The sequence below is a fragment of the Calypte anna genome, chromosome 1, assembly GCF_003957555.1.
Source record: "Calypte anna isolate BGI_N300 chromosome 1, bCalAnn1_v1.p, whole genome shotgun sequence".
In the NCBI taxonomy this organism is placed as follows: domain Eukaryota; kingdom Metazoa; phylum Chordata; class Aves; order Apodiformes; family Trochilidae; genus Calypte; species Calypte anna.
The window spans coordinates 92,949,803-93,051,529 of NC_044244.1; the positions used below are offsets into that span (position 1 = coordinate 92,949,803).

The 101,727-nt window shown below is 36.8% G+C and overlaps 3 protein-coding genes and 2 non-coding genes across 8 annotated transcripts; 2 read left to right on the top strand and 3 right to left on the bottom strand.

Moving 5' to 3' along the window:
* Positions 1-4,254: 4,254 nt before the first annotated feature.
* Positions 4,255-36,851, bottom strand: TMTC3 (transmembrane O-mannosyltransferase targeting cadherins 3). 4 transcript variants are annotated; one of them, XM_030460866.1, is made up of 17 exons: positions 36,749-36,851; positions 29,209-29,302; positions 28,348-28,458; positions 28,149-28,254; positions 27,538-27,754; positions 25,760-25,978; positions 21,620-21,719; positions 20,839-20,954; positions 18,984-19,156; positions 17,893-18,145; positions 13,095-13,243; positions 11,370-11,490; positions 10,639-10,750; positions 9,824-9,927; positions 8,544-8,713; positions 7,497-7,723; positions 4,255-5,999 (listed from the first exon to the last, which is right to left on the bottom strand). In XM_030460866.1, exons 5-17 carry the CDS (start codon positions 27,724-27,726, stop codon positions 5,185-5,187), a joined length of 2,748 nt encoding a protein of 915 aa, XP_030316726.1. In that variant the 5' UTR covers positions 27,727-27,754; positions 28,149-28,254; positions 28,348-28,458; positions 29,209-29,302; positions 36,749-36,851; the 3' UTR covers positions 4,255-5,184. The 4 variants fall into 4 exon arrangements, with proteins under 4 accessions (XP_030316726.1, XP_030316734.1, XP_008501365.1 ...); XM_030460874.1 differs by lacking the exon at positions 28,149-28,254; XM_008503143.2 differs by lacking the exons at positions 28,149-28,254; positions 29,209-29,302; positions 36,749-36,851 and having other exon boundaries at positions 28,441-28,455.
* A 55-nt stretch (positions 36,852-36,906) lies between these two features.
* On the top strand, positions 36,907-82,817 carry CEP290 (centrosomal protein 290). Its single transcript, XM_030456344.1, has 52 exons — positions 36,907-37,252; positions 39,486-39,525; positions 40,133-40,253; positions 40,386-40,463; positions 41,212-41,281; positions 41,543-41,589; positions 41,962-42,105; positions 42,321-42,374; positions 43,358-43,510; positions 43,858-44,040; positions 44,280-44,369; positions 44,444-44,566; positions 46,398-46,521; positions 47,057-47,223; positions 47,736-47,898; positions 48,564-48,664; positions 48,755-48,839; positions 49,313-49,416; positions 52,452-52,536; positions 53,133-53,275; positions 53,896-54,060; positions 54,870-55,019; positions 55,961-56,076; positions 56,806-56,908; positions 58,582-58,812; positions 59,338-59,511; positions 60,157-60,268; positions 61,063-61,268; positions 62,830-62,981; positions 63,387-63,498; positions 64,250-64,705; positions 65,716-65,880; positions 66,119-66,226; positions 66,314-66,448; positions 67,174-67,440; positions 68,561-68,668; positions 69,252-69,451; positions 70,134-70,347; positions 70,547-70,684; positions 70,774-70,995; positions 71,825-71,941; positions 73,343-73,488; positions 74,325-74,480; positions 75,090-75,213; positions 77,407-77,541; positions 77,795-77,881; positions 79,413-79,571; positions 79,869-79,991; positions 80,314-80,477; positions 81,243-81,346; positions 82,278-82,384; positions 82,613-82,817. The coding sequence occupies exons 3-52, from the start codon at positions 40,152-40,154 to the stop codon at positions 82,811-82,813; spliced, it is 7,173 nt and encodes a 2,390-aa protein (XP_030312204.1). The 5' UTR covers positions 36,907-37,252; positions 39,486-39,525; positions 40,133-40,151; the 3' UTR covers positions 82,814-82,817.
* A 42-nt stretch (positions 82,818-82,859) lies between these two features.
* C1H12orf29 (chromosome 1 C12orf29 homolog) lies at positions 82,860-89,775 on the bottom strand. The gene is made up of 7 exons (XM_030456334.1): positions 89,625-89,775; positions 88,221-88,338; positions 87,508-87,603; positions 86,740-86,856; positions 86,166-86,360; positions 84,958-85,127; positions 82,860-84,401 (listed from the first exon to the last, which is right to left on the bottom strand). The coding sequence occupies exons 1-7, from the start codon at positions 89,712-89,714 to the stop codon at positions 84,213-84,215; spliced, it is 975 nt and encodes a 324-aa protein (XP_030312194.1). The 5' UTR covers positions 89,715-89,775; the 3' UTR covers positions 82,860-84,212.
* Positions 89,776-98,108: 8,333 nt separating this feature from the next.
* On the top strand, positions 98,109-98,180 carry TRNAP-AGG. Its single transcript has one exon. It is a non-coding gene; the product is annotated as a tRNA-Pro (tRNA).
* A 606-nt stretch (positions 98,181-98,786) lies between these two features.
* TRNAP-CGG lies at positions 98,787-98,858 on the bottom strand. The gene has a single exon. It is a non-coding gene; the product is annotated as a tRNA-Pro (tRNA).
* Between the last annotated feature and the right edge of the window lie 2,869 nt (positions 98,859-101,727).

Sequence of the window (101,727 nt, forward strand, 5' to 3'; positions counted from 1 at the left end):
GTATTTTTCTTATGCTACAGCTGTTTGAATTATGCTTATTAACATATTATTATTTTGTTCAAACAGAATTCCTTAGCTCATAGTACATTGTGTCTATAAAGTCCACGTCTCTTTCCAGCAGTCTTTCGAAGTATGACAGTGTACAGGGGAAGGTCAAACATGTTTTTCTGGAATTGTTTCCTTGTCCAAGAAAGTTATACAGCTTATTATGCTGTTCCCATCACTGGGTAATTATGCAAAAGGTTCTGTGGTGGTTTTGCTTTGTTTTGGTTTTGATGTGTTTTGTTTTGGGCTTTTCTTTCACATAATTATTGTTTTTTGTTTGAGATTAATATGTGCACATAAAATTTATTCTGTTTGCAAAAGCGATACATTCCGCATGCAGAACCACTGGCTTGTAGATAAGTATTGGATATTAAATGCAGAAAGCCCTTTTTAAGTTTTCAAAGAATACAATGTACTACCACTCGGTGAATACCATCAAAATAAAAAGATAGCTATCTAGGATTATCTCTAAATAAAAATGTAGCACAGTGACATATATAGCATAGTTAGCTATGTTATCTTGATCCCGGACAGGAATGTCTTACCTTTTTGTAAGCTATGTTGGAGGTTTAGGGGACAGATTCTTCTTGGATCAGTTGAAACACTTTACGAAGAGGGTTATTTTGTATGGAGAGAAAGTGAGGTAAAGGGCAGGTGGAATGAGACGTGTCCTTCAGCCTTTCCATTCTCAACCTTTCTGTCTAAGCCAAGCAATATTCCTAGGGTGGAAGTCAGAGAAGTATAGTTTTGGTTGGCAGGGCTTTACAGGAGTAGCAGGTTCTGCTGAAGTTCCAGACATTTTGCCAGGCTGAGGTGGATTACAGAGTCTCTGCAAGGAAAAGCCCAGCCATGTACACTCACCCAAACTGGGGCTCTTCCTGGTGCTTTTGTGGGATGCAAAATCTGCAAGAGCCTGGGGCGGGTTGCTAACTTCCCAGAATTGTTTTGAACCATACTGGGTCCTTCCAAAGGAAACTTCAGAAAGGAACAAATGCCTCTCAGTTCAGCCCAAAGCTCCATACCCAGCAAGCAGGCATGTAAGCAGTTTTGCTGCTACAAGGCACAGCCTCACCATGCAATAAGCACACCTGACAAGGAAATGGGAGATGCACCTGAAGAGCTGCTCTCCCTGCCACTTGGTGCTGGAATGCCTGACAGCCGTGAGGAAGGGAATGCTGCTGAAATGCGGTGTTGGACAACAACAGGCACAGTGTCACAATTTTGGACAAAAGGAGAGCGATAGAGAGACTCCTCTACCAGAAATCTGACATTTCCTTCTGGTCAGTGCTTTGCTCTGGAGTCCCAGTATGCAGGAGTTTGCCTAGCCCACCAGCCTATGGTTCAGCCAGATGTGGTGAACAAAGAATGAGTGATTCAGCACACTGTTGTCAGCCATTTGAAACCATTGAGGGGGAAGTCAGTAACAATACTGTCATAACCCCTGGTAAACAAAGGGCGTATCCATCTTTTGCATCGTGTGGTCACAGAAGAAACTTGAGTCCTTTTTGGAGCATCTCCTGGGCCCATGTGCTCCACATCAAAGCCATGATAAATGAGGAGCCGAATGAGAAGTCACTGCAGGCTTTACAGCTACACAGGTGTATCTTCACAGCTTGAAGCCATGACCCACCTACTTAAGATTTCAGCATCTAGTTTTCCTTTTAAATACACTGAAATTCCTGTTATACTTCAAAATAATGTGCAGTCCTACAGTTTCCCATTTCCTTCAGTTAAAGGCTCTAACAGGACACATGTTGTTCCAAGTCTTATTGCTTTCTTTTTTATGAAACACTCATTCCCCGTATTTTTCTTGTATGTATCTCTGAGCTTGACTTTCTCTTTTCCAGTATCACCTAGCCAAAGTGCAAACTGCACTGCACAATGAGAAGAATTTGTATGACTTAACCCTTTGCTAGTCCTATTCCCAACACTCTCTATATACCTGTTTGTAGGAAAATGTTTTCTGTTCACAATACCTATTTCCCAGACAGAGCTGATAACAATCAATAGACTTAAAAAGGCTGAACAGTCAATGGTTTTAACTGTAATGCAAAGAATAATACTTAGAAAATTAAGAACACTTGCAATATTTAGAAAGAGAAGTCCTAGGACAATTAATGTGCAACAAAGGCAAAAAACCATTCTATACTCGAAACTTACAATTACACATTGTCCTTCTGCAAGTGTACTACCCATACGCATCCAGCTGCCTCAACTACATGTGTACACCTGAAATTAAACTTTACATGTGTCCACCTCTTTTATGCATATACTCATCTGCAAAAATAAAATTAATCTAATGAATGCATCAGTATGCACTGAAATTATAAGCAAAAATGTGTATAACACATAACACTTATTGCAGCTGTATGTATAAGTTTGAACAATTTGTCTACGTATGTATGTAAAGATGAGGTTAAGACATTTCTCCAGGTTTCTTCATTAACCACAGCAATTGCACTGAGTGAGAAGAGGGCTACAAATTATTATAGTTAGTGCCTGTCCCATTCTTGGAAATTCCCAGTTCTTGAGTATTAGTGAAATTGGGAGGATGCCATTTATGTTGCTCTTGCACATGAGGGTGGCAGGGAGAGAAGACAGGCTGAACTGAAAGGGGAAAAACAACTGTTGATTATTCTGTTCTATCTTCCAGCAATGCCAAAGGTATTCTCTGCTTGATAGTTTTCCTAAGAGCATATATATTTTTGATTATTTTTCAGAAGTTATTCCACTTCAATTTAATGAATAATTTTTCTCATGAGTTTAATTTAAAATTGTTGACACATCCTAACAAGTTAAATACAATTCAGCACACTGATAATTAGTCAAAATACTTGTTTTTAATAAAAAGTGTTTAAAAAAGACATAGGGGCACAGCAGATGCTAACAGACTGATAGAACTACAGCCAGCATCCTTCAGTTTATATTAGTCTGATGACTTTGGTTAGTTAAACCTGATGACACCTGTAAGTGTCAATAAATCTAACATTTCTTGCTGGTCATTAAAGATGAGCTACTTAGATGGTCAAGTTGACAGCAGCATGACAGAGGCTCCAATGCAGAAACTGAGAATGAGCCTTTCCCCCCCCCTCTTCAATTTACAGACCAAATGAAAGGGGTATGACAATGGTATTCTGGGAGCTCTTAAAATAAAACAGAATCTTGGCCTGCTTCATCAGAGAGAAAGTACCTTTCATGTTACTTAGTTCCTTCCATTTTCAAATGATTGTTCCTTTGTATCACCCAGAACAATGACTAATTCTTTAGTAAAACAAAAGGTTTGGAGGGAAGACCATATGTTTCTATAAAGGTCAACACACTGACTATTTTAGCTACAAGTAACAGAGTTATTCACAGACAAGATAAAACAGCAATTTTCAAGGTGTGGCAAATAGATTCTCCAAAGCACTTTGTTACATTGCACTACCAGCTACATTTCAAGCTTTAGCTGTTGCACACCATGTACCTGCTACTGTCTGCAGATTTTAAATCAGGCTTTTTAAAACACCCTCCCCACTTTTCCCCCACCCCCCCCAGGTTGTTACCATGCAAGCAATTTTTGTGGCAACATCACAAATGATACACAATGAAGAAAAGGTCCATGCAGGTCCTTGAACCATTCAAGATCCCTTCCACAGTGATAAATACTGCAACTTACAGTAGGTTTACTGCCCCAGGTAGGAAGTCGAGCAATTAGAGAAAGGGTTACGTTTAAATAGATTTGCTAAGGAATACTTCTACATCATGAAATAAGACAAACTGTGAAGAGTAAGAGTTAGATTTAATGATAAATTATTCCTGAACCCAGTTCTTACGCTTCTCTCTCGTAATTCAGCAAAACATTTGGTTTATGTAATTAATAGTATATTTAACCAAAAATATATACATTGCACAAGGATAAAACTGAAAACTGCAAAATTTTCATTTCATATAAGAAATTAAAATGATGCATTAGTGGCAAAAAGTGTAAATGGGAATATTTTAGTAGTCAAAATAAATATTTAATAAAAACCACACACCCATGACAAAGTATCAAAAGAACAGAACTTAATATTTGGAAGTATGCTACCTACAGTTCCTTGTGTTAAACACTGGTAAATTCAGTGGCTTAATTATTATCATGCTGCATTCAGCAATCATTGCTTGTATTAGTGTTGTAAAAATTCAGGAGACTAGACATACTGTCCCAGTACAGAAATAGTAAAGCAGTTTGCTATAAGCATGGAGGAATTTACTACACCAAGGAGTCAATCCACAGCCATTGATACAAAGTCAACAAGGACTTCTGCACAGCATAGTGGTTACTGTACCAAAAGTGCATTTATCATAGAATTCAGTTAATTGGGGAAAAAAGTGAGAAAACCACCCTTTTTTGTATAATAAGAAAAAAAAAATCAGATGACTGACAGTTGAAGAAAAAAAACACACATTTCCTTTAAAAGTAGAAGTATAGTCTAAAGATGTTAAGAGCACCGTAAGATTCCTACCAGGTAAAACAGTACAAACCATTAGCTTTGTAAGTAAAGAACAATTAAAAGCTTATTATATCATTCCACATTTACAACACAACAAAAAATTTTAGTGTTATTGCATCCTCCTATAACTACAAACAGAGCCATGTTGATGACTCTTTATTAAGTTCTGGAAACAAATAATGCAAAGAAAACAATCTCTTTTTAATGCATAACATGTCTAGAAGAACTTCAGAAATACTGATGATGTGTAAACTGAAATTTAGATAACATTAATTATCATCAGATTTATATGGGGGAAAAAAAAACAATGTCTGGGTTATACCATTAATTCTCCATTCACTTCTTCCACTGATTCTTTGAAAGAAGCATTATTGAATATCACTGACTACCTATGATTTTTTGAGTGTGATTTTATCGATATTAGGATTATGCATTTAAGATTTTTCCCTACCTTTCCTCCTTCAACACACACCCATCCCTGACATCACATTTTAAAGTTGCAGTTTTCTCACACAAAATACTGTAATGCCTTCTGCTGCTCGCTGAGTGATATTCAGTCAACGTCCTATTTTCAAAGCATTAAGACCTCTTTCCAGTTGGATCACATATTAGACAATAATTAAAAATAGTATTCTCCCCTCATTTCTTTGTGACATCATAAAGACTATTCACCATTTAAGATACGTTCAATCTCTTCTAGTCTTTTCAATGCAGCAACTCTCTTTTCCTCAATGTCTTTGATTTCTTTAGTTGATTTTTTGGGAGTAACCTTGTCCATACTGTTTTTCTCTGCTTGTTTCTTACTTTTTGAGTGTCCTTTACCATTATCAACTGTTGTTTGGGTGGTTTTCTCCTTAGTTTTGACTTCTTTCAAATTTTGAAAGGAATTTTTTTTTTCTCCTGCAGATGCAGTCCCATCTGCTGGAAGTGATGACTGTTCTGTAGTACTGAGTGATGCAATTTTACTTCTAACTATGTTTAAATGGCGCTGAATATATTCTTCATGAGGTGCCAGTGCTAGCGTTTCAACCAAGCATTTTTCTGCTTTTATTAAATCTCGTTCTTCAAAGTAAACCACACAAAGGTTATGCTTTCCTTGTACATTGTTGGGATCCAGTTCCAAAATTTTTTCGAAACATGCTTTTGCTCCAACAATATCCTTCTTTTGGTTCATAAGGATATCTCCTTTTAAAATCAGACCTTTGGTATGATCAGGGTAGTACTTCAGGAGGTCTTCCAGGACGGGTAAAGCCAGTAATTCTTTTGCTGTCTGAGAATAAAGCAGTGCCAAATTGAACAAAGCACTTCGGAAGTTGGGCTGTAACCTTATGGCTTTCTTCATCCATGCCTCTGCTTCTGTATCTTTTTTGTCATCCATTGCCAGCATACCCAAGTTGAAGTATCCATTTGCATCCTGCGGTTCTTCTTTCACATAATGTAGCAGTCTTTGTTTAGCTTCAGGTCTAAGCAGAGCATCACCTAAATGACAGAATACACATTTAATTCTAGCTTTATTCTGAAGGATTTTTTTAACCAGGTCTGTAAAATACTAATTTATATACAAATTAAAAAGTAACATCTTTAACACAACTGTAAAAGGGAAAGGGCTTAACATGCTACTTTTTATCACTGCTGTGTAACATCAAAAGTAAATGACATCTACGTTCTTTACAAAATAAATCTAAAGTTGACCTGCAGCCAAAGTCAGCATTGTTATTCTATTATCTGTTGAATTATATTTAGGTTTGGTACAAGAGACACAAAAGGTGTCTCTACAAGTTTATAAGAAGTTATTTTCACGTACAGTTGAGCAAACGGAATGCAGAGAAGGCATCAGTTCTAACAAACCACCTTTTAATGTGGCAAACTTGCAGTGGAAGATCTTATTTTGTTTAAGATAGACTGAATGAGTTTTAAGACAGTGATCATATAGGGTGATTTCAAATGCAGCCATGCTAAAATATACGCTGACAACCAAACAATAAAATCTGCAAATCCTGTATTTTAATTTGCATCAAAGTATGAAAACTAAATAGTAAAATCATCTCATCTGAGAATACCAAGATTAGCTAACCCACTTGTGCTATTTTTCTAATTATCCCAGTGAACACATTTTCATAAAGAATTCCAGGCACAAATTACTGAAGAGTGAGTGAGCAGGGAACAGACGCTAACTTCATTTTTTAACCTCCCGAAACAGTGCTGCACCTTCCAGTATGAATAACTCAATGTGAGATAGCTAATGCTACTGCTTGTTTGAAGTCTGTTGTGCTTCTACAGCCAAGAACCAAGGTATTTCTCCTTGCATAACATGCAGTGTGAGAAGAGATGAAAAATAATCTATTTGCATCTGTTCAAATCAATTCTCTATTATCTCTTAAGGGTAGTATAGCATTCCAACAAAAGGAATATGAACCTTACTAGTCACTTGCAAATACTCTTTGCAACAGTTTGAATTCACAACAGGTTCAAAGTTACCCATAAAGCTACAAGCTGTACACATGAAAAAATAAACACATGAAAACGTGACTCTATTCATCCTAATTAGCAGTATTACAGAAGAACCTACAGAAATATTCACATTTCTGAGGCTGACATTTGAAGCCCAGCCATATTTTTAAGTCAATGGAGAATGAAATCCATCAATATACATGCAAAACATAAACTATTTTTTTTCCATTATTATATAGGCACAATTTCGATGATTGTGTAACGATTCTTTTTATGTGTAGATGCTATATTGTAAACCAGCATTTCTATTAAAGGTGATGCTCAGCTAAGATATATGTACACTTTATACAAATTCCATATACTACCAATAGATTACAACGCTTCTTATCTCAATGAACAGTTTTTTCTTTGATGATGCTATAAACTTCAGCATACCAAAAATAGAACAGTTCATTAAAAAAATTAAATAATATGGATCCTATAAATGGAAATAGACAATATTTACCTAAGGGACAATTAACATACCAGATTCCTGCATTAGTAGTGCTGAGTTGAATAATGCCAGTTTATGTGTCGGATTGAGTTCAAGGGCTCGGTTGAAATTCTTCAGAGCTTCTGTTGGATCTTTCAGTTCAATGTAAACAATTGCCAGGTTGTACCACAGGTCTGCATTGGTTCTGTCTAGTTCTAAAGCTCTAAGATAAGCTTCCTTGGCTTTTAGAGGTTTGTTCATTTTTAAAAGTAATTCTCCCCTGTTGAAAAATCAGATTTAACCTTCAACTTTTATTCATATTAGTATGAAAACAACTGACAGGTTTGGGTTTTTTTAAGTTTTCCTTCCTATGGACAGTAGTTATGAGATAATAGCATTTTTTCTGTTTCTTTTTTTTTGGCTGTTTACTTGTTTTAAATACAAAACAATTCAGGACCTCCTTTACACACCATTTCCAAAGCTTTCAGCTCTCAAAAGTCTGTATACAGCAAATGCATATGCTGGATTAAATAAAAAAAAGTGATCAAGGGTTTCTGATATTGGCTCTGTAACTACACTGCAACAACTGCAACTACACTGGGCATCTTTGCACCTCCCTGAATGGGAGGGAATCAATGAATAAAAATACTGATCAGAAGCCTCAATATCCACAGCTATATTACTGTAACCTATTTAGCTGACATTTATGTGTATTTTAGTTTAATAGGACCATTAATGGTCCATTTTCTGGACCATTCTTAATGACAAAGGCTAAAGAAAACTCCATGATTGAGACTAACCAAACTACACTAACAGATCAGAAATATGAGTTTAAGATTCATAAAGAATCAAATGAAAGTGCCTTGCTATGCAGTGTTTGAATACACAGCCTGTGTGCAAACACACCATTTTGAAGCAGGAATTAAAAAGAAAAGGCTTATATTGAATATTTGATTATTGCCCCAAATCTTCATCATTTTATTTGGAAATGAATCAATTCCAGCAGCCAATTCAACTGTATAAACTGAATACTGTTCATAGCACTGTAAATACATAGATGTTTATTCAAGTCTATGTATCACCAATATTAGAAAAGATACCTGCTGATGTAAGCCTGCTTGAAATCTGGCCTCATGCTAATTGCTTGTCGATATAATTGATCAGCTTCTTCCAAGCGAGATTCATTTGCTCGAATTAAGTTTGCCAGATTGATATAAACATTCAGATGGTTAGGAGCAACTCTTGCTGCATACTTTTTACCTGGAATAATCTGTAAAAAAAAATTTAAATAACAAACAGAGCCCAGTAAAAACATGGAAGACCACCAGTATAGATCTCTTCTTCACCCTGCCACATTCGTTTTAGGGTATCACTGGACACTAGTGTCAAAGCCCTTATTGATGAGAAATACCAATTCTTCTTTCTCCCAAAATCAACCCAAAAATGTAACCAGATTATTTTTTCTGCTTTAATTCTATGAAGACATAGAAGACTTTTATATTTAAGATACCAGCTAATTAAGCTCTGCTGCTAAATAATTGGGCTTATACAGTCAACCAGACCTTGCAAAATTTCCCCCAAAGAATATTTATTCACACCTAAATTGAACTTCTGAAATTTTTATTCCTTTTTTTTTCAACCTCCAGCTTCAGATAAATGTAAATAAGATTTTACCAGTCACTGATACAGAGGATGAAAAGTAGTTGTAAAAGATGAAAATGCTATTACAATGCAATTGTTTTACTGTTTATCTGTCTAGTATCCTCATACTGTTTTGCTACACAAATTTCTAATGTCTAGCTTCCATTCAAGGGACTGATTTTTGTTGTGAGTCTCATTTTACCCATACCTTTTGTTAACTTCAGGTGTTCTCCAAAATATTCCTCTCTAGAATATTTCCTATAATCTAGGAATACAACTTAAATGGTAAAGGTAACAAAGCACATGTTTTTATAAGTATGTTGAGGCAAAGATTTTTCTTTCTTCTGTTGCTACTGAAGCTACCTTTACTCACCTCCAATGCTGTATTTAAGCCCTTTCTTGAGGGCTCAGAAGCATAACCATCATCAACAATGTAACTGAAAATTAATCCACTGCGACTAGAAAATATAACTACATTTTTAATTGCTGCTTTTATATCCTCAATTTAAAAAAAACGCACACATTTCACAGCAGTATAAAAAGAAGTTTCAATTTAGCATTTTTTAACAGCCATGAGTGTATACAAGCTACTCCTCTCATAGGTAGGTTTTTAAGAAGCCTAAGAACCACAAAGTCTACAGCAAGACAGAGCTTCATGATAAACATAAAAATTGTATTATGAATATAGGTCTGAGAGAATCCCCCCTGTGGTGGTAGATAAAAGAAAGTCACTAATTACCTGTGGCATCAATGATTTAGCAATTAGATATGATTCTTCAGCTTCTTTAGTTTTGTTTAAGTTTTTGTAAGTTCTGCCTACATTCATGTGGGCACCAATATCATCTTAATAAAGAAAAGAACAAAATTTAAAATATTTCAATGCACCAATTATTATTAAAAATAAATGCCTATGCCTTCAAAATAGCTTTAAGTACAGGCACTGCATAAAGACCAACAATACAAAAAGCCATTCTGTATTATTCTTAAATATGAAGCTAATAGTTGAGCCATGAACAAAAGATGGATTAGGAAGTTACTTGGAAAATGGCAAAAAACTTTAAGGTCATACTTCCACAAGTCTATAATCTCTTCCTACAGTAGAAGCACATAAATTGAAGGTAAGAGTTATTCACCAATCTTCTAAAAGATAAAAAAAATAAATGAAAAGGTTGTCCAGCACTACCTAGAACTTCTTCTGAAACACTGTGAAATCAAGTACATGAACATTTTGATAATATCAAGATTGTTTAATTTTTTAATACACCTCCTTGCTTTTAAATAAGAAAATTAAATGATGTTTCATATGACATTACAGTTCATGGTAATTCCGAAAAAACGTCATCCAAATAATAGCATCAAATGGAAAGTCTTTGCATCTTTTTATAGTTAGAAACTTTTCTGGGAGACTTTTACCAAAAAATACGGATTAATCAACATACTGTATAATGCTGTTTGATGTTCAGTTGGAGAAAAATTGGTCATTGAAAAGATTTTTTGTAAGCTAAGCATACCAAAATAGTAGGAGTATAGAGACACCATAGTCAAAGCTTTTACCTGGTTGAACTTGAGTAGCTTGTATGAAGAACTGCAGAGCTCTTTCAAAATTCTTTTCATTTTCTAATGCATGCCCCACATTGTTCCACAGTTTTGCATTGTTTTTATTTACCTAAAACCAGAAAAAAAAAATCAGAAAAAAGATATCAGTGCATAAGGTATTAAGCTGAAATTACATAACTGATTTTCTTTTAACAATCATCTGAAAAGACTTTAAAATGCACAATAAATAACAGATTTTATCTGTCATATATTTGTAAAGAATAACAAAAGACTGCATACAGAATGATTACATTTAACCCATTGATCAACATCCATCTTTTTTACTTATTTGTCCCTAGAAATACCAAGCATTTTAAAATTAATTACAATTGTTATGGGATGCAGTACAAACTAACTTATCGTACCATATGCACATTGATCAAATTATATGCTTCAAACTTTTTGTAGATCTTTGTACTGAAACATATTGTTCTTTCATTCAGATAAGAGAATACATTTAACAGCTTTAACATGAGAAGAAATGATCATCTATTTCTTGCACATGAATTCCTCTGTTTGCATTGTACTGCTTCTAAAACATTCCCAAGAGCAACTAATTAGATGTTAATACTGTGAATTTAGAAACAGAAGTGGCAAAACAAGTGTAATTTCTCTCCATTTTTATCATGCTTTGCTGCAGAACAGCAACAAAAAACTTCACATTATCCCTTTCAAACAGAATACAGTACCTTTAAAGCTGACATAAACAATGTGTACTCTGACTCCCAATCCCAGTTTCTGTGAAGTGTTTTTAAGGCATGAGTGAGCAGCACCGCAGCCAAACAAACCCAAGAAACTTTTCTTAGCATGCTATTGAATAAAAAAAAAGATTTGTTATAAGTACACAAACAACCTCAATTTATACTAGAGTAAGTACCTCATATGCTAGGAGGCAAATAAACTGAGGAGCATATTTGTGAATAGTATGCTCTTTTGCCTCATCATGAAATGGCACAGTCCAAAATTTGAAAGGAAATAATCCCCAATTTCAAGTTAAGTAGAGAGTCATCTTAATTGACTTTATCATCTGGACTCATAACACTGTAGCTGTGAAATCTTGGATTCAGCTTGGGTTTCAGTACTGCAGCAGCTTCTGGAACCCTCAGCATAGAAAAGACACAGATCTTTCAGAGCAGGTCCAGAAAAAGACCAAAACAATCATCAGAGGACTGGAGCAGCTCTCGTATGAAGAAAGGCTGAGGGTTGGGGGTTATTCTGCCTGAAGAAGATAAGGGTCTGAAGAAGCCTTATTGCAGCCTTTCAGTACTTGAAAAGGGGTTTACAAGAAAGATGGGCATAAACTTTTTAGCAGGGCGTGTTGCCAGGTCAAGGGGTAATGGATGTAAAATGAAAAAGGGTAGATTTAGACAAGATATAGGGCAGAAATGTTTTGCAGTGTGGGTGGTGAAGTACTGGTTATAGGTTGCCTGGAAGAGGTGGTAGATACCCAGTCCCTGGAAACATTCAAAGTCAGGTTGGATGGGGCTTTGAGCAGCCTGGTCTAGTTGAAGATGTTCCTGCTCATCGCAGGAGTGGGGGAAGAGACAGCCTTTAAAGGTCCCTTCCAACCCAAACCATTTCATGAGAAAGCTTTTTCTTTCCACGTTTCTAAAGCAAGGAACATTCTTGTTCTTTTAACATTTTTTAGAATGTTGATTCCCAAATATTTTTGTAGTAAAAATGACACTGTTGCCTAACTTTCCTCCCCAGACTTCCTTATCCCAATTCCATGCTTTCTTTCACATTGCTCCTATTTTTCCTGCCTAATAATTGTATTTGAGATAGTATTTTCTACTCACTCCCAGAGGTATCACAAATTTCTCATTAGCCAGTGCTGTCAGCTTTGGTTAAACCAGTTAGCATAAGTTATACTGCTATGCACCACCTCTAACAATACACAATATAGCTCCCTTTCCATTTGTTTGAACTATCATTACGATGCCACTGCAGTTCAAAGTGTAAAGCATCCAGGCCAAAGGGAGTTTGGTGTAGATCAGTGAAGAAGACAGACAAGTAAGACAAAAAGTACTTCTTGGAGAAACTGTTATCCAAAAAATCCTTTAGTTTAGTAAATACTGAATGGATCTGATTTCTGTTCCCAGCTTGCAATATATATATATATGCATACATGTATTTGTGTATACACATTTTTATATTTGAAATAATTGTTATAATACCCTCAGAATAATCCACTGGTCTCCTAAGAGCTTCCTAGCTGCCATTTGTTTACATTACTTCCAAACTTCCAGTTTCTTGGTCTTTTCTCTGTGGTCATTAAGAACTCAGAACAGAGTAAGCATAACATAATAAATTCATACTGGTAAAAACTCTACTAGGAAAGCCTGCAGTCATAAATATGGTTTTCTTATATGAAGTTAGGGGAGTTAAGTAAAACCAGTCGTAGGTAACACTACCTTTTGTTTGATAATTTCTTCCATCCATGTGCTACTAATATGCAGAATCCCATGCTAGGAACATACAATACTCTTTCAGCTACTACAAATCCAACAGGAAAAAAGAGATTTGATGCAGGAATGAATGGCAGCACTATTAAGCAGAGTGCCTAGAAAAGAAATGTAAAATAATTACTGATCAAGATTAGGTAGTAACAGACTGTACCTAAAGAAAAAAATACGAAGCGATTATTAAAAAATCCCAGAAAGATAATTGTAGATCTTTAGGAATTTTTTTTTAAAAAACATCAAAATCTGTATTACACTGAGACCACTCTGGACACGTTAAGTTTTAATCTACAAAAGATACTATTCCTTACTTAAGCGTCTCCAAGTCTATTTGCATTACTATACAACAGGGAAGAGCAACTGTATGACAAAACACTAGGATCAAAATCGACAGACTGTTTTAATACGAGTTCCACATACAAAAATATTACCTGAGAATGTAAGTCTGAGAACCTTGGATGCTACCTTTTATAAAAATTAAAAATTTATACCAGCTAACATGATTCATAAAGCAGTTACTTTTACAATACAATGAAGTCCAGTCAGTTTCTGTAAAAATGCGAAGAACCAATATAAAAACACTGAATAAAGATGTGTTTAGCTAAGTGCATTAAGGGCATCCTTAAATATCTAAAACGACAAAGGACTTAAGATTTTTTGCAGATCTTAGGTTGGCAACAGATGTATCAACAAGAGCTGTGTTTATTAAAAGACAGAAAAATACATCTGCAAAAGAAGTGGACATGACTTTAAGCCTTGAGTGACTGATTGGTAAATAATGGATTTATAATTTCTGGTGCCAGAAAATACTTAAGTAAGTATTTCAAAATATCTGGCCTCCAAGACAAAGCCCTATGAAACCAAAACCCCTACAGAAAAGAAATGTTTCTTTGAACAGAGGAAGACAGGAATTTTCTAGAAATTTTCAATACAACTAGGTGTAACCTTCTGATTAGTTTAAGCATAACTTTAACAGTCTTTTCCATGCTAAAATAATTAACAAATCCAGTTTGAAAGTGAGTCTAGGATTTCATATATAAAAATGCAACACTGGTTTAAAACTCGAATTAAGATTTTAGCTCGTATTTCATGGGTGCAAGAATATGTACATGAATCATTAACATCACTTAGCTGATCCACAGCAATTAGTTACATAAAAATAAATAAATAGGTGAGCCTTGAAGAACTCACAGCATATACAAAGAATATGTTACTTTTGAGATAAAATTTAATCTAATGCCATTTCACATTCCTCTCCCTTTCTCCTTTACATTTATATAGTAAGTACTCCTTAAAGATTACCTATTAATCTATAAAAGTCTCAACACACAGTGCAAATATAGCCACTTTGAAATGCAGGTTTCATCACACTATCCCCATGCCACTCATCTGTATAAGTTCAACTTAGTTACAGCAAATGCTTTCACTTCCCACTTTTGGAGGTGGATTATGGGAAGTTCTGTATTTTGTTATGTTTTGAGCAGCCAAACACAATCTGAGTACAAAAGCAGTTGAACAAAAAGATGCTTGCTGTGTGCTTTGGCAAATAATGTGCTGTTCTATAAATATTTTTACTGCAATGAGAATAAACTGCTTTAGCTTTTGAACTATATGTAAGGCTTGTACATAGGCTTAAACTTATTTTATGGAATCTTCTGATAAACGAGCCTGAAGAACTCTCTAGATCTAAAAAAATTATTTGTTTAAATTACTGCTCAAAAATGCAGTTTGTTTTGTTTCAGTTTTCATATAGTAAGGATACGGGTCCACAGCCACATGATGTCAATATTTGTATAAATGAAAGACAATTCTTTCTGATATGACTGGGAAGGATTCGGCAGCTGGTATAGCAAGTGCTTTGTTTTCACTGAGTGCTTATGATCTAGGGCTCTAGTAAAAAAGGTTTTGCATGTTCTGCGGCTGCAATTCCTCTGATGACAAACTGCAATGTTTGCTGAATTAATGTTTGCTCTTAATCCTCTTGCCTCTCCATCAAATACAACTTCTTGGGCAATAGACTTTATGCCCTAGTGCAGATGAAACCACATCCTCCTCTGTTAATTTTTTCTTTCTTTTTATTGTAGTCTTCCAGCATTCGCAGAGGCCTTGTTTCCTGGTCAAGACAACTGAAACAAAAGGAAAAACAAACCATTAAAGTATACAGGAGGACAAAAATATAGACAAAACTCTGAACTTTGACCATAGCTATGAAAAGTGAGCTGCTAAGTAAATACTCAAAAGTTCACAAGGAAACATTCCAGAGCCTGGGAGTAGGGAAATAAATATTAAATTTAGAAGTGTCTTGGCACTTATTCCAAGAAGCTTAAAGATACCTGTCAGTTCCTAACATATGCATGGTAACAAGCCGCAAAAATCTGTGGCCGAGTAGTGCTGTTTTATCAGAAGGGAAGTAAAGCAGTCTAATCTGGAACAAATAACAAGTATCCAAAGATACCCAAAAGTTTTTATTAAATTTTGCCAGCCAACAAAGTTATGTCTGTACCCAAGAAAATCCATGAACAAACAAGGGCCACGATCACAGCTTGATTTTGAAAATTACTGAAAACCCACCAATGTAATTCTAGATCAGCACTATTCTTAGTCCTCAACATTTTCAATATTTATAGTGTAACCTATTTATAAAGGTCACCCGGCCTGACAATCAAGATTGGTCACAGGGCTGAAGTAAACAGAAAATGTATGAGAATTCAACTGCTCACACAATGTCTCAAGGGCATGTCTTTTTTTAATGTAGGAATGCCGGATTACTTCAAGCAGCATTATAACATCAACCTGCCAAAGCGTGTGTTCCGATTTATATATAATCTCATTTTTTTGTTAGTTTAGTATTGTCAGTTCCTTAAAAATCTAGCTATTTATCAGTATTGTCCTCTTCTAGTTTGGAAAGACAATTTTAGAACCTATTGCATCAATTAAAATAAGACACAATGAAACAAAATGTACACTCACCAGAGCAATTTTTTCCAGAGATGACTGGTATTAAACAGATGAAAACTGGCTGCAAATGAGTCCTTAAACTTTTGCATCTCCCAGTAATGAGTTCATTCTGTAAGATGCTACTTGAGAAGAACTATGGAATGTCCACTGGCACTTGAGGAGGTAAGAGATGGAATCGCTTCCTTCTTCTGCCTTGTTCCTCAGACAGTACAGCACCAAATCCGGATCCACGTCAGTAAACACAGACAGACACGATGGGACATAACTGCAACTTCCCCTTCTCTTTTGCATTTTGGATCCCCTTCTTCTGTATTTTCTTCACAAGATCCAAATAAACACCTTTATTTCTGCAGCAGGTCTGAAGTACTTTTTCTGATCTCATAAATAAAAGTAACTTGAGACTTTTTCCCTTCAGCGTAATAACTCAGAGTCCCCCTAAGGTAGTGGAAGAGTCAAAAAGTGCTAGAGAATTGTAGTGGCAGAAGCTCTTTACAAAACCCTTTATTACTACCTTAGACTAACACTAGTGAAACACTAAACACTGCAGGCAAACATCATGATACCACTACTATACTAACACTACGTGGCATCCATATGGAGACAGCACACAAAACTACTACCCTGGCAGATATGAATTCTATGTTGACCAGCACAAATGCAGGCTTTTATTGGTAGACCTAAGTGAGGACTAGTAATTCAAAATTGCTATCTGGAAACTTGACCTATCTGTATAAGCTGGCATCACTAAACAAAGATTCACTTTCCTGACTTTAAAGATGTTAGTATATTATTTCTGTTGCAAGTCAAATTGAGTAGTCGTAAGAAAGACATCGGTCTCTTCCCTCCACTGGCAGGTTATTCAGCCTACATCAAGAGATTATTGCCTTATTGGAAGGCAGAAACAGGTTTTGGCCTATAGTACTGTTGCATGTTACAGTACATAACAACTCTTACTATAACATATTGCACCCTCAATCCAAGAGATTATCTTCCAGGTATTTAGATATTATGTGTGAAAACAACCCAACATGGTACTTATATATACAAACATAGGCACAGATTAAAGGAAAACTGTAATTTTGGAGGACATGGAGGTTCACAGACTGGACTGAATGATCTTGGAAGACCCTTCCTACAAAACACAACTGAAATAAAAAAACTAGATATAAAAAAATCCACCTCGATGCTGACAACTCCATTAACCCTTTCCTGTTAATCCTTTTCAGTTTTAAGGCTAAAAAGGAGGAAATGGATCTTATAGGCTGACAAAATTAGTTCTTCCTCAGAATATGGTAAAGACTACAGAAGCATGCCTTTGTTTAAAGACCAAAAACAAAGGAGGAACATTTAAGTTTCTTAAAGCCAAAATATACTGTCTTCCTTTATACCTATGAGAAAAAAAGAAATCTAGCCACTTCCTAAATATGCAGCATGACCACCCACCAACATTTAAATAAGGTAGACAATTTGCAGGGTGGAAATGCATTCCGATCCTTAAAACATGCTTAAGTTCTACTGAAAACCCCCTTCTGCTGAGTTCTGAGTACCTGAGAAAGGACACAAATACATAACAAGGGGCATACCTATTCTCATCTCTTGTGTATTCTTCTCCATCTCATTCCTGACAGCCACATACTTAATTGCAATTTAACTGTTTTGTTGATGAAGTTTTCCTATTATGTGTTCATTCTAGACCAGAAGTAGATGTTTGTATTTCTGGGTCAGACCAAGTTATACATGTGACCAAACCACCTACACTCCTATAAAAAAGACAAAAGCAATGCAGTCATACCATCAGTACAGTCTTGGAGGAATCCCCAGGATATCGGAGGCTGAAGACGATCAAAGATCCCAAAAAGCAAAAGAAGGTAAGGGTTGCAATGTTTCTAACATCTAACAAAGACTCCACAAGAGGAATAGTTCCCATTGTCCAGTCACAGCATAATTCTGAGGGGTTCAGAAGCAGCCAAGCATTTACAGGGAGGAGGTAGTTGAAAGTCAGCTGTCTTGCTGGAGATGGACTAACGGCAGCTGGGTTATCAAACCTAAAGCAAAAGAAAGGAGAAAAAGAGGTTTTTAAAATGAAAGAACATATGGTCTTGCTTCACTTTGTGCTCAGAATAAACAAACTTTAGATTCATAGCCAGAACTATCAATTACAGACATGTACAGTATCATAATTTTCCTCTATTTCTCAGGTTTGTACCTTGGGAAATAGGCATTGTGATTCATCTCAATGCAGGACAGAGCCTCCTCCAAATTTAAGAAACCAGTTTGGGATATAACCAAACTAAGTTTGAAAAAATAGAATGACTGACATATAAAGCTGGCTTCAACAGTCCTTTTTTATGTTTTTAATAGTTTGTCATTTTCCAGGGAAATTTTCAGGGAAAATATTAGAGTCTTGTATTTCTACACACTTTTTAGATAAACTACAGTTTTTTTTGGTTTTTAGCATTATTCATATACACTTATCTTCAAGCACTGTGTCTGAAGTCAACTATGCTTTCTTTATAGTACATAACTAAAACCCAAAAAAATATTTTGAGTCTGTAAGAAGAAAAATTTAAAGAGGGTTTGGAGTACTCAGCCAAGGTTCAAACATATAACCAATAAAAATACTTCAGCAATAAAACATTTCTGAATCACCAGAGACAAACTAATAACAATAATTTTTTTAAAATACCAGCACAGATACCTCAATATTTTGGACATTCTTACCAACAGGTATTGACATATACCAGTTATCAATTTATTTTAAAAAATAAATTTTGTACAGTGATTGCTTACCAGAACTAAAATAAATTAATGAACACTTAAGCTGGTGTATTTTTTGTGATTTCTTTCAGACCCCATTAAACCACACCGTATTTATCGCTTTACCTTGTAAACACTGGAAGCTGAGACTGGATAACCTGGACTCTGATAACTACAAGCAGCAGTGTACTGAACATTAGGACTATGAGCTTCAACAGTGTTTGGAGCATAGAGAAAGGAATACTGCCCTTCCCTCGAAGAATCTGTAAAGCTGTGTCCAACAACACTGGCAAGGTGTACTGCAAAGGAGAAGTGTTTATAATCAGACACTGTGCTCATCGACACATTGGATAAATATGAGCTACATAATCTTTTTTTTTTTTTTCTTGTTTTTTTCCAAATGACTGCTCCCACAATTAACTCAGCCTCTTAGAGGTTTCATGACAACCCCCAAAAAGAAGTCCATCATTCTAATAAAAATAACTCTATTTAAGTATTCTTGCTAATAGCTGAACTTGTATGCCTACAGTTCTGTATTTTCTACTGACAGAATAAAAAAATTGTACCACCTTCATGTGCACAATAAATCAAGTACAACTACAAAATAAATTCTGTAGAGAAATAATTTTTAGAATTATCAGCGCCTCTGAAAACTTGTCCCATAAATACAATTCTTTAGGAACAGTATTCTATTCACTTTTATTCTATTCACTTCTATTTCATTTCTATTCAATTTCTATTTCACGCCTCTACTGTAGTAATAGATCTTGCCCTGTCTCATGAACTTTATCATCTTGAATGGTACCCCAATTACATACCCTATTTTTTTCCTCTATGTAGATCTTACCCTATGTCCTCATGTCTGGGGCAGGGGATGTCTTGGGCTGGCTTCAAATCTAATGGCTGTCTAACTACAGATATTGATACGTTTTTGACAACATATCAGATCTTAGTTAATGCTACACATGTGCCCACAGAAGAAGCCTTGGTTTGGATTTTCTCATTTTATATTTTCTAGTCAGTTGATTAACACAAAATTGCTAAACTCACAAAACTGAGGCTCACATCAAAAGGTGAGGTCACTTCCTCAAGATTTCCTTAGAAATCCAATTTCAAAATTATATGCTTATTCACTAGACATGCAAAAGCAACAGCTGCAAACACTCACATTTCTGTAAGCACAAAAAATTATGATTTTGATAGTTTGGCCATGAATGTGTATCCCAAAGAAAGACAATCTTTTAGCTCTTATTAGTAGAGCTTTTGCAAAATATTCCCTCAAGCAATAAAGGAACAGCAAACTAGAGAATTTTCTTAAAATTTACAACTATACATAGTTAAATTGCATATTGTTTGGTTATTAAAAAGCAAATAATTATTTCAGTGCAGGAACATCTTGCTTACCTAAACAAAAAAAGTTACTATTAACTGAAAGACTTATCAATGCTTAAGGTGAAACCTGTCAGGTTAGAAATGAAATTTAAAGGTATTCTTAAAACAATAAATACTGTAAGAATATTACTGATTCAAATAAGACTAGTCCAAAATGTCTGGTTACTCATTAGAATGTGGATGAAATGCATTTGTTAACTATGTTAAACTATGTTAAAAATGTTAACTATTTTTACTACAGGAATTAAAAATAAGTATTCCTCATCTTTATACACCTCAGACTTTAAGCAAGATAGTTACATATTAGTCTTTGCAAACCACAGTCAATTCAGTTTAGGTTTCCACTAAGACATATAAATATATTTTCACTTTACATCCCTATGGCATGTAAAGCAGAGCTAAGTAACTGGGCTCCCTCACCATGAACGTTAAACATTAGTTGAGTCAAAAAGAATCTGAAAAATGTAACAGAACCATAAAGTTAGCCTGATCTGACAAAAATCAGTGGTGAAATAATGACACTTCAAAGTACCTAATGACTCATTACAGAATTCCTGAGAAGAAATCCAATTTATTTTCAACAGCTTACCCCTTGAGCAATAAATACTTCATACACACAACATATCCCCACCACTGTTATTCCTTGTTCTTTACACAGTGTTGCAACAGCTACTAGAAACACAGTCACTGCAATTGGAGTCCACACTGCAAATAAAGAATACATTATTGGAAATGTTCCATTTTACAACAAAACCAAATATTAATAGAGTAAATTAACTTTAAAAGTGAAGTCTCTTCATGTTTGAACACACTATGCTCTATAAATTTACTCAGTATGCCATCTGTTACTAAGGTGAAGGCTACCAGTTTTACCCTACAGAAAGTAATACATATGTAGCAGTTTTAAAACTGCCTACCTTAAGTTGAAAGATCTAAACAAAAGGCAAAGCTTAACCCATAATAGGAAAACAGAAAAATCCAAATCGTTCCCAGTTCATCAGAACACTTTTTCAAGTGGGCTGTTTTATAGGGACTTTGGAAAAGAGGAAAGCTTCCCTGCCTCTTTGAAATCTAGGAGGTTATTTGTGACCATCTGAGCCATCTCAGCATATTTCCAAGTACTTTCATTAAGAGAAGTCAGTGCTAGAGTCCCCTGCTCTGTGTGCTACAAAACAACTGAAAAAGTACTTAAGTCTTGAAGTAAAAAAGAAGGCTATTTGTAATGGAGAGTACTATTACTGGAGTTAACTTGTAGCTTGCAGGTTTTTGTGCACAATTGCTGAATAAACAATACACCCATATTACCATTTTAAGAGCTCTACTATCAGTGATACAGAAATGAGGGATGTATATATCTGTCAATAACTTACCTATGGTATTATCTGGCCCTTTAGATTTTGTGTATGATAAAAAAGCAGCTAAAAAAAAGATAGATGATAAAAGCTCTGCTCTGCCCACAACTCCAGTTACCTGAAAACAGAAAAAATAAGATTATTCTTCTAGCGACTATTCCAGTAGCAGAGCAGTGCATGATCGATATACTATGAGGATGTGCATAAACAAGATCTGTAAACCAGAAAAAAAAAAAAAAAAAAAAAAGGCTAAGAAGTGTAAGTCTGCTTTCAGTTCAGTCAGTACTAAATCTGTATTCAGTAGGTGGCTGGTGGCCACCTGTGGCTGATGTCTCTCTCACCCCTCACTATCACCACTGACAAGACAACTGAGAAACACCATATAGCACTTAGAATGATCTAGGTATAGTTAGAAGAATCTGGGTATAAAAACAACTGTTTTCTTTCTTGTGCTTGGAAGGAACTAACTTTCATCAATAAGAACTTTAAATAAAGCCTGGTAAAAATGGTTCTACACATACATTCTGAAGTCAGTGGTATATAGCAACTATAATAGGTTTTTTTCTTTTTTTTCATACCTTTTATGACTGACAGAACAGACCTGAATCTGAAAGCAGTTATCTCCTTGACTGGTGTCAAGAGTTACAAATCAATTGATGGCAACTTCTGTACAATGGAGTTAAAGAATGACCCAGGCTTTACAACAGGTCTGGTAATTTTCCGAATTATAATTTGGTAACAAATATTACAATTACAGGTAGTGCCCCCCTTGGTAATGGGACAGAGGGGAATAGATTTTATGAAAACTTCAGGTGCAGGAGAATTTTATTTCAGAATCCAGACTAACTTGCTTTTCAAGAGCCGTTTTCAAGAAATGCTAAAGTGCAAACAACAACAAGAAACAGAGGACAGATCACTTATTTTAACAGCTACTTCAGTAGCCACTGTGCTGATCACAAGTGCCATTTAGGATTGCCTTTCTTCCTCATTTCTCTTCTTTACAGCCTCTGACTACATCCAAATTTTTCCAAGTAAACTGGATGAAAAGTGGCATGCTCCCTCAAGACAGATGGTCTTATTTAGCTAGGAAAACCTCAAAGGTCTCCACTGAAGTATGATGATGCTGAAAACTGACTTTCAGACATCCAGACCCAGACAGAAGTTTTTGTGGCTAAGTACATTCTTGGTCAAGCATGATTGATCCAGAACAGCATAAAAATAGAAAGTAACTCAATATCCAAGGTCACAGTATAAAGAAAAGTATTCAAATCTGAATTCGGAATCACTCTAATATATTCTACTCCATTTGAATAGCATACCTTTACCAAAGAACTCACTGAATCATGAACAGACAAAGTGTGTTTCACAACTGACAGGACATCAGATTTTGTGTTAACATTCAGGATAGCACACAGATGTTTGCTTTCAAAATGTCTTATGCTGTTTCAAGGATCCTGGTCTGGATCTCAATACTGCCCAGCAGTAAGATAGAAGTTAAAGAGAACTATGTCTGTAGATTGCATGAAAGAGATCATTAGTAAAGCAAGCATGCCAGTATGCCTCCACAATCCCCTGCCAACAAAAAAGAGCTTCTATTTTTAGATACAAAGCTGATGTATGAGAGAAAATTCCAGCATTCACAAGGTTAGTAGCTGTAAAGGTGGCAAATATGTCTCTGGCCAGAACAGTAGCAAAACAGCTAAAAAGACTGTACTGGAATTCTACAGACAAGGACAAACAAAACTACGATGCTGTTATTCAATCTACTTCCTCAAAGTTTCTTCCTCAGAATTTGATAATATTATCACCTCAAGAACCCAGCTTCCCTCTGAAGTCAAGCAGAAAATTATTTTCTCTTTATCCCGCTTTGTTAACTTTTCAGGAAAAATCAATTTATTGTAAGATAGACAAAGGTTTGCAATCCTTGTGTTTTGCATCTGCTGATTGAAACTCTTGTGCAGGAATAGTAAGTAGGAGACTAATCTGAAGGAATTCGAATCAGATACATTTCAAAAATACAAAATAAAAGACACAGAAGGTACCATCAAATATTAATATAACAACTGGGAATGAGACTTGCTTGGAGTTTTCACTAATGTCTAATTTACTGAATAATAATTCACTGAATAAATCAGCCAGCACCAAAGTGCTCAGTTCTACAATACAGCTCTTTATTACCTCCTTTTATTCATTTATGGGAACTTCCATTTATTTTACTTTTTATAAACAAGTACAAACCTCATCTGCCGACTCTAGGAATCCTTTTTTGGTTGCATGAGAGGCAGAATTCTCAATACAAACACTTGAATGGATACTATCCCCTATTTTTTAAAAGCATAAAGCTTAAATTGAAAACGATGGGACCAGAAGGAAGAAAACCTCTTAAATAATTCTTCACTGAGTGCCTAAGAACAGCAGGGAAATAAATTACAATTGCACTTAGCCTTAGTATGCAAGTGCTTTAGCACAGCACCAAGTTCTACCATATAGTCTTAAAGTGCCCTCATGTGGCCAATATACGGGATTACACTTATTACCAAACAGCTTCATAACTGCACTTCATGGTTTTGTAATATGCTGACACAATAAGCTCTCACTGCACAATGGCTTGTAGGTTTGATTTTTGATACTTTTTGCTAGCTTTTTTGCATAGTACTAAAAATAACTGTGTTACTGTGACCTCATATGGAATCTGTCAGTTCAAGCATGACAAAGAATTCTAGTATCTTGAATGAGAGAGAATTAGAGAGGATGATCTAAGACATCAACTTACATTAATGCAAGTCACTAGCAACTCGCTAACGCTCCTGTAATGATCCCATCACATTTACTACAAAGAGACTATGCAAAACTTTGAAATTTAAAGCATATTTTTTTTCAAAGAAACAGAAAACCCAATTAAATTGGTTTTTAAACCCGTATTTTACCCAGTATTTCATAAGCACAAAAGCAAGCTAAAGTTGTGTTTTAGTGGCATGTTTAAAAATTTGCAAGTTAACTTCTTCTAGCAAGGACATATTAGTAGCTTACATAGTGGCCAATTATAAACCACATGAACTTCAGTCCTACACAGATTTGTTCAAAATACACAGATGAAGATTACTGAATTGCTACTGATAGGGATGTGTGTCTTTAGAGAACAAGAGTGAGTGATTCAAACTCTTTACTCAAACAAATCTGGACCCCAAAAAACCCAACATCAGGTAAGAGCAAACTCCTCCTATATTCTTTGATATTAAAGGACATTCCCCTCCTCCTCAGAAAAAAAAAAAAACCCCAACAAAAAATAAAATAAGAAACCACCTCCAAAGAATAAAAAGGGGTAAACACTTTGCTTTCTGAAAATAAGCTAATACTGCAAGAAGGAGACTGAGAATGGACTTTGTAACACCTGTGAACTGTAATCTAGGAAAGCCAACCCAAGTGGTGCAGAAAATAACAGCAGAGAATTTCACATATCTGCTTTTGCCAGTGTTGATGGGAACTAATCTACTGAATGGCAATCACAAGACTCCCTTTACTCCATCACTGCAAGACAGTCTGTGTACATAATGCTTTTCATAGCAGTGAAAAACTCCTTCAGAATTAAAGGGCAAGATAAATATAAGAGACCAGAACTGTATTTCCTCTTTCTTGTATTGGAAATATTAAAAAATTGAAGGTTCAAAGAGAACAGCCCTGCCTAAGCTGGATGTAGCACAGGAGAACAATCCTGCTGGGACAGATATACTGACATAAAACACACTGGACAGAGCAGACTTGCTAGAGGGGAGTGCTGAGCCTTTCTGGAAATTAATTAAGAGGTGTTACTAGTTTTTGCAAAATACAATACTGGATGAATTGTCACAGAACTCAAATACCTATGTAAGCTAAAGTAAGCATCATCATAGAAGTGATGACAACTGATTCCCAACTGAGAAACAAGTTATTAAATACCTAAAGTAATGTTTCTTTAATAATTTTTCAATAGCTGCATGAAACACCAAATAATTCCAGCGTTACTATTTGTCATCTCCACTACTCACTGCAAAGGGCAGAATAAGTACAAGTAAAATCTTTTTTTTTTTTTTTTGAGTTACAATACATAAACATACAAAACCACAGGAAATTTAAGATTAATACAGCTTCAAAATATAAGTACAACATAGCTATACCTACCGCTTCAGTATGTATTGGGTGCACTGCAAAGAGCAAAGATGCAATCACACTGCTCCTGTTGTCCAGAAAAAGCTTACAGACCTTGAGGAAAACTACACAAACCACGGCATGAAAGACCAGATTTAGGAAGTGGTAAGAAACTGCATTTAGCTCACTGAACAAGTAGTTTAAGCGAAACGTAAGAACTGTAAGGGGACGGTAAGATTTGTGACTCCTCTCCAAAAAAAAAAAAAAAAAAAATAATCCATGAGTCATCACCAATTTATAAATGTACTTTTACTCCAAAATATCTTTCCAATCATCTATGCAAACATGCTTCCCCTGTCTATTCTCGGCATCTACATTTAAGATGAAGAACTGAAAATCAGTAATACTAAATAAAAGTTAAAAAAATAAACAAAAAAACCTAGTGAAGCGAAATAAAACTTAAAGAAGTTAATTCTGACTGTTTTTCATCCTTCCACATAGTTTTAATGTACTATTCAAATATTTTGATTACTCTGCCATTTCATGTTTTAAACAGTATTTTACAAAATAAAAAATCTGGTGTTGTCAATTGTATATTATATACATTATTTTCAATACATCTACCATTCAGTATGCGTATGCTGCCAGTTACTCCACCCACAAACGCTTTTAAAAAATAAACTGAAGACCACTTCCAGTTCCAAAATGCGTGTCAACCATAGCCTGTTGATTTTTTGCTGAATATGTCCACAAAAAAAAGTAATATGAAAAAAACTCGGAGCAAGAGACAGGGAACCAAACTGCATATACATACAGACAAAAATACAAGATAAGAAAAAATATTTTAAAAGCCACACACAATCAAATTCAAATCTGACTTCAGTCAGTTATAATTAACCTGAGTTTTGAAGTTGGTTTTAAATGCAAAAACAATACTGAATGAGATGGCTTTCTCAGGCTGCACATTGTTAGAGGGTTTTTTTGAGTAAAAACATGTTGAAACATGCAATTTGAAATTTAACTTGGAGTTTAGGAACCCACTTACTCTAAATGACTACAAGACTGCACCTGGAAAAGTCTGGAAGATTTCATTACAGGGTTATTTGAAAATTGTCTAACACTATTTGTACAGCCAGCAATTAGTATCTCACAGGGAACTAACTCTGTGTTATGGGCAAAATAAAGCATTTCAGTGCAAAAAGCTTTGGTAGGTCAAATGCTAATGATTGGGAAAGAACTTTTATTTCATTTTATATTCATTTGATCAGCAATACCATCGTGTTAGCTTTCTAAACTATATGGAAATCCCTTGGCCACTACCATTCAACAATATCAGTAACTTTAATGCCAATGCAGCTTTTCAGATAAAAATTTAACTACTGTACATGAGCTACAAGCCCAAAAGCGAATTCACATATTTACTTGAATTCATTTAGTGGATTCAATATCCATTCTCTAACTCCTAGCTTTGTTGCTTCCCATCCAGACTGCAATTAGAAAAATATTCCCTTGCATGACAAAGTCCAGATTTTGCAGGAAAAGAGAAAATGGTCAAAGTTATTTACTTTCAATATTGGAATTAGCACACAGCATCTCGAGGAGTGATACATGACTTCCTTTTCTTACAAGTTCTCTTACTGAACAAAAGGCAAGAATACACCAAGTCTGTTCTTGACCATATAGTGCAAAACACTAACACTGAATTCTATCAGAAACAAACTACTCTGTTAAAACCACTTTAGGGAAGAGTGAAAACTCTCTTCAAGATTATTTTCCATTTCCTAAACGCCTCAGAGTGTATTGCAGTTTACCTCAGACATTGGAGTGCCCCAGAAGTCATTCTGAAACAGATTTTTTAAGGGAGTAGAAGGATGCAAATCTTTATTGTCCAAAATTGCTGAAACATCGTCAAAAACAAAGCCACAAAACAGACTATTCCAGTAGCAGGCAGCCACCACACCAACAATTAGCGCTGCTTCCTTCAGGCTTAACTCAGCCATTTTCTCTAAGAGTTTTCATGGACAAAAGCTGAAATATATGAAGAGAAGCTTGAGCAGTTTTATTGATTAAAAATAAAACATTATTTATCAAGTCAAGCTAAGACATACAGTATTTTAGAAGTTAATGACACTACATATCTAAAAATCAGTAAGATAGAAAGCTTTCCTCAAGTTTCATCTATCTTACATAATTTAGTGCTTAAAAAATACTTTTTATTTTAAAAGTTTTGCCCCTAAAAAGCCCTCACACATGCTCAATACATTGCTACATTTTATGTTTTACCAAAAGAAGTAAGATGGAAGGTAACTTGTGATGTAGTTTTTAAGAGACACCTATGCAGTTCAAGTGAATGGTGCAAACTGGAAAACTATGAAAATTAAGTTATCTAGAACACTGAGTAAATTAAAACACTGACACTCACGGAATGTTTATCAGAAGGGCTGACAGTGTGCTAATTTTTCACATTTTTCAGATTTAAAGGCGTTGCTCAAAATCTTTCAATCTCAATGAAAAATCCTGCAGATGTTCTGAGGAAAAAACAGGAAACTTGAACAGCTTCATATGTATGTTCAAAAACACTGAAAAAAAAGACATTAGAAATAGTAAAAAATTAAACCTACCATTGAAGCTCACAGTTTATTCATCTGCACCCTTACCAGAAGTTCATGAAAAGGCCATTTCTTTCTCAACTCTACCAATTGCTCTGATGTCACTGAATGTTTATCAGAGTCCTGTTTGAATAAAGCAAGTATGCAAAAAAGACACTACAAATGAACTATATCTTACTTCCTCTCACCTTGCATAAACAAGAAATTATTAAATTTAATAATTATGCCCTTGAAATTATTAAACAGCAATACTATGACTATTTAAAAAATGAGTACCCTGATCAAAGGTGAAATTACTATGTATTGGGCAGTTAGAAAACACTGTTTTGCCTTGAAAGAATAAGAAGGTAACTGCAGGTAAAAGGCATTCTTTTTGACCACTGGTTGACATAAGCATGGATTACTGCCAATTGCTGGGATCTTAAGATACTCTTAGCTTTGAGAAAAAGCAGATGATTAAACAAAAATATGTAGCACTCCCCCCCAAAATTAGAGAGGTGTAACATCTGTAAGGACATAGAACAACTAGCCTTTTGTCTATCAGGATTCTCAATATTAAAGCTTATTAGTTGGAAGATACAGTCTGCTTTATTGTCCTAAGCCCTATGATGCTGGTGATCTTTTGTTTGGTTTCTTGCTTTCATTTCAGTTACCTTCAGGTTTAAGTATACTATTATCCTGTTCAGATAGGTAATCTCAGTTTGGTCTTCAGCATGGGCCTCAGAGCACAAGAACAATCTATTACAACTACTGGTAAAGAAGCAGTGGTACAGGAAGGAATACATGTACAACAAGATACAGGTGCACTTAAAGCTAAAAACAGGACAAAGACGATTTTAAAGGAATCAAGCTAACCAATTGAGTTGTACTCACATAATGGCAGTGGGTTTTTTCTTTCGTAGTATTTGGAGCACTGGCTATCGGTGTTCAATCATGAAAGAGCCTTTTTTCAAAGCTGCCACTATCTCTGTAATATAAAAGGGGGGAAAAGCATTAACATTAAAAGGTGCTGCTACATATTTTTGCCAGGCTTGATCAGAATACTTTAAAACACTAAGCCAAGATATTTATGGTCTTCTTGGCAGCCAGAGAAACCACATTAAAACAAAAAACAAAGAATATTGCAGGAATACACACGACAGCCAACTTTTGAAATTCAATTCTAAAGTTTTTCAGACTCCCTCCTCAAAGAATGTGGAGAAGAAACTGCTGCTTCTCACCCTACTAGAAACTGACTTTTGAACTCCTTGTTTGGAAAAGCATCTGAACAGTGCACTTCCTACATCTTGAAGTTCACTAGTTCTACTGAAAAGCAGACACCTGAAAAGTACTTACAATGAGCAAGTAATGATTTTCCAATGTACGAGCCTACATTTCTCAAATACTGTGTTCCAAAAATTCATGGGACAAGATAAAACTGCCATAAAGAACCAATGATAAGGTTTAAATAAACTAATCCTTTAAGAAAAAAACCTGCAGGTGAGTACGTTCTTGGTGACTTGAGACTTCTTTATTAACTTAAATTTACTGTATTGGTTGAAGGAGAAAGCCCATGCAGACACCAAGTACCAAGGAGTAACTCCAAGACAATTATTTTACAATTCTATTTCAGAAACACCTACTGATACAAAAAGAGGGGAAAAAAAAAAAAAAAAAAAAAGATAAATTCCCAAATATAGGCTCATATGGAAAGGAAAGGGCCTAACCCTCTTTAATTTCTAGCTTTTCAACATATTCCGAAGGTTTTTACTTTTCCCTACACAGAATACACATCGAGATACTTATCCCTTAATCCTAAGAAAAAGGCTTTTCCAGGATTTCTTTTAGCTCTGAATTTTTAATAATTCTTCCAACCAGAACTCTCAATTTTACACCACTACTGACCATGCTGTTCCCTGACAGAGCTACGTTTATCTACAGGCAACTATAGAGAAAACACCATTTTCATTTGCATGAAAGGGATCTCTTAAAGATAAGGAAATTAAGATCTTAGCTGCATCCAAAGTCAGGCTTAAGTGACTAGCCTAACATCAGACAAGCCTGTTTTGAGAATTCCAGAAAAAAAATCTTTATCATAATTTTTAATTTGCAATTCAACCTCTCCTCTACATGCACATTTCAATCACAGATACGATTGCAAATACACGCAAATACTTGGCTATAGCTTGATCTTTCAAGACAAGTATTTAGACGCTCCAGGCAATTCTGAACATTTTATTAAATTTACTATAAGGAATTAACATATGCAACAAAATGCTTAGTTCTGGTTTTAGCAGTAAGTCACACAAGACACTGTTTGAACTGTGCGAAGCTTGGTAACCTCAAATGCATCACAGCATATAGTACTACTAGGTCTTGGCAACAGATGGGCATAATGGAAATCTCAAAGAACACTCATTTTCTAGCATTACACTTCCAGGGAGAGCACAGGAGAGGAAAATGGGAACTAAAAGGCCATGTATAATCTGTAGATAGCACAGAATTGTAGCACTGAAACTTTACTACTTCTGACTTGCGTTCTTACATTCTATGGTCTTATTTTCCTGAAGTACACTTTAAAGACACATAAGTTAGAGTAATTACATTTTCCATCTGGTCTGATAAAGCAGATTTTAAGGAAGGTTCGCCATCAGAACTACTTCCTATCTTCTGTTACAGATGGGTCTAACATCATACTCCAAGCTTCAATGATCATAAATTTATTAAGAATGTATGATTAAAAGAGAGGGAGGCTTATAAAAGCTAATCCCTACTTTGTATGCCAGCCAAAAAAACGTATGTCTGCCATTAAACTCAGAGGAAAATAGCAATTGCTATTTGGCAGCCAACACACTTTTCCCACTGACTAATCTGTTACCAGTTTGGAAATTAAGAATCCATAGGAGTATGCAGGACTGAGAACCTCACAGATTAAGAGGTTGCTGAAGCCTTGGTATGACTGGGCTCCACAAGTAAATCATAAGTATTCCCTTTCTTGCCCAACAGACATGCTGAACTTTTCTGTCAACCAAAGTACAGACTTGTGAGTGCTAGAACACCACTCCCAGAGGTGGGTGTAATACCTGTAAAACATGCCAGCAACTTGTTAATACAGGCCTCCTGTGACCAAGAACCGCATCACTGTTCCACTACATGTAAACAGATTTACTGTCCCTGAGGTTAATATCTTCATCTCAGCTACCCACTGCTACTTTCACAGCTTGTAAGACTGACCATCAGATACCTTAATCACTCCTTGGCCTGATTTTATTGTCAGTTCATGGCCTACGGAACAGCCACAGAGCTCCCATTTGACTGGATTTTAATCAGGCCAGACACACATTTTATTACCTGTTGGTATCTGAACATATCATGAGGAATGTACAGCTGAAAACACTAGGCAGTAAGGTAAGCCTTTTGAGACTGAAACCACCCAGCTGCAAAGATCTGATTGTGGAAAAGAGAATGCCCTAGGTGAGCAAAACACCTGACTGTTAATCTACTTTTCTCAAGCAGTTTGGTACAGAAATCTGCATTTTGCACCGTACTGTTTTCATGCATGTACAGACATTGAGAGGGAAGGACAGACAAGAACCAGAGGTCCCATGCAGGTCTGGCCTGTAAAGCATGTATTCTTCTTTCAAGTTGCTGAGAGCTCTACCAGTTCATCCAGGCTTCTCCTTCAAGAATTACAGACAGGAACTAGACAGAATAAAAAAAAGCCAAACAAACAACACAAACACCCCCCAAACTCTTTCAGAAAGGTATGAAAACAAAGTATTTCTCTACAATTACTACAAGTGACAACACAGATAGTTTAGCACTGCATACTACAAAACAGTAGTCTGCACAAAAAAATTCAGTACAAATAAAAAATGCGTAATTATGCTCTAAGAGTATCCTCAGCTGGGAGACTTGGGAGCAAGGAACTGCCATTTTCTGCCCAGATTAATTTAGAAAAAATTAGGAAGTATGTATTTAGGAAGGAATACACCTGCAATTAACGAATATGCAACAGCTTCTTAGCTCTCCATAATTATCTATAACCTAATAAATGTGCTATCTAGAAATAGCATCATTACAGCAACACACTTGCAGGAAGAAATGTATTTGTCTTGATTAGATACATCTTGCTATGAATAGTTAGAAACTTGAATATCCATTTAAAATATTTCTTCTTTGAGCTAATGGCCCTTGACTATTTTATACCCTGAAGGAAATTAATCACATTTTCTCTTCTGATGAAGTCTACTTCAAAGAAAATGTTCTAAGTCTTTTTGTTTTATAGAAAAAAATAAAACAAAGCAAAAGAAAAAGGTGGCAGTAACAGAGAAGTTGAAAACTGTGGCTCTTCTATTTGGGAAAAAGCTTGTACAGCCCACCTAATCCTGCTCAGGATTTCCACAGAAACTGACAGGAAGAAAAGGCACCATTAAAATCCATCTCAAAAAGATGCCACAACGGCAAAGTTCTAACCTGTTCCACTAACTGTATGTAAGCTCTTGCTACTCCTGAAAATACTCAGCAATTATGCCATGTTACTGATAATTGCTGCTTTTGGTACAGTTAGTATTTTGAAAGTCAGCTCCAGTTGTCAGAAAACTTAGCACTTTCAACTACAATCGAAGTGCAGCTGTTCTTTGGAGATGACAGTCTAAGAACCAGTGATGCAACAGTCTGTAACTCCAAAGAGTCACATCAATAAAGAGCACTTTGCGTGTGCAATGCGAGGCATAATTATGTATTTTATATTTAATTAGGCTGCTGGAAAGAAAAAACAGGCAATCTGTGTATGGTTTAGGCATTTTCTTTAAGAGCCTTGGAAACAAAACTAATGAGTGTTTATGAACACAGCTAATCATAAAATGTGGGCTTTCATCTCTCCTGTTTGGAGTTCTAAAGCCACTGAAGACATAGACACACACAAAAGAGCTACCGAAAAATAGTCATGCATCTCATTTACTCCAGAGAGATGTACCTTGATAACCACTGAGGTTCTGAACTGTTTAAACATAAATTTAAGTTCACATTAAATTATCAAAGTTCACATCCATTAAATTATCAAAGGTAGAAGAAAACAAATAGCTGTTAAAACTATTCCTATATTTATTTTTAAACAAGTCAGAAACAAGTTAATCTAAGAGCTGGTGGCTGAATTAATAATGTCAATGAGGGATTTGACACGGGCATTTAGTGATAGGATGAGGGAGAACGGCTTCAAACTGCAAGAATGCAGATTTAGGTTAGACATCAGGAACAAAGTCTTCACTGTGAGGCTGGTGAGACACTGGAACAGGTTGCCCAGAGAAGCTGTAGATACCCCACCCCTGAAGTGTTCAAGGCCAGGCTGAATGGGGCTTTGAACAACCTGGTCTACTGGGAGGTGTCCCTGCCCATGTCCTGGGGGTCAGAAATAAATTATCTTTAAGATCTCTTTCAACCAAACCCATTCCATGATTTCAGCACAGATAAATACTATAGGTTACCAAACCCAGTAGTATAGTCACTTAAAAACAGCATTTGAGTTTACCTTCTGAGGGTCTGCTAATGTCCTTATTCATCTTGCCTACTTCCCACCCTGTCTGTATTTTTGGCTAACTTGAATATTCTTTCTGTGGATTTGGTGTGAGTATTTAATGACAAAGAAATCATAATTTTGTTTGTTGTCCTTTTAAAATACAACCTTTCAATTAATCTACTCTTAAAAATGTCACTCCAAGGTACAACTTGAGCATGAAAAAAAACTTAGGTGCACAGCTGATATTTAAATGATAGGGCTCAATTCTCCTGTAGGAGAAGGCAAACAGCATTTGGGAAGAGGTGGAAGAATACAAAACATGCTTGCATTCCCCTTTCATCTTGCTTTAATCGTTGAGAAGAAGAAATACAACAAGAAAATTTTTATTGTGGCCACCTTCCCCTGCAAATACTACAATATCAAGGAGAGTAAGATTAATCTGAAGTACTCTTCACTACCAGCAAGACAACAGTCTCCAGCCTTCTCCTCATACAGTTCTAAAATATCAACTAGATGAGGAATGGTACCTCTGATACAGAGTCCAAACTCCGTATGTTGTAGGCCAGATTTCCCATGAGGGATAGATACCATGAAGAGCTTTCTGGAAACAACGCAGCTGAGCTGAAACTCAGGATATTTTAGGGTATGCTGGTATAAAGAAGCGTACATAAAACAATATAAAAATGGCTTAGATGAAGACATTAGTTTAGGTGATGGTTTTACTTCAATTCCTTTAATGCAACCGGTGCAAATCAGTTGAAAAGTTTTTTATCCCTTAGAGTGCTTTAACAGAATATCACACTTCAAAGTCAAACCTTTAGTGAGTATTTTTGGTTTTGGTGTTTTGTTGTGGGTTTTTTGTTTGTTTGTTTTTTGTTTTGTTATGGTTGGTTATTTTCCCCTATATTCAAAAAGTTACAAAACAATACCTTTTATATTAAGAATAACTACATAAACCATGATTTGTTTCCTCATGGTATGCTGACACAAAAATAGTGTCTCTAAAATAATACTGATCTACACTCTCAGTATTCCAGAAATACAACAGTGGAAAATGCACATTTGTAAATGCCAAAGAGCAAACTAACATGGGTGGCATAGGCTGAAAAGACAGCCTTTAGACTATGTTATGCATGTCCTTGGTTTATGCTTGGTCTGTGTAAGAGTTCTTACAGCATTTTATTACCATTTCATTAGGTCTTTGATATTGCAGTTTTTGTACTAGGTCTTTGAAACTACACACTATTCCAAAACTGTGGTTTAACATGGCTGTCTAACTCTTTTATCAGGGTAGGTCAAGCTGTTTAGTATGAAGTGAAATAGTTCTTCGGCTCCAGAACCACAAGCATGTACTCCCCATATACTAAGTTGGTCACACAATTAGATGAGACACAGAACAAAAGAAAAAAAAAATTCACTTTCTGTAAGCCAGTCTACATTCTAAGCCTTCTCTCTTTTTACGTGGCGTTAATACTTCAATTCTTTTCACTCTTTTTTCACTTTTGGAACTTTTTGTGCCCACCTAAAAAACCCTTATATTTCTGCATCAATCTTCTTTACTAGCTGCACTACTTAGATGTGGTTCCACTACCATTATATGTAACAGTGTATTTTCTGTAACAGTATTGATTCTGTAACAAAACAATACTTTAAAAATAATGAAGCACATTAAATAAAAACCATTGAATAACTATACTGGCCTTAACAGATTGTTAACCTGGCGAAGAAAAATGTTCTCATTCAGAAACATCCTATCAATGGATAATTTGATTTTCTGTATCTCAGGAGGATCCATCTCCTGAAAACTCATCTTGTAGCAAAGCAGCATGATTCTCTGGATCACCTGCTCCACCTGTGAAACTCTCTCCTGATAAGAAGTCCCTGTTGTACACTTAATAATTAATAACTCTATTTTTAGTAACATTAAAGATAATCCTGTCTCTTTCCCTTCCTGTATTATACAGTTGGCTTTTCTTACCCAATATAGAACTGTAATTAAACAATCCCTGGCTGAGGGATAAAAATCTTTACTTCCAATCATGATTTAAGAGTTATGCCATGACTGGAACAAGTTGCGTAACTATAAGGAGTGCCAAGAATCTTGAGTCTTGTCAGCCTTCATTAAATATCAACACTAATCAAGAAACAGCAAAGAAAAAAATGAGTAACTCAGAAAAAGGCAAGAGTCCAGAGATGACAGGATCACTTTTCACTTCCCATTAAGAAAAAACAAATCATCATCACCTCTCCACAGTTGCTGAATAAACGCAAAGATATATACACAGGCCTCAAAATTTTGCTGGGTTTCCTTTTTTTATTTCAAAAGATGCGTTCACACCTATTTCTTTAAAACACTGGATCCCAAACTTTCCGAGCCACCAGATCATTACCAAAGCTCTGACTTCCTCGCTAGCCAGCATTACTCGATGGATCCGAGCAGAGATTACAGACATGAGGTGATCTTTTCCGCTGATGCTGTGCAAGATGTTTCCTGGGCCCCGGCTATGCCACAGTTACACATGAAGCACACGAATATGTGAGGAAACTCTGCAGCCTCCTAAGCCAGCCGGTCATGCGGGAAAGACCCTGTGCCCCGCAGCTCTGAGGCAAGAATCGTGAGGCCGGGGTGAGGGGCGGTGAGGCCGGGGCAGCGCTATCGCCAGGAAGCCTGAGGAAGGGAGTGAGGCCAAGCCGGGGCGCACGGTCAGGGACCGATCCCGCACCGCAGCACAGCGCTCAGCAGGCGCGCAGCGCTCACGGGTGAGGCCCGGACAGGCACGGCCAAGACAGAGAGGGCCGCCCCGGGAAACAACCGCGGGCAGCAGTTTAGCCGGACCCAACCCTCCCACCCGCCATCTCTTGTCTTTAACAGAAACATCCCTCCCCCCACCCTCAACCTGCCGCAGCCCGCCCTACCTGAGGCCACGGAGGATGCGGCCTCACCGCTACCGCCGGCACCACAGCCACCACCACCACCGCTGCCACCCACGGCTCTCTCCACCGCCACCCGGCACCGCGCATGCGCACCGCCCCCTTCCCTTCCCCTCCAGCACTGCTGCCGGGAGACGAGCCCTCCCTCCCCGGGATGGCGGGCGCGGAAGCGTGCCGGGAGTTGTAGTCCCAAGGAGCCAAGCCCCACGCTGGGACACGCAGCGCCCCGCAGCGCCCCGCAACCCCTGAAACCGTTCTCCCGAGCGGCATCGCGCCCTGCCCCGTCTGGTCCCCCTCCCCGCGCCCCGTGCAGAGCGGGAGTGCTTGGCTGGAACAGTGCCGTGCCGCGGCAGCGTTTACTTTCCCGGCGCTTACGAGTATCCGGCTGGCCAGAAGCGGGGCCGGCAGCAAAGCTTGATGGCGTCGCTTAGCAGCGGCCTCCGCCGACCTCGGGGAGCGGTGAGGTCAAGGGGCGGACGGTGCTCTGAGGTAGGAGGCCACGATCGCTGCGCTCTGCGTTGCCGCAGGCCGGGGGCGGCCCGCGCTCCCCTCCGCAGGGCCGCGGGCAAGCGCGCCGGGGGAGGCGGCGAGGCGGGCCGGGGGTCCCAGGCAGTAGGGTCCGGGCGTAGTCGTCGTCGCGGTGCGGTGCCTGGAGAAAGTTCCCGCCCGCCGGGTCTGCTCTCCAGTGGTGCCCCAGCTCTGAGGTGCCTCGCGGTGAAGGTGGACGCAAAACGAGGCAGTTTGCTAATTCGGATGAAACGGAGGCAAAATCGTCGCTGTGGAGGGATCCCGGCCGTCATTGTATCATTCCCGGGGCTGGGATATACAAATTGGAAGACAACAGGAGCCGTGCTTAAGATCCTATTTTTGGCTGATCTTCTGTAGTCAAGATCAGGTGCCTTGTGGAGCTGGTTGATGAGAGCTAGTCTGGGTAATGAAATTCGGAATTCAGAAGTAGCTGAAATTGAGTTAGGCCTGGTAAACTAATACGGGGTTAGCAGGTGACATCTCCCCCAGGACTCTGCTCCTACTTGGTGTACTGTCTTGCTCAAATACACGTAACTCCTTGCTACGTATTGTATACATGTTTATAGAAAAAGAACACCTATTCCCACTATTGCTAAATTTTAGTGTGATGATAAAGTGATCTGCCTGGTAGTTTGGATGTGTCTTCATGCAGCTTCCTCAATGCAGCACAGGCCATTTTTGTTCTAGCAGAACATAACTTTTTAATCTGCTCTTGCTGAACTTTGTAACATCTGGACATTTTATGCATGTTAATTGCTTGAGAAAGTCATGAAAATCTTGTGATCACGTGTCCACCTATTTCACACTTTTTTATAGAGCCATGATCTGTCTAAATGTCAAAAATTGTCTGTCAACTGAAGAAACCAAAATTCCACTGATGGCAGTAGTCAGGTGGTGGGACAGGATGCTTAGGGAGGTGGTGGAGTCACCATCCCTGGAGGTACTCTGAAACTGTGTAGATGAGGCACTTCAGGACATGTTCTAGTGGGATGGTAATTTTTATTTTTGTGGGGTTGGTGGCTGGCCACAATGATCTTAGACGTCTTTACCAGCTGTGGAAGTTCTGTGATTCTGTAAAAGCACAAATTCTAGTTGATCGTAGTTGATCACCTAAGTTTCATAATGAAAAACTCTTACATTAAATAAGTTCCTTACTATTTTAAGTATATGTATACTGTGGAGCATATTGTATGTTCTGGAGATGCCCCCCCACACCTGAACGTGTAGCTGGTCTTCCAACAACCTGGATTGTTTATGTACAGATACCTCTTCTTTTGGATACAATTTCAAGACTGACACTTTCTTAAGACATTATTTCATAAGAGAAAAAAGATATTTTAAAGAGGGAAGGTAGGAAAAGATTGATAGTAGTAAGGTTGTGTATTTGCTTTCAGTATAGTTTTGTCAGGGGTATCTTATGTAAGATTCTTACATCTCATTGTTTAAATAAAATCTGTTCTTAAAAAAACAAATCTTAAGCAAATATGTGCATGAAATCAAATAGTATTCAATTAACTTAAGAAGTAAGAGTGTCAAGATCAGTATGGACTGTTAATTTCAGCAAGTGCAGCTACTTACAAGAGATTTAGCTGAAAGCAAAAGTACAAGACAGAAAATTACCTTCATCCTGGCCCAAACCAGGACAAAATGTTAAACACAGGGGAGTTCTGGAGTAATTTACATATTGAAAAAATAAGAGGAAATGTTGATTTTTATCCTCAAGCATCCAGCGGAGTCTCAGGGTCTTTCAGCTCCTCTTTCTGACTGCTTAGGCATACTTGTTGGGAAAATTCATCCTTTCATGAAGGAAGTTTCTGTTGTCAATCTTTAAACTGATGAATGATGAGCAGGGTGCATGATGGAGCAGATTTCAAAATATTGACCTCAGCATAGAGCATGTTTGCAGTTATTGACTGAATATTTTTTTTTTATAAAATATATATCCCTGCTGTGTCATTAGGTTTTTTTATAATAATGCTGAATTTAATATTCTAATTAGGTTTATTTCTTTATAATTTTTCTTTACCATTTATGTATTATTCATAATCAGTATTATTAAAAATAAGCAATAATTCGATTAAACAATGTTATTTTTTAAACTTGGCAGAATCTAATTTTTGTAATATTGATATTAAGCCTAGATATACCTGCAGAGAATAGTCTAATAATTCCTATCTCTTCTGGTTTTTTTCAGATACTGCATTGACTTCTAGGTGGCCCACAGCAAGCAGTAGGTAAGCAGTAGAAAGTAACTTTGCACCACTTTCTGATCAGATTTTTGTCAGTTTCCAGATTGTTTACTGTCCTTTATCAAGTCAAGTATTCTAATCAAAAGGAAAGTGTTTTTAATACAGGAGTTTAGTATCTTAAACATGAACACCAGGAAATTGGTGCTGATCTTATCAAACTAAAGTGGGTGTTTGTTGTGTTTTAAATATTAGAAACAATGGGTTTGTGACTATAAGGAGATTTCTGTCCTGCAAGGGCTGGTTCAAAGAGCATCCATTTGTGTTTACTCATTAACTTAAAAATACAGTATTGAGAGATAGGGTGGGAAAGAAAGGTATTAAAGTTAAAATAGAGGTTTCACCTGAGTCCTGATCTTCACTGTTAGTGTCACAAATTCCTTAAGTATGCATGATCTAATCTAGCTTAAGGAATATAATTATTTTACTATAGTCTCCTTGTTTGCAGTAGACCAAAATATGAACACAATATTAATTAGTGTTACAGTTATTAGAGTAATTTTGTATGGTTCAATGGACAGACTTAAGTCAGTTGAAAAAAAAATCAAGTGGTACTGATAATGCCTGATAATTTTTCTTTTGATTTTTGTTCCAGGAAAAATTATAAATTCAGTATGGCACCCATTTTAGATTGGAAGAACCTTATTAAAGTTGATCCAGAAGCTTTGCCTCGTCAAGAAGAACTAGCGGATAGATTGCTGGAAACTATATCCAGGGTACTCAAGGGAAAAAGAGAACATAAGAGTTTTGTTACCCATTCTTCCCTAAACTGTCCTCAATCCTTAACATACCTGAATTATTTATTTTGTGGATTTCATTAATATTTGTATTAAAATCTTATTCCTTAGATTGATGGAAAACGCTTAAAAAATGAAACTCGGGAACAAGTGATACACCTTTTTAAAATCACTCAGTCACTGATGAAGGTTTGTATCAATCCTTACTTTCTATAATTCTATAGATTCATTTGTTTATTTTCCTTTTGTTTAGATAAAAGAATCATTATTGTAATTTTTTTCTCTTCCTGCACTGAACACTCTTGTTACTCCCAAGAGCATTTTTATGATACGTGTGTGCTTGTATCTGAGTATCTTCTTGTAGCTGTTAGGATTACAGCATGTAGCATTGGGAAGTAAAGTGAGTAAGTCTAACATAGTTACTTAGTTAAGGAACCTTACTTGTGGAAAATGCAAACAGATCTCAAAAAATTTTTTAGATTTTTTGTCATGATTTTAACTTACATAAAAGTTTTTGTAGTACGTTGATGGTTTAGAGTAAATGAAAATATCATCATGAATGGAGAAACACTGGCATCCTAAAACTGATCTTAGAAATCTATCATAACCTCTTGTCTTTACACAGAAATGTACTGAAAGCAAGAAATTACAGCAGTGTAGGTTAGCATATTGATTTTAGAGATTTTTTTAAACATTTTTTAGTTATCATCGGTGTGCTTGTGAGTGTTTAGATGGCCCTGTGAAACACTGAGGAAGATATTTCAGTAATCTGAATTTGCCAGCATGGGGAAAAATGTGAGTGGTTTTCTTTAGTTAGAGAGAAAAATCAATGGTTTTTTGTAAATGTTTTCATCATTTTAAACAGAAGGTCTACAGAACAATCTTAACACAAGTTAATAGTAAATAGTTCTTTGTTGCTATATGGTTTTTTTCCCAGATGAAAGCTCAAGAGGTAGAGCTGGCACTAGAAGAAGTTGAAAAAGCTGGGGAAGAGCAAGCCAAATGTGGTAAGCAAGACTTTTCATGCTGTACAGACATTATTTGATAAATGTTTTGTGTTTGGGGTGGGTTTTAGTTCTTTGTTAGTTTGAGTTTTTTCTTTGAAGTTGAAGGAAGACAAGTAAAATACCAACTGCTCTGAAATAATTGCTCCAGTAAAGCCAAATGTTTGAAGATTATGGTTAACTGTTGTTGTTTTATATAGTTCTTGCTTTACTGAGTAATTAATTATAATTAATTAATTAATTATATCTGTTCTACTTTAACAGAAAATCAGTTTAAAACAGAGGTTATGAAGCTTCAAAATGAATTAGAGGTATGTTTTAAAATTTTGTTAGTTTATCAAGTGCTGTTTGATGGGGTTTTTAGATGAGCTTGTTTTGGTTTTTTTCTCTAGTAAAGATATGTAATGAGCCATATTTTATTTAATAGTTTTAATTGTCTTTTCAATATTCACCAGCCTTGGGTTTTGCCAAGGGCTGTAGCTACAGTGATTTTTTTAAAAATACTTAACAAATCCCATTTATGTATAGAGGTTATGAAGATTTTTTTTTTAAAAAAAAGCTAGAGAGTCCTTCCTGTTGCTTTTCCTTAACACTGAGAATGTTAGCCTTAGCATCACTTTGTTTTTATTAACTCTTTGTATTAAGAACTTTACAAGGTTTACAGTTATTTTTATGCTCTTAAGAAGGCACAAAGATCTGCTGGTGGTCAAGATACTGTTTTTTTGCATGATGAGATCTGCCAACTGGAAAAACAATTAGAACAAAAAGAGAGACAGTTAACAGATAAAGAGAAAGAACTGGAAAAAGAGAGGAAAGTGAATGAACAGGTAAGAATGACTTCAGCTTCACTTCTCTAAATGCTCTTCTGGCCTATCTTTTGAAAAGTCATTTTGAAAAGAGCCTCTGAAATTATATTAAACAAAACAACAAATCACTCATAAAACAGAGTGTTTCATTTGTTTTCTCTTTTGTTTCTAGTGTTTTTTGTTTTCATAGTTTGTGGTATTAATGTTGCCTATAAATGTTTTCCATCTTGTTCTAGCTTGCTCTTCGGAATGAAGATGCTGAAAATGAAAACATCAGGTTAAGGAGAGAGGTTAGTAAACATACATTGAGGATTTAGTGTATCTTTAAAAGTCTGTTATTAGCTTTTTGTATTTGTAATCTCTGGTGTGGCATGACTTTCAGCTCCGTTTTAGAACATTTCCTGGTTATTTGTGCAAAGAAAATATAAAATTTTAATCACTTTTAGCAAATATATAGTACATCTACTTCAGTAAAACTTAGTTAATTCAGCTCAAGAAGTTCCTACATTTGAGTTTACGTAGTCATACTGTGCATTAGTTTTGATTGCACTTTGTGTTTTGAATTTTTAGTATTTTTCTTAAGTACTGTTGACAGATGTATTTGTTGGATATTAGAGAGGATTCAATTTATCAAAGTGTATTCAGTTTATTCAGTTTATTAAAAATTCAAAAGTTAATGTAACAATAAAGGCAAAGATAGAGTTAACATTCTTTATTACTAGAATCTTTTTAAAATCATTCTCTTGAAACATTTTTTTTAGCTGTTTCTTGGGGAGGAAAAAAGGTGTCTTCTATAGCATTTAATACCTATAATCTGAGAGAAAAAACAGTGAAAGTTTAATTAATGTCCCGGGGAGAAATCTTGAGAATTATTCCTCAAAATGCTGTATTAACTATTTATGTTTTTATACGTACACACACGCACAGTTATATAGGAAAACTCTTTTAGACTCTTTTTTTGTTTTGTTTTAGTTGGTTGTTTTTTTTTAGTTTTTTGTTTTTTGGTTTGGTTTATATTGATTCCTAGTTAGTCTTCCTAAAGCAAAGATAATTTCTAATATTTTCATGCTTTGTTTTTCTGGTCTTGTTCTCTCCTTTTTAATTTGAAGAAAAAACACATGAAGAAAAAGGTGAGGCTTCTAAATACTCTAAAAGCAGACTGTAGGAATTTGAATAGTCTTGACTGTGGTTCTTTGTGTTAGCTTGCTAGAAAAATAACTTTCTGTCTTCAGCTCTTCAAAGTAGCTTTATGTTTTGATTGCTTTCTGTGCAGAATGAACAATTACGTCAGGATTTAGCTGACTATCAGAAGCAAACATATTCTCAAAAAGAAACAATTCTAGTACGAAGAGGAGAGGAGTCTGATTACAGATCACAGTTGCTCAAAAAGAACTTTGAGCTTGCCCAGTATTTTGATGATATTCAGGTAAAAATATCTGTATGCTATTGAGTATTCTATGGATTGTTACTGATAGTAGGGTTTTTTTGCTAAGTTATGTCCATTTGAAAGTTGTGTGGTAAGGAAGTGATAATGCAGTTGGGTGCTTTGGTGCATATAATCTGCATCTGTGAATCTGGCAGAATGACATTACTGGCAATGGATAATAGGTCTTTTATTTGCTCTTAGGATTTTTTGATGATCTAGAGGTGAAATACTCTCTGCCATCCTAATTAATACTATCAAGTCATATATGTAAAGTAGCTATCAGTTACTGATTGCTCAGGTATTAAGATCTGCACAATTTAAAAGAAGCTTTTTCATTAATTTTGCAGAATTTGACTGAAGCTAACGAGAAGTTAGACATTCAAAACCAAGAAATGAGGAAGAATCTTGAGGAATCGGTGCAAGAAATGGAGAAGATGACTGATGAATACAACAAAATGAAAAGAATTGTCCAACAATCTGATTTTGTTATGGATCAGTTAAGAAAAGAGAAAGAACATTACAAACTTCAAGTAAGAACTGATTTTTCTAATAATGAATATAATCAGGTGTAAATTCTAAAACATAGCTGTAGATTAGAATTTCTTTTGTGCAAAATGCTAGTCATAGTCTGGTCTTAAGAATCATGTCTTCCTCTGACTGCAGCAATATAAATTTGTTAAATAGTATGTGTTTGTAATGTGTTTATATATTTACACTGGTTAAGCAAAACATTTTTGTGATATGATGTTCATCCAAATGGTATTTCTAGGTTCAGGAGCTTTCAGACCAGCTGAAGGCGAAGAATGAGGAAGACGATCCACTCATGGCAGCTGTAAATGAAAAAGTAGAAGAATGGAAGGTACTTTTTAATACTTTTTTATTATTTCTAGGAATTATTTCAAGTGTTCTGATGGTATTTTATCTTATTTTCAGAAAATCTTAGCTGCAAAAGATGATGAACTCCTAGAGTATCAGAAAACATTGTTTAATTTGGAGGAGAAGTTGAAGATGGCACAGCTTGATGTAGACAGAAACAGTATAGTGGCCCTTCAGCAGGTACAGTCTGTGTGAGAAATTATACAAATAGAAATTACCATTCGCTAAGTATGCTAGTTACTAAATAATTATTTAGTCTTTCATAGTTTTCAAGTACCAGAATATGTGTTACTTATGTTTCAGAATTATGAGACAGATTGATTTATTTCACCACGAGGTTAGCTTAATAGACAGTAGACAAAGGAAGCCTCTCTGCAGTATGTGGGAACTGAGCTTCTGGTAGTTGGTTCCATTACTTCCATATTAACTTCCATATTGATCTTTTCTAACTATTAGTAGGGTGATTGTTTTAACACATAGGCATCCATAACTTGGTGGTTTTATATTATAGCTTAATTTCTGTTCTTTAAATTTGTTAGTCATGGGAGAGACTTATCTAGTGTTTAACCTTGTTCCTTAGCCTCACGTGATGCCATACTATTAAGTCTGTGGTTCAGCCCATGGGAGAGCTAGTTGAATTTAAGTATTTTTCACGTTCATGTAATATTACATGGTTCTTTATGGTTTTGAATTTCCCATCTTTCTTGTAAAAACATTAAAAGGATAACTATATAACACGGCCCATTAGGAACTCTGAAGCACACATTATGGAAAACATACTGTATGATACCAGGGTGGCTTCCTGCCTTGTTTTGAGGTTTTTGAATAAATGTGATGTGACATTTATATTACATGTTGGGCCCTTGTAAACTGAGCAGTATGGTGAGATACTGCTTTACATTTATGCAGTCTTCCAGAAGTAGGAGCATAAAGCTTCTCATGCAACAAAAAAACCTTCAGTACAGGTCAGCTTCTGGTAATCAGTAGAGGAAAGTAGCTTAAAGGAAATGTGATAAGCAGTTGTAGTCTGTTTTTAGCCAAACAGATGTCTGTAGAGGCTGGGGTTTTTTCATTACTGTCATTATCATGCCTATTTTGAACAGTGTTGTGGAAATAAGCTTAGTTTTAAAGCAGACACATAACAAATCAAATTAATGCATTTGTGTTTTAACTCAAAATGGACACAACTTGTCATGGTTAATTCTATGTTTACATGTTTAGCTCCTTACACTTTGCTAAGCTCTTTGCCTTTGGTTTTGAAATGTGGTTATATTTGTCCTATAAGAAAGTATGAGCTTTTGTTTTTCATAACATTGGGATAGGATTAGAAACTCTTGAGATTTTTACATTATCATTACTTCCTGTAATGTTTTTCCATTTCTCTTTTTTCCTCTTTTTTGTTCATCACAGAAAAAAAATATCATTAAACTGTCTGTGGTATTTTTAAAGTTTATGTATAAGCACAGAAATAGTATAATATTAACAGAAATAATTTTCACAGTGTATATGTACTTATAGATGTATATGCATGCAAAACAAAGTGTGATACAAATTTTTTAAAGCTGGATGATTTGCTGAAAGGCAGTCTGCAACATCACATATGATGGATTGTTAGTCCTCCCAGTCCTGTATCTCCTGGTTCCCACTGACAATTGTTTATGAGGAAGCTGTAAGAAACCTATGTGGTCTGATACTTTTCATTTTATATTGCTGTAACTCTTAAGAAAACTGTTTCATTTAAAAAATATATGCTGAAATACTGATTTTATATTTTTTGTTTGAATGTTTTATTTTTACTTTTTCCTTTATTTTTCCTGCTTTGCCTTTATCAACTTCTAGATAATATCTGAGCTCTATGTTGTAAGTACAGTATATTTGCTTGTTCTATTTTTTTTTTATTAGCTACTTTTAATTTCTTCATTACTGTTATGTGTGGTGTTCTGTATTGGTAGTTTTTGTGTCAGTAAAAAACATTCTTTAATGGAGTTGTGGTTTTTTTTCGTGTGTCTAGGGAGTGCAAGAGCGAGATGCTCAGATAAGATTGCTTACTGAGCAGGTTGAACAGTATACCAAAGAGATGGAGCAGAATGCATTTATTATTGAGGAATTAAAAAATGATCTCAAAAAAGATAAAGGTAACATGGCCATTTTATTTTAAGGTCTATGAAAAGGAAAATAAGAAATGACAGATTTACAGTTCATCCTTTATTCTCTAGAAATACAGAAAAATATTTGCAGTATTTGAGTAATATCAATCTCTGTTTTTCTTATTCAGATCCATTTATTAAACATTTGAGAACAGCTGAAATTTATTCACAGTATTTCAGTGTTTGTTATGAGTGATACAATGCCTAATAAAACTACACCTGGTCTGTGAAAGTTAGGGCATAACTTAAAGTCTCAGCTTTATTAAGAGCTGAAAATGAGTAGTACTGTGTAATTCAAAATTAATTCTGATATCCCTTATGTGTGCTTTCTCGTTATACATGTTATTTGAATAAATGATTGAGGAAAAAATAAAAAAAGATGTTGCATGTAGTCTTTTGTAATTACTTTGATTAGCAAGAGCAGAAAATTTATTTCTCTTTTATTACATTATCAGAGGTGTTTGATGGCTGCTAGCAAGAATTTCTGGTTGAACTGTAAACAGATGAAAGTTTTGCTTTCCAGGTCACTCATCTCATCAAAATCAGATTGTCGATATACAAGAAAAGTTAAAAATTCTAGAAGAGAGAACTAAAGAGGCTGAGAAATCAGCAGAATTAGCAGAAGCAGATGCCAGAGAAAAGGACAAAGAGCTCGCTGAGACACTGAAACGAATGAGACGCTATGAACTGGTAAAATATTCGTTAGAGCAGGCAGTGTATTCCATCCGTTTTTTGGCAATGAGTCTAACTTTCTTTTTTTTTTTATTTTGTTATAATTAGAAATTAAATTAATGGCTTCTGATGATGGGGTTTTTTTTCTTTCATAGTAACATGTAGTGATCATTGTCTGTATGTAATTTGTTTGCTACTTCTTAGCTTTTTGCAAGCTGTCGGTGGTAACATTCATACGGGCTTCTGAAGTCTATTGAACAGGAACTGATCAATCAAGAAATTATTCTTCAAACAGTCATTTAGTAAGAGGACTCAGTTTTGAAATATGCAGGCTCCTGTAGTCAAAGGACAGATTTGTAGGATTTGATTTTTATTCAGTAACTTTTTTCTCTAAGCATAGTGCAGAAGAGTGATACAGGTTGAAAAACATTTTTTCTTATCCGTGTGTTGTTGAAAGACAGATTCGTAATTTATTTTCCTACATCCTATGTTGGTTGCTTTGTTTTTACCTCCTGTTTGGTCTTTTACAGGGCGTATATGGCTTGGAAGAGGCTGTTGTTGAAATAAAAGACTTAAAAAAGCAAATAAAAATACGAGATCATGAGATTGAAACATTAGTTAAGGAGATCAATAAACTTGAACTTAAAATAAATGATTTTCTTGATGAAAATGAAGAACTTCGGGAGCGCTTAGGTTTGCTATATCCATTACATTTTCAATTATTTGTTGTGTAAGAATTGAAATAGCATTATGTCATGGATGGTTGTTTGGGGGTTTTTTTGGTTTTTTTAAATTTTACTCAGCAAATACCTGGAAGTAACTTTGGATGTTCTGCTAATATTTGCAAGTAATTTTAGCTAGTTATGATAAACTTAATGAACGTGTATGACAACTTTAATATACATGACTAAACTGTGCTTACAGGTTGCTCTGAAGAAAATTGGAGATCAGGTTTTGTAGGGTCTTTCTGGTTTTGATTTTTTTTGTGCACTACTTAATTTCTTAACGGTTCTTGGAAATCATAAAACACTGAAGTTGTAATGCTAGACTGAGAAGTGGAAAAGTGGACAGGCTTAATTTTACATGGAAAAATGTAAACACAAATATAGAGAATTTAGGTGGCATTTTATTGCATTTTATTTTTTGAGTAACTGAAGTAAAATGCTTTCTTGTTACTACATGGACCTTAAGATGTGTGCACCTATAAAGAGTATACTTATATATATTCAACTACCAAAATACTATGTTTTAATTTTACTTGACTAGTTATATTTTTACTTAAATTAACTGCATCCTAATAATTACTAACATTAGTGTTTCTCCTTAATGAATAATTTACAGCATATACTGTTTTTTAGGGCTTGAGCCAAAGACAATGATTGATTTAAATGAATTCAGAAGCAGCAAAGCACTGAAGCAACAGCAATTTAGAGCTGAAAAACAGATTCTTTTGCAAGAGGCAAGTAAAAAATTCTGGTTTTGTGTAAGAGCTATATAATAAGAATATTTGAATGAAATTAAATACTGCTCTGTGAATAATAATATGCAGATTGAAAGACTAGAAGAGGAAAGAATTGAACTGAAAAAACAGGTTCGTAAGTTCGCTCAGGAAAAAGGAAGATTTGCAACAATAGGTAGGATTTTTTTATTATAAATTGTCCTTTCAAAAACATGCTTTCTATACTTGTTAATATAGCTATGTGACCACATTTGTTTAAATTACAAGGCTAAATGCATTTCATTGAATCTGTAGGAAGAGGTGAGTGCTTTTTTTTTCTGTAGTGTTATAGCCTAGTAGCTTTTTGGCTTCTGATGGCAAGTAGTGCATCAATGAGAGTTGTTTCCTTTACTTGCAGTTCTTAGGTGCAGAGTGATCTTGCCATAACTTCTGCTAAATCTGTAAAACATATGTGTTTCAAAAATCTTAAACATATCAATTCTGTGCCACCCTGGGAAGCCTAGCATGCACAAATGGAAAGGTTTATAGCTCCTTATTTTGCAGGTAGAAAACTAGAAGTCAGATATACTAAATTGAGTATATTACCTGGGTTGGAGACCAATTAAAAATTCATAATAATTTATTACTTTTACATTTATTTGCAATTAGGATTGGATGCTAATGAAGCTGATAGCTTTACTGATGAGAAAGAGACAAATATGAGGAAGTTGGATTTCTTGAAAAGACATGATATTGCTGAAGTAAAAGCAAAGGTAGGTTCATAAAGCAAGTTTGTAAATATTTATTATATTTCTCATTAGAAATAAAAATGTTACTTTGTAAATACCTGTTCAAATATTTCTCTAGGTGGTTTTATTAACTGCTTTTAAAGAACCCCCCAATTAATAATTTAATTTTTTTTAAAAGACTAATTAATATTCTGTATTTTTTGTGAATATAGGCTAGCAGCTCATGTAATGTGGAAGGGAGAAACACAATTGCAGATAGAGAAGCACCGATTAGACTTCTGAAGTCAGAGAAGGATATAGCTGAAAAGAGTAAGGCTGTGGGAAATCTACCTAGAAGTACTTCTGGTATATTTGAGAATTTGAATGTCTTGGAAACAAATAGAAATGCTTCTTCGGTTCATTTAGGTTCAAAACATGTGACAGAGTGGCAACTGTCTAGTGACAACTGTAATTCTGAAGCTCTGAGTATTAAAGAGCTTTATGTATCACCAGAGCTACAATTTACACAGACATCAGGGATAAAAGACTATACAGACAAGAGAGAGATGTCAAAAGACTTAAAATCAGACTACAGAGATTTGTTTCCTCCTTATCAGCTAGTTTGTCAGACCTCAGAGGTAAATAACCTCAATGACAGAAAGAAGCCATCTTTCCAGAATCAACTGTGCATAACTTCTCATTCAGACCTAAGAGATCAGGAAAATTTTTGCCCAGGACTGTGTCTCAGAGAAAACACGATGATTTCTTCTGCATATGCTCTTGAAAAGTTAGTAACCCACAACAGACGAATGACACCACTGAACATAAAGCATGATTATTCACAGATAAAGCTTTCTGATTTAACTGCCTTTCAAGAAGACAGAGAAGGAAAGAAACGCCAAACAGAATTGTTGCAAGGAAAAAGTTTGGGAAGTGGACTTGAAAACAGACAAACAGAGCACTCAGGTCAGGTAGACCCAGTTGAAAGTCTCATAGAGCAATTGAGAAGGGAATTAGCCTTTCTTAGATCACAGGTGAGAAACATATATAGTATGTGTACGCTTATATCTATTACAGTTATTTAGAAGATAAACTCAAGTAATAACGATGTATTAGTTTACTTTCATCTGTGTTAATTACTATTGGATAGTTCTAATAGAATTGGGCTTTTTTTTCTCTTCTAATAAAAGAAATACCAAATCATTCATTTGCAGTTTATTGTTGACATAGGATTGGAAAAATGTGGGCATATATTTTCATTCTGATGGCAGAAAGTTTGTACAATACCCGTGCACATGTACATAGGATGGATACAAAGAAGGAACAATTTTTATTCTAAGACCTTACACACCTTTCTAAACAGAGAACTCATTCATTTTCTTATGAGTGCATATAGGCTTGCATTCTTTACAAATGAGTTGTTGCAATTGCATTTTTAAACAACAGAGTTTGAGGATTATTTTAAAAACTCGTTTAAAATAAATTGAGAAGTGCAAATGGTAATTTACAAATATTAGTTGAATGATGTAGGTATTGCATCAGTCCTTTGGTATGAAAGATAGAGATAAGATTTCTGTTTAAAGACATGTGTTGTTTGACTAGAGGGATGTTTCCTACCTCCACAGAGTACAGATGTTATTAAGTCAGGCTTTAGACTTAGGTCATAAGAAAGACCTTTCCTTCTAGGAAACATCTAAGAAGTCCCTGGGGTGGTTCTTCTATCCTTTCATCCATTTCCTTGTGAAATAACAAAGACAATATGTATCTGTTTTCAGAAAAAAAAGATTTCCATTGAGAAATTCTGTTCTATATTCAACTGATCTCTAATGATAAAATCTTTGAGGCTTTTAAAAGGGTTTTTGAAAAGTTCTTTATTATCAGTGAGAAACTGATTGATTTGAGGATGCTTCCTGTGGTTTCTTTTATATCTTGTAAATCATATAAAAAAAGTCATTGGTAGCTTCCTAAATAGGTACCTTGAAATCCCATGTTCATTTTCTGGATAGTGGAGAGCATTCCTTTGGTTGCTAGAGGGGCCAGTCCCTCATTCCTCAAAGTCATATAGACTATTGGTCTGTACCAGACTGTGGTTCCAACTGCAGTATGACCCAAGAATATGTTTTTCTACACAATGGAAAATGTCTATTTATTCCAGTGAATCTCTGTTGCCATTGCATATCTGGCAGGAGATTTATGTCTAGACTGGGAAATTTTAATGAAGGCATACTTCAAATTAAAAAAAAGGCTGGGACTAGAACGTGAGATTGCTAAAATTGGAATCTGTGTAGTTTTTGCCTGGAAAAACCATCTAAGAGTGTGATAAGGAAACATCCTAGTTATAGTGTGTATGATAAACAAACAAGTCTTCTCTACATTTACCTGAAATGTTTTGGAACTGATGGCATTTCTGTTGAGGCTGCTGAGCTATGTAATTGATCAAATGAAAGTGTAAGTCTGTATACATTAGGGTTTTTCAAATATAAAACAGTTTTTCCATGCACTACACAGCAGTATGCTTCACAGTTGTGATTTCTCTTAAAATACTGTGTTAGCCAACCTATGGATTGAATAATGCCCACGAATTGCATTTTGTATATAAAAGAGGAGGTTAGTTTTTTTGTTCTGGAAGATAAGTCTTGGAAATTTATTTTTTATATATATAAATGGAGATAGAATCATGTACTAATAAGTTACTATTTTTACTTCTTTTTAGAATGAACAAATATCCAGAGATTTGTTCATCAAGAGTATGCTAAATAGTTGTACAGAATTAAATCTTGAAAGATACAGAAGCCAGGCAGTGCAGGTAGTCCAAGTTTTTTTTAAAAAAACAAAACAGAATAAATATTCATTAAAGATTTATTCATGGATTAAATAATTTCTGATAATTTTGTTGCTGTGAAGATGGCATCTTCTATATAACACCTCATTTTTGTTTACATACTATATAGTTTCACTGTTGAATATATATTGATTAGCAGTGTTTTCAAGCATTTATTCTCATTTACCAGAGTCTTAATGAAAATTCTAATACTAAAATTCCTAAATTTCTGATTTCATGTCTTTTTTCTTTTCTTTAGAATGAGTACCTTACCAATGAATTAAGCATGAAAGAGAAAGATTTGGAGAGGAATGAGGCTGTAATAGTCAAATTTCAATCTAAATGTAAGTTGCAACCTGTTCTAAAACTCTGTAATATTATCAGGTGCTTGTAGATAATTTGCTTAGTTAGTTGTTCTGCTTTTTAATTATGACCACAAATACCTGTCTCTACAGTTTTTGTTTTAAGAGCAGTTTACTTTTGTATCTTCCACAGTGATTGAATTTGCTGTCTGTGTACATAGAAGATTACAGTTATTCTGATACATTTCTCACATTAGAAATGTAGAGTTGTGAATTGGTCCAGGTGTGAACACAACGATTCCAAAACAATGAATGTAAATGTCATTTATCAAATTTGAATTTCTTTGAATTCTCAGTAGTGACTTCTTAAACATTTTATGTTTATATTAGTGTATATCCTCATATGCATTGTATAAATACATAAAAATAGATTGTTGTGCTAATTTCAAGCTTAAAATTAAATAGATTCTCCAGCAGAGATTTTAGCAGGTCTACTGTTAGCTTCCTAATTGTGGCTGTCTATAATATGAACATTATTTTTATATGTCAAATTAAAGAGCATTATGTTGATATGTCATAGGAAACCTTGACTCATTTTTTCAAAGCTGTTAAACCTGTCTTTACAATTTTAATTACAGTAAGAGAATTATCAGAAGAGAATAAACAACTTGAACAAGGAATGAGAGACATACTGCAAGCTGTCAAGGAAATGCAGAAGGATCCATGTGCAAAGGAAGGAGAAACAGCCTTAATAATCCCTAGTCTGGATCGTTTAGTTAATGTGAGACTGCTTTATAAAGTATAATTTAGCCTTATAGGCTGGTAGACCTTTTTTTGTTTTGCCTCAATTTTTGCATTGTTTTATAATTAAATTTTAGCTTCTTTATACACATAGTTCCATAGTTAGAAGTAGTGTATAGTTACAAGTAGTCCATAGTTAAAAGTAGTTACATAGTGCAATACCTCTTTAAAAATGCTATTTAAAAATAAACAGCAACAAGAAATTGCCAATAAAGATAAAAATATTTTTTTAAAATCTTCAGCTGGTTAGAATAAAATTGTCTTTTGCAAGTTTACTGCCCAAATCATAAAGCTTAAGTAAGAGGTTTTTTGCATGTCTTTTATCTCATGGGACCCACAGGAAATGTTTGAGAAAAGTCCTTTGTTTTAACAACTTACCAAAAAATATGTTTTAACAGGAAAATTTAACTATTTAAATTACAGCCTATTGCGAATATACCATCAGGAAATAGATAAATAGATTTTAAAATGTTAACATTTCATGCCTTTTGCTGTTTTTGTGTGGTTTAAATTTGAGGGCTCCAGTTTGTTATGAAAATAACTAAGCTTTATCTGTTTGGGGTTTTTTCTGTCCTGTTAATTAAATGTTTACTGCATTAGGCAATGGAATCAAAGAATTCAGATGGAATCTTTGATGCTAATGTGCACTTGAAAGCTCAGGTTGACCAGCTTACAGGACGAAATGAAGAATTGAGACAAGAACTGAAACAGACTCAGAAGGAGGCAACAAATTTATCTAATCAGCTGGCAAGTGCAAATGAAAAGGTATACAATTTAATTGATACCATTTATTTTGTACTTGAAAAGTAGCTGCTCTGATAATAGAGAACAAAACCACACAGTGCATAAGATAGTGAATTTAGCTTATGTGAATAGTGATTTATATGAATTTTACTTAAAGGTGTATATTGGAACTACCAGTTTGTCCATTTAAGTTCAAATCTTACTCCTCTTAGTATTACTTCATGCTACTGAGAGATTAAGTGTTTTAAAATAATAAATTTTTCTCTAAAATCCTGTATCTTGCTTGAAGTTGTACAGTTGAATCTGAGCAATGCTTCTTCCATGGCAGGAAAGAGGAGTGGACTGTTATCTTACCAAAAGTTGAGTGTAAATTTGCCTTTGGTGGTGTGAAAAGATTTACCAGTAACTAATATTCTAGAATAGTGTTTTATGTACCATTAGAGTAGAGAACCAGAGAGCTTTTAAGAATTTAAATGAAAAGGCAAAGATTTGTTTTGAATAAGCCATTAAATAGCCAACACAATCTGTTCAAGACTTCATCTTTTTAAAAATAACAGAAGATGAATCCTTAGATATGAGAAACTGCCCTGATTGCTGCAGTAATTTTAAAAAGTGGCTGAAATATTATGAATTTAATGATTTATGAAGTCAGCATTTTTTAAAGATACTTTAAAGACTGTTTGAATGCTTTAAGAAATAAGTGGAAGTGGAAAGGTTGTTATTAACAACTGATGTAGCACAGGAAAACAATATACTTTTTATCAGTGGGTTATTATTTTTTAGTTGAATGGCAAGAGCTGCTCCTTTATGGTTTTCTTTCCTTTGTTTAGATTGCACAACTGAAAAATGAGATTTGTGTATTACGTCAGTCAGAAGGTGCCAGTATTGTCTTCCAAACAGTGAATCTTCCAGAAGGAATAGCTCCTTCAGGTGTTAATATGATTAATTCTCTGAATGAATATTTAATACATCTTATCCAGGTAAGTCATTTACTCCTTAATAGCAAGAATATTTGTAACCTACAGTTAATTCCTCCGAAGTCTAGTACCATGCCACATATGGACAGGAGAGGATGCTCTAAAATTATTTTTAAGTTCTGACATCTAGTAAATTCTTTAGGTGGTGTTTTAAGTATTTTGATGCATTTTAATTCTGGAAGCTAATACTTCATAAAATTTTTAGCAACAATTCAGATTTTTTCATTTCAAATCTGAATTTTGATCTAAATATTTGCCCACTCTTCCTTGTAGTTCTTCAGTTGCACTCTTTCTATGAGAAATTCCGTCTTACTGCTTCTTTGCCTGTATGTGCACTTTTTCTGTATGTAGCAAAGGTGTCTACTTATTTACCATATGAATTTTCAGTCCATTATTTGTCAGAAATACGTCAGTATAAATATGTCTGTAAAGAGGCATAAATACATTGAAACTGAAGCTTGTGATTCCCATGATAAGCATAGCAGTCAAGCATATAGAAAAGAATTGATTATTTGAAAATTGGATTTAAAAGAACTTACCTTTTTGTTACGGTTATTTTGTTCTCTCGATCACTTTATTTTTGTTGATTACAGAATGCTTTTCAACTGTATGCTATTATAAAGATTATTTGGGAGCACGAAAAGAAAACATTGCTTTTCAGTTAGAGATTAAATTAATATTCTCTGTGGGCTAGCAACGTGTCATGGTGTTTTTCACCATGAGAGCTATAATCCACAGTGCAATTATAAACTATTGCCAAAGGTTATTGGGCTTCTTTTCATCTGTTGCTTCTAAAGAAAAAATACATATCAGCAGTACACAGTTTATGACAGAAGCAACTATCATGAAAAAACACAAGGGAGAACTGGTGTTTTGATTAATCCTTTAATGTTTAAAACATATATTAATCACTTCAATATTTTTATTTGGAAAATAATCATTAGGAACTGGAAAATAAAGAAAAGTTACTTAAACAGTTAGAAGATGCAGTAGAGGACTACAAGCGAAAATTTGCAGTAATTCGTCATCAGCAAGGCTTGCTGTATAAAGAATATCAAAGGTATTGCTCACTTTTCTGAATTATGGAAGCTTAACTAAATATTTAATAACTTTGATTACAAGATTTGGTGCTGTGTTGAAGTAATTCTTTAGTTAATGTAATAAATACTGCTGCTCTTGGATATGGATTCCGTATTTTCTTTTAAAGATTCATAAATCTCTTGTAAAAACATTATCTGCTGGATTATTTCATATTGCATACTTTATAATGAGGACTGCATTATGCTTTCTGCATCATGTGCCTTGTATTTTACTAGAACCTGGCATTATGGACTCCTCAGTCACATTTCTTTTGCTTTCAATTATTGGCCCTAACAATCTTCCTGAGGGGAAAAAAATGAAAACTTATTCAAATTCAGTCAGAGATTACTCTTTTAAAATTTCAGATCATCATGACTTCATAGCTGGTTTTCTTTCAGACTCTTGGTTCCTTTATATGCCTCGTTGAATCAAATTTTTATAAAATTTCTTTTTATGGTAAAAAAGAGAAGGATTTATATCTGTTAGGAGCATAGGACTGAATATGGCAATTTGGGTTCTTCATTGAAAACACATTTAGTTGTGTCCTCTCTGTCTTTGGATTGGGATGAACAGTCACGTTCCAATTAAGTCTACTGCTAGAAATAGGTAACCTGGTTTGCAGCATTTCAGGGTTACTGTTTTAGTTACAGTTTTTAAAATCATTAAGTCTTCCATAATTTTAAATGAAAATATCTAATTACTGTTTTAGTCAAAAGGAAAGCTGGCAGAAGGAATCAGAAAGTATAAAAGAGGAAAAGAAAAAGCTGGAAGAGCAAAAAGAACAAGATGCTACAAAAATAAAGGCATATTCTGTAAGTAATTTTATTACATCTTATTTATATATACCTGTTAATATGTAAGTATTTCACAAACACAGGAAATGGCATTCATCTTTCTGTTTCACTTTAGTTCTACCTAGACTGAATTCTGTTAAGACAGGTGAAAAACAACTTTTACAGAAGGTACTGTTTCAGAGTTCCTGGAATTAACTGATTCAGGTGCCTATTGTCAGACGTAATGCAATTTTAGATGGCTTTGGAATCTGCTTTGTTGAGCAGATTCCAAAAGATGCCAAACGTGACAGAAGACAGATAAGACACACCTGTCCATTTAGATAAGCAGAGAAAGGTGTTGCAAATGACTATTGCTGCTTATGTTTTAATAGGCAGCTGAGTTCTAACCCTTTTCTTCTGCTTTGGAGTGACTGTAGTGGTATGTAGTCCTTTATAATAATGTTCATAACTGTAGTTCATTTGTAAATTAATTTTATCCTGAGACAATTAAGCCTAAATATATTTCCAGAAAAGTGAAATTGAAATGTATTTGTAGATGTTTTTACTGTATGTTTAAAAAAAAGAGGGCTTAAAAGAAGCACACGCAATCTTAATTTGTTCAGTGTCTTATTCTGCGTTTCCATTGTTACAGGAGCAGATTGTTTTTTAAATCTTTAAAATATAATGGAGTTTTATGAGACATTTTTAAATGTCTTTAAAATATAATGGAGTACCACTGAAGTATTGCTGAGCTCTTTTCAGAAATTACTTTTTCCCAATAGCTTTATTTTCCATTAATACATCTATCCAAAGATAAGAAATATGTATTGTTATTTAATATTAATTTTTATTATGTTGTTTTGGTTAGAATCAGGTTAGCATTTGCAAATGAAACATTTCACTGAAATTAATTCACTGTGAATGATCATTGAAAATTAGTTGCTTGCTCTTAAAATCTTAAGAAAAACAAGCTTCTTGATTAAAAAAGTCAAATCTTTGCCAGTTGTCACAGAACAAGAGGTTTTTCATTGCTTCAGTAATGAAAACTCCATGACTGGAGTTTTTTCCTAGCTACCTGATCATTCTTCTTCATTAGGCTTATATATAGGAATATGGTAAACTCCCTGTTTCCTTGGTAAGCTGATGTGTGCATCAGCAAAGCTAAAGCTCTCGTGCTTTTAGCAGCCGGAGCTGCTGTTGTTCCCTCTTCCCTCTCTCTGCCCCCCCTCAGATTTGCACAGAGATGGAAACACACGTGTGCACACATGTGCACAAACAGAGGCATGTTTCCATAGGAGGGGTCCTGTGCTTACTTTACAAATTTAGTCCTCAAAGTAGGATGTTGTTAGTGTTTGTTAGGAACACCAGGAATTCTGTTTGTTTTGATTCTGGTAAAAGAGGGGAAACACTACTGCCAGTGAATGCAGAGAATTATTTTTGTTCTAAATTCTGAAAATATGAGCATTAACTAAAATTCCAATTAGTCAGATTATTTAGCTTTTATTTCTTGATGATTTCAAAGAGTTATATTTTTCTTGTAATAGAATATTGTATCCTTGTCCATGTATTGAGCATGTGAATATGTTTTATTAGCAAAAAGTTATTTCAGGCAGATTAATGGAATTTTTACACTTAAATTTTAAAAATTTACAAGAAAGCTTGCTGACGTTGTTGAGTTTTGCCATACTTATGTACGGGTTTCTACTTTACAGAATTTACTCAGTGCGCTTCAGCTGGATCCTGATGAAACAAAAAAAGTACTTGCAGAAAACAATAGAAAAATAACAGTTCTACGAGTTAATGAGAGGTCACTAACAAGGCAATATACCACTTTGCTTGAAACGGAACGGCATCTTAGAAAAGAAAATGAGAAACTAAAGGACGAAATAACATATATGGAAACTACAGTTACAGGGAAAATTGGAGACTTGCAACGATTCAAGGTATAGTTTATAGTAGTAATAGTGCACTTTTTTTAAACAATTTGGGAAGAAAAACAGTTTTTTTAAACGGAGATAGTAATAACTTTTTTTAATATATTATCAAAATGTTAAATGCTGTTACAAATTTTGTCAAAACATCCTTTGCATTTAATTAACCATCATAATGAAGAGCCTGTCAGTTTTGCCCTTCTGGAGTTGCTTCAACAAGTTATTTTTGTTGAAAGTATCATATGAAACCAAATCTTACTTTGCTAGGTTGCTAGGGCTCATATATTAACCCCTCTGTATAAAATATGCCTTTGACAATGCCTTGAGAGGCAACTGTTGATAAAGTTACCCACAGAGTTGGAATACCAGAGGAATGTAGGCAATGTAGAAAGATGGACAGTAATTTAGTAAAATAACCCAGTGTCATGTTCAAAAGCATCATATTAAATGGTACTGGTTTTCTGTCGAGTAATTTTATTTTTTCTATTTAAAGATCTAGGAGACCTAAGTAACCCATTGTGTTGATTATTTTCATAGGAGATGGCTAGCTTTAAGATTGCAGCTCTGCAAAAGGTGTTGGATGGTAGTGTGCCATTGTCTGAGCTAGAACTAGCCAATAAGCAGTATAATGCATTAACTGCTAAATACAGAGATATGTTGCAAAAAGATAATTTGCTCGTCCAGCGGACAACAAACATGGAACGCATGGAGGTAACATTTGTGTTATATTTGAGCCCATTTGTTATGTCTTTATACATTTGCTTTGCATTGGCCTTTTTTGTTTTCACTTAATAGAAAGTTCTTACGAAAGTCCTGATGCTAGAACTGCTGTTTATAGCAGTGCCATGGTGGGTATGAGATGTCAGAGCCTTCTTACTGTTGCAGTCCAATTTTAAATTGCTTACCTGGTATTTTTGAAATGGGTTAAGAAATATATACAAAGTCCCTGATTTTATCTCTATAGATATATATATAAAAGCATTTTGTTTAATAATTTTGGTGGATTTGGCTGTTTGAGCATTTTTCTTTGTTAGTTTGCTTTTTAGGTTCAGCTGTGGCTATGTTCCCTCAAGTATTTTTAGTTCTTTGGTTACCAAAACAAGGTGAACAGAAGGAATATTTGCTACCATTTTCAGTTTTGGTGGTCACAGGGACAGTAGAATGGGTGTAAACACTTTCAAAACTTTGATAGTGAGATACAGTGTAACAAAGACTAGCATTTTTACACTTAGGAGGAAACTTAAATCTTTACTTGTGTTTAGGTAAGGTTAAATCAAGACGTTTTGTAGATACTAAGCATCAAATCTGCTATAGTTGGATAGTCTGCTGTTATGTTGCAACTTTTTTTTCATGCAGCATGAGAATGAATCCTTGAAGGCACAGATAAATTTATTGAATAAGGAACTGGAGATCACGAAAGAGAAACTTCACACTGTAGAACAGGCTTGGGAACAGATGACTAAACTGGGCAAGTATGATAGTTATATTGCCACATTAATAATCAAATGGTATGTCCTGTGTGAAAGTCATATTCTGAAGTGTTACAAAATTGGTATATCTCAAAACATAAAATAAGAGTGAAAATTATTTTGTATCTTTTGTTAACTCTTAAATCTTTTGCGTGAATTTTTCTCCTTTGCTTTATTTTACATATTTGCTATTTGAGCAAAACTGGTATTTCCGTCTGTAAAATTCCACGTTGACTTTTCTTGGGTTACTAGGTCAAGGGTTTAAAAACTGGAACTTGTAAACAACATTATCTGTTTTAATAAGAGGCAATGTTTTTAACTTGCTCATCAGTCACAGTACTTAATGATTTGTCAGGAAAATACTGTCTTTTTCCTTGTTTCATTCTCTGTAACAAAGTATTTTTTCTTGATATGTTAGGCTTGGTGCACAGTTTACATTCCCATTATTCAAGAAGAATCGTCCACATATATTTCTTTTAGAGATTTTAAATTAAATTTCCCGAAGATTTACCAGCTGAATTAAGGATAAATTGAAAGCCTACAATGAAAATAGTTATCAGTCTCAATAAGCATGATACACCTATTTATATTTTATAATATTTTACCGAAATTAGATATTTTTCAAACATGTAATAAGTCAAGAGATAATCATGCCTCTAGTTTAACAAAGTGTTTTGATAACATTTATCTGACTGACACAAAGCAAAACTCATGTTCTGTTTCACAGTGCATATAATTCTTATGTTTGAAAGAGCTTCTGTATTCTGTAACTTAAATATTTTTTTTAATGTAGGGGATGACAATGCCATGGACAAGGCCACAAAAGCAATAACCAACAGTGAAATTTTGTCTATTTCTAAGAAAATCACAATGTTGGAAATGAAGGAACTAAATGAAAGACAGAGAGCAGAACATTCGCAACGAATGTATGAACACTTAAGGAACACTGTAAAGGAAATAGAACAACGTAATTTTGAATTGGAAACAAAATTTGCTGAGGTAAATATTTTTAGACTTAATTTGATTAATCTCAAAAGCGTATTTTTGATCTTTTCTTAAAGTATTAAACTATTTTGTATCATGACTAGCAAATAAGCATATGATGCAAAATATTAACTTCCTTTAAGAGCTGCAATTTTGCACACAGAGAGCAGCTGTAAAAAATTAATTAATTAATTAAAACTAATTAATTTGTCAGTAGTTTACTTCAAACATTGGGTTATCTCTCTAAAGCACATGATGAGCTTCTGGACAGATGGTTTGCTAGTTTTCCATCAGATTACTAGAAAAAAGTCTGGTTTTGGACTTTTGCTTTTTGTGTCTAATTTTTATAGTACCTTAATTTTCCTTCCGTTACAAATGATTTGAAATATACTAGACCTTTGCATCCCTTTTGCAAATGACAATGTAATGACTGTTATACACTGGCTATGTCTTCTGTCACATGCCAAACATTATCTGTAATAGAGGAACAGAAGAGAAGTCATGTCTCATTGAAGCTGATGGTCCTTAGTATTCCTGTCATATCAGTCTTTAATTTTATTATATTTTTTTTTTGTCCCCACTATTCATACATCAAGTTTATTCCGTAAATTAATTATTTAGTAGTAAGAAACTTTATAATTTTCAGTCTAAATTTATTTTTAGGCGGTTGTAGGCATTTGTTCTTTTGCCTCGATTGGACTGTAATTTAAACAGAAACTAAGAAAAAGAATAGTTATGTTGTCAGGAATGTTGATGGACTGTCATTCCCTCACCTTGTGCTGTGCTTGACTATTAACCTAGTTATTTTGGGTTGCTGTTATCTGACTCTCCATTTCTTTGTTTTTCTAGTAGTTAGTTGTTACACTGTTTGGGACATGAATAAAATGAGAGTTATAAGTGAAAATCAGTTATTTTCTTAAGGAATGGTATTCAGATTAATCTGCTGCATTTGTTTTCACTAAATTGATTTCTCTGGTTTCTTTATGTTGCCTATGTGTTTCCATTTATCAGTCTTTACTTAATTCCCTTTGGTTTACAGTTGAAACATTGGTTATTCAGTATTCCATACTCAACTTGAAAAATCAGGATGCTTGAAAGAATAGCACTTTATTATGAAAGTAATGTTTAGAAAGAACAAAAGAACTCCACTGTTGGAGTCTTGGCACTTACAACTTGTGTTTGTATTTTTAATCCTGATATACTGTATAAATATATAAATAAGACTGTTCGTATCCTAAAGAGTTTACAGTGTTATTATTTTTTTCTTTTTTTTTTTCTTATTTTAGTTTAAGAGCAAGTTATTGCAGCAACAGTTTTAAGAAATGGACTAATAAAAATTATATTTAATTTAAAATCCTGTTTTGCGTTGCTCTGTGTATCTTTTCCAGTGTGTATGCAATCCTGCAAACAAAAAGACATTTAAGGAGAGAGGAAAAGAATACAGGTGGACACTATTTTGTAATGAACAAAAAGGAAAATATACTTTTGGCACAGCTTTTTCTTTGCAGTGTTGGGAGCAGTACGGTGCTTAGGATACCATTTTGTTTGTTTCTGGTTTTTTTGCTTTTTTTTTAAGCTCACCAAAATCAACCTTGAGGCACAGAAAGTGGAACAGGAATTAAGAGAAGAGCTGTCAAAGAGTGTAAGTAAGGCAGTAAGTGATGCAGATAGAAGGCAAATCATGGACCTAGAGAAGCGTGAGATGGAGCTCAAGATAGAAGTATCGAAGTAAGTGCTGAAGTAGTAAGTTTTAAATTCCAATATGTTCAGATGCATGCTAAGATTCAGGCTATGTAATACACTCCTTATGTATTCCTAACAGATAATTGTCAAAAGCTAATTTTTTGTCATTTATATATGCCAGAGCACTTCTTGAGCATTTATGTTCTGAAGTAGGAGCGAAATAGAGGACAGAGACGCTTAGTTTTAGTAAAGAAATAAGGCCTTGTTTTACCAGAGCAGGTTACTGCTAGCAAATTTACATATAACTTAGAGGAAATAGTCCTGTGAAAAAGTCTTCAAAAGTTTTTATATGAGGAAACATACTAAGCATCTTCTTAGCACGTTCTATGTAGAAAAACTTAATAGGTTATTCGGTGGTTTCACATGACACAATCCTCTTTTCCCTGCAAGGTTAAGAGAACTGTCTGATGTAGCAAAAATGCAAGTTGAAGCTCTGAGGGCACGCCAGCAATGCAGAGATAAAGAAGTGGAATCACTTAGAATGCAAATTTTAGACTATCAGGTAAAATTCAAACTTTATTATAAACACTGCTGTTTGGATTTTTTTCCCTGAAGCAGAAGAAATGAAGTCATTTTTCAGGGAATTAGGAAACTGCAAAAGCATTAAGAAGGATCTTAGCAAGCTGGTCCTTTTAGTGGCCACACTGTTACAAGAGTTCTCCATTACATTAATTATGCCTTTCTCCATTTTTCAGTTTCTAGATGTATAGCTATTGTAGGGCCTGAGCTTTTTTTTGTGTTAATTAGGTAATATTTATTCTTAAGTGATTAATAGCTTGTGCTAAATATTTAAATATAGGAAAGTTTGGTTTTTACTAAGCAAACAATGGCATGTAAATCTTGAAGATTTTAAATAAACACATAGTATTGCTCTGTTATTAGCTGAAACAATTTATTGGGATTTATTATTTTTCATGTTGTAGAATGGTTTGAATCCCTAAAACAACACTTTGGTCAGCTTCTGTATTACTGTATTTTGTAAGTTTAGGTATACATACCTTTCTTGTTCTGTAGTATTTTGGAAAGATACAACTTTTAAGACCAGTATCTGAAGAGGTGTACTTCTAAAACATGGTGTAGAAACAATGGTGGAAAAATAAGCTGATTTTAGAGGCTAATTTTTGCTCTTATCTCTGGAGTAAAATACATGCAGTATACAAAATACAAAAAAATAGCTTCTTATGGTTATGTATATACTGCATTAAACATATTAAAAATGAAAAATAACTCTGTTCTGTATATTTTTTTGTTAGGCACAGTCAGATGAAAAAGCAGTCATTGCAAAACTGCATCAACATATCATGGCCCTTCAAGGTAGTGAATCTGTTGCTGTAGGGAAATTGGAGACACTTAAACTGAAACTACAGAAGGTGGAAATCCAGAATCTACGTTTAGAGCAGAAGCTTGATGAGAGAGAGCAAGCCTTATATTTTGCCCGACTGGAAGGAAGAAATAGAGCCAGACATCTACAACAGACAGTCCAGTCTCTGCGGCAGCAATTTAGTGGTGCTTTGCCTTTAGCACAGCAAGAAAAATTCTCTAAAACAATGATTCAGCTACAGAATGACAAACTGAAGATCCTGGAAGAAGTTCAGCATGCCCAGCAGGAGCGTCGAAATGCAGAAAACAGAGCATTAGAGATGGAGTTAAAACTGAAGAGTTTAGAAGAACTAATAAGTGCATTGAAGGACACAAGGGGAGCTCAAAAGGTTTGCTATTTTACAACTTTTAATAGCTTTGTTCATCTGATCTGCATTTAAATTACATTTCAGTTCACCTTGTTCCTCAAATGTCTGTTTTAATAGAGAACTTAATGATTTCAAAATACATTTCGTTAGAATGTGACAGCTATCTTTTTTTTTCCTATTTTAAAAAAAGCAATATATGATTAGTTACTTGCCCTGTAAAAGTCAGTGCAGTCAGATTTACTAATTTTCTTTTGTTCCCAATTAAGTGGCGTAGGAAGCAGAGGCTAACTATGAATTCAGTTATGTTAAAATGGATTAGATTATTAATTTAATTTAATTGGTAATTAAAGCAATTAAAACACAGATTAGCACTCTGATGTTCTGTTTCATGAGCTCGTATTGAAATCTTCACTATAACTCTGTGACTTTTTAAGTAAACCAGGGGCCATAATTTAGGCAGTGTGGTCAGAAATGTTATTATACTCATGTAATTCTACTGAATTGTATTTTGCTATTGGAAATGATATTGCCTTGGAATTTGAATGAGGCTTTTTCATTTTTCTTCCTGATTACTGTTTATTATACAACATGGTTCTATTTGCCATTACTAAAGGTGCCCGTTACTGGCATATGCACGTTTTTGAATATATATGGGTTTTAATGGTCTTGAAAATATGTTAATGTTTTAGAAAAGTCAGCCAAACTTCCTGCATGCTTTTTTTGTTCAGTCTAGACAGATGCTTAGAGTATAGCCTAGTTAGGTCATTTGAAAATTATTTGCCATGCACTTCTGTTAGTGTAGGGGAAACCTGTTGCCTCTCCAATTTTATGTTGTACTTTTCAGTAACTCCTTTTGCAGTTTGATGCTCTTGCCTTGCATCCTCACTGAAAAGAAGTGAAAAAGCTAAAAAAAGCAGAACAAGTTGGATAACCAGTTAGATGAACTGCCACACTGCCTCAAAGAGTGTAGCTGCATCTAGTTGGCTTGTAAAAGGCTTGGTGAAAGAATTCTGTGTATCATTATTTATTAGGTAATTGAATGGCATATGAAGATGCAAGAACTCCATCTGCAGGAACTTAAACTCAGTCGAGAGTTAGTCAAGCAAAAGGAAGAGGTGAAGTATATGCGTAATATGATTACTGAATATGAATGTACAATCAGTAATCTGGAAGAAGAAGTTGTACAGCAGAGAAAGGTATGTAGTTCTGCATGCTTTTAGAAAAACTGCCTATTCCTTATTTCACTAAGTGATTCTTAGTATGTATTAGTATTCCTAGTATGTTTTTAACGTAGATGTTTGGATCTTGGTTCCTAAATGATTTTCATAACACATTGAAGTATTTCACATTTTGGCATCTTTTTTTTTCTAAGCTAATTATAAAATTTGCATTGCCTTCAATAAATGAAACACCTTTATCAAACGTTTGTTACAGTTTCACGAAGAGAGGCAAATAGCTTGGGACCAGAGGGAAGTAGAACTACAGCGCCAATTGGACCTGTATGATCGTCAACAAAATGAAAAACTGAGTACAGCTCCAAAGGTACGTGCACTGAATTAGCTAAAAATAGACTCATAAGCACATTTTTCAGAGCTGTCAGCTTACATGAATATTAATCTTTCTATGCAGTTGGAAGAGGCTACAGGATCAGCTCCAGACCCTAGTTTGCCACTCCCACAACAACTTGAATTCGCTTTGAGAAAGAACCAGGAACATGTTCAAACAATCCTGGAAACTAGGGCAACCTGCAGATCCCTGGAAGAGGTAATAAAATGCACAGATTATTGTAAGAAGGGATAAAGTTTGTATTTCTGTGCCCTTTACATTTTTTTAATATAGTACATACCCCTTTAGAAATGTCGCTCAAATGTGTCCTGTCCCTTAAAGGTATTAAATACAGAGAAAGAGTAAATGAAATAGTCATACCATGAATAAAGTGAAATATTTTTCATTTGGAAGAAAGTACAGGAGAAAATATTTGAATATTTTAGAATGTTCATGTAGTGGAGTGAGGTGATCTTGCTGTACAAAATTCAGTTGAGTGTAGCTACTTAAATACAGCATAACATTACACTGTAATGTTAAGAACAGTGTAACAATACAGTGTAACATTACGAAAGTACAAAAGTAGTACAATGTTACAAAAGTAGTATAGCAAAAAACCTTGTATCTTCGGTTTCTAAATGGAATGTCTGTTACAGAAGATACTTTGTGGTTCTTAGAGATTTGAAAACCACCATCTTCTTATATTAGTAGCAGAAAATTAGTTTCTTCCCTGTCTTATGTCAAGTGAATAATACATAAAAACACCATAGGTATATACTGGGACATTTTTTATCTATTAGTAATCCCATATGGCTATAACTGAATGCAAGACATTTTGTGTTTATAAGTCAATTTAGACAAACATTTCAGGTATGTCTTTCAAGAAAAAAGATCTTTTTGCGATGTTTGAATTCTGGAACTGCAACAATTGTTTTTCATTGTAGAAATTAAAAGAAAGGGAAGCTGCTCTGTGGGAAGCTGAACAAAATGTTTTATCAAGAGACAGAGTTATAAATGAACTAAGACTTCAATTACCTGCAACATCAGAAAGAGAGAAAATCATGACTGAAATAGGCAAACAAGAAGATGATCGAGAGCACCATCATGCCATAAAAATTGCTCATCAAACCATTACAAATATGCAAGCAAGATTAAATCAAAAGGAGGAGATGTTAAAAAAATACCAACACTTGCTTGCTAAAGCAAGAGAGGTAGTTAAACTTCTTGTATAAAATTTCTTCTATTTTTAAGTTGGTTTTGTTGATTCTTTATCTCATTGATAGTGAAATATTAAACAAGTTCTGACTTCAGAGGTATCAGAACAATGACAATTAGGAATTTTTTATATGGGAAGTTCAAGTAGAATTTTTTAACCTCTCAAAATATGAGGCTTGCTCAGTCAAGAGGGTATGTATGTAATATCCATCTAGGAATTTAATGTAAAACTAAGAAAATGAAAATTTTGCTGTGAGTATTGGCCTCAGTATATCGTATATTTATATAGAATTTTCCAGTACTTGCAACAATGATCTCTGGATTGCATCTTGTAGCAAATTTGAAACGTTCAGGAAAGAACGGACATAAACTATGCATTTTTTGGACATAAAATCCTTAAAACATATTAAATTAAAGCATATTTTAAAGGGTGAACAGTGTATCTAAGCATAGTTTATATTAGTTAAGCAAACTTTAGACCCTTGAAGCATATTTTAAAGCCTAGACTTTATGTCTAAGAAATACTTAAAGACTAAACATGCATCAATTTTTGTGTGCTTGGATCAGGAGCACATTTCCAAAGCAGATTTCCCTTCATCTTCACTTTGTGTTCTTTGGTTAACATATGTAGCGATTTCTTCTGATAGAAATCAAGTTGGGGTTTGTGTTGGATTTTTTTGGAACTAAACCAGAAGAAGCAGACAAAATCTGTCTGCTAGCCAATATGCAATCCATGGGATCACAGTTCAGTCTGAAGCAAACAGACCTGAAAAGTAAGTGGTATGGACATCACTATCCATATTGAGTGTGGTACTTGGTGTGGACCAATATCAGCTGCTTTGCTCTCCAGCTTCTGTTCTTCTGCAACATACTACTTGCTGCACAGATTAAAATTGAAATATTAGCTTCTATTTTCCAATAGTGTTAAAAAGGAAAAAGAATAAATCATTGATTATAGCAAGAAGAGAAGAATTTATAAAACTGTCAGAATTGGAGGAAGATTGGGGAAGCAAAACTGTGCAGTGAGTGAGCAACCAACAAGTTAAGATACTGTAGTTTTATGACTTTTTGGAATAGTGTGCATCAGTAGAGTTACATTTTATTTTGATCTAATAGGAGCAAGAGGAACTAGCAAAGAAGCATGAAGAAGACCTTAGAGTTCTACACCAGAAGTTAAATCTGCATACTGACAAGTCCCTTAATAAATTCAAAGAGACTGCTTTGGTGAGTTACGTGTTTTTGTGGGATTAGTGAAATTGTTCCTGCATTTTTAGAATTGTTGCTTAAAAGAACAGTTCTGCAGTCAAAACAAAGTAATAAACCCAGGAAAAATAAAAGAGTGGTTGATACAGAATTCCATTGTTTGTGACAGAGTTTGCAAGAGGTGGATTAGAAGCCAAATGTAAAAAACGGGTTACCACCTCAATATATATGAACATTTTTCAAATCGTGGTAATTTATGGAGGCTTCCAGGGGAGGGAGAGGTATATTTTGTTTTTCTGTTCTTTTCATTCAACCTGTAGTTATGTTAAACTAACCTACTTCAGTATAAACTACCTCTTGACACTTTATCATAAAGTGAAACCTGTGTCTAACTGGCTACCTGCTGATCATTGGAGTCACAAAGCTCTTTGCAAACCAGTGTGATTGCTTTCTCTGCAGACTAAAGAAACACACCTCAGTCAATAAATGTGTTAGATATTAATGCTTGGTTATATAAAGGATTGAGTTCCAAATGCACAACTAATGCTTATGCTTGATTTAAAGCTTTAAGTATTTATCAGATGCATTTGTTCTTTTTTTACAGGAGTTAATGAAAAAGACTTCGTTACCACTTTCCAACAACGATTACTTTCTCCGCATAGCTGAAATGGAGCAAACTGTAGCAGAACAGGATAATTCTCTTGCTTCACTTGTTGAAAAATTAAAGAAAACATCATCTGAATTGGAGAAACAAAAAGAAATCACTTTAATGAAAATAAAAGAGTTTGAGGCTATCAGAACCCAGTAAGTTTTTAGATTGTTGGCAAAAGTCGCTGTTGAACTGGATCGAGTCAATTAGGTATTGCTGCTACAACACTTGTCTACCAAACTGAACATGTTTTTGCTGAATTTAAGATTTAGCTGAAAAAAGTAACTCAAAAGACTTTCTATGGTTGGTAATTGTAAATTATTTTTAATTTATAGCTCTTATCAGAGCTAATATTGAAAAACTGTCTTCAAAAAAAATGCTTTTCAGTTGTTATCTTTGTGCTATTCAGAGAAAAAGAAAGTATTCTAGGAGTTCTTGGTTTGAGAGTTTTCTTTAAGATACTGTGGTACTTGCGGATTTATGCTTTGTGTTACTTTTTTTCTCACAGTACATCCTTTTGAGGTTGCTGCCTAACAAGTTTAAACTCAAGAAAATTTAACCTCTATTTAAAAAGAGGAAAGAATTATGCTTTTTGTACCTTTTAGGACCTGGAATTAGAATGAACAATGCTCTAATATAATTTTTCTGATCTTGAGTAATTTTTGTATTAAATTCAGGTCTTCCTTGCAGAGTCACTCTTTGTTTTGCTGTTTCTAAATCTATGCATCATGTGCTTTAAAAATAATAAAAAAATAAAATTGTAACATTTGCTATTTATTTGAAGTTTGCTAACTTAATTATTGCAGTGTACTGTATTAATGCTTATTTTTTTATTAGGCTCCAGGAAAAGCACACGATTGATAAGGAACAACTAAAGGATGAAGCAAATGAATTGAGAAATATGTTATCTCAGATGGAGAAGGAATTAGCAAATGTAAAAACTGAACTAGAGGTCCAAAAAGAAGCAAATAATAGAGCACCCACAGCAACCCTGAAAAACCTGGTGGAACAGTTGAAGAGCCAGTTAGCCATAAAAGAGAAGCAGCAGAAAGTTAGTCAACAAAAATTAATCCCTTTGTCACATAATTGTTTAGTGTTGCTTAATTATTTAGAATTCTATGTATAATACAGCAGGAGGTAGACTATAATCACATAATGTAAAATAGTAAATATAAATTGCTTTTTCTTGGTTTGTAATGTTCGTATTAGCAGCTCCTTCACTTAAAAGAATTTGAATTTATTATTTTCAGGCTTTGAGTAAAGCACTTCTGGAACTGCGAGCAGAAATGACGGCCAGTGCTGAACAGCAGATAATTGCTGCTGCATCACAAAAAGAGGCATACATGAACGTCCAGGAGATTGTTGACAGAGAAACAAAGGGGCTTACGGTGAGTATTAGCTAATACAGTGACTGGATTGTTGTATTGTTGATAATCCTGGTTTGGGGGTTTGATGTTTTGGTTTTTTTTTCTTCTAGGCAGAGATAGAGGAATTAAATAATCAGATTACAAAACTTACAGATAATCTTAAAATAAGTAAAACCAGGGAAAGTTCTCTGTCTGATGAAAAGGATGAGTTGAACCAAGAACTTCAGAAGAAACAAAAAGCATTTGCTAAAATGTTGAGAGAAAAAAATGAACTAGAAAAAGAAAACGAAGAACTGAAGAAACGGATTAGGCGGCTAAGCAATAGCATTCAGGTAAAAGTTACTTTAAAAAACATATTCAGTCTCGGTCAAGTTTCTGTGTAGATACGTTGGGTTTGGGTGGAAAGATTAAGTACATTTGGAAGGCATTGAGATATATACTTGACTTAAAAATTTATGTTTGCTCATCAGCTGAGCATAAATGTGAGCTATTTAAACTGTTAGAAGCATGCCTCAAATGAAAGAAATAGACTGAAAAAATAGTTGCTTCTTGAAATACATTTGAAAGACTCTGAGGAGTTGAATTACTGCTTTCAAAGCTGCTTAGAAAAATGGAATTTTGATGACCAAGGATAGAGCAAGGATGCAAGTGGGAGCAGAGGAGGCTCTGTGTAAACATAAGAAGAAGCTTTTTCATGGTGAGGGTGACAGGGCACTGGCACAGGCTGCCCGGTGAGGTTGTGGAGTCTTCTTCTCTAGAGACATTCAAAACTCACCTGGACATATTCCTCTGTGACCTGCTCTGGGTGGTCCTGCTCTGGCAGGGGGGTTGGACTCAATGATCTCTTGAGGTCCCTTCCAGCCCCTCACACTGTGTTTTCTGTGGTCTTCTTGGGGGTCCTAATTTCGCCTTTCAGAAGAAAATGAAAGGATGTAGAGTGGAATTTTCTGAACATTTTTTAAATTTGACTAATTGCTGCTGATTTTTCAGTTCAGAGTGTTATATTTCAATGCTTTAATAATCTAAAGATAATTTTTAAAAGGTTATTTAGGTTGTAGACTAATACTGCCAGTTGGAATTAAAGTAATTTTTTGTGTGGAGAAAAATACTTAAGTAGTGGTCATTAAACTTCAAAGTTTGTAAAAGTTTGTAATTTTTCAGAGCAAAGCTGATGAACAAAATCTGACAGATGCACTTCAGAAAAAAATTAAAAAATTGGAAAATGAACTTGAGAAGAAGTGTGAAGAAGCAGAAAAAAAAGGTGTGAGAGAAGTCAAGGTAGGTGTACTTAGATCATGGCTTGGAACGATGTTATCAGCCTGGGTCTAGGCAGTTCCGCTCTCCTCCTTGCCTCTGAAAAAGACCAACCAACAAAACTTGATCAGAAGAAAACTGATTTCATGACTGTAACTTTCCCATGCTCTTTTGTTTTGGCTCTTGTTGCTTAGTACTGGTATATAACTGTTTTCCTACCCTTATTATAGAGCTGAAGATCCATTACAGACCTTACAAAACTAAGATATTATAGGTACAAGTGTAATTGATTACATATGCGCTATCAAATGCCCATTCACAAAATCAGTGCAATGATAAAAACACGAAGTACTTAGTAGCAAAAGTGGTAATCCTAAAAGGGATGATATGTGTGTGATTAGTCTGCACAATAGTGTTCTCCATATACAAGTGGTTCTGAGGGATTTGAAATGTGTTCATTTTACCACTTGTTTAATTTGGGTTTTTGCTTGTTGTTCTACTACTTCAGTAACTAATTAGTGTCTTGTCACAGAAATCATTAACTGAAATATTATAGCATGCTTACATAATGACATTCAGGCTATTTATGATATAAAGTAATATTCTGGGACTTCATTTATGCTCTTAGTAAATTTGAGACTTTTTAAATACCTGTTGCTTAGTGACTAGAGATATTTTTTTCAAACATGGCATGTTTTTAATTTTTCCAAGATTTTGCTCTCTGTCTGTCCCTTAGTACAGTAACTGTTTGGAATGAAGACAGAAAAGAAAATAAGTGGAGAAAGGGAAGGTCCAATAGAAAACCAAACCGAAACATAACAAAAATTGTTTACAGGGATACTGACTGATTTTTTTTTTTTTTCAGTAGCCATTTGTGATCACATAGGTACAGGGTTTAGCTAATGTATAATTCAGAGTTAGTGCATTGTAATTTTAAGTGGAGATCCGTTTCTCATAGGGAAACGTAAACTAACATAACCAATTGTACAGCTGTGCAGTAGGGGTATATAAATGCCTGGTGAGTTGCAGAAGACTGATCTGCTGTAAACTGAAATAGAAAAATAATTTTTTTCTTGAATCTGTCTTGTTTATTAATGTGAATTTTGAAGTAAACAAATACACTGCACTGACACCTCTAACTTCATAAAAATCACACCTTTTAAGAAAAAAATTAAAGTAAAAGATAAGGAAGAACTTTTTAGTAGCATTAAACTGCATTGGCTTTATACACCAGTCACTGCAGCATACTTAAGGTTTCCAGATGGGCCTGCTATTTGCCTTCTAGTAAGTAAGGTAAATAATACATGCTTGCTATGGCTTCATGTTTTAAATTGGTATCCTTCTTCATTTTCTACCGTGTTTGCTAATTTTCCTTTAAGAAAAAAATTCCAAAAGAAATACATAATTTGCTTATATGCTTCACAGACTTCCAAGGAGGAAATAATTAGATGGGAAGAAGGTAAAAAATGGCAAATCAGAATGGAAGGATTGCGGAACAAACTAAAGGAAAAGGAAAAAGAAGCAGATGCTTTAGCCAAACAGTTGAGTACACTGAAAGAAGTTTATACCAGGTGAGTTGGTTTTAACAGATTCTACTACCAAATGATGGCATGAGGGAAATCCAAATGTATTTGTCAGATGGTAATTACAAGTTTTTCAGAAGACTGATGTCTAGAATTTGCCATTGCTATTGAGATTAAAAGGGTTAGTCATTTTCAAGATTTAGGCTACTCCTCTACTATCTTTCCTTTCGTTTGTAGAAGGCAACAACGTTTACTAGAATAAACTGTTTCTGAATAAAACTAATTTAAGTCCTTTATTATGCTTCTTTTAAATAGCATTCTGGTATTCCCATCAAACAAGTAACAGCTTTATGAAGATGGGCTGTTTCTCACAGCCGTGTTACTTAATCAGCTTGCTGCCCCTTTTTTTACATATAGTCCTACTGCACTACTGACTGCTGTAGGATTGTGACATGGAAACCTTTAAAAAAAATACACATGCACAAATCAGCTGTAAAAGTTACATTTACTTCAGTACAGTAATGCCAGGGCTTTACTGATAAAAGATGCAGAAAAGAAAGGAAACTGTAGTGGTGATGGTAGCTGTTGTTAGATTGTGGTTGGAAACTGCTTCAAAATGGCATTTAATCTTAGCAAGTATTGCATGAATTTCACATAAAACAAAAGCAAGACCAGCAAGTGGTTTATGACATGCATGATACTGACTGAAGGTTCAATATTTTTTCAATATTTTTTCCAGTTTTTTATAAGGTGACCGTATTAAGCAGAAAAGGAGGTAATGGTTCAGTCAGCAAAGAAATTGCAGATGTGGGTTCTTTAAGAAAGCTTTCTTTAAAGCAGGTTAGCAGCTAAAGTTTTGAATATAAATTTGCTGGATGTTTCAGGACCGAAAAGGAGAAAATTTCTCTACAGAAGAAACTGAAAACTACTGGTGTCACTGTTGACCATGTTGTTGGTCTGAGAGCCTTAGAGATTGAAAAAGAACTTGAAGAACTAAGAAAACGGAATATAGAATTAGAAAATGAAGTTGCTCACATGAGGTGAGAGGCATTTTAAAAGAATCTTTAAAAAACTACAACTCCAAATGAGAAAAAAAATGTGGAAAGTGATAGTCTCTATTAGGCCAACAGATTCAATAAGGAAAAAAAGAGACAGGAATTTCAAAAATCCTTCTTTGAGTCTGAAGAGCAAATTAAAAATACTTAGAAGTAATTGTGCATGTTCAGAGAATATATAGCACTCGTTCATTTATCTAAAAAGCTATGAAAAGGTATCTCTTCTAATGTGTAAAATTATAATTGCAATTTAGATTGGTGAACAGTTCAGAGTTACTGGAACTGCTAAATTGCATTTGGGGAGTGTATGGTAATTTTATCACAGTATCTGTAATACTGTATCTGAGTAGTAGAAGCTTTAGACATCTCAAAAAAGCAGATTACTTTTGCTGGAGTAGGTACTTTTGATTCATGTGGACTAGTTAAAATAGTGTATATGGGTAACACTGGTTTAGGATAACCACCCCAGTAATACTAAAAAATCCAGTCTAGTAATCCAGACATTCATGTTTTTGTTGTTTTTTTATCTTAAGCATTATTTTCTGCATTAATAGCCATTTGGGGTTTTTTGACTTGATTCATTTTTTAATGTAGAACACAGCAAGCAATCCCACGAGATTCTGTTGTAGAAGAATTACATTTCAAAAATCAATACCTCCAGGAAAAGCTTCGTGCATTGCAGAGACAAGACTCAAGAGAGACATATTCTAGACCCTTCGTAAGTTTATAATATAGCCATGTTACCTGAAGGAGTCTTACCTGCTTAACAAAAATATTGGTTCTCCATTTGGTATTCTGTGTCACTTAGCTTGCTTTATCACAAATGTCTTGAACAGGGTAGGAGGTGCTCAGCTTTTAGTGTTTAAAAAAAACCACAGTAAAACAATAAAAAAACTGGAAAGCTTGTTTCTTTTTTCCTACAGATAGATGCTGAAATATTCAGCATCCTAGTATATGTGAAGAAATAGGGGATATGTATTTTTAAATATAAGTCTGCAACTGACAGACTACTTTTATATTCCATGATTGAAAAATTGGCATAGAAAGAGTTTGGGGAAATACTGAGCTTCATTTCAGTTACATTAGGTGTTTTTCTTGTGTTTCGATTCTTAAAAGGTTTATTGTATTGCAAATATTGCATTACTGGGTTATCTTCGTCTTTCAAGAAACAGACTTAGCAGTACAATCTAGGTTCTTTATTTCCTGGTTTGTTTTACTGTCTTCTGCTTTTCTTTCATGCTCCCTTCTATCTTCAACTTGAATCAGAGTACATGTGACCAAACTGAACTGACCGAGTCTGTTCCTATCAGTATCAGTAAACAAAAGTATTTGAATTCCCTTCAAAAGAAATCTATTTCAAACAGGAATGAAATAAAACATAAGACTAATTATAGCATTACAGATGGCAATGAAATAGATGGGGAAGCAGATATGCAAGCATGCACCATGCATAATGAAGGCCATGAGGCTCCTGCAGTTGGAAGCACAGAAGTGGCTCATGAAGAGCATTCTGAAGATGCTGAGAAATGCAAAGATGCTGATGTATCTAGGGATGGATTGGAAAAGCAAAATACTGCTGAAGCTGAAGAAGAGAACTGCAGTGAAAAAGAAGATAACATAACCCAAGCTGAAAATGGAAAGTTTAATGAGGAATTTGAAGAAGAGAAGAGGAAACAAGAAATAGTCAAGCAATCAAATGTTGATCAAGAAGAAAGTGTAGAAGAGCCTTGTACTACCAGAATGAGCTGCAATCAGTCTGATACAGGGGAACCTTCTGATCAAGCTAATTATGATGAAGCAGAAAAAATAAATGCAAATAATGAAATGAATCAACCCACTGAAGAGGATAAACATGAAAGTGGCATAGAGGGGGTTGAAACAAGCCCAGAATTTTGTGAAATGCCCGAGGTTTGATACCATAGCAAATCTCTAGCATTTCATCTGTATAAGTGACATAGAAATAGAGTAGTTTGATCTTGATAATGCAGTAGTTTCCTCTGTATGGTCTGCAGGAATATTGAAGTAGTCACCAAGTGGTCCAAAACCCAAACCTTTCAATTTCATGATAGGCATGCAGGTCAGCTCACATCTAAGCTACTGTCAATTCTAAAATTTTGATCCAGAAAGTTTACAAACAATCATAATGATACATGCAGCTAGTTGATAGCATTCATCCTTTAAGAGACTTAATGATGTGTTACTTATACTAAGAAAAAAATATACTTTATTGAGCAAATACTTTATTTCTATCATCATTAGTGGTGAATTAATGGATCGTATGATTGATTCCATAATTACCTAAGTAAAAACTGCTGATTATTATATCATCCAAAGGCTTTAGTCTTTACTACTCAGGAATTATGATTTACCATATACTTATAATTGGAATTGGTAATATAAGGCATCTATAAAGCATAAGTACTCTATGTAATAGAAACTACTATCCTCCATGGATAAAGAATTAGGATTATAGGAACTAACAAAGTTAAGAACTAGAGCTACTTACTGCTTTTTGTGTCTTGTTCTGAAATATGATTTCAGTGAAATTCCCTATGCTATATATACTATTTAATAAACATACCAGATTGTATCCTTAGGTGTCACTGCTTAATATACTTTTCCTTTTAGACTGTAAGATTTATTTCTATACAATTTGAGAGTTAATTTTGATTTGAAAAAAACAAATTTACTGGTTTATACTGATTTTTAAACTTCCCTTAAAAGGTTAACTAGGCATATTGAGAAATTTAAGAGAAGGGATTCAAATCAGAGTAGATTAGATCAAAACAGTGATGATAGTTCTGGCATCTACTTTATTTCTGTGAAAAATACCAATTCTCTGTTGCTCTTTTATCAGTTAGGACAGATACAACAAATAATGTACTAACAGTTTTTTCTCTGTTTTCTCAAGACATCAGGAATAGGGTCAGATGAGCAATATCAAAGGGAACAAGAGATTTTAAAGGAAAATTTAAGATTGTCATCTGAAAACATTGAGCTAAGATTCCAGCTAGAGCAAGCCAATAAAGATTTGCCAAGACTAAAGGTAACATCTTTCTATCTTTACCATTTAGTCCCCTTTACATATTAGTGGATTGCTTAAAAATAATTTCTGTACATACTGCAAGTTTTTAATGTTTTTATGGATGATAAGAAGGGGTCTAATAGTTGGCAAAAATTATGAAAGATATCATTGCAATGGGAAGTCGCTTTCTCTTTTCAGAGTAAACCAACTGTAATTTTTGTTGTTGTTCTCCTATTTGAAATCTAAGTAATTTCCTTGTTACTGTGGTTTTCAGGATCAAGTAGGTGACCTTAAAGAGATGTGTGAACTTCTCAAAAAAGACAAAGCAGCTCTTGAACGAAAGCTTGGCACCATTGGAGAGGTGAGTACTGTAAGGCAATTTTTTAGTATAATCAAATAATAATCAAAACCAGTATTTTATTAAAACTACATGACAAATTATATGAAAATGGAAATTATATTCATATATTTATATAAATGCTTAATAAAGTTAAAGCTTTATGATTTAAAAGTTTGATTTGGTGCAGATATTAGTGTAAGTTGTTAGTAAAGGTTTTTTGTTTGTTGTGCTATACAAGATAACAGTTAAATTTTAACCTAGCTACTGTCAGCTACTTGGAGCAGTATTTCAGAAATTACAGGAAAGAAAAGGCTTCAGCAGTGCCCAGTATCTGTCTTGCCATTAATCTGTCAAACTCTTTGTGTGACCTTTTAAAGGAAGTTGATAAAATAAATGTTCTTGAGTGCCTTTCTAGCTCTTTAAGAAGAATTAAGTGCTACTTCTAGGTTCCTGGAAAAGATTGTCTATTTCACCTTCTTTTACTTGTACCTTGCATGGACAGCATGTGTATCTGCCTATCTCTTAAGAGATAGTAGGTTTTGTATAAGGAAATTCAGTTTATAAAACTGTTTCATGCAAAGCTACTGAGGAGGCACCAGATTTTTAATCTTTTTCCATTTTCAGGAATCAAGATCTGACTGAGGTTTTTCTTGAAATCTGCTGTGTACCAACATAAGCCTCCTAATTCCTCCATTCTTTTTAGAGAAAAAAAATACTTAAGTATTTTTTATTTCCAAACCTTGGTTGCTATATAGGTTTATGTAGGGCTCCAGGGAATAAAACCTTACTTATTTTCCACTGCACTGTGCTCCTTATCTCTGTATAAATAAAAGGAATCACTTAATGGGTACAGTACTAAAACCAGCATCATCTTAATAATTATTGAGGAAAAGAGGCACTACAAAGATGATGAGAAAACTAAATGCATTTAAACATGCTTTAACATATTTTCTACCTCATAAATGAATGTGGTGAAAGAAGAATAGACAAATTACAAGCTTTTTTCACGTGTAGTTATTTATTCATCACGCTGTGAGACTATATGCCTTGGGAAAGGGAGAAGATTTATTCAGGCTTTAAAATATAGTCCTTCCATCATTTTAATGCAGCCAAATTATAGTTGCTAAAAACGGGCCCTTTCTTCTTCCCTCAAGATCCCAGCATTCTTCCTACCCCATCCCCTCTTTCCTTCCCCATTAACATTAAAGCAATAGTTGTATGGTCTGTTAGATCAGGGAGTAGTAGTACTTTGAATTATTTTCCTAATATTTCAGTTTAGTTCATACACTACAGCAGATTTTAAGACTTACTGCAGCTCTCTTGGGTAACAGAAGATGAAGGAGCTGATATATTGAATTTGGGGGTGAGTATATAATTTTGGGAAGCTAAGTCTGCAAGAAACTCTAGATCTGCAAGAAACACCCAAATATAACAGTTTTTAATAAATATAAATAGTAATGGGAAAATAAGTGATAAGGTAAAATTTGGTGTACCTTGGAATGTTAATATGAAGTGTTTACTTCCTCTTACTTTTTTTCTTCCTTCTCTGTAGGCTGGTAGAAGTGGAAAGACAGTCCCAGAATTGGAAAAAACAATTGGTTTGATGAAAAAGGTTGTAGAGAGAGTGCAACGAGAAAATGAAGATCTCAAAAAAGCTCAAGCTGTGGTTTCTAATGAGAAATTACTTGAACAGGAAAATGAGAAGCTAAAGGTACTGATTTATCTCCAATAACTCTATATAGGTAGCAGTCTATGTGCAAGCTTGGCAGAAAATGCATCGGTGAGCCTGTTGTCAACACTGATTGGCACAAGTGTTTTAAACATGGAGAATACAGAAGCAGAATTTCCCTCAGGATAACATACTGCATGATTTATGCAAAGGTATTCTGTACCTTAAGGATAAACCTAAAAATGTGATGAAATGCTATGTTCATTGTGTTAGGTAACTATGCAGAAACCTGAAATTTTCTACTAAGCAATGTATATGTGTTTTAACAAACTCTTCTAGTCCGAAATGGAAAAAATGAAACTTCATCTGGAGGGGCAGATGAGTTTGCGTTACGAATCTAAAACCAAAGGAATGGAAAAACTCATGGCTGAAAATGCAAGGCTTCATAAAGAACTTAAAAAGGTATCATCATTATAATGCATCCTTTTATTTCCATTATTTTCTAGTTGTGGCAAGTATCCTTTTTTTGGTTTTTAGTAGTTGACATAGCAGGTAAACTTCTCTAAGCAGTGATGCATTCATGAGTGAATTTTTAATTATATGTGGAAAGAAGACATCCAGATGAGGAGCCCAAGACAGATTTTGGGAGTTGCAGTGCTAATGATCTTGGATGCAATGTTATCCTCTAAATCACTACTGACCCTATCTCACCATCATTCTAGGTAATCCTGTCTGCATATGAGGTTAATTACTCCATAAACCTTTTGTTTTTATTGAATAATAGGAAGCTGACAGCAGAGAGAAGCTCCGGATAGCAAAGAGTAACTTGGAGATACTAAATGAGAAGTTAACTGTACAGCTGGAGGAAACTATTAAGAGGCTAAATTTGGCTGAGAGCCAGCTGGACAGAGCTGACACCGAAAGGTGGAAGTCTCTTGTTGAAACAAGGTAGGAATCGAGAAGGAAGTAAGGAAGATAAGTGTTACTTCCTCTTTAAATATTAGCAAACAAATTAGACTTCCATTTTCATGATTTTTCTTTATTTTGAAGATTGTTTTACATTGTATTTTCTTTTCTGATTCTTTATTAGTACATAGAAACAGTATATAGGTCTCTGATAATCAGGAGAGCTAGGGAACCAAAGTGTTGGCCTTTTTAGCTGCTTCTATACAGAAGCCAATTACTTACCTCTCTTATTCCAGTCCGCTGTAGATTTTTGAACAGTTCTGGTAAAGGAAGCATTTTTTGTTCCTTGCTGCTTACATGTACTTCATTTGTGCTCTGTGGAATTATGGCAGCCATTTTTGCTGAACACAGAAAGTATTTCACTACCTTACCACAGTGTGAAACAAAAACTGCTAGCCAGCAGCCTCATTTTCCAGCTTGGCTGCATATGAACCTGTATGTAACCCTATGAACATGCAGAGGTTGTGTTCGAAAAGCCATGGGGATTTTTGGGATATGCAGGCATAGCTAGATTCTTCATTTGTGTTCTGAAGGCCCTGAAAGCTAATGGCAGTCAGAAAGTTGATTCTGTTATCTGTAGAAGGGAGAAAATTTACTTTGAGATAACTAAATACCCGAGTCAATATACATAAAAGAAGAATGATCAGGAAATGGCCACTGTGGTTTTTGGTTTTTTTGTCACATATTTTATATCCTAAAATATTTCAGTAATTTTTAAAAGTATTCTAAAATTGTTTTATATTCCAGATTGACTAATAATCGATTAGAAAAAGAGAAACAACAACTAGCTCACCAGGTGGAGGATTATAAGCACCAAATACTCACAAATACAAGTGAAGGTCCTTCAGCTGGTAATCATTTTCAATACCTAAAATAAAGATCTTCTTGTATTCTGGGCCTAAAACTATTTTTACTTAATATGTGTTAGCAATATGATAATAAATCTACAGAATTACTTGAATTATAGTAGTGCCAGTGGAGAGTAAAATGAAGCAGAGTGAAGTCTTGGGATTTCTGAGTACCTATAACAAGCTCTTTATAGCGAGTGGTAGTAAATATCTCCATAATTATTTTGAACTAATATGCTGGAGCCTTCTCAAGATTTCTCTTTTGAAGAAGCTGTGTAGTTCATGCCACCATTTGCCTTATACACATCTCAAAAGACTGCTTATAAGTTATCAGAAAGTCATTGAAACCCTCTTGCCTACCCTTTTGCCTTGGGTTCAAAGATGCCAGAAAATGAGTGTCTAATTCCATATACCAGCCCTGTGAACGATTTAAGACACGGCAGACATCAGTCCCCTGCTGTGGGAAAAGCAGAATACTGCAGAGCAGCACATTGCCATGGGACTGGTAAAATGAAATAACAATTTAACTCTCATGAAATTACGAATGTAATTAACAATATCCCTATACTGTTATTTTCAAGTTTTGTAAATTTAACTCTGAGAAACTGTACATGTCACAATTCTCAAAAGTCTGCTAATAGACTTGTCATTGCTATATTGCATTCAATCACCGGAACTAGACACCACAGCCTAATTTGTACAAGAACTAAAGAAAAGCTCAGATTACTTGAATTTTTGATTGTTCTTGGCCGTAGTTGGTTTTACACACTTCAAATGTTGCAGCTTTCAGAAGTAGAATTACTTTTAACAAGATTATCAATGTAATTTATTTTTCATTACCTTGAATTTCATAACCAATTTTTATTATCATCATCATTATTATTGTTATTTTATTTTATTATTATTATATTTTATTACTTTTTTATTATTGCAGGACATAATGAAATTGTAGAAAAGGATAAAAATGCCAAGTTAATTACAGAAGTAGCTGATCTTCAGACACAGTTGAAAGCCACAGAGCTGGAAAACCAGCTATTAAAGGTAGGTGCAAGGATCATCCTAAGCAAGCTAATGAGCAAAATCATGAGCTGTTTAATTTCTAAACTAACATTTAATGACAAAGTGAATTTCTAAACACTGTGCTTATAAAGCCTATTTTTTTACTAGTGAATCGTGGGTTTCCTTAAAAAAAAAACAAAAAAACACTCTTGCTGACATGTATTTTTTAAATTCTTTATAAAGATGACACTTCTTTATTCTTTTTAATAGGAAGAAACAAAAAAGCTAAGAAGAGGACTTGAAAACTTTGACCCTTCCATTTTTGAAGAAATTGAGGATCTGAAATATAACTACAATGAAGAAGTAAAAAAAAATATTATCTTGGAAGATAGATTAAAGCAGCTTTCTGAAGAATATGGCATTCAGGTGGATAGTCCAGGCAGTGTTCCTGTTGATAAGGCTATTGTGTAGTGTCCTCAGTATTGATACAGAAACATTGCTGGGTAGTTACATAATAGTGGTTTATTTGTCTGTATCCTGGAATGATACAAATCTAATGAAGTTACAGTCGTTTGGCACACACTTAAGAATGCAGAATTGAGTTAGTCAACAGCTGATGGTATTTATACGCCCAAGTAAAAATAAGTCAGTTCTACATCTGCCAACTTCTTTGCACTATTAATTTCAATTCAAAACAGCAATTTGGGTAATACACAAGTGTCAGGTGAAACTGAAACCTTGGACTTACTCCAAGAGTTGACAAACAATTAAAATGTGCTAAGTCCCAGATTGATGAGAATATGTAATTTGTTCTTGCTCTCATGTGCAATCATACTTCTTAACTACGGACTCAAGGTCAGTGTGCTGGATCTCTGTTCTTACATGCCTCTAGGTAGAAAATGGAGTGAAAGTAAAGAACAAAGAATTGAAAGTAAAGTTAGTGTTTCATCCGAACAAACGGTATTTTTTGTAGAGAAATTATTTTTCATTTTGTGTTTTATATAGATGGATGTATAATTTTATAGCACAGATAAAATAAAAGCCAACTCAAATGATCATCCAGTCTCACCTTTATTATTTTATATCTTACTTAATCTTTTATAAACTTAAACTTACTTAAACTTTTATATCTTACTTAATATGCCCTTGATGAAGTTTCCCAATTGAGATGGAATCTGAAAATGTGTATTGTTAAGCAAAGTCATGTCTGTCACTAATTACTCCAAAACAGAACTAATAGACTTTCTATTATTTACTCTTTTTGTCTCAAAATGGTGGAAGTACCTGTAGGATATAGTTTAATTAAATTTTCAAGTAAGAACACAGTGCTGCAGTTACCTGTTAAATACAGTGAAAAGTTTTCCACAAAAAGGAACTGTTACAAATTTAAAAAAAAATGTATCAAATTTTAGCACTAATTCTGGTCACACCTGAAATACATCCCTTACTGTTAAGAAACAAATAGATCATAAAATTAAATCCTACATATAATCATCTTTGTATTTATAGAATAATAATTTTATTTATAGAAGAGCAACCTATGGAAATTTTACAGCTTATTGTATTCATTAGGTTACCTATTGGAACCAGCCAGTGTTCATACATAATTCATACACTTATAACAGTTTCCAGAAATGGCTTCAGAAGTTAAGGATTTTTCAGAACTGAAAATAAACATGCTGAAAGCTAGATCTCTGCTCTGAACATCAGATCTCTTGTTATATAGAACTAGACATCAAGAAAAAAATAAAATGGCACTGTACCTAGGCTGCTGCCTAAGATAGAAGATTATTTGTAAAGACTTCCCTGGTGGGCACAACTAGGAGGAATGTAGCACATAAAACAATTAACTTAAAAGAGAAAAATTATTTCAATCATTAAACTTGATGTCTTTGAGTCTGTCAAATCTTTGACCATCCAAGTTTGAAAAATGGTGAAATAAACTCTTTGGTTCAAAGTCACAGTCATATTTCGTTCTATTAAAAGAAATTACAACAGGCTGGGAATTCAGGTATGTCTCTGCAAGTGGCCAGCATAAGCCAAGATGATGGCGATGGAGCTAAAATAAAAAGAATTAAGATCAGTTTAGTGATTTTAATACAGTAGCCCAGCATTTCCAAACTTAGCAGGTAAGGGTGCTCTAGTATCCCCTCCCTTAGGGCATATAGCCATTAATCAGTTATCTGAATAAGATGGGTAATAATCAAGCACAAAAGGCAAACCAGAACCCAGGTGTCCTCTGCAGCTCCAGAAATACATACTTGGTAAATGATCAAAAAAATCACATTCATATTAACAATACTTGTTCTGTAACTCAACATTACAAGAAATGATTTTTTTACATAAAGGAATTAAGCTTTACAATGTTGAGTGACTTCAGAGACACAAGAAAATCTTATGTTCTCACTCTAAATAATTAGCATAATGTAGATAACTAAGTTTAGTATATTGTCATTGTAGTGATTTACTGGCGTGATTACTTCTACTGTCACTTGATTTGGTAGAGTATTTACTACTAAAGAATTTGGAAAATAAGACAAAATGCAAATACCTCACAATGCTTCATATATTAAGAATTATTACAGTGCATTCCACATGTCCATCTATGTATTTACCTTAATTAAAGACCCATCATGGCAGTGCCACACGATTCCTTCAACTTGACCCTCACTGCAGCCTTCAAACCAAGACAGTATGTCATTTTGTTTCAGAGTAGGTGGGTTCTTTATTTCAAATGCTCCATGTGGTACGAGAAGATGTACAGGCTGCTTCTTGCTTCCTAATCCTATGTTGAAAGAAAGAAAAATCTTCCTGATAGTTACATTTGATAGCTAAGATTTTTCCTCATTTATGTTATTACGGCTATTTTAAAAGCACTGAAGTCCAGAACACAGACTTCTATTAGATAAAACATCTTCCTGGCTTCAAGAGAACAGTTAGAGGTAGATATTTGGTTGTCTCTTTTGCCCTTGTTGGTCACATCCTCAGTAATGATAAAGCTACAACCTAAAGTCTTCACACTTCAGATCATGATCCATAGTACAAACATCTTGGTTCCTGAAAAATCTGGAATATTTTCTTATGAATACAGATTAATACTCAAGCCAGACTGTTAATAAATGCATTGCCCCTTCACTGGCAGCTCAACATGAGTCTTCATTGAATAATACAACTATTAGAAATTTTTGTTGCAGTTCTTATACATGTTGAGAGAATGTTGAGACCAAGTACTACTGTTTTTCCTATCCATCCTTGCAAGTTATCTTAGCAGCAAAGCTCAGAAGTTAGAACTCATCTGTGTTCAAACATAACTGCTTTTTTTAATAAGGCTCCTAACTGTAGAAGCCACAACCAAAATTTAGCTTAAATTACATTTCCTTTTGAAAATGTTAATAATATGCCATGATTTAAACATTTCAACTTATGACTAAATTTTCTACTTTAACTGAATAAGCAGCATCAGAGAAACAAGTGAAGTCAAGAAAAAGCACCAACAATCTGTAAAATATTGTAGTATTTTAGCAGTATTTTATAAAATAATATTCCAGTCAGAATATTTTCTAGAAGACTGAAATATTTTTATAGTGACTCCTGAAGAACATGCACATGGAAAGCAGCTTATAGACCCAAACAGTTTCATGACAACTCAGCTTTCTGAAATGAGCGTCTTTAGGGGAGTATTGTTTGAGCTCGTCCTTTCTCTGCTTTCTAAAAACATTACATTCCTATCTTATTTTTTAAAACTTACACAAAGACAAGACATAGTTTCCAGTCAAAATATCACAAAATAAAAAAGTATTTACAAACAGGCATACAAACTTACCATATGGATTTGCATTAATATTAGTCCCAATCAGTTCCAACGTTTGTTCTGATATTTCTGATAAGGGCACCGGGCTGATTTCAAGAAGCCCTGGGTCAGCATGGTGTTTCAGTACCAGTGCTATTCCAGGCTCATAATTTACAACAGATGAATGCCAGCAATACTGCTTACTGTTTTTCTCCACAGGCACCCAACCTATAAGAAAGCATTGCATTTTACCAAAGTATCTGAAGTAATCACATGCCTACTAGAACTGTACAGGGATTTAAAAACAAACCAAGACAATTAACTACAGGCTGTAACAAGAAAAAACTATGTCAGATACCAGAAAGAAGTCAGAGAAATTCAAACATGTCAACTATGCCTTCAGCTGAAGCCCTGTAAGTATGTGAAGCAAACTGCAATTATTTTCAATGTGTCAGAAGAACAAAGCCTTTCTGGATAATGAATTAATGACATTCTGGTTTTCTAAATAACTTAACTACTACTTTTAACTCTGGAACTAGTTCTAATTTACTTTTTAAATGGACCACCCCCACCACCACCGTTTTAACCTGTGCTGTATGATAGGTACCTGGCATATGTCCATTTTCATCTGGCAAAGGATTGCCATTAGAGAATTCTATGTCCTTTGCTGGAATCCAAGTACTGGGAACAGGCTTGAAATCCTCTTCAACATTCCAAACAAATTCTAAACATACAAATGTGGCAGGTTTTCACAAAATGTTATCGAATTTTACATTTTAATCATCTTTGAATGCAACTATAAAAATACCATCCATCTAGACATTGGTTTACAGACGGTAATCCCAGTTACTCTGTACAAGCATTGACATCTGGCACACTGAACCAGTCTACAATTAGGAGGGTTTAAAGAAGGATAGTAGCCTTTAAGTAGTTTAAAAGTTCAAAACAGACTATGATTTAAAAATGGGTACTTAAATAGAAAACAAAAAACTGGAGCAAGTAGAAAAAAGAACTAGAGAAGGAGAAAGAATAGTAGCAGAAACTGGAGAAGTTATGATAGGATAGCATAAGCATAGTTTCCTTGGAAGGGACCCAAAACTATCATCTAGTCTGCCTACCTGACCAGTTCAGGACTGACTACAAGTTAATGCAAGTTGTTAAGGGCATTGTCCAGAAGCCTCAAACACTGACAGGCTTGAGGCACGGACTACCAGCATTTCAAATGGTTAAAGTTCATCACATTAATCACAGCCCAATTATCCAGCGATTATCCAGTGTATCTGGATCTCTTTGCATTCCATGTGTTAGGCTAGAGCTGTTTTTCCCACAGGATAACTTACATTGCCAAAAAAGAAAGAAAGAAATCTCCACTAACCTTTGCAATCCTCCAATGAATACAAGAATCTCCTAAACCTTTTTTCAGCTTGTTTGTTGGGTTTCCGATCCAGCCTGGCCCATAGATACGGTTGCCCTAGAGTTTCCACAGGGATAAAACCAGTAGTTTAGAGAGGTAACCACACTCTGCACAGTAGTAAAATCACCTACATAAAAGGCAAGACATAATTCTCATTTGTCACTAGAGACACTGTATATCAAAAGACATTTAAATTCATAAATTACGGTGTATGAATATAAAAATCTGTTTGTAGAACCTTGTCTAGCTTAATGCAAAGTTTCCTTACAACTTCAGGTAATGGCAAAAGCCCTAGCAATGCAATGAAGCACAGTCTTCACATTTCCTCCCAACCTCCATACTTCTTTTAATCCTTCCCAAGGAACTTAAGACATTCTGTATTACATAAATCCTAGTGTGCAGGGAAGATGTACTAACAAGAAATTTTAAAACTGGGATAGTTTATTGATGTGTTCACTAAAAACATACTTAATGTATTTTAAAGAGTAAAATCTCTAAGAGCTATAGAAACACCTCCTATGTTTACAGTAACTATGACTTTGTGGTCAAGTTGTATAAAGAGAGTTGAATTCCCAATAGCTGGAATCTAATAGATCATACAACAACAGTGAGAACTAAGTAGAACAAGGCTTTTAGTCAGCATGAGAAATCTGCATATGGATCTTCCTTATTACCTTTATAGGTAGTTACATAACAGCAGGTTCCGTCCACTTTTTCAGTAGGAATTGCATTGTATATATCTGCCTCTAACGCCTTTCCATTTATAGTTTCAGTTGCCAAAACTTTAAATGGCTGAAAAGAAGACAGGTATTTTAAACCCTTATTGTGGCAATGTTCTCATCAAGACTTGTTCTCATACAGGTTCTTGCTCTTTGGAGATGGCCTATTCAAGTCCAGCATTACACATTACATTACTTATTTGTAATACTATCGAATACACCCTTGGTTCTTCAAGACATGACAGCTTGGAGAAAGATCCAAGACAAAAAAACAAAGGCAATTTACTTGCAAATTCCCTCCCCCTTTTCCATTCTCGATTAGTATTTACATAGTGCATATAATCCAGAAGGGTTCTAGTCCAACACTGCAAAATTATGAGATGTGCCTTCCTTTCTCCCTGGTCAATTTTGACTGGTAAGCTGGTCATTGTCTCTTTTTTCTAGCAAAACAAAGAAAGTCCTTGTCTTGCAAAAGTCTTGAAACAGAATGCAGAATTCATAACATGAGCACCTTCTACAGGCTCTTGTTACATTACATGACTGTCTTTTATTTTAGTAATCAGATTTGTAACCATGACATACAATATATATGAAGATTCACTATGAAGCTGACAGGCAGCAGTGTCTGCTGCTACTAAAACTCAGAAAACACAAACTGGAGATCTACAGATAGACAGGTGAGTGCCACCCTAATCTGTTAAGACACTGCCTCTTACACCTTGGGAAAAGTAACTTTCATTTGGCTCCCTTACTTTCACCTTGATAAGTATTCCACATCTTACACCTTCAAATTATATTTTCTGTCATTAGAAAATTCTTTTAACCACACACAACACACGCATACAGCCCAAAACAACAAAAAAGCAAGGTGTTTTGTTTTTTTTCCCCACAAGACTCATGGGTGAGTCGGCAGGATGGTTTCACACAAGCTCATGTTGCAGTCATGTTGGAGTGGCCTCATTCCTTGTCTTGACTATTCCCTACACTTACATACACAAACACATCAGCCTGACCGCCTGGATGCCAAAAAAAAAGTAAAAAACGCAGAAGGGTGGAAAAGAGCTGAAAGGGCTCCCAAACACCGTTTTTCCTCATATTTAAGAAGGGGAACCCTATGGAAACCTTTACCGTGCATTTCGCTCCTGATCTATAGTGAAACCTCTCACCCCTCGGGTGCTCCCCCGCGCAGCCGGGCCAGGGCAGGTTCGGTGGGTCTGACAGGTCGGTGCTGCTAGTTCTACATCCCGCTCCAACCCGCCGTGCAACAACCCGCGGCCCAGAGACGCCCCCTGGACCTGGACCCACCGCGGGAAGTGCAGCCCCTCTGCCTCCCCCTCGGCCCCGTTCCGCCCCAGCCACCTGGTTCTCCCGCTTGGCCGACGGCTCCTCCTTCACCTCAGTCACAAACAGACACGGCACCTTCCGCTGTACCGCGCCCCGGCGCCGCATATCCCTGCCCGGCCACCCGCTCCGGACGCGGGCCCAAACTGAGCCGCAACTACGCCTGCGCAACCTCGCATCCACGGTGCGCGACGGGAATTGGAGTCACCGCCCGCCCGCCCGCCCGCCACGCCCTCCAGAGGCTCCGGGACGCACCTGTGCTCCAGGGACGGCGGGGCGGGGCCGCCAGTCTGCCGCAGCCCCCTGCCGCAGTTTGCTCAGACGCTCCCCGCCGGCCAGCCCAGCCGCGGGCCTGGGGCAGCTCCTCTTCCCACGGTGGCGTCTCCCGGGCTGGCAGGGCCGCCCGGCTCCAGCTGTGGTAGGCGCCGCGCTGAGGAGGCCTCCTGGTGTCCTGGGAGCTCGCTGCCCCCGTTCGCCGTTGGCTGTGCCTGATTCCCCCGGCCTGGCCTTTCCTCCGCCTGTCGGTGCTGCTTTTCAGCGTGCCATACGACCGGGGTTGGGGCATGGATGTCCTGTCCTCAGCTTGTGGACACCTCTCTATGTCTGAGGTTGCCTCCATCAGGACAACTGTCTCTTGTTACCCAGGCTCCCTGGGTACCTTGGTGTGCAGCCTTAGAGTCTTGTGGTAGGGTTTGGGTTGACCGTGGGTGGATGCCAGGTGCCCACCAAAGCTCTTCTATCTCTGTCCTCTTCAGATGGATAGGGGAGAGAAAATACAATGAAAGGCTCCTGATAAGGAGGTAAGAACAGGGAGAGATAACTCAGCCATTACCATCGTGACCAAAACAGACTTGACTCAGGGAAATTAAGTCATTACCAGTGAAATCTGAGTACGGAAATAAGAAATGAAAGCTAAATTCCCCCTACCCATCCATCCCAGCTGAACTTCACTCCTGATTTCCCCCTATCTCTTTACACCCAGTGGTGCAGGGGGGTAGGAAGTGGAGGTTGCAGTCAGTTCATCATGCATTGTCTCTGGAGTTCCTTCTTCTTCACGCTCTTCCCCTGCTCCAGTGTGGGGTCCCTCCCACAAGAGCGTCCTCCACAAACTTCTCCAGTGTAAGTCCTTCCCACAGCTGCAGTCCTTCACAAACTGCTCCAGCATGAGTGCTTCCAATGGGGCGCAGTCCTTCAGGAACAGATTTTTTAACAACATGGGGAGTCAGAAGTCCTGCCAGCAAACCTGTTCCAGCCCAGGCTCTCCATGGGGTTAGCTTCCTTCAGGCATTCGCTTGCTCTGAAGTGGGATCCTTTAGCAACTGCAGGTGTGTATCTGCTCCACCAGACCTCCCTTAGGCTGGAGGGGAACAGCTTGCGCTGCAATGGTCTGAAAGGGAATCTCTGCTTCCAGCACCTAGGCCTTTGTGTCTGCAGACTTGTTTCTCTCCCATATCCTCAGTCCTCTCTCTGGCTGCTGTTGCCCAGCTACTTCTGCTTCTTCTTGAATATGTTATCACAGATGGGCTACTGCCACTGTTGATGGACTCAGCCTTGGTAAGCAGTGGGTCCATCTTGGAGTCATCTGAATTTGCTATATTGAATGTGTGCAGGAACTCCTAGCAGCTTCCTACAGAAAACACCTCTAGCACCCCCCTTGCGATCAAAACTTTGCCATACAAATCAAACACTGCATGAATTCTCTATACATAACAAGGAGCTCCTCTTAAAGTATTCAACACTGGCCTGGCAATTAAACCAAATGACAGAGGTTCTCTATTAATCCCTCTCCTCTCCCAGATAAAGGAACGAAACAGAATAAGGGAGAGAGTCTTGCAGGTTGGAAACTAAACTACACAGCTTTAATGAAACAATATGATAAATAGGACAAATTACTAAATATATACAAATATACAGGAAAATTGATACCACGTTCCTCCCCACTTTCCCCCAGTAATTCTCACATCACCATGACAGCTGCAGGGCAGCCCTGGGAAAGTCCAGGCTGGACTCCTGGACTCAGCAGCAGTCGGGAGCTGGAGGCAGGAACACACAGATTCAGGCTGGCACAGATCAGCACCACAGGCAGAAGAAAGGATGGGATCCTCCCAGGATGCCACAGCAAATAGGGACAGGCAAAGAGGAGGAAGCAGGAAAAGGTCTGACCCTTTTGATCCCTCAAATTTATACTGAGTATGACGTGTATGGGATGGAATACTCTGTTTGGTCAATTTTGGCATCTATCTTGTCCGTTCCTCCCCAAAGGAGAGTTTCAGGTGTGACCTCTTTACTCCTTTTCTCCTTCTGGAAGGCAAAATGTTCCTCAGAAAGAGCAGTGTCCTTGGTTCTGCATAACAGTCTCTAGCCAAAAATATAAACATTGAGCGTTACAAGTCCTAGAAGCAGACACTATCTAAAACTTGCTGTTAATTTCAGCAAGTGCAGATACTTACAAGAGACTCAGCTGAAAGCAAAAGTACAAGACAGAAAATTACCTTTGTCCTGGCCCAAACCAGGATATATAGATAGCTCTTAACAATATGAAAACTTCCTTCCTATGCCTGTTTTTGACAACCATCCATTCATTCTTCATGGCCATCATCAGCTTTCCTGAATTTTACATCCTGAGGGTACCCTGGACAGTTGTAGGCTTTATGGAACAGAAAGACATTTCATATGATTTTTCTGCTGTAAGTGCAACAGTACTCTCCTTAATCCTGGTGATCAGACCTGGGCAGGGACAGTTCAGAGTGGCCCTGAAAACAGAAATCCCGAACCGGGCAGGGACTGTCTGCTAGAATCTCCATTGTTGTTAATATAGTATGGAGTGCAGGAGATGTGCCTGAGGACTGGAAGAAAGCCAGCGCGCTTCCTTCTTCAAAAAGGACAAATTCGAAGACCCACGCAACTACAGACCTTCAGCCTCACCTCCATCCGAAAACGTGGTTGAGCAGCTCATTCCGGAGGCCGTCTCTGACCACCTGAAAGAAAGAAAGAAGTTCATCAGGAGTAGCCAGCACATATGTATTAAGGGGAAATCCTGTTTGAACAACCAGATATCATTCTACAAAAGTATGAGCAAATGGTACATGAAGGGAGAGCAGTGGATGTTGTATACGTTGACTTCAGCAAAGCTTTTGACACAGGCTCCTGTAACGTCCTCATAGCAAAACTCAAGAAATGGGGGGTAGATGATTGGTCCATGAGGTGGGTTCCTAACTGGCTCAACAGCATTGTTCAGAGGGTTGTTTTCAGTGGCCAGAGTCAAGTGTGAGGCGTGTGGGCAGTGGTGTTCCCCAGGGATCAGTACTGGCTCCCTTTTGTTTGGTATCTTCAACGACGACATAGATGAGGAGATGGAGCGTACACCCTCAGCAAGTTCGCTGATGATCTGAAGCTGGGAGGGGTGTCTGATACAGCAGAAGGCTGTGCTGCTATCTGAGATCTGTACAGGCTGGAGAGCTGGGCAAAGGTAAACCTCGTGAAGGTCAATAAGGACAAGTGTAGAGTCCTGCATCTGGGTAGGAGTAGCACCAACCACCAGTACAGATAGGGGATGTCCTGCTGGAAAGACCTTGCAGTCCTAGTGGACAGTCAGTTCTCCATGGGTCAACAATTTGCCCTTGTGGCCAAGATGGCCAGGGGTATCTGTCATTTCCACTCAGCAGTCTCTGAGCATTTGTCTCTGCCTCAAACGACAAACGTGCAAGTTGAAGCTTGGGCAATTGATTCCTGATAAGCACAGTGACTGAAAAGTTCAGGTGAGGGGTCTTGCCCAGATGAAGCTGGCAGTGAGCTGTCTCTCTTGTAGAGACTGACTAGGCACCATCGGGCTAGATAAAGGCCACTCCAGACAATAGCATACAATGCAGGGGTAGCAGGGGCGGAGAAATGTTGAAGAAGCAACTTTCCTGAATCCTGGAATTTACAAGAAGCGCAGTGGGAAGCTTTGGGAGCCACAGAAACTCCAGGAGCATATAAGGAACTCTGATGTGTACGTTCTTTGGCACCGAGGACTGGACTGTTGTCCTGCCTAGGACTGGCACACCACCCTCAGGAAGAAAGATCATCAGGATGTCGCGGGATCCTCGGGTGGTGATACTCAGTGTCTCTTTCTCTCTCAACAGACTTGCCAGCCAAATCTTCACACGGTCACTTCCTATTGCTTGTGCTATTTGCTGTCCACCAAATAAAACTCTTTTTGCACCTGACCCTTTATGGCTGGACTTTGTTCTTGCAGGATCCGAATATGAAATTACATTGACCACTGGGTGGATCGTAACAGTATCCTATGGTGCATCACAAAAAGGGTGGCCAGCAGATCCAGGGAGGTTGTCCTCCCCCTCTACTCTGCTCTAGTGAGACCACACCTGGAACACTGTATCCATTTTTGGGGTCCCCACTTCAAGACAGACAGGGATCTACCTTAAGGAGTCCAACAGAGAGCTACAAGGGTGCTTAAGAGCCTTGAACATCTCTCCTAAGAAGAACGACTGAGAGAACTGGGGTGGCTTAGCCTTGAGAAAAGAAGGCTGAGAGGGCATCTTACTACTCTCTATAAATATCTGAGGGGTGGGTGTCAAGAGGGAGGGCCCTATCTCTTTTCAGTGGTGCTGAGTAATAGGAGAAGGAATAATGGTTTTAGGCTACAACATGGGGAGTTCCACCTCACCATGGTTCTTTTACTCTGAGGATGACAAAGCGCTAGAACAGGCTGCCCCCAGGGGGGCTGTGGAATCTCCTTCTCTGGCGACATTCAACACCTGCCTGGATGTGTTCCTATGTGACCTGCTGTAGGTGACCCTGCTCTGGCAGGGGCGTTGGACTCAATGATCTTTTGAGGTCCGTTGCAACCCCTCACTTTCTACGATTTCTGCAACTTACATTACCTTTTTGCAAGTAAACATTCAGTTCCTTAGCCTGAAGGATTCACACGTTTTCAGGACGCTTTTGTTTTTTTAACACAGTACCTTAAAAGGAAAACATGAAATCAAAAGTGCGGCAAGGGAGCACGGGGTGGCTGGAAGGCCATGTTCCGGGGGCACTGCGACCCTGAGCGTTCGGATCCTGTGCCGGGACGGGGACAGCGCGCCCGGGGCGACCGTTGCCGAGAGGTAACGGCTCCCGTGGCGAGCAGGGACGGCCCGGGGGAGCTGTAGCCCTGGGCTTTCTGCTCCTGCGCGGGCAGGGACAGCCAGAGGGGACTGCAGAGCTGAGCATTCGATTGCAGCGCTGAGCAGGTACAGCCAGGGGGACTGCGGGCACCAGTTTGCAGTTTAGTTGCCGGGCGGGGCGATCTCGGAGTGAACTGCGACCCTGAGGATCCAATTCCCGTGCCAGACAGGGACAGGCCATGGGGATTAATTGTATGAGGTTTAGCAAGGCCAAGCGCCAGGTCTTGCACCTGGGTCATAATGTTATAAATTGGGTCCTAAAAATTGACCAGGACACGCCAATTAAAAACCAATTAGAATTTATTAGCAAGCGACAACAAGCAAAAACAGCGCTGGGTGCTCGGGAGTCTCCGCTCCGACAAGACAGCACACCTCCGGTTTAGGTTCCTTTCAGTTTATAATCCACCACCTGCTGGCGCCGCCAATTTCGGCCGTGTTCGTTCTGCGCATCTGCGCAGTGTTTCTAGGGGTCTGCGGATCTTCCTAGAGACGGTTTTCCTACAGTTGCAATTATTTCTCGAGATAATAGTAACACTTTATTATTATTTACAGTTCCTACTAAGTCTTTTAATATAGGCCTAAGTATTCTTATAGTATGGTGTTTACTCTTTATTTCCCTTTGCCTAGAGGTTTCATCAACTATCTCACATGAGTTTTTGATGACTTTCATAAGATCCGCTCCTGGAATGGTCCTCCACTCCTTCACTTTAACTGGTCCCCTGACGTGGCTGGCATGTATCCATCTTCATTTGGCATTACGGATGTCATCCAGTAATGGCATCCTGGCCTGTGTCCGGAACAGCATTGCCAGCAGGTCCAAGGAAGTGATTCTGCCCCTGTACTCAGCCCTCGTGAGGCCACACCTTGAGTACTGTGTCCAGTTCTGGGCCCCCCAGTTCAGGAAGGATATCGAGGTTCTGGAGCAGGTCCAAAGGAGGGCAACCAGGCTGGTGAAGGGACTCGAGCATAGACCCTACGAGGAGAGGCTGAGAGAACTGGGGTTGTTCAGCCTAAAGAAGAGGCGGCTCAGGGGAGACCTCATCGCTCTCTACAACTACCTGAAAGGAGGGTGTAGCCAGGTGGGGGTTGGGCTCTTTTACCAAACGACTTTCAACAAGACAAGAGGGCATGGACTTAAGTTGTGCCAGGGGAAGTTTAGGTTAGATATTAGAAAGAATTTCTTTACGGAAAGAGTGATCCGTCATTGGAATGGGCTGCCCAGGGAAGTAGTGGATTCTCCGTCCCTGGAGATATTTAAAAAAAGACTGGATGTGGCACTCAGTGCCATGGTCTAGCAACCGCAACGGTGGTTCAAGGGTTGGACTCGATGATCTCTGAGGTCCCTTCCAACCCAGCCAATTCTATGATTCTATGATTCTATGTCTGTCTCTGTGTAAGCAAAACAATAAAAAACAAAAAAACAAAAAAACACAACTTCCCAGCAAGAAGTCAAAGAGGACCCCTTCCAGGATTTGATTAATAGTTTATCTCCTGGGGTTCTGGAGGAGGAGGTGGTGGAATATATGGTGGAGGTGCAAGAGGAATTTCTTCTAACTGAGAATTTTTCTTTTTCTTTCTCCATTCTTTAAAGGGTAAAAATTGAATTTTGTTACTGATCCAATCCATAAACCAGCCATATTCACTTTCTTCCAGGCTGAATGGTTCTTTTGATTTTACACGTGTTTCATGCCTGGCAAATCCAGTCCTCAAAGGACCCAAAAGCGGGCCAATACAGATGATTGCCTCTGATTTGTTTTCCTCCCCATACTTCCATACAATAATGTATCAGTTTAATTCGGCTTTTACCCTGCCTAGAAGGGTAACTATTCCAATTTTTAATCATTAACCTCAGCGGACTATCCGGGGGTATCCGGGGAAGCCTTAACTTGCGGTTTCCCACCCATGGGATCAGAAGGCTTGCTTTCTTCTGTCCCGTCTTCTGGGGTGCCTTCAATCACACACGCTCACGCTTCGTCCTGTTCGTGACCCAGTCCCTCGCGGGAGGTGGGAACTGCACTACAGAGGACCCCGCACTCGCTTCGCCTGCACTTGGACGTCTCACACGGCACACCCCAGGATCCCCAACCCCAACCGGACGGATCCCCTGGCCTATACTCACGCGTCCCTGCGTCTTCGTTCGGGTCTTCGTGCACAAAGATTACGGGTTTTTTGCCGGCCTTTCCTTTTGCTTGTTGCCGAAATTTAGGGGTTCGTCGGGTAAAGGTCTCGATGAGTATCCCAGCACAGGGGCCGCTTTTTCAGCGGGGACGCCCTCCCCCGTGAAGGGTCTGCACCGAGTAGCCTTTATCCGAGTCACGGCACCAAATTTGTTATAAATTGGGTCCTAAAAATTGACCAGGACACGCCAATTAAAACCAATTAGAATTTATTAGCAAGCGACAACAATCAAAAAACAGCGCTGGGCTCACAGGGAGCCCTTGCTCGACCAAGATCGCGCGTCGCGGCTTCGGCTCTCTTCGTTTTTATAGTCCGCCACCTGCTGGTGCCACGAATTTCAGCCGTGTTCGTTCTGCGCATGTGCGCAGTGTTGCTAGGGGTCCGGGTTCTTCTTTATCACCCTATAGATGGGCTTCTTGAGAAGCGGCTACACATCCTTAGTCACGTAGCGCCCCATTTTTCCCGGGTACATTTCGCGGCTTACTTTATAAAATGTAAACATAGCATTTTTTACTGCTTCTATCTTTACCTATATTAGTAAAATTACAAAAGAATATACCTTGCAAACAATATATATAACTCATAACAAATAATATATATAATTCACAATAATTCTCCCTTTTCAGAAATATACCTTATTTAAGGTTTGAATGAACAAACATTATATACAATTCATAACACCATGAGTCTATGATCCTGTTCCATAGGCCTCATTAGTAACATGGAGCACTGCAAAAAAAAGCCGGACAGTCTGTGCACCTGAGGTTCGTTTGTGCTGTTCCAACACAGCCACTGCAGAAGAACATTCTCATCTGAGAGTCAGGTTACAGCCTGGAACCAGCCTGCCGGCACGAAGCCCGCTTATCACCTCTCGTTTATATAACACTGTTTGCTGGAGGCTTCTCATCCCTTCTCTATTACCACCTCGCTGGCACAGCACCAGGAGAGGAGAGCGTTCAGACTTGGCAAACGACCCCTCCGAGTTCCAGTAGCCGGCTTCTGCTCAGCCCGAGGCCGGCACCGCCTCCCCGTGCAGGCATCTCACAAAAGCCAGGGCAGGCGCCGGGACGAGAGGAAGAGCTACCAGGAGGGCTGGACCGCGGGGCAGGGTTCCAGCCTTCCTGGACCACGAAGAAAGCCTGCTTTCCACAGCGGCTCGTTGGTCTAGGGGTATGATTCTCGCTTAGGGTGCGAGAGGTCCCGGGTTCAAATCCCGGACGAGCCCGTTTTTTTCCTTTTTTAAAGAAATTTTTTAAAATTACCTTTCTCCCCTTGCAACTCCTCCTACCCCAACTCACTCCCTGTTCAGCGCCGGTGAGGTGCCCCGGTGGCCTCCCGCCGCTCCCCGGGGTAGACTGCGGCAGCTCCCACACGCAGCAAAAGGCCATTGGTAGGACTTATAAAAAGACACATTCTCTTTTAATGCGAGGAATAAGCGTTAATAACTCCCAGCCACGCTATCAGTCCTCGTGTCTGACACCCGCTCTTCACCCCTCACACGGTGCCGTTACTTCCAATTTAGGCTGCTGCCTCCTGCCTCGCCTTCCCTAACGTCCCGCGCACCCCCGACGAGACGCGGCTGAGGTCGGGCTCCTCCTCCTCCTTCGCCCGAGAGCTCACCCAGCTCTCCCACGGCGGCGCTGCCTTCGCAAACCGCTGCCTTTCCACGAAAGCACCACGGCTCCTGGCGCTCCTCTCCGCCACCGGCCCATTCCCCCGAGCCCGTCCTCCCGCCGCGGGCGAGCTCCGAGGTGCTGAGGCGACAAAAACCCAGAGAGGGGAATATATCGCGGAAGCAAAATAGGAGACACCTTACGGCACTCCTTCCCGCGGGCTCGTCCGGGATTTGAACCCGGGACCTCTCGCACCCGAAGCGAGAATCATACCCCTAGACCAACGAGCCGCTCTCTTTCCTCTCTCCCGAGCTCAATACTTCACTTACTACCCGCCCCCTCCTGCCCAGCCCAAGCATAAAGCACCGCCTTCCACTGCCTCGGTAGCTCTGCGCTGCGCCCCCCGCTTCGGCGGCCGCTGTTCCTCTCCCTAACCGCCGAGGCTGGTGCCATCTCCCCCTGCTCCCACCCTCACACCGCTACGGAAATCCGTGACTCTTTCCCCAGTCCCTACAGATCCGCTCGGTAGAGACGATTCTGAGTCCCCGTTGGGGATTGGGGGGGGAGGGTAGGGGTGGAAGCAGGGGCCCCAGCTGCGCAGATACCGCTCCTGCGCTTTCCCGACGTGATCCGAGGGGCTGTGGGGTGTCTGGTGAGCTACCTCCCTGCGGCCGGCAGGGCCGCCCGGGTTCGGAACCGGGCGAGCTCATTCTCAGTAGTGGGGAAGGGGGGAATGGGAAACACACGCACACACCCCACATCTCCACCGCCACCACTGCCCCCTCGAACGGTTTTGGTTTGTCCCGTGCCGTGCTCTCCGTGAGGCGCTGCGCCCCCTCGGGGTGTGAGGGCGGTGAGGTTCGCTCCCGTCAGGGTCGAAGGTACGGATGGACGGACGGACGGACGGACGGAGAGCCCGACAGACACAGCAGGTTCTTCCCCCTGCACCCTCCTGCTGGGTAGGGCCGTGTCTGTGGGATACACACGTCACTATGTATCCAAGGGTCTACGGATCCTCCGGTACCTGCAGCCCCCCTGAGTGGGTGAGGTGGGGGCTTGTGGCCTCGCATGGCCTGTTTGAGGAAGCTGGTTGAGTCCCTTGCACCAAGTGGCCTTGGGAGTGGCTGTAAGGGCCTGTCAGAGCCTGCAAGGGAAATGGCTTAACAAAGGGCCTTTGGCTTCTGGGAAAAGTGATTCAGAATTGGGAGTGTTTTACTTGGTTCAGAAATCAAAGGTAATGCTGGTGGCTACTCTGGTACCCCTCTCCTCCCAGCTGCTTTGGCTCCAACTTGGTCTCTGATGTATATCCTGACAATGCCTCCTGTCACCCACATCCTTCCCTGTCACGTTTCTGCACCTCTGTAACAGCCTTCCCAAATATTTAAAAAAAGCCTTAATGCACCCATCAGTAATTGTTCTGAGTCCAACGCTTTCTTGTGGCTCGCACTACAGCTTAAACACAGTCCAGTTGAAAAATAACCATAAAAGATCCCAGCCAAACACAACTGCAAGGGTCTCCTTGCTCTTTTGTTGCATTCCTTTCTCCACTTTATTATTGCTTTGTTTTCCATCCTTTCCCCCACTTTAAAGGTCTTCTGGACAGTAAGGTTTGTTCTTTTGTTATTATTATTATTATTTTTCGGGCACCATTCACCAAAGGAATTGCATAAATTATATGAGATTTTTCTTGATGAGGGCATTTTTCTGTTCCATCACCTGTCCTTACATCTGACATTATATACTTCTGCCTCAGGAATTTGACAGATACATATAAATCTCAACAGGTGCCCCCGCCCTATACACCAAACCAAGGTGCAGTCTACATTTTAGTCAAAACTTTTTGATTCTGTAAACCTTGTAGATACAAGACCACACTGCCCGAGCTGACATTTTCTGATAGTATGGATAGAGCAGGGATACGTGCTCACTTGTATTTTCTGGTTGTGCAGAGTCTTCTCTAAAATTGTTCTCACTGGGCATTGAAACAGGCCAAGGTTTATGCACTGCCTGCCTAGAGGGATGTGTGGATGCCTTCTGAGAAACATCTTTTTTTTCCTGCAGTTTGTACAGCCATCAAGGATAAAGATGGTGATGCAACTTCTGGCACAGAAAGTCTCTCAAGAGTTGATTGCTATGAGCTGGGAAACATCACAGTTCACTGAGTTGCCTCATTTCTTCACTCTTCCCCTGAACAAGAGGGCTGTTGGATAGATGGCACTAGGCTACATGGCTTTGCTTTCTTCACTTCCTAGATACCTACATAGCTGTGGCTGGGAGTGAGGCAGTCTTTAGTGTCACTGCTTGCCCCAGAGAACACCTTCCATTGTGAATTAAGCACAACGGTTATTTACTGGTCCCCAAAAGTGAAAAATTACACAAATTCAAATCAAAACTTCTGGTGGCTATGGAAATCCTTCCCCTATTTTGCCTGTTACTACTAGCTCTATCCGTCTTCCCTCAGGCTTTTTCATCTCCCCAGGAGGAAACACACAGATTTTGGTTTGGATTGGTTTTGTTTTACCATTTATTTCTTCTGTTTCTCCCTGGGATTTCCATTCCCTTGCTGGGGACACACATTCTTTAAACAGGCACACATATACCTATATATACAGTAAGGCACAATCAGTCACTCAGATGTGACTCTCTGCTGAGAGAAGAAACGGTATAGCATATGATAGCACCTGCCCTGGAATACAAACTTTAAAAAACACATTAAAATGGATTCAAAGGCAACAATCCTCCACAGCATGGCTCAAAAGTATGTGGGGATTTTGTCTGCCAAGAGGCCCATGCAATGCAGGAGGGGCAATGCTGCTCATTCTCAGCAAATGACAACTTGGTGCTCTCACCTGGGTGAAAGGCAGGGCACAGAGCTACTTCTTTCCTTGTGATTTCAGAGCTGGTGAACTGAATATAAAGGGGATGTCCCTTTGGAACAGGGGTTTGTAACACTGCTCTGTTGTAGAACCCACTTAAGGACAGATGTGGACTGTGTCGTGTCAAATGCCTGTGCCTGCCCAGAGAGACAGGGACAACCCCCAAGCCTGGCTGACTCTGCTCAGCTTAATGTTTGCTAGGAGCTGCTTCATGAGGGATGAAGAGGAGCTAGCTAGTTCTGCCCCTGCTCTCTGCAGCTGTGTTGGTGGGTACTTGGTGGCT

Coding starts and splice junctions, on each gene's coding strand:
- TMTC3 (XM_030460874.1), bottom strand. CDS start 27,726: ATGGCTGAGTTAAGCCTGAAGGAAGCAGCGCTAATTGTTGGTGTGGTG. Junction 21,720..25,759: donor ACCCAATACATACTGAAGCG/GTAGGTATAGCT, acceptor TTCTGTTTTCAG/GTAACTGGAGTTGTGGGCAG. Junction 7,724..8,543: donor AAGCAGGCTTACATCAGCAG/GTATCTTTTCTA, acceptor ATTTTTCAACAG/GGGAGAATTACTTTTAAAAA.
- C1H12orf29 (XM_030456334.1), bottom strand. CDS start 89,714: ATGCGGCGCCGGGGCGCGGTACAGCGGAAGGTGCCGTGTCTGTTTGTG. Junction 87,604..88,220: donor TTATGTAACTACCTATAAAG/GTAATAAGGAAG, acceptor TGGAAACTCTAG/GGCAACCGTATCTATGGGCC. Junction 86,361..86,739: donor TGAAAATGGACATATGCCAG/GTACCTATCATA, acceptor GCTTTCTTATAG/GTTGGGTGCCTGTGGAGAAA.
- CEP290 (XM_030456344.1), top strand. CDS start 40,152: ATGGCACCCATTTTAGATTGGAAGAACCTTATTAAAGTTGATCCAGAA. Junction 66,227..66,313: donor AACTGAGTACAGCTCCAAAG/GTACGTGCACTG, acceptor CTTTCTATGCAG/TTGGAAGAGGCTACAGGATC. Junction 70,685..70,773: donor GAGAAACAAAGGGGCTTACG/GTGAGTATTAGC, acceptor TTTTTCTTCTAG/GCAGAGATAGAGGAATTAAA.